The 105,461-nt window shown below is 43.8% G+C and overlaps 2 protein-coding genes and 1 long non-coding RNA gene across 8 annotated transcripts in view; all 3 read left to right on the top strand.

The window, feature by feature from the left end:
* Positions 1-6, top strand: part of Gm36271 — a 1,886-nt gene extending 1,880 nt beyond the window's left edge. For both annotated transcript variants that reach the window (XR_001781418.1, XR_383599.3), the window contains exon 3: positions 1-6. This exon is cut by the window's left edge. This is a non-coding gene — a long non-coding RNA (predicted gene, 36271).
* Positions 7-15,407: 15,401 nt separating this feature from the next.
* On the top strand, positions 15,408-44,911 carry Slc25a30 (solute carrier family 25, member 30). Of its 3 annotated transcripts, NM_026232.3 has the most exons (10): positions 15,408-15,520; positions 25,319-25,449; positions 27,303-27,450; positions 30,912-31,006; positions 32,189-32,274; positions 32,784-32,879; positions 33,505-33,629; positions 35,404-35,542; positions 39,036-39,116; positions 39,755-40,446. In NM_026232.3, exons 2-10 carry the CDS (start codon positions 25,386-25,388, stop codon positions 39,794-39,796), a joined length of 876 nt encoding a protein of 291 aa, NP_080508.1. In that variant the 5' UTR covers positions 15,408-15,520; positions 25,319-25,385; the 3' UTR covers positions 39,797-40,446. The 3 variants fall into 3 exon arrangements, with proteins under 3 accessions (NP_080508.1, XP_006519519.1, XP_006519518.1); XM_006519456.4 differs by lacking the exons at positions 39,036-39,116; positions 39,755-40,446 and adding an exon at positions 44,716-44,911 and having other exon boundaries at positions 15,431-15,520; XM_006519455.4 differs by lacking the exons at positions 39,036-39,116; positions 39,755-40,446 and having other exon boundaries at positions 15,431-15,520; positions 35,404-37,872.
* A 2,895-nt stretch (positions 44,912-47,806) lies between these two features.
* On the top strand, positions 47,807-100,094 carry Cog3 (component of oligomeric golgi complex 3). Of its 3 annotated transcripts, none has more exons than XM_011245092.2 (23): positions 47,870-48,180; positions 55,246-55,392; positions 58,818-58,879; positions 59,970-60,104; positions 60,690-60,764; positions 61,817-61,909; positions 62,816-62,941; positions 64,402-64,482; positions 68,504-68,547; positions 69,408-69,534; positions 70,378-70,469; positions 71,711-71,850; positions 73,014-73,174; positions 74,632-74,737; positions 77,610-77,734; positions 80,254-80,343; positions 82,633-82,753; positions 85,248-85,336; positions 85,443-85,577; positions 89,169-89,244; positions 94,396-94,523; positions 95,257-95,355; positions 98,385-100,094. In XM_011245092.2, the coding sequence occupies exons 6-23, from the start codon at positions 61,865-61,867 to the stop codon at positions 98,412-98,414; spliced, it is 1,815 nt and encodes a 604-aa protein (XP_011243394.1). In that variant the 5' UTR covers positions 47,870-48,180; positions 55,246-55,392; positions 58,818-58,879; positions 59,970-60,104; positions 60,690-60,764; positions 61,817-61,864; the 3' UTR covers positions 98,415-100,094. The 3 variants fall into 3 exon arrangements, with proteins under 3 accessions (XP_006519211.1, XP_011243394.1, NP_796355.2); NM_177381.3 differs by having other exon boundaries at positions 47,952-48,180; positions 59,939-60,104; XM_006519148.4 differs by lacking the exon at positions 98,385-100,094 and having other exon boundaries at positions 47,807-48,180; positions 59,939-60,104; positions 95,206-95,294.
* The last annotated feature ends 5,367 nt before the right edge of the window (positions 100,095-105,461 follow it).

The raw sequence follows: 105,461 nt of genomic DNA, 5'->3' as shown, positions 1-105,461 counted from the left end.
CAATCAATCAATCAATCAATGAATGTTAATTTAAAAATAAAAATTGAGGTGAAATTCATACATAATAAAACTAACTTTGAAATCTGTACTTACTGTGCATCTTGTCTGCGTGCATGTCTGCGCATCATTTGCATGTTTGTTGTCTGTAGGGTCAGACTGGGTGTTGGACCCCCTGGGTTACTGATGGTTGTGAGCTGCCACGTGGGTTCTGGGAATTGAACCCAGGCCTAGAAGAGCAGCCAGTGCTTTTAACTGCTGAGCTATCTCTCCCATCTTCTAACATTAACTTTTTCTTTCTCTAATTATATTTTTATGAGATAAGATCTTGATTTTTAGCTGAGATTGGCCTTAAACTGTGACTTTTTCCTGCCTTAAATTACAGATTTATGCACCACGCCTAGCTAGAATTTTAGCCAGTTTGAAAGACACACTTCAGTGGCATTTAGTGCCTTCCACTTTTAGTGCAGCCAGCAACTCTCAATGAGCAAATGCCCCTGCATGGTGGAGACTACCTTGTTTTCTAATGGAAACGGTTATCTGCACGACCTGCCAGACCCCCTGAGCCAGAGGTTTGTACAACTGACCATTTTTTACGGACTTAAGAGAAACACGCCTTTCTGGATAAAATGCAACTGGGCTGCTCTCATCAGCTCTCAGAACCTTCCTCCACCCCGAGCTTGCCATGGGATGTTTGAGTTTGCTGACGGTTCTCCCCCATCCCTTCTTCCCCCTTTCTTTTTCCTCTTCCTCCTCCTCTTCCATCCGGGAACTGTGTCCCAGATTGGATTTAACTAGAGTACTGGAGCCAAGCCATAGCTTTTGTTTAACCATTTTATGGCAGCTTAGAGAGCAGTTATACTCACACACACACACACACACAAAACAAACCAAGAACAAAACCAGAGTCTGCCCAGGTCACAGGTTGTTTCAACTGACATGACCATAGATGCTCTGTGTCTAGACACCAGCTGGGAAGGAATTTTCCAGTTTACAGCTCTAGGACCACTGTGATTCAACCGTAACAGTGTTTCTCGATCTCTCTGTTTTCTTCTTCTTCTTCTTCTTCTCCTTCTTCTTCTTCTTCTTCTTCTTCTTCTTCTTCTTCTTCTTCTTCTTCTTCTTCTTCTTCTTCTTCCTCCTCCTCCTCCTCCTCCTCCTCTTCTTCTTCTTCTTCTTCTTCTTCTTCTTCTTCTTCTTCTTCTTCTTCTTTTTCTTCTTCTTCTTCTTCCTCCTCCTCCTCCTCTTCTTCTTCTTTTTCTTCTTCTTCTTCTTCTTCTTCTTCTTCTTCTTCTTCTTCTTCTTCTTCTTCTTCTTCTTCATCTTCAAGATTATAATAAAATTACAAATTTTCCCCTTTCTCTTTCCTCCCTCCAAATCCTCTCTTATGCTCCTCCCCCACCTCCCTTCAAATTTATGGCCTTTCTCTCCAGTTGCCGATAGTTCTTTGTAGGGTTGAGACCTCATAGGCTTTTCCTTATCCAGTTTGGCATATGTCCACTGTCATCCATGTTCAGCTCACATATGGGTGGTTGCGTTGGTGAGACTTTATGGCTAGAGCTTCTGATGTTACTTGGTGACACAATCTCACAGCAAATTCCCTGGGTCTTACAATCTTTATGGCCCCTCTTCATCAATGTTCCACGGGCCTTATGTGTGGAAATGTTCTATAAATATATCCATTGGGACTGGGCTCTACAACTCTGAACTTTGATTGGTTGTGGTTTTCAGTAGTGGTTTTTTGTCTTTGGCAAAGAAAAGTTTGCTTGATGAAGGGTGAAGACTACACTTATCAGGCTAAAGACCCTGGAGGGGATGTGGGACATGTGGATGAAGTGATGCAGTCCAAAATCTCTTCTGTTTTTGAAAAGACAGGTCACACTCAGGCGTTGTGTTTCACAGTCTTAATCTCAGCCCTTGGAAAGCAGAGGCAAATGGATCTCTGTGAGTTGGAGGCCTGTCTGGTCTACATAGAGAGTTCCAGGACATCCAGAACTACATAGAGAGACCCCTGTCTCAAAATAAATAGAAACCAACCCAATCCAAACCAAACCAAATGAACAAAGACAAGGTATGTACACAGCTCGGGTTGACTCAGAGTTAACAACCCCTACTTAGTTTTCTCAGTTGTGCGGTGTCTTAGTCAGGGTTTCTATTCCTGCACAAACATCATGACCAAGAAGCAAGTTGGGGAGGAAAGGGTTTATTCGGCTTACACTTCCATGCTGCTGTTCATCACCAAAGGAAGTCAGGACTGGAACTCAAGCAGGTCAGGGAGCAGGAGCTGATGCAGAGGCCATGGAGGGATGTTCTTTACTGGCTTGCTCAGCCTGCTCTCTTATAGAACCCAAGACAACCAGCCCAGAGATGGTCCCACCCACAAGGGGCCTTGCCGCCTTGATCACTAATTGAGAAAATGCCTTACAGCTGGATCTCATGGAGGCACATCCCCAACTGAAGCTCCTTTCTCTGTGATAACTCCAGCTGTGTCAAGTTGACACAAAACTAGCCAATACAACTGACCCCTTGTCAACTTGACACACAAACACATCACTAGTAAGCCTCAACCCTTACATTCTTATTCATCCCCAAGGTCTAAATAACTTTAAATGTCCCACAGTCTTTACATATTCTTAAAATTTCAATCTCTTTAAAATATCCATCTCTTTTAAAAATCCAAAGTCTTTTTAAATTAAAAGTCTCTTAACTGTGGGCATCACTAAAACAGTTTCTTCCTTCAAGAGGGAAAATATCAGGGCACAGTCACAATCAAAAGCAAAAATCAATCTCCAACCGTTCAATGTCTGGGATCCAACTCACGATCTTCTGGGCTCCTCCAAGGGCTTGGGTCACTTCTCCAGCCATGCCCTTTGTAGCACACGCGTCATCCTCTAGGCTCCAGATGCCTCTACTCCACTGCTGCTGCTGCTCTTGGTGGTCATCTCATGGTACTGGCATCTCCAAAACACTGCATGACCCCTTCAGTCCTGGGCCATCAATTGCAACTGAGGCTGCACTTTCACCAATGGCCTTCCATGGCCTCTCACAGTGCCAAGCCTCAGCTGCTCTGCTCAACTCCTTCATGCCTTCAAAACCAGTACCACCTGGGTGACCCTTACATATTACCAAGTCCCGCTGCAGCAGGAGTGCAACCTTGGCTATCTCTGGAACACAGCCTCTTTGTGCTTTCAGAAAACACTTCCCAGAAGATGTCACCTCAATGATGCTGGTCTCTTCTTAATCACCGCTAATTTCTTAGCTCCAGCTAACCAGCATCAATAGTCCCAGTAATGCAAAGTTTTTGCTTTAGTAGTTCTGGTATCTTGTTAATCACAGCTGATTCTTCAGCCCCAGCTAACCAGAACTACAGAATCTTCACAATCAAAACAGCAATGGCCCTGAAAAGAGTCTTTAATTTTCCCTCTGAAATTTCACAAACCAGACCTCCATCTTCTACAGTGTTCTCAACATTATCTTCCAAGCTCCTGCACAACCTCCAACAGAGCTCTTAACAATGGATGGATCTTCAAGCCTAAGTTCCAAAGTCCTTCCACAGTCCTCCCCAAAACATGGTCAGGTTGTCACAGGAATACCCCACTCCCAGTACCAATTTGTCTTAGTCAGGGTTTCTATTCCTGCACAAACATCATGACCAAGAAGCAAGTTGGGGAGGAAAGGGTTTATTCGGCTTACACTTCCATGCTGCTGTTCATCACCAAAGGAAGTCAGGACTGGAACTCAAGCAGGTCAGGGAGCAGGAGCTGATGCAGAGGCCATGGAGGGATGTTCTTTACTGGCTTGCTCAGCCTGCTCTCTTATAGAACCCAAGACAACCAGCCCAGAGATGGTCCCACCCACAAGGGGCCTTGCCGCCTTGATCACTAATTGAGAAAATGCCTTACAGCTGGATCTCATGGAGGCACATCCCCAACTGAAGCTCCTTTCTCTGTGATAACTCCAGCTGTGTCAAGTTGACACAAAACTAGCCAATACATGCGGGTACAGGCATGCACCATCACAGCCAGCTGCTTAGCAACTCCTATTTGCAAAACACTTCTCCTTGGTACCTTCCCTGAGTCAGCCCAGCGGATCTCAGCAACAGTGTCATGGATCAGGGTGTTGCTGTTTTATCAGAAATAGGCTCCGGGAGCCTTGGCCTACCAGCGCTGCCCTCTCTTTCCCCTTCCCCTTCCCCTTCTGGGAAGACTGCAACCTGATCCTGAGGCTCTGTACTGACTAATGTGCTGTAAAGAATGTGCCCCAATAGTCCTTGATTGGTTAATAAAAGGCTAGAGGCTATGACTGGGCAGGAGAAAGAGGAAGGCAGGACTTTGAGTAGGGGGTCTCAGCTAGGGACCACAAGAAGGAAGAGAACGAGGTGAAAGAAGAAGGTCTTCATGAGGCAGGATGGACCTCGAGCCTGTGGCTAAGAAAATCTCATCCTGAGGATACACAAGACTCAGTTGGCATGTAATGGGGCATTTATCTGGTTATTCATTTCCTAGCTGGGCTAGAATAGCTCAGAACCTACTTAGCACAGTGCCAGCAGCTTGTAAATAAGATACCAGATTTTTGTGTCTTTTATTCAGGAACTAAACAGAAAAGAATGGGATAGAAAGCTCCCATAAAAGTACTACAATAGACACACACACAAAACACTTTCTATTATTGAGACACATGTACACACACCCAGACGCAGGAGTATGGTTTAAGTGGTATTTTTGTAAACAAAAGTTTCCAAATTGTATTTTCATTTCAGAAAGCTGTGAACCACATGGACAAAAGAAATGAAACAAGACAGGATAATAAATACAATCACAATATGAGACACCTTCTGAAAATCTGGACACAGTAGTGTGTGTGTGTCTTTCTCTGTGTGTGTTCCCTTACACTCCTTCCTCTTTTCTTTTCTTTTCTTTCCTTTTCTTTCCTTTCCTTTCCTTTTCTTTTCTTTTCTTTTCTTTTCTTTTCTTTTCTTTTCTTTTCTTTTCTTTTCTTTTCTTTTCTTTTCCTGTAGAATTCCTGGATGCTGAGTTTGAAGATGCATTACAGAGAGATGCAGCTTGGTGCCTGAGTGGCACTGTGGAGCAGAGCCCAGTGGCTGCTGATGGCATGGGTTGAGTGGGAGGATAGATTTCCCTATGTTAAACTACTGAGGTTCTGAACTCATGTTGCTGTAGCTAGCCAATCTAGACTAATAGCCAAAGGGGAAAACAAACATGTACAATAATTTTGTGCTTTTAAAAATCACTATTGTTTGTTTATTTGTTTGTATGTGTGCATGCTGTATATATAAATGTAGGCACACATGTGGGAGACCAGAGGTCAATGTCAGGTGTTGTTAGCTCTTTCCACTATGTTATAACTATTCTTATTGTATGAGGAGGGTCTCTCACCAAACCTGGTGCCCACAAACTGGGTCAACTGCCTAGTGAGTTCTCATATCTACCTATTAAAGCAATTTTTATTTATTTATTTTAAAAATTTCCTTTATTTTGTTTTGCTTTTAAAGACACATAATCTGTGTAGCTCCGGCTGCTCTGAAACTCAGTTTGTAGACCAGACTGGCCTTGAACTCAGAGATCTGCCTTCCTTTGTACTACCACTGTCCAGTGAAATTTTTATTTTTAATCCTTTAAATGTGAGATTTCTCTTTGTGCTCTCCATCTCTGTTCCTGTTTCATCTCTGTCTGTCTGTCTCTGTCTCTGTCTCTGTCTCTCTGTCTTTCTCAAAGTTAAAAGAACACCTAAACAAGTTGGTTAAAGGGAGAGAAGCTATTCAGGGATGAAGGCAGAGAAACCATCCAACTTATGGGCTTATACAACAGGTTCCCACTGCTGGGTTAGATGCATCTCTACTATAGAAAAGGGACACACAGTATTGTGTCTACCATGTCCTGCCCAATTGCCACGTCTCTGGAAGGCAACAGTCTCATCTATGTCCCCATTTTCCCTACCATCCACTACTCAGTTGATCTTAGCTGGCAAAACCTGCCATCAATTATATAATTGTACACCCCAGAAAAGTTTAGATTTAAATATAGAGATGATGAGCTAAGTTAAACTCATTTAGTATTAGCCATCCAATGTAAGCCAATCTGCATGGGCTTGTGATTTATGTGCTGTACAGTAGCAAAGACAGAAATTATACTCTTTAAAGAATCAGACATGTTCCTGTTTTTCATTTGAAATGTGCAATTCATTTTTGTACTTGTGAGTTTAGATGGAAATATATGCAGAATTTAAATGTATTAGCTGTGCCGATCTTACGAAGAGAATCGTGTTACTGCTCTGTCCTGCAAGGCTGCCAGGAACCTTCACGAAGGTCTCAGGATACTTAGCCTGCCACCACTGGCTGTCACAAGGCTGTGCTATCCTCTGTAACAATGTGCCCCATGGGCTAAGAAGGTGGAAGCCAATGCACAGAAAAGACCAAATAGGAACCTGTGAGAGCAGTTTGCTGAAGGCTGAGTCAGGAGACTGCAGATGTTTGCAGTAAAGAACCACATTGCAAATACTGTGTCCCTTGAGGAGGCAAATCCAGAAGATTATGTAGGTAATCTAAAAACTATTTTAGCTCTGGGATTGTACAATAATGAGCATCTGAGTTTGGACTGTGAATTATGGTGTGCTGATCCCTGGCACAACATTAAAATGATGTGTTATCGTTGAGTGTTGTGACAAGTACCTTCAACCCCAACAGGTGGATTTCTATGAGTTCAAGGACAGCCTGGTCTAAATAATAAGTTCCAGGACAGCCAGAACTACATAATAAAGACATATTGTCTCAAACAAACAAGCACAGACAAATAAAGACAAAGACTATGTGTTGTGGTTTGGATCGGGTTTGAGTGTACCCCCAAGGTCCAGGTATCAAAGTAGCATCCTTATCCTGAGGAAAGGAGGGAAAAATGATTGATCATGAGATTTAGCAGTGGGTGTTTTAGACCCAATTAGATATAAAAATAAAATAAAGGGACACAGATGAGATTGTTTACCTTGAAGAGATGTGACACTGGGCCAAGGACACAGGATACAGCATTCTGTATCTCCTTTGTCTATCTATAGAGGAGTTGTGTGTGATACACCAACAGGGACCTTATGTTCTAGATAAGGCCATAAGGAAGTCAATCAAATCCTGGTGGTTTTATAAGGAAAGAGAGGAAGAACAAAAGATGTCCACACGCTCTGTCTCTTGTCACGTGATAGCCTGTGCAGCCCTAAGTCTCTGTCAGCACGGTGTCCATGGGAAAGCACAGGCCTCCCTTCAGAGGGAAGATGTGGTACTGTGGTAATGGTCCCTTTGGAGCCAAATATAAGTAACTGTGGCCTGGGAACATGGATTCAGATGATTCTAAGAGCCAAGTTCCAACGTGGTAATAGTTTCTCTGGGTTTTTTATAGTCAGGGAACAAAGAAAATGAAAAATGAGGAGACTTTAAAAGTCTCCTGGTCAGGGCTGGGAGAGAGTTCAGTTGGTAACGTGTTGCCCTTGAGGTCATGAGGACAGAGTTCAGTCTCCAGAACCCACATCTGAAATGTTGGTCACAGCGGCAGCACCTGCTTATAATCCCAGCACCGAGGAGGCAGAGACAGGGGGATCCATGGAGCCTGCTGATCGGCCAGCCTTGCCTGGTTTCATCAGTGAGCCTCAGGCCAATGAGAGACCTTGTCTCACAGAAGTGGTCAGCAGTCCCAAGAATGACATCTGAAGATGTCTCCAGCATCCACGCACATGCTCACCACAGGTACAGGTTCATGTGCACACATACGATGTGCACAGGCACACATATGCATAAAAAATTAAAATGCATTGGTGGAAATATCAGGTAGGCAGTTTTTACAACAAACCCTGGAGGCCTCTGGCACTGATGACGGCCTTTGGGTTGGTAGAGGCTGGGGGTTTATTTGCACATTCCAAAAGGATTAACTTCTTAGTCATGAGGAGGAATGTTAGGTCAAACACAGAGGTGAACACTGAATGGCTATTTAGGAGGCAAAGGTAGCTCGGGATAATTTAACTTTGGATCTGCAACGTTCCGGTCCTCTGCAAACAGAGGACTAGTCAGTAGACCAGTCTTGTAGAATCTTTAACACAGATTTGTGTTCTGGGACCTTCACCAAGGTCACCACAAGACATGGCCCTTCAAGTATACATGTCCAGAACCATACACTGAAAGAACCTTCCCTTTCTTTACAACTCTCTCAGCCTGTAGTATTGTGTTACTGGCAACAAATACATGCAGTTAGCGCAGATAGTAACTAACTCTGGGTAGACTAAATTTCCAGCTACAGCTCACCAGACTCCACATGAGATCCCATGTGCTATTGCCCCATGCATTTCCCCTGTTAGAATATGCTGGAAGGAGTAGGTGTACTTTGAACAGGGCTCACATGCGGTGATGCTAATGGGGAGAGGATAGACCATGGATAAGCCTGCATCTGGGGCTTCCCATCCCTCCCTGCTCCCAAACTGTGGGCCCTTCCAATACGATTATATTTACTAGGTTCAGACTATGCCAGATGCTCTGCTGGGTCCTTACTGTGCCGTAGAAAGACGAATGGAGACTATTCCTTCCACTGTGACACAGTGACTCCTGATAGTCAGCTTGGATGCAAAGCCTGCTGCTTCACCCCATCTGAGGGATTAGGAGAGACTGCCTAGGGAAGGGGAAACCCAAACCGAGACCCAAGATTGGGAAGGAATTCACAAGAAGAGAAAGAACTCAGCAGGTGCTGAGACAGTTTGCAGAGCTGACAAAAACGTCCATGTATTAAACCCTTCGTCCTCAGGTTTGTGCCACTATGAAGTGGTGGAAGTTTTAAGAGGCGAGTCTAACATGGGGTCTTCAGGTCTTTTTCTCTTCTTCTCTTTCCCTTCCCTGTCCTGAATCGGGCAGCTTCATTCCATAACCATGCTCCTGTTGCGATGTACCAGCCTACCACTGGAAACCTGAAGGCAATGTGTTGGCTTCATCTTGGATGGGAAGTACCAAACGGTGATCTCAAACCAATCTCTTTTTTTTACAGGCTGATACCCCAGGTATTTGTAATAGTGATGGAACACTAAGGCACACATTACCTCACTTGACATCCTGTAGGATAAATATTGGTTCCGTTGTGCAACTGAAGGCTTTCATTAACACAGATATTAGCCAAGGGCAGAGAGCTAAAGCTGAGGACAGGACTGGGCAGAAACAAAGTCTTTGTTTTGTCACCTGGATATGTTTACTATAGTTAACACACACACACACACACACACACACACACACACACACACAGGAATTGGCAGGAGAAAGGACTCATCGGGTACAAGCTGCGGAGCTCAGTGGGAGACTGGCATATCTGGGGAGCTACATATCAGGGTATTCTATACAACCACTCCATCCACGGCTCACACTATCAGTGAGTGGTGTGTCAGATCCTCCTCATGATTTGAATTTCCGACTCCCGTTTTGTGATTACCTAGAGAAAAATCTTGACTTTCATAGGGCTCCCCTGACAGGGTAAGGCCCTGCCATGGTTCTACATGCTTTGTCCCAGACATGGGCCTCAGTGTGATGACCTAAGGTGATAGAACCATTAATGTGGGGCTTGCTAGAGGACAATTAGGTCACAGAAGCTCCACCCTCATGAAGGGATTCTATCTCAGGAGTGACAGATTCAGGAGACTTAGTCCCCTGGGAAGTCCTCTGTGATAAAGTGAGGTCGCTCTATTTTGTTTCCTCCTAGATTTGTGAGTGGTAGCTTATGTTTCCTCATATGCTCCATCATTTGATCTGAAGACCCAGGGGCCTGCACCAGATGATATGATGCTTGGATCTTCCAGCTACCAGAAATGAATGAAGTAAATCTCTTCTTTTTATAAATTAACTTAGCACCTGACATTATATTACAGCAATGAAAAACAAAAATCATTCTGACTGATATTTATTGTCAGATGATTTAGATGAAACCCAGACATCTGGGAAGAGTGAGCCTCAATTGGAGAACTGACTCAATCAGATTGGACTTTGATCATGTCTGATTGATGTGGGGCTCAGCCCACTGTAGGCTCAGTCCACTGTGGGCAACACTATCCCTAGGAGGTCTCCCTAGGCTGTATATCAAAGCTAGCAGAGTGCAAGACACGGAGACATGGCGCCAATAAGCAGCGCTCTTCTACAGTTTCTGCTATACTTCCCGAAGGAGCTCCTGCCCTGAATTCCCTCAATGACAGATTGGGACCGAAGTGGAATAAGTGTGTTATGTCTCATGCACTAAGAGGGATTACAAAGTATGCACATTGTGGTGTGCCTTCCTGAAGGCGGCACCCAAGGATTCCTGCCTCCAGGTATCTGTGTCTGTGTTCAGTCCTTTGTCCTTGAAAGTGGGGTAGATTTATTGGTTTGTTTTCGGAAACAATGCAGCAGAAATAACGGAATGTCACTGTCTTAGTTAGGGTTTTACTGCTGTGAACAGACACCATGATCAAGGCAACTCTTATAAGGACAATATTTAATTGGGGGCTGGCTTACAGATTCAGAGGTTCAGTCCATTATCATCAAGGTGGGAGCATGGCAGCATCCAGGCAGGCATGGTGCAGGAGAAGCTGAGAGTTCTACATCTTCATCTGAAGGCAATTAAGAGAACACTGGCTTCCAAACAGCTAGGATGAGGGTCTTAAAGCCCACATGCACAGTGATACACCAACACCAACAAGGCCACTCCTACTCCAACAAGGCCACACCTCCACATAGTGCTGCTCTCTGGGCCAAGCATACTCAAACCACCACATTCACTGTTAGCACACAAAAGGCTGTGGCTTCTGTCTTTGACCCTTCCATTTCAAGTGAAGCAGTTGTGAACAGTGGCATAGGAGGTCCATGATGCAAGAGACTGCCATCTTCAGCTGTTGTGGGTATAAATGTGTTTCCTAAGCCCCAAAGATAAAGTCTTGAGATATTACTTGGAAACAGCACTTTTTTTTTGTTATTGTTGTTGGGTTTTATTTTGTTTGCTTTGGGTTTTTTTGCCAACACGATAGAGTTAGGTGTGGTCATACTGGAAATGTTAGCGTTCTGTGACTATAACGAGCACCTGAGATACCCTCACTTACAAAGAGAAAAGGGCTGCTTGGGTTTATAGCTTTAGAGGCTTGTTGTCTGGTGACAAGTTCACAAGAAGCATGTGACAAAGCTATTAGAATTCACCTCATAGCCAGGAAGTGACATAGAAAAAAGAATGAATTGAAATCCTACTATCTAACAATTGGAAGGAAGACTTCCCACTATGCCCCACCCCCACCCCACTTCCTCCAAGTGCTGCTAAGAGTAAGACTAAGTTTCCAACATATGGGCCTTTGGGGGGACATCCTAGAAATTCTAAAACAGGACACTGGGCTGGAGTGAGTCCCAACCCTGAGACTGTTTTTTTTTTTTTCTTTAAATTTATTTTATTTATAGCATCCATTCTTGCTGTCTTCAGACACACCAGAACAGAGCATCAGATCCCATTACAGATGGTTGTGAGCTACCATGTAGTTGCTGGGAATTGAACTCAGGACCTCTGAAATTGCAGTCAGTGCTCTTAACCACTGAGCCATCTCTCTGGTTCACTGTTATATTTTTAAGAAAGAAATTTAGTAGAGACACACATGGGGAACACCATCCAAAGGCCTCTGGCAGAGGTCAAAATGAGGAAGCTGCCAGAAAGAGGCTGTACGTCATCAGGCTGTGCCCCAAAGCCTTCATAGAAAATATCATCCTGTTTCTGTCTGATCTTTTGGACTTGGAGAAAAATCAATCCTTTTTGTGGTACTTTGCTATGAAGTCCCAGGAAATGATTTCATCAGTCAATGGCCAGCCTGGATATGAAGCCTGCCAATAGGCAAGAGTGCTCCTGAAAGAGGATCTTGCAGGGCGTGCCAGCAGCCAGGCTGGTGAACTTGCAAGTATTCCACTTTCACTCTTGAGACAAGCCTGGAGATGACCACAACCCCAAGTGACCCTTAATATTAGACACCCGGAGCTGAAGTACTAATCTAAGTGTTCCTGTCTCCCATCCCCACCCATCAGGAAGGTAATTTAGGAGTTAAGGGTGGTTGGTTGCCAACTCCAGTGCTTCCTGATAGGAGCAAGGGAGCAGAGGCGAGAGAATGGGAGCAATAAAATAGCTCTGGAATGGATGCAAGATTTAAAAATGACAAATATAGTATAGTATCAGTTAGAAAGATGACACATATACTCAGTTTCTAACTGATACTATGTGTACTGAAGAGATGGCTCGGTAGTTAAGCGCACTGGATGTTCTTCCAGAGGACCTAGGTTTGATCCCCAACACCCATATTGCCGCTCACAACTGTTTGAAACTCCAGTTCCAGGGGATCCGATGCCCTTTTCTGGTTTTCTTGGGTACTGCTCAAAGGTGGGCACATACATACAGGCAAAGCATTTATACACATAGAGTAAAATAGTTTGCAGACAAACTGATACCATAACCATATTGAAAAGCCTACTATATGGCTTAGTAAGTAAAGGCACTTTGCATCAAACCTGATGACATAAGTTCAAACCCTACCACTCATGATGGAAGGAGAGAACTGACTTCCCAAGTTTCCCTGTGGGACACACACACACACACAAGTGAATGTATAAAAAGTTTTTAAAAGTATATTAATTCAAGAACTTTGGAGCACTGTACACTAATTGCATTATATTTAAAAGATTATAAAGGTTAAAACAATTTCAAAGAAGTCTCAAATCAAAGAAGTGAGTTTGTTGCTAGCGGTGCTACTGGTGTGTCTTAGCTCTGCTCGTTCGGAGATGGACAGGGCAGTTTTGCCCCAGAGCAGGCTGAGCTCAGGGCAAGGTCACCACTGCCTCTGAGCAGGACCATTATCTCGACAGAAAGAGTTAATCATAACAAGCCTTAGCTGCAAACTGTGGATGCCAGTTAGGACTGGTGGTTGTGCTGGTCTGACTCAGGCAAGGCCATGGCTACTTCAAGGTCAGGGTGTTGCAAACCATGATAAGCATTAGTTGCAATTACCCCAGTGTGGCGGGACATTGAACCACTGCCCGACAGCCTGCATAGAACTCCCCATCTCTAGAGACACTTAGAAAGTCACTGTCAAGGTAGTTCTGCCCACTGTCTCATCTACCATGGCTTTCTTGAATTACACTTTAATAACTCCACTTTTGCCTTTAGTCTTTGGTGAATTCATTCACAGCCCACAGGTCGCTAGCCTGTCACTGTCACTCCTGTCACAGAGTCAGCGGCTTTGTGTAGAGTATAGAACAGAAGGACTAGATAAATGTGTAAATGCAAGGGGAATAGGAATTTTCTAGCTTAGACGAAAGAGACAGAGAAAGGAGGAGGCTAGATTGGAACCCATGGTATAGGCGTCTAAATTAGAGATATCCATCACTCGGGATTTAAAAGTATCTGGGGAGGGTGGTGAGATGGCTCAGTGGTTAAGGATACTTGCTGTTCTTCTAAAGGACTTGGGTTCAGTTCCCAGCACTCACATAGCAGCTTATAATCATCTGTGCTCCTATTCTAGGGGGTCTGATGCCCTCTTCTGACTTCTGTGGACACCAGACATCCATGTGGTGTCCATAGAGGTCATGATCACACGTGAACGAACACACATGCACTTGCACACACATGCACACGAAATATTCATAACATAAGCAGGAATAACTAAACCTAAGAACAATTTAAAAAATATCTGCGGTGAGAGGCATATTGTTTGTGAGGGTAACACTGATGGTCAACCTGACAGATCTAGAATCAAGGTTCCTGGGATACCCATGAGGTATTATCTAGATTAGGCATGCCTGTGAGGGATGTGTGGGGGCAGGGAAACTGAAGTGGGAAGACTCCCCCTGAATGTGGCCAATACCTTCTATCAGAAGCTGATATACAAGGAGCCCCAAGGGAAAACCCTTTGCTTGCTTGCCTTTGCCTCTTGCTAGTGAGCGCTTCTGTCATTGCTTCTAAATTCCTTTGCTGGCACCAGAACCAGGCTTCATTGGCTCTCCAAGATGGACTGAAGGCCATTGGTTCTACAGGAGCCTTGGCATCAGATTGGGACTACTGAGGCACCCAGGCTGCTGGTATGAGCAGCTGCCAGGTCCCCCAGCCTTTTCACATTGCAGGCAGCCATCCTTGGACTGACTACCCAGACCATATCATGTGAGGTGGCTGAATAAATCCCCTTTGAATATAGTCATTATATTGGTTCTTTTTCTAAAGAGAACCCAACTACACTGTTTTATGTTATGTGACACAATATAAAAGGAAACACACAGAAGAACTTTATAACAAAACTTTCCAAGGACAATCGGCAAGGACTATTGAGAACTGGTTTTGAGAACTGGTAGGCATTGTGCTGGAGAGCAGAGAGTGCTAGACGATAAAACATCCCCAGGACACAGAAGCAAGGGCTTCCAAGAAACAAACCCAGCAGTCCACATCCGTTTTCAATGCAAAGAGGAGGGGCTTTGTTGAGGAGATAGGAACCTTGAACAAGCCGCATCTTGCTCTATGCACCTTGCTCCGTAGGTAACAATGACAAACTGGCAGAGTGCATGTCCAGAAATGAAGGAAGTCTTGTGAATATCCGCCATTGTTCTAAAGGTTTCTAAATTTAATCACGAGGAAATAATCCCACGAATCCAGAACTTGACAAGACAATTGGTCTGGACCGCAACTATGCCAAAGTTAAGAAGAGTTTAGGAAACTAGAGGCTCCGGTCAGATTGTAAATAAATAGCTAATGAAAAAAAGAAAAAGAAAACGAGAGCTCTGGTTTAAGAAGTTTACGAGAGGTGAATTCAGATGCATTGGGTTGATTTTTAGTAGCTCCCGAGTTTCCTGTGCGCATGTGTGGATGACCTTTTGAGACAGCAAGGGGATATAAATATTATCATATTTATATGGGATATGATTGAAAATGTACTCAGTCTCTTGTATATGATAAGTGGTAATTTTTCAAGAGTTCGGTGTGAAAGGAATAGACACAGAAAGAATGCAAGAGTTGCGAAATGCTAGCGTTGGTGAGTCTGGGCTCTCAGTTTTCAGTCAGCACATTTCAAATTATAAAGCTCTATGTTAAAAACAGTGAACGCAAGATGATTCTTTGCGACTGCCGAGGTTCTGGGAGACACGGAGAAGCCCCTCTGAAGAAGAGTCTGTGGCTTCCCGGCTTCCCCTTCACAGACCGAAGGCAGTGGGGAGCAGCGAGCAGCCCGCAGCTCGGTTCCCAGCAGTGAGAGCCTGAGAACCCCAGTCTGGTTGCTTCTGGGACCCGCTCTTCCTGGGTCTCCTTGGCTGTGGCTGGAGGCGTGGCCTTGAGGGAGCCGGTGTCGACAGTGACCAATGAGAACGTGGTGTGGGCGTGTCCGGGCGAGAAGCGGGCGGAGCCGTTCCCGGCTTGGGCCGCGCCCGCCGTTCGGCGGCCTTTTCTTCCGCTCCCGCACCGAGGTGCTCCCAGGCGGCTGCACTGGCTCCGAGGAGTAGCAGGAGGAGCTCCGCCGCGGGGTGAGTTCCCGGCCGCGCTGCTGCCTTGTGGACCTGGCCAGAGAACCGCTGCGGCGGGTTTGCTCCGGGCTGAAGTGCGCTGGGGTTCGCGGGCTGGGGTTCGGTGGGTACGAGGTTCCGGAGCCCGGGCTCGCTCTGGGACCCGGGCTCGCTCCCGGGTTCTAGTGGTTCTGCGGGATCTGCGGAGGATGGCTGAGGGGGGCGTCCGGGAGGCTCAAGGGTTGCACCCTTTGCTGCGACACTTCTTCCTCCCACCGGTGTGCGCCCCTCCCATCCGTGGGCAGAGACGGTGCAGCTTCAGCACCCGCGAGCTCAGTACCCGGGATAGGGCTCTTCATCCATTGAATTGCTGGTGTAGGGCTGGGGATGTTGCTCAGTGGTTGAGCTATTTATTGTATACAGGGTCCCGGGTTCAATCATCAGCGTTGCTAAATAGGCGGTTAATAAACAATGTCCATTTTCTTTAAGGTAATGGGGCGCGCGCGTACACACACACACACACACACACACACACACAAATTGCTCGTGAAACAACAAGCTAGGTTGCTGCTTGCGAGTTCGCAAGAACCTGTCAAATGAATTGCTCGAAAAGTTAACGTGCTAATGCGTTTTAAAGGCTTTTTAGGTGTAATTTCAGGCAAAACACTCAGTAGTCAGGATTGTTCTTGCCTAAGAATAGCAAAACAATGCTAGAACGAACGCCCTTGTAGATTCTACATTCGGAGATGTGTTAGTGTGAAGCTGAAAGGCATGGATTTAGATCTTAGCAGTGGCACTGCCAACTTTTGTAACATGGGCTTAATTATCTCGTGAAAAAATGGTACTATTTCTAAAATGTTTTTAAAACACCATATTTCATAAGTATGTGTTGAGTTTGGTTTTTTCTTTTTTTTACCTGTACACTTAAAAAAAGATTCACCCAGTCTTATTTATGTGTCTGTGAGTTTATATGCGAAGTACTTTTGGAAGTCAGAATGCATCAGATTCTCTAAAACAGGAGTTCTAAGCAGGTGTGAGCCACTTGATGTGGATAGTGGGAATCGAACCCTGGTCCTCTGGAAGAACAGGCTGAGCCATCTCTCGGCCCCTCACTGTGTGCTTTTAATGAAGAATAGGAATAGGAAAGGCTTATGAAAAGACAGTGTAATGGGGGAGAGATTTATGAGAACACGAAGGGAAGAGTATGTGATTACGGTTTAAGACTGTACACTGAAAGAACAGACCAAAATGAAAATGATTTATTAATTATATAAGAGGAACTTGGAGAGCCCGCAGAAGTACTAGCAGTGCCAATTTTAAAGAATAATCGTACAAAGCAGTGAGTTTCATCACACTGACTTCATAGCTTTGTTTCTCATCCTACCCACCCGCCCCCTCCCTCCATCGACTGCCTGCCCAGTTAGAGCCCTTCTACTTTCTTTTTTTTCTCATTTTTTAAAATATTTTTTATTATGTATTTTCCTCAATTACATTTCCAATGCTATCCCAAAAGTCCCCTATACCCTCCCCCCCCCACTTCCCTACCCACCCATTCCCAATTTTTTGGCCCTGGCGTTCCCCTGTACTGGGGCATATAAAGTTTGTGTGTCCAATGGGCCTCTCTTTCCAGTGATGGCCGACTAGGCCATTTTTTGATACATATGCAGCTAGAGTCCAGAGCTCCGGGGTACTGGTTAGTTCATAATGTTCCACCTATAGGGTTGCAGATCCCTTTAGCTCCTTGGGTACTTTCTCTAGCTCCTCCATTGGGAGCCCTGTGATCCATCCATTAGCTGACTGTGAGCATCCACTTCTGTGTTTGCTAGGCCCCGGCCCTTCTACTTTCTAGTCCATCAGCTGTTTCCTTTCTCTCCGAAGGTCTTTTCCTCCTTTCTCATGACTGTCTTCCTAGTAACATGATCCGTACACATACACTTACAAATACACACATATATTTATTTATTTATTTATTTTTTAATCTCTTTTCTTTTTTTTTAATATTTATTTATTTATTATATGTAAGTACACTGTAGCTGTCCTCAGACACTCCAGAAGAGGGAGTCAGATCTTGTTATGGATGGTTGTGAGCCACCATGTGGTTGCTGGGATTTGAACTCCTGACCTTCGGAAGAGCAGTCGGGTGCTCTTACCCACTGAGCCATCTCACCAGCCCATACACATATATTTATGAACATAAAACATGGAATGTTTGTCTTTTGGAGTCTAGCTTATATTCTATTTTTTTAAAAAAAGACTTATTTATTTATTATTATATGTAAGTACACCGTAGCTGTCTTCAGACACTCAAGAAGAGAGTGTCAGATCCCATTACAGATGGTTGTGAGCCACCATGTGGTTGCTGGGATTTGAACTCGGGACTTTCGGAAGAGCAGTCGGTGCTCTCAACTGCTGAGCCATCTCAACAGCCCCCTAACTTATATTCCTTTATATAGTGACTTTCAGTTGTATACATTTTCCCACAAATGCCGTGATTTCATTTTTTCTTGTGGCTGCATAAAATTCTGTTGTATATTGTCACAGTTTGTATATGCTTGGCCCAGGGAGTGGCACTGTTAGGAGGTGAGGCCCTGTTGGAGTAGGTGTGTCACTGTGGCTTTAAGACCCTCATCCTAGCTGCCTGGAAGTCAGTATTCTGCTAGCAGCCTTTAGATGAAGATGTAGAACTCTCAGTTCCTCTTGCACCATGCCTGCCTGGAAGATGCCCTGATGATAATGGACTGAACCTGATTTCATTTAAACCTATGAACCTGTAAGCCAGCCCCAATTAAATGTTGTCCTTAGAAGAGTTGCCTTGGACGTGGTGTCTGTTCACAGCAGTAAAACCCTAGCTAAGACATATATGTGGATCACTTATTTTTATTTTTAATTTATTTTTGGTATTTTTGATATTCCTTATGGAGCTAGGTATTTTGGGGCCTCACTATGTAGTTTTGGCTAGCCTAGAACTTGATATGTAGAGCAGGCTGGCCTTGAACTAACAGAGATTGACATGCCTCTGCCTCCCAAGTACTGGGAGGGAAAGTGAGTGCTACCATGTTAGTCGTGGAACACATTTTCTATATCCATTCATCCGCTGATGGACATCTAGGTGTACTCTGTGCCCCAAGGTATTGTGAATAGACCATGAATGTGCGTGTGTCTCTGTGGTGTGTTAACGTGGAATTGTTTGGGTATATACCTAAACTGGACCATATGGGAGTTCTTTTTCTTCTTTTGATTTTTGAGGCAGGGTTTCTCTGTGTAATCCTGGCTGCCCTGGAGCTCGCTCTGTAGCCCAGCTATCCTTGAACTCGGAGATCTGTCTGCTCAGCTTTTTTTTTTTTTTTTTAAATTAAAGAACTCCCTCCATATTTAATTTGATAGTGGCTGCACAAATTTACATTTCTACCAGCAGGGAGTGATATTTTCCTTTTAAGGTCATACTCACCAGTATTTGCCATCTTTTTAAAATCAATTAATTTGTGTGTATGTGAGTGTGTGAGTGTGTGTGTGTGTGTGTGTGAGAGTATGTGTGAGTGTGTGTGAGTGTGTGTGAGTATGTGAGTGTGGATGAGTGTGTGTGTGAGTGTGTGTGAGTGTGTGTGTGTGTGTATGTGTGTGTGTGAGTGTGTGTGAGTGTGTGTGTGTGTGTGTATGTGTGTGTGTGAGTGTGTGTGTCCGTGTACATGAGGTCACATGCGTGAGATAACCTACAGCACAGGTGCAGAGTCTGAGAACAGCTTTCAGAAGTCACGTGTCCTGTGGCTCTCTAGGACTGAACTCAGGTTGTCAGGCTTGGTGACAGGTACTTTTCCTGAGCCATCTTGTGACCCTCATTTGTTTTCTTGGTGACAGCCATTCTGTCTGCAGTGAGATGGAACCTCAAAGCAGTTTTATTTTTTTATTTTGTTTTTGGTTTTTTTTTCAAGACAGGGTCTCACTAGGTAGCTCAGACTGTCTTGGAACTATGTAGACCAGGCTGGCCATTGAACTCACAGAGATCCACCTGTCTCTGCCTCCAGAGTGCTGGGATTAAAGGCATGTGGCTCCATGCCCAGCTCAAAGCAGTCCTAATTTGCATTTACCTGCAGCTCCTTATATGTCCTGGTTGTTAATCCCTTGTCTCATGTGTAGTTGGCAAAGGTTCCTATGCCCCACCCTCTTCTGTAAGCTACCTCTTCACTGTTTTCTTTATGCAAAGAAGCCTTTGAATTTCATGTAATCCTATTAATTTTACTTCCTGTAAGTTCTGTGCTTTAATGGCCTCTCTTTACAGTTGTACAAATAAGTTCAGGTGGAAATAAATGCTCATTATCATAGAAGAGATGGTATAATAGAATGGGTAACAGTATATATCTTAAGTGTAGGGAGAAATTTTGAGTTTTTTTGTATAGATACTTTCATATATATAACCCTTAGCTTTCTACATGCTTGCTAAGTACTCTGTCACCAAGATACACCCCTCAGTCTTTAGTAAGCACACACACAGGCATGTGTATTTAACAGCTTTGGAAGATACTGTTTGACTGCAAAATATTCTGAAGAGGAAAGATCACGCAGTCCTTCAGAGAGACACCAGCTGCAATGCCTCATCCTGACTGAAGAGTTGCTTTTCGGAGGCTTGTTGCTTCAAGTCCTTTGTGTGGAAAATGTATAGCAATGCCCGACATCAAATATTTGAATGACAGCTGATGTCAGTGTTGTGCTTATGATGCAGCAAAGAGAATTGGCCAGTGGGTTTCAGTCTGACTTCGAGTGTATGACGAAACGTGAGGCGTGGTTGGAGATGACCTACAGCCACCGCCGGACTCTGGCTGTCTGCAAAGCTGTAAAGCCAGTTCTCAAGTTGAGACACATCTGTCTGTCTCCATCTTGGTCTTCACTATGTAGAGTTGGGGTTCTCAGAAAATCACTCCCCACATGAAGGTTGGAGATACGAATGGGACGCTCCTCTACAGGGGAGCGTAGACAGGAATGGGTTTGTTAGCTGAACACAGGTTACAGCCCACGATAACTGGAGCTCTGTCAGTTTGCTGTGGTCAGCACAGCCTGGACCACACCTGCTGGCAGACCCAGCCTTCAGCGAGACCTTTTTTTTTGTTGTTTGGATGCTTTCTGGTTCTTTATGTTTATTTGTTTGTTCCTTTTCTAGTTTCTCAAGACAGGGCTTCTCTGCTCCGACTGTCCTGGAACTCACGTTAGACCAGGCTTGCCTTGAACTCAACGGAGATCCATTTATCTCTGCCTCCCACAAAAAGTTCTGTGGCACCACTCTGGGCTTGGCTTTCTGGCTTTGTTGTTGTTGTTGTTGTTCTTTGTAATAAGGTATAACAATCTTTTAAAAACCATAACACTTTAAAAGTTTACTATCTCTTCAAAAGTTCAAACTCTCTTTAACTGTGGGCTCCTGTACAACCAAAACCCAAACCAAATTATTTACTGTGTTATTCCTAAAGGAGGAGGACACAGTTACAGTCAAGTGTAAGCAAAACCAAAATCCAGATCCTATAGCTCAGTGTCCGGCATCTGGGCTCCACTCACCATCCTCTGTTCCCCAACACTCTGGCAGTCCCACCTCTCCAGCTGTGCTTTCTGCAGCGCACAGCTTGTCGAGTAGACTCAGACCCCCTCCAGCCCACGTTTGCCATTGCCCTTGGCACACATTCCACACGCCTGGCATCTCCAGTATCCCAGAGTCTCCACTGAAGTGGAGGCTAGACTTTCACCAGCGGCCTCTCTTGGTTGTTACGTAGCCTCAGCTTTTCTCTATGACCCCTTCAGTCTTGCCTTTCTCGTGTTTTCAAAACTAGAACCAGGTAGGTGATCCTTAGATGTTGCCGACTTCCAGCCAGCAGCCTGAGATGCACCCTTGGCCCTTCCGGACCACAGCTTGTGTGCTGACCCTAAAGAAGTAACTCCCAGAAGAGTTCACTTCAGTGAGGCTGATCTCATGAATCAATCACAGTTGGTTCTTTAGTCCCGGCTGACCAGCATCAGTTGTCTCAGGAAAGTAAAAAGCTTTGGCTTTGGTGACACTGGTCACTTGTTAGTCAAGCTGCTTCTTTAGCCTCAGCTGGTCAGCATCCACAGATTCCTAATCCAAAATATCATGAAGACCCCAATAGAGTCTTTGTGACCCTCTGAAATGTCACAGGCCAGACCTCCATTGTCTGTGTTATCATCTAAGCTCCCACAGCAACTGTGTATTAAAATCTGAGTACTCAGCAGTCCCAGATTCTAACCATTTCCATAGCCTTCCCCCTCTAAAACGACACCCCACTCTTGGTACCAATTTTTGGGCTTGTTTCTTTTCTGTTGCTTTAAGAAAAATACTCCCAAAAGCAACTTGGGGAGGGAATGCTTTCCTCTGACAGGCTGCATGTAGTCCACCCTCGGGAAGTATAGGCAGAATCACAGAGGAGCACTGCTAGTGGCCGGCATCCAGGCTCACACTCAGCTGCTTTCTTATGCAGCTCAGGCCCACCTACCTAGAGATGATGGTACTGCTCACAGCAGGCTTGGACCCTCTCACATCAAGTAGTCATCAAGAAAATGTCCCACAGACATACCCACAGGCCACCTTCTCAATAGAGGTTACCTTCCCCTTCCCAGGTGGGTAAAGGTGACAACCAAGAGTAGTTGTCACACCTAGCATGCATGAAACCCTGGGCTTGGTCCTCAGCACTGCGTAAAGCCACATGGAGTGATGCTGCTTATAATCCCAGGAATCAGGAGGATCAGAAGCTCAGAGCTGTCCCTGTCTATACAGTAAGTTCCTGGTCAGCCTGGCATAGGAGACTGCCTCAAAAACAAAACAAGCCAATCCCGAGGGGAAAAATACTTAATATTAACACAGATAGAACTAAAGATAGCTCAGAAATAGCAACAGGAAACTAGAAAGTTAATTAGTGACAGAGCATGAGGGTATGATGGTTGTGTAGTTAATTTCTAAAAATTAAAGTTAACTTTTAAAGAATGTTTATTTTTATTTTTAAATGTACATTGGTGTTTCGTCTGCCTGTGTGTCGGTGTGAGGGTGTTGGATCCCCTGGAATAGGAGTTAGAAACAGTTGTGAGCTGCCGTGTGGGGGCTGGGAATTGAACTCAGGTTCTCTGGAAGAACAACCAGTGCACTTAACCACTGAGCCATCTCTCTAGCCAGTAAATTATTCACTTTCCATAAACATTTGCTGGCTGTGTTTGTGTGTATATATGTGTTATGTGTGCATATGTGTGTATGTGCAGAAATCCCATCCACATACATCTAGTTTTATATATTATAGAAAAACACTTGGGCTGGAGAGATGGCTCAGCAGTTAAGAGCACTGACTGCTCTTCCAGAGGTCCCGAGTTCAATTCCTAGCAACCACATGGTGGCTCACAACCACTGGTGTGTCTGAAGACAGCTGCAGTGTACTCACATACATAAAATAAATAAATCTTTAAAAAAAAAAAAGAACAGCTTAAAAGTCACTGATTTTTTTTTTTTTTAAGAAAAGCACTCGTAACAGATGATTGAAAAGAAGCATCTGTAACGTCACCATTGCAGAACAGCCATTATAAGCAGAAATTTAGAGCACAGGGCCCTTGAGGCCAGCCTTTGTTGAGTTTACTGAGTTACAGAAACAGCATAGATGCTTGGGCTTCACTCATGGGCGAAGAACTTCTAAGGAAGCCCAGGTACCACACAGTTGCTTGATGGGTATATAGCATCAAGCCCCTGAAGACCAGTCATGTAGACAGTGGGCAGATACTCACTAGATTGGGTTCTCTGTCTCTGTAGAGGAGGAGATAATGAACTCAATAACTAGTAACTAGTAATGGTTGCTGGAGGAGGGGGTGTCATGAGAGTTTGGGGTAATGAGAGTTTTGGAGGGCTCGAGAGCATGGTGAGAGTCATCAGTCCATTTCAGTGACTTGGTTTATAGTGCGGAGGGGCAGGGAGGGAGCTCAGCTGGTAGAATGCTTGCCAAGGATCTGAGTTTGATCTCCCAAACACATTTAAACAGCCAGGTGTAGTGATGCACACTTGCAGTCCCAGTGTGGGGAGAACTGGAGACAGATGGATCCCCGGACTCTGTGGCGAGCCACCCTGGCTGAATCAGTCAGTTCTGGGCCAGTGAGAGGATGGAGAGGAATATCATGAAACACTGCCATCCAGACATGGCATTGCTGCTGCGCCATAGGCATGTGGACTTTATAGGTACTCACTAGATTGGGTTCTCTGTCTCTGTAGAGGAGGAGATAATGAACTCAATAACTAGTGACTAGTAATGGTTGCTGGAGGAGGGGGTGTCATTTTTTTTTCTTAATGGTGTAGCCACTGGGAAACTGAGTGGGAAGAAGGGAAAGGGAGAAGAGGATAATTGGGGTGAAGGATGAATATAATCACAGTGCATTATGTATGCATACATATACATACAGGAAATTGTCCAAAAGTAAATATAATTAAGTCTATACTCTTAATTTGTTGGGATGGCTGCTCTTGTGATGGTGGTGCAAACAATGTTTAGCATGGGAGGCTAACAGGAACAAAGTGCATTTTCACCAAGGTCTGCCCTGTCCTTTCCTGCATGCCCAGCTTCCTCTGTGCTTGTAACACAGCATGGAGAGAGTGAGCTGACATTCACTGAGTGCACACTCAAAGAGGGTTGTGTTCATGCTAAGGACAAACTCATTTAATTTAGGTTCAGAGTGGTTTCCAACTCGAGTATTCCTCAGGCGTCTGATGTTACCCCTGAGGGAGTCACTAAGACGGTGGTAAATGAATAGTAAATATTTATTGCACGAGAAACTAAGAGATCTACGGTAAGTAAGACTGGCTAGAAGGCAGCCTCCCATGTACTGTGCTGAGTGTGCAAACACGCATCAGGGTGTGTCAGCCTGGAAGAATGTAGGTTAAGGCTCCTGAAGAAGTAAGATTGCCCATTTGGGGCCTGTCTTAGAGTTTTACTGCTGTGACGAGATACCATGACTATGGCAGCTCTTGTAAGGGAAGACATTTAATTGAGAATGGCTGACAGTTCAGAGGTGTAGTCATTATCATCCTGGCGGGAAGTGTGGTGGCACACAGGCACACATGGTGCAGGAGAAGGAGCTGAGAGTTCTACATCTGGATTGGCAGGCAGCAGGAAGAGGCAATGAACTACTGGGCTTGGCTTGAACTTTTGAAGCCTCAAAGCCCACCTGTAGTGACAGCTTCCTCCAACAAGGCCACACCTCCTAATAGTGCCACTCCCTATGAGCCTATTGGGGCCATTTTTACTCAAACCACCACAGAGCCTAGGACACAGAGGCTCTGCTTTAGTAAGGCAAGGTTTGTCTCAGTTGTTGGTAGTAGGGTTGTTTGGGGGGCATTCTCTGAATCAAGCCTAGGGATAAGAGTTTGGAGCAGAAGCTGCCTATGTGGGGAGTTCTCTGTGGTGGTGTGAATAAGGATGGTCCCCAAAGGCTCATTGATTTGAATGCTTAGTCACCAGGGAGTGGAACTGTGTGATAGGATTAGAAGGGTTAGGAGATACAGCCTTGTTGGAGGAGGTGTGTCACTGGAGTTGGGCCTTGGCGTTTCAAAAGCTCATGCCAGGCCCAGTCTCCATCTTAGCTTGCAGATCAGAAGATGCCTCTGATCTGCTGCTCCAGTGCCATGCCTGCAGCCCTGCTCCTGCCATGATGATGATGGACTGAACCTCTGAAACTGGAAGCAAGCCCCAGTTAAATGCTGTCTTTTATAAGAGTTGCCTTGGTCACGGTGTCTCTGCACAGCATTGGGACAGTGACGAAGACCTTATGGTTTTGAATAGTTTTCCCTTTTGTATCTAGAACAAACCCGGAGGCAAACCTGTAGGAGGCAATGCTTGAATAACTCTAAGACGACTAGACAGTGAAAATGTCAGCCCTCAACTGGAAGCCCTTTGTGTATGGAGGGCTGGCCTCCATCACAGCAGAATGCGGTAAGAGCCCGGACTCTGACTCTGAAGCTTTGCCTGAGGGATGTGGTGGCTGTCAGGTTCTGTGTTTGGTGTGCACGGTGTTCAAGTGCAGGCTTGTGAACTCACACCCTCCATATCTAGACGTGCCTCTTTGGGTATGTTTTTAGACGGCTCAGTGATTTTGGCTACTTATTAGCAACTTTGGGTTTAAAGTGCACTAGGGAGAAAGTTGACCCATTTTATGACTCCCATCTGGGTTGATCGGACACTGTTCCCTTGCCCCTTTCTCCCCTTTGCCGCTGAAAATCCATTTGGCTGCAAGAAGTTTGGCATGCTCCAGGGCCTTCTCTGAACCTGAGCTGATTGACGCTCCATTGCAAACTTTGTGCATCACCTCCATCCCATCCTGACTCCATCAGTTGGGTTCTGTATCTGAGTGCACTGCTATGCATCCAATTGCATTGCTCCTGCATCTGATTGCCTTGCTCCTGCATCCGATTGCATTGCTCCTGCATCCGATTGCATTGCTCCTGCATCTGATTGCCTTGCTCCTGCATCTGATTGCATTGCTCCTGCATCCGATTGCCTTGCTCCTGCATCTGATTGCATTGCTCCTGCATCCGATTGCCTGGCTCCTGCATCCGATTGCCTGGCTCCTGGGTGTGTGCTGTTTTATCAAGCACTTGCTAACTGCTTGGCTTCTGGCTTGGACCTTCCGTTCGCTCAGTTGACTTGCAGGGCGCATGGATCACCACTCACTAATGCTGGTCAGCTTTCTATGCATGGATGATGGAATTTAAAAGGCTGATTCCTGTCCCTGAATGCGTTAACCTGGACTTTGTGAGCCAGGTTACTGTTTGAGGATGCAGTACATACATGGAGTCTATGTTTGGGTAACTGGTCAGGTCAGTATTAAGCACTCTTTTGTTGAGACAGGGTTTTTCTGTGCAGCCCTGGCTGTCCTGGAACTCTGTAAGCCAGGCTGGCCTCGAACTCAGAAACCGGCCTGCCTCTGCCTCTCGAGTGCTGGGATTAAAGGCGTGCCACCACGCCCTGCAGTATTAAGCACTCTTACCTGCCTCATCCGATTTCATTTATCAAAGAAATTTCCTTAAACTTTAAAACCTCTGTTCAGTCACTGAACACAGTCCTAGCCTTTTTTTTTTTTTTTTTGCATAAAGACTATTTGGGGTTGTAAGTGGATTTCCTCTTCGTGTAAATGATTTTGTTTATCCGTGTTCTGTGGCAGTTCTGCCTCCTCACTCAGCTTTATAAAAAGATAGACATAATAAATAAATGTTTAACTGAGTATGGTGGCACATGCCTGCAAACCAGCATTGTGGGAGGGAGGGGAAGGCAGATCGGGAGTTCAGGGTCAGCTTTAGCTATAGCAGGTTTCAGACTCAGCTGGGCAACATGAACTAGCTCCCAGAACAAAAACAACAAATGGTGTTGAGTCATTTTTTGAGTTTGTTAATTTTTTTTTGCCCACTCTTTGCTTTTTTTTTTTTTTTTTTTTGAGACAAGATGTTGCTGTATAGCTGGCCTCGAACTCTTAACCTTCTCTCGGCTTCCTGAGTTCTAGAAAGCCAGCAGGCAACCTTGGCAGTCATTCCTTGGGTCCACCTATTTTTTTCTGGACAGGTCTCTCAATACCCTGGAACTTGCTAGGTAGGCTTGGCCACGTGGTCAGTAAGCCAGCCCGTTTCCACCTCCCCAGAGTGTGTTCCACCATGCTCAGCCTTTTTAATGTGGAGTCTGGGAATCAAATCCAGGTCTCCATGCTTGTAAGGGAAATGTGTTATCAAGCGAACTATTTCCCCAGCTTGGCTATTTCTTATTTCAGGGAGATTCTTTTTCTTTTACATTTTAAGGCACATTTCCAATTGATTTAACTAAGACACGGCTTCAGATTCAAGGCCAGACAAATGATGCCAACTTCCGAGAGATCAGGTACCGAGGCATGCTGCACGCGCTGATGAGGATAGGCCGAGAAGAAGGCCTGAAGGCGCTGTATTCAGGGTGAGTAAACGTCTGGGTGTTTGTGTCTAACTGTGGGCCCTTTGAAGTGCATGCTTAACGCATCACCTTCATAGAGGGAGAAGATGAACATTAGTTATTCTCAAGTATCTAGGTTTTTACCATGATAAAAATATCAGCTTGTGGTTAAGGCTTGCAAACACTTTTAAATTCATTAAGCTACTGATGGGAAAGTGAGCAAGAAAAGACTTGACCTATATATCAGAGTTCTTTGCAGGGAACACAACACCCTTGATGGTTTAAATGATGGGCCTTAAGGGACTATTGAAGGCTTCAGGGAACAATTGAACGGTAGATACTGAACTACCTAGAAACTGGCGAAGTGACCCTAGGCTAAAGGTCCAGGGGCAGCAATCATGGTACCACAGTCCGGGAGGCTGATGCCTTGTAGAAGACTGAACTGTCAGTAGATGCTTAGGGTCCTGCTCCTGTGTGGGGTCATTTGCAGTGGCGAGGTGGGATGGGGTGGGGTGGCTTGCTGCTCTCTCCTTTTCCTTTCCCCCTCCCAGCAGTTGGCCTCCTGGAGGTCTGCTGGAAGGGTGTCTGTGAGATGTGGTCTGTAAGCATCAGCCTTTCTCATAGCATAGAGAGGGGCGAGCATGAGTGTAGATCATACATTTGTGAATGTAGAACTGTCACCGATAGGGGCTGCACATGTGGAAATGGGATTACAGAGGTATCTGGTGTCTGTCCCACACTATTGAGGGCAGGGAGGTGGAGCTGTTCAGGAAAGTCACTCCATGTAGGAGGCACAGAATCAGACCCTGAAAGTTCAAGAAGAATGAGGCAGGCAAAGGGGTGAGAGTGGGGTGTTCACATACAGCTAGGCAGCATTGCAGTTCTACGAATAGCAAGTATTCCAGCATGGAGATGGTTGGGAGTTGGTGAATAGCAAGAAATGAAGCCAGAGTGTTAGAGCATCAGAAAATGGACAGCTTTATGCCCTGCCAAGCACCTGTCCCACACAGGTGGCCCTCAGCCCCTCCATGGACTCATCAGTCCACAGAGGTCTTTGCTTTTAAATCCAGCCAAGACATTCATTCATTCATTCATTCATTCATAGAGAAGGCCTTGCTGTGTTGCCTAGGCTGCCTTGAACTCATGGCTCAAATGATTCCCCTGCCTTAGCTTCCTGATTAGGGGCATGTGTCACTGTGCTCAGCCAAGTCAATATTTTAAAAATGTTTAATTGTGCATGAAAACAAGAGAAAGGAAAGCTCCAGCAGGCCCGGACCCACTCACTGTGACAGTAGTAGCTACAGTTGATATTTTCTCTGCCTTATCTGACCTTGAGGCCCGGCAAATGCGTGCACAGTTGGGCTGAGGCTGCTCACTCATCCTTGGCATCTGCCTGGTGCCTATCAACACTTTCGTTTGCAACGCCTGTGACGAGCGAGGGCTGAGGTAGAGCTTTTTATAGGAAGAGTGCCTTGAGCAGGTCTCCTGCAGGCCCAGCAGCATTGTGTGACTTTCTTATGAGGTCCCCGGGTAGGAGAGGTAGTGAGAAGGGAGGAAATAAACACTAAGGCCTGGACTCCTGGCAGTCACTAGTGTGTAGCTATAACCCCCACGTCACCCCCATCCCCACAGGAGACAGAAGAGGAGAGCTGATGCAGAGAAGGAGGGAGTGAGCTCAATGCAGGACATTGAATGTGGGCATGTATGGGATATCTAAACTGAAGAGCTAGACAGCAGCTGGGAACTGGTCAGAACTGGTTGGAATGTGGCTCTAGGAATCACCTGTTAGGATGAGCATGACACCATGGGAGTGGATGGGCTGGGAGGTGTGTAGAGGAAAGAGAGAAAGGAGACAGGGTCCTGGGGGGCCTCCCAGAGGGCATGTATGCAGCTGTGGTGTAGACGAGGTGCTGCTGCAAAGGCTATATGAGATGCTATGTGGACACTGGCCGCCTTGGTGAGGGGGAGCCCAGGCTATAATATAGGAGGAGGTAGGAAATGTAGAACAAGGGGCTAGGGGGTGAATGAAAAAAAGAAATGAAGCGGGAAGGAAAGGCCCTGACTGCTCCCAGGTCTGGTAGAGAAGAGAGTTTATGGTAGATGTGTCGGAGAAGAGCTTAAACAGTATCAGAGACATCTGGGAGAGCCCAGAGTGGGCACGGCCAGACTGAGCTGGGCCCTGGGAGGGGAGGGCAAGGGAACCAGGTGCAAAGGCCTAAAGGGTAGAGGTACAAAAAGGGGCGAGTAACCAAGATGTCTGGATTATATGGGGAAGAGCCTTCGGGGTAAGGCAACCCAGGCCCTGGGCTGGAGAGCCCAAGGTAGAGCAGGGTCTGCCAGCCATAGTCTCTAACACTCAGGGACTAAGGAATGCTGGGAGAAGCTGGAGGCCAGGACTGTTTGGGTATGTTAAGTAGGCACCTCAGCTTTTGTTTCTGTCCTGGGTTTGAAAGATAACATGGGCTAAGCACGCCACAGGCTGGCCTCTGTACTGGCTAGTTTTGTGTCAACTTGACACAGCTGGAGTTATCACAGAGAAAGGAGCTTCAGTTGAGGAAATGCCTCCATGAGATCCAACTGTAAGGCATTTTCTCAAATAGTGATCAAGGGGGAAAGGCCCCTTGTGGGTGGGACCATCTCTGGGCTGGTAGTCTTGGGTTCTATAAGAAAGCAGGCTGAGCAAGCCAGAGGAAGCAAGTCAGTAAGGGACGTCACTCCGTGGCCTCTGCTCAGCTCCTGCTTCCTGACCTGCTTGAGTTCCAGTCCTGACTTCCTTTAGTGATGAACAGTAATGTGGAAGTGTAAGCTGAATAAACCCTTTCCTCCCCAACTTGCTTCTTGGTCATGATGTTTGTGCAGGAATAGAAACCCTGACTAAGACAGCCTCCTAGAGATGGGAGGGTGGTATCCAGGATGGAGAACTATGTCTTGTGTTTGTTAATTCTGGCTTGAATTGTGTATCCTATTGGAAAAACTTAGAGGGGCAGGAAATAACTATGTGTGTTCTTCAGGTGGTACCCGCCTTCCCGAGTTCTTTGCAAGGAATGTTTATGCGTTTTACTTGAGCGGGCAAACTGACCCCACATTGGCATTTTCCTCAGGTTAAGTAGGGCCTCAGGCTTCCACTTAGGGACGTAATAATTACCTCTGATTTCAAGACCCAAGTGTGCTTTTCTTAACATCTTTTTAAATGTGAAGATATTCATTTTAAGCTGGGTGTGGTGGTGCATGGATTTAATCCCAACAGGAGGGAGGTAGAGGCAGGTGCCCTGGAGGCCAGCACAGCCTACATATGGGGCTCCAGGACAGCAGGGCTACAGAGACACCCTGTCTCAAAAGAGCAAACCGGAAAAGTAAAATTAAAAAAAAACATTCTAGCCGTAGTGTCTGCCTTTGCATGGAGTGAGGGGGAGGCGCGCAGGGGTCCCTCTGAGGGTTTCTGATGCGTAGGTTGGCTTTCATCTGTCTGCATGCCCACATGACAGGATTGCACCCGCAATGCTGCGCCAGGCCTCCTATGGAACCATCAAGATCGGCACGTACCAGAGCCTGAAGCGGTTAGCTGTGGAACGCCCAGAAGGTGAGCGGCCCCCTGTCCACCTGCAGAGAGTCAGTGGGTTGTTGGTTGCTTTGTTCCAGACATTTTGGAATGAGTTTTCAATTATTTGGTTAATTTTCTACCAGTAAAGAAAAGACTGGGTACAAAGAGTAAACAAACTGCTCATACTGAGCCAAGCCGGAGAACGTGTGTGAGGAGCTGTTTGTACAAATGTTTTAGTCATTTGCTTTTTTTTTTTTTTTTAAAGATTTATTTATTGTGTATACAATGTTCTGTCTGCACAGCCAGAAGAGGGCGCCTGATCTCATTATAGATGGTTATGAAGCACCATGTGGTTGCTGGGAATTGAACTCAGGACCTCTGGAAGAGTAGCCAGTGCTTTTAACCTCTGAACCATCTCCCCAGCCCCCCATTTGCTTTTTGTTTGTCTGTTTTTTCGAGACAGTGTTTTTCTTTGTAGCCCTGGCTGTCCTGAACTCAATTTGTAGACCAGGCTGGCCCTGAACTCACAGAGATCTGCCTGCTTCTGCCTTCCTCAAGTGCTGGGAAGAAAAGCGTGCACCACCACACCCAGCCCATCATTTGTATTTTTAAATCCGTGCCTCCCTAACTCCCCTGACCTCCCCCACCTCCTGACCCCTCCCAACATTATGTTTCTCCTTTATGAAACATTGTTTCCTATGTTCCAGACTCTAATTTGTGCACTGTGTATTTGTGAGAGCATCCACTGCAGTGCAGTTGACTACCAGCTGCCGTACTCTTAAAGGACAACAGCTCTCACCGTCCCAGAAGTCGTCAGCTGTCAGCAGCTCCTCAGCTAGGGGTGGGGACAGCCACTTGTCTTTATGCTCACAGTGCTTAGCCACATGCTACACTGTTTCTGCTTGTCAACTGAATTTCCTAAAATTGAGTGAATTACAGCCATTTTCAGGAAGGCACAGCATGAATACATGTCTTACAGTTAAGAGCTCTGATAGCTGCACGAGACTGGGATAAATATGAATATTTACAAGGCAATTGGACTGCGTGTCCATCTAGGCAAACAAAGATGAACAGTAGATAGTTATTTTAAAATAAATCGCTTGATTCACAGAGCATATAATAATATTCAGGTGAACAGGTAGAGTGTAATGTTTTTATATTGGAGTCACTTACAGCAAAAACTCTTACATACAAAAAAACCCAATCACTGTGTCTTTGTAGATGAAACCCTGCTGGTCAATGTTGTGTGTGGAATTCTGTCTGGAGTCATATCCTCAGCTATTGCTAATCCGACTGATGTTTTGAAAGTAAGTCCTGGCTGTGTGGTAGGGCACATTCCACACTTATGTACTTACTGCAGCGAGTGCACTGGGCCACTCTTACTGATCATACTGCCCTTGATATTAGTCACTTTCTCTAGTAGGGCATGTGGTGTGCATCCTTAATCCCATCACTTGAAGACCAGGTGTAGCCTGTTTCTCTATGAGTTACTGAGTAGGAAAAAAGGGTTTTCTTTTGAGACAGGGTGTGTGTGTGTGTGTGTGTGTGTGTGTGTGTGTATGTGTGTAGCCTTGGCTGTCTTGAAACTCACTCAATCAATAGACCTCCTAGTTTCAGACTTGTAGAGATCCACCTGTCTCTGCCTCCTGAGTGCTGGGATTAACAATGTGTGCCACCACTGGCTGACTTATTGCCAGTTTTCCCCAAACACCGTTACACCATTAAGCACTAGGTGGGTGGTTTTCTTAAGAGTCTCTGATGGTGGGGGTGGAGAATGGGCCAGTTTCCTTCTCACGTCGTTCTTTATGATCTGTAGATCCGAATGCAAGCACAGAACAGCGCTGTTCAAGGAGGCATGATAGACAGCTTCATGAGCATTTACCAGCAGGAGGGGACTAGAGGACTGTGGAAGGTGAGCCTCGCTGCAGTCTAATCCAAGTGTCCTCGCGGCGTAAGAAGAATGCCACTTCCTGCCTTTGAAGATGCCTTCTTTCTTTGTTTCTCTGTCTATAAAATGAGAACATGAATATGCTGTGGTTTTAAAGTGTCTTTTGGTTAGTACATACACAGGGTTTTGTGATAGCTGAGTACCGTTTATTTGATCTTTACTTTCTGTTGTTTCAATTCTTAGAATGTCCCCTGGGTCCCTGTCTCTTTGGGTGATTGGCCTGTTCAGTTTCATGACTTAGGTGAAGTCGGTGTTTAGGCAAGTGCCCATGAAGAATGCTATTTCCTAGGAACCCCATGACTCAGGGCTCATTGGTTCACAGAACAGACCCTCCCTAGACCCTGGTATGATCCCTCAGTGTGACAGAGAAGCTGGAGGCTTTCAGGCATGGTTTGCCCTAGCCCCAGGCTGGCCAGAGTCAGAACTGCCCTCCGAGCTTTCAGAGTTCTTGCTTGGTTGCCCTTTTCTGCTCTGTCGTGCCACGCTTCTCCCTAGTGGCAGAACTGGCAGCGGGTGGGATAGAACTGCCCACACCTCGGCCTTGTCTGGAGGGATGCGGAAATCATTTGCTGTTCACGTTTCTCCCCAGGGTGTGTCCCTCACAGCCCAGAGGGCAGCCATTGTGGTCGGCGTGGAGCTTCCAGTCTATGACATCACCAAGAAGCACCTGATACTCTCAGGCCTGATGGGAGACACTGTCGCAACGCATTTTCTGTATGTTTATGGATTTTAAAATTAATATTTTAGGTATGCATGAGCTTGGTAGGGTGAAAATTTTACATAAGTTTATGGAAGTTTTAGAGAAAGTATTGTAATAGTGTGGTATTTTCTTATTTGAAAAATTATAACTCAGAAGTCGAATGGGATGAGGTGAAGTCTTTGCCTTTACACAGGTAATTATATACCTGTATGTGTACAAACTGTATGTTTGTAAGCACCATGGACTTTATAAACAAATAAGGTCATGTTTGCATTGTATTACTTTTTAAAAAGTGACAACACAACCCAAATACATTTTCACTTCAGCTCTTACACCTTAGTCATTTTTGATTACTGTTTGTGTATGTGCCTGCAGAGGTCAGAGGGGTGTTAGAGCCCAGAGCCAGAGCTCCAGGCACTTGTGAGCCTTTAGGAAATCTAACTTGTATTCTGTAAGAACAATACACCCTCTTAAGTGCTCAGACACCTTGCCCGTCCTTAATTTTTGCTGTTGTTGTTGTTTTTTTTGTTTGTTTTAGTAATTGCAGCTTATCACATTTGTATGAACATATCATAGATCATTTAATCTGTGTGACTTGGTCTGGACAGGGACACTTAGCCTAGTGTGGCAAGTGTGCTGATTCTCACCACTAGGGGGAGCGCTATTCACAACTCTGTATGCCGCAAGCACAAGTAAACCTTTGTGCGAATAGAACAACTTCCCAAACAAAGAGTGACCAATTCAGTGTGTGAGGAATGCCGCGCTGGGAAAACCTCTGAGCTGATTGGTGCTGATAAAATAAAACCCGCAGCAAAGTTAAACTCAGTGGAGTTGAGTGTGAACAGAAGGAAAGTTCAGGAGCAGGAGCGCTCGCTCATGATGAGAATGGTAGAGAGCAGCACCCACAGTGTGCAGGAGTGTTTATGGCCAGAGACATGGGAACGGCGGCAGACATAGCATCTCCCTGAGGTTCAGCGTAGGACTTCCCAGCTCTCACGGGAGTGAAAGCGTAACCATTCCATTTTATGTTTTATATAACTCAGCAAGTCATAGGAATTACGTTACGGTTATTTATGTTCACAGGCAAATATAGGCTAACTATAACTCAGTTTAGCAACGGTACTCAGTGTAGCCTATGGTAGTCTAGTGAGACTGAAAGTCTAGGACAGTGTTTTGCAACCTGAGGGTTGAACGACCTGGGGTTGCCTAAGACCATCAGAAAATATAGGTATTTACACTCTGATTCATAACAGAAGCAAAATTGCAGTTATGAGGTTGCAATGAAAGTAATGTTATGGTTGGGGGTCTTCACAACATGAGGAACTGTATTAAAGAGCCGCAGCATTAGGAAGGTGGAGAACCACTGCTCTGTAGAACCCAAGACCATGGATGGGTGTGCAGTGAGGCGGTCTTATGTTTTATTTATTCTTAGGCCTATTTTTTTTTACATGTATGAGTGTTTTACCTGTGTGAGAGTATGCATATATGTATGTATATATGTATGTATATTCACTGTGTACATGCCTGGTACGTGCAGAGAACAGGGCATCAGAACCACTGGAACTGGAGTGTGCTGGGTTCTAAACCCAGGTCCTGTGTAAGAACTAGTGCTTTTAACTACTGAGCTACTTCCAGCCCCAAGGACCTCATTCTTGGTGCAGTTTGTGTAGCTTCTCCATATTTGTTTTGAAGGAATTCTGAGAGGAAGCTGTCTCATCTCCCTCCTTTGTAGCTGTAGCTGAGTGGTAGCTCACTTCTTGTCTTTTCCAATCCTGTGTTCTCCAACAGCTCGAGCTTCACCTGTGGCCTGGTGGGGGCCTTGGCCTCAAACCCAGTTGATGTTGTGAGAACCCGCATGATGAATCAGAGAGCCCTTCGAGATGGCAGATGTGCGGGCTATAAGGGTACCTTGGATTGCCTATTGCAGGTAAGTGTCTCTGCTGGATTGTCGTGCACACACACACATACACACACACACACACACACACACACGCACACAGGCACACATACACACACACACACACACACACACGCACACATACACACACACATACACACACGCACACACATGCACACACATACACACACTGAAGTCACTATTACGTTATGATAAGTATTAAAACTAAGATGAGTGAGCCCATAGAAGACAGAGTCTCTCAGTAGTGCAGCCCTGACTGTCATGAAATTCTGTCTCCCAGGTGACCGTAAACTCACAGAGATCCACCTGCCTTTGCTGAGATTAAAGGCCTGTGCCTGGCAGGACATACATAGCATTTTGCCACACTAGGATTGGAAGTCCAAGATTTACATGACATCTTATAAATGGAAGTTCATTTTCCACACACACCTCCCCAGCTAGGAAGGATGCTAAACTAGTAACATTTTCCGGGTTATATGACATCTTATAAGTGGAAGTTCATTTTCCACACACACTTCCCCAGCTAGGAAGGATGCTAAACTAGTAACATTTTCCGGGTTATATGACATCTTATAAGTGGAAGTTCATTTTCCACACACACCTCCCCAGCTAGGAAGGATGCTAAACTAGTAACATTTTCCGGGTTATATGACATCTTATAAGTGGAAGTTCATTTTCCACACACACCTCCCCAGCTAGGAAGGATGCTAAACTAGTAACATTTTCCGGGTTATATGACATCTTATAAGTGGAAGTTCATTTTCCACACACACCTCCCCAGCTAGGAAGGATGCTAAACTAGTAACATTTTCCGGGTTATATGACATCTTATAAGTGGAAGTTCATTTTCCACACACACTTCCCCAGCTAGGAAGGATGCTAAACTAGTAACATTTTCCGGGTTATATGACATCTTATAAGTGGAAGTTCATTTTCCACACACACCTCCCCAGCTAGGAAGGATGCTAAACTAGTAACATTTTCCGGGTTATGTGACATCTTATAAGTGGAAGTTCATTTTCCACACACACTTCCCCAGCTAGGAAGGATGCTAAACTAGTAACATTTTCCGGGTTATATGACATCTTATAAGTGGAAGTTCATTTTCCACACACACCTCCCCAGCTAGGAAGGATGCTAAACTAGTAACATTTTCCGGGGTCGTGAAACTGTTCCTTTTCCAAAGTGGACCTTTTTCCTCTTAGTCAAACTGGAACAAATATTCCCCTCCAGATGTGCCTCACAGGAGTAAATGAGCCCTACCACAGTTCCCACTGTAGAGAACTGTTTGGGGCAGAGGGAGGTGTTCTGCTGCCCCCTGGGTTGCCAGTGGCCAAGGCTTCGGGGTGCTTTGCAGGTCTCGGCACGATGCTGACGCTTCTTAGTCTCCAGGATTGCTTCACATTTTCAGAATTACATTTTCATTTTTTTGCTTTGGGGCTAGGGGTGGTAAGGGCAGTGGTTGTTCGTATGTACATATGGTCCCTTGGCATGATTGTTAGAGGTCAGAGGTCAAGTGGGAGGAGTCAGTTCTCTCCTTCCGTTATATGGATTCGGATGATCAAACTCAGGTTGGCATGTTTGACAGCAGGTGGCTTTGCCTGCTAAGCCTTCCACCAGCCTTTCCCTTCTTTATTGGAGGCAGGATCTTAATATACTTAACTGGCCCTTAACTTGGTGGGTAGCCGAGTGTGACCATGAACTTGTGGTCCTCCTGTCTCTACCTCCCAAGGGGTGAGATTATAGGCATGTGCCACCACACTGGGTTTTATGTGGTGCCAGGGAGTGAGCCAGCTTATTACCTGCTGGGCAAGGACTGGACCCCCTGAGCTCCATCCCCACTCCTCTGATATTGCTTTAATGAGGCAGACAGGAGACTTGGGAGGCAGAGGTGCTATGAATGCTATCTTCATCAAAATTGCTTACTTATTTCTGGCTTGTTTAGCAGCCCAGATGGCATGGAAGCTAATGGCCTGTTCTTAGAACTAAGTAATATTTAAGTCTGATTTCTTATCCATTGAGTTCCTGCTTGCCTGCTTTGGGAGGGGTTCATCTTCTCTGTGTGCAGTGGTTGTCATGCAGAAGTCTTTAAGGAACAAAGAGACAGAAAAGGTCTTTAGTCAGTCCTTCTAAAAAGGGTTATATTTTGTTTTTGAGTAAGCACGTAAAATGTATTCATTTCTCTCTGTTCTTTGATTAAAGCTGAAAATATTCAGCAGTTCTCTGTAATATTGAGCGTTTGAGTAGAATTAATGACCGAGAAGAGCTCAGCCTTCTGCATGGCCCCTGATGGTTTTCTTTTAAAAGATTTTATTGATTTGTTATATATACATATATAAATATGATGGGTACACTGTTGCTGTCTTCAGACACACCAGACAGAAAAGGGCATCAAATGCCATTACAGATGGTTGTGAGCAACCACGTAGTTGCTGGGAATTGAACTCGGGACCACTGGAAGAGCAGTCAGTGCTCTTAACCGCTGAGCTATCTCACCAGGCCCCCTGATGGTTTTCATTGGAAGGATATTGTAGTCTGTAAATGGCATCATCATCCAAAGCTCGTTGAGTCCACTCAAGCACTTGATTTCGCTCCATCCTCTGCCTCTAGATTGGACTAGGTCTTAGGAAATTTCGCAGACCAGTGGCTGCACTTCCCCTTCTGAGTCCCCTGCCTCCAGCAGCCAGGAGATAGTTCCATTAGGAACTGCAGTCCTCCTGGGCTGAACACTAACTTGACAGGCACCACACACGGGCTGGTTATATATTCATCACACTACCAACCTTAGGCACTGTGGGCTGTGGGTGGCAGGGTGGGTGGTAGGTGGTGGGTGGTGGCCCGAGCAGCACTGTGGGGACACTCCTTGCCACAGCTGAGGGCAGTTGGAAAGACCACTGTGGCAATTTGGGGTTTCCCCAGGCTCAGCAGAGACAACCCGTGGGAGTCAGTTCTATCTTCTACCATTTAGGTCTTAGGGGAAACATCCTCAACTTTTGGATTTAATTTTAATTAAAAAGTATATCAATTTGACACATTGTTAATGCATTTGACATAACTGGAAAATGGGGCTTGTCTCAGGGTTTCTCCTGCTCTGACCAAAACATCATGACCAAAAAGCAAGTTGGGGAGGAAAGGGTTTATTTGGTATACACTTTCAGATCATAGTCCATTGTTGGAGGAAGTCAGAACAGGAACTCAAGTAGGCAGGAACCTGGAGGCAGGAGCTGATGCAGAGGCCATGGAGGGGTGCTGCTTATTGGTGTGTTCCCCTTGGCTTGCTCAGCCTGCTTTATAAAACCCAGGACCACCAGCCCAGGGATGGCACCTCTCACAGTGGGCTAGGACCTCCCCCACTGCTCACTAATTGAGAAAATGCCTTAGATCTCGTGGAGGCATTTCCTCAGCTGAGGCTCCTTCCACTCTGATGACTAGTTTGTGTCAAAGTTGACACATGAAACCGGACAGTACAGAACTTAATGCTGTTTTGTCTTCTTTTTAATAGACATGGAAGAATGAAGGGTTTTTTGCTCTATATAAAGGATTTTGGCCAAATTGGTTGCGCCTTGGTCCTTGGAATATCATTGTATCCTTTTCTGTTGTGGTCGATCTAAAAACTGCTATCATTAGATAATGTAGCTAGTTTTTAACTAGAAGTTACAGTGTAGAAGGAAGTTCTTGTTCTTCTGAGTTCCTCAGATCATAAGAAGTAGCCACTCCATCTCTAGGCCCTGTGAGGTCTCCTCATTCAACACCGAGGCTCTTCGTTCAATGGTGTCTCTATTGAAAGGTATCGATTCTCATTAGAATCTGCTCTAGGAGTTCAGGGTATTTGTGATTTCAGAGTGATGCGGTTGAGGTATCTCGTGGCGTCCTGGGGAAGGATGTGGATCCGTCAGTGTGCAAGCATGCTTACTGTGGGGTGCTGACTGAACATGGGCACAGCATACCCCAGAAGTGTTTGATTGGCATCCAGGTGGCAGGCAAAGCGGGGTGGATGTCTTTCCTGGAGAGCCAAGGTGAAGGGGTTTGCAGGTCTCAGGTCTGATCTCTCTATTCTGAATTGACCTTGGGCAACAGCTAGGGAGACAGCCTGAGACTCTCAGCATGGAACTAAAGGGGACTTAGCAAGCTGCCTGCAGGTATTTGCTAGTAGATAAGCTAAGTTGTCTGTTGGGGTTGGGAACATTACATTCTCTTGGCAGCCTTAACCCGCAACTGTAGTTCTTTTTGACTTACGAACAACTGAAGAAACTGGACTTGTGACCACAAGTCGTCGTTCTGACAAACCGACTTCCGCGACGGTAGCCCCTCCTGTGCTTCTGGCTGCCTCTTACTGCACAGCTCATCATGGCTTCTGGGATGGGAGCAATGGATGGAGACCAGGTTCCTCAGATTGCCATGCGTTGGTCCTGGATGCTTTCATCTGTGTTCAGAGCCTAGAGCATAGGAACACCCACTCACCGGTGGTTACCATCGAAGTGCCCTTGACATCCTAGATAACTGATGTACATAACAGATCGTCCTTGCTGTAGAAAACCTGCAAGGAAATGAGAACCGCCTGCTGCTTTCTTCCTGGAGAGTAGCCTCGCTGCCTCTGGTCTTCTGGCTGTGTACATCGCCCCTCTGAGGGGGCTCCTGAAGTGGGGGAGCACTGTTATCCCCCTACCATCGGGAGCTTTCGTTTCCTGTCAGTGAAGAGATTTTACATTGGGACAGTTGTAGGAAGTACGTCTCTAGCATACTGCACGGCTTCATGGTTCCTGCTTGGGCAGAATCTTTCACTTACAGTAAGACTCGACCTTTGTGAGGCAACACTAACCATTTGCCCTAAGATTTTTTTTTAGCAAAGTTTATTATTTCCATATATCAAATGGGGGTAATTATGCTTTGTGAAGTAGGGATTAAATGAAGGGAAAACTACAGAGGCGGCTGCGAGAAGGATGAGTGTGCGCACACCTGTCAGTAAACAGTTGGTCAACCGTAGGGACAGGACCAAACGCCTTTGTTAAATAAAGAATCCTGCAGGTGAAGGTTTTTTAGTCAGTTAGTGAACTGAAGAGGTGAGGCTCCAGAGTTTTAGCCTTTACTTTATCTTGAGGTGAGTTTGTTAAACAAACAAACAACAACAAAAAACCTTTATCTGAGTTTTTCCTAATTTCCTGGAAAATTAATTTCTACCTTCCTCTTTCATTTGTGTGATGACAGGGCTAAACCCTGGTGCATTCTGGGTATCTTCCCCACACTGAGCTGCACGATGGCCCACATCGATGGCCCGAGGGCCTGTTTATCTCCATTCTGATAAGAGCTGTATAGTCCTCTACCTAGTTTGTTTCTTCTGAGACAGTGTCTCTAAGCGCCAACAGCTTTCTAGAAGGGTGCCCAGTGCCTGCAGGTTGGCCCTGTGAAAACCTCATTAGCACTAAAGGAGGCTCGAAGCTGGAGCAATGGCCAGTGCACTCCCGGGGCCCCTTCCTCCTTGAGGCAGAAGCATGCAGGTTTTCTCTGAGGGTTGGGCGCTTTTTATTCCATACCTTTTCCATCTGGCTTTTGAAATTAATGGTTCCTTTGAAAAACAGTTTGCGAAGTAGAATTTTGTTTCTAAAAGTAAAAGCTAAGTTGAAGTCCTCACAGAGCTGGCCCAATGGTGGCTTAAAGACAATTCCCTCACATGCCATTAGATGGCAGTAGAGGATCTGAGCGACTGCTGGCCTGGCTCCTAGTATTATGAGTTAGAGACTTTTTTGTTTTTTATTCTGACCTGAACATTCCGTTGAAGTGTTAGAATCCAGAGTCTTTCTCTCTAGTTGAAAGGATTGGCTTTTTCAAACAACTTTTTAACATACAAAAAAAAAAAAAGAATCTTTTTTTTTAATTAAAATTCTTGTCTTTATCCTTTCTTCTTTCTCTCTTTTTTTTCTTCTTTTTCTTTTTTCTTTTTTTCTTTTTCATCTTTCTGTCTTTCTTTCTAATTTTTTCCCCCAATTTTCCAAGACAGGGTTTCTCTGTGTAATCCTGGCGCTCTCTCTCTCTCTCTCTCTCTCTCTCTCTGTAGACCATGCTGGCCTCCAGCCCAAAGATCTTCCTGCCTCTGCTTCCTGAACTCTGGAATTAAAAGCGCACACCACCACTAGTGGGCCAAAACAAACAAACAAAATTCAAAACAACAATAACAACAAAACTACTTTATTTTTTAAGTTTGAAGGTAATTTCTAAAGTACAAAAAGGTCCATTTTGAAGACCATGTAAAGAGTGGCTATCAGTATTATCAATTTATTCAAATTAGGTATATATCTATACCTGGATAAAAAGAAACCTACACTTCACTGTAAAACTTCATGTTTCAAGGCAAGCTTGCAGTATTTTACGACCAGGATAGTGTCAATTTATTAAGTGCCTTATAGGGCAGGGTCTTAACCTGCCTTCTCTCTGGAGTTAATGTGGTTGTTGATGTTTCTAACCCCGAGACAACTTGAAACACTTGGTGATGTGGGTGTGGCTGTAACACTTCACCACCTGTCAATTTCCTCAAGTATGGTGAAAACTACTTCACACTTTTGTAGCTAAGTGGAAGGCAGTTGTGTTTGTGTTGTTACTGATGCTCTGTGTAATGTTGCTAGTCTGTAATGTCAAAAATGGCTCCTGTGCTCCATATTTATTCGTGAGCTATGAAACTGTATGTATTATGTAAAGAGTACACATTTTCCATAAGCTTTTCTATTCCAGGCTCTTTATACATTGTTGGACTGTGTGGCATAAGCCTTGTTTCATTATTTAATAAACTGAAATAATATATGATAATATGGCTTACAGTCATTTTGGGTACATAGAGAGATTTAAACAGACCAAACGGGTCCTGAAGACTGGGGAGAAGCAGTATCTGTGAAAGCAGCCGTGGAAACTTTTCTCTGCATGGAGAAGTTACTGGGATCAACTCACTCTTTGCCTTGTCCTTAAGAGATGGCCCCTGCCCTCACCCCCATGTCATTTTGTGAAGTATTCAACATTCACAGGCCAATCACAGTCCCTCAGGCCTTCACCCCGTGCTAGGAGCGGCTAGAAGCAGGGTCTTGGATCGTTGGTCAGCTGGACCTGGCAGGGACATTTGTTTCACCAAACACAACAAAATTTAGTATGAACTTGGCTAGTTAACTTTTGGGTTACTTAAAGGATTGCCCAGATGTCCATCTTCTTAACGTTTGAGTGACATATAATGGTTTGTTAAATCCTGGGTAGAAGAGGGGAACTTTGCTTGTTAATAGATGTAATTCTCTTAGAGCCATTAGTTTCTCGGGGAAATTGAGTGAAGGCGACCATTCCTGTACTTCCCCTCCTTCTGCATCATCAGCATCCTTATTAGAATGAAGAACCTGTACCGACGCACCACGTCACTCGTGCCCATAGCTTATTACCTTAGGGTTCACTCTTGGTGTTGTGTGGTATACATATGTGTAAGGATATATGTATATCCACCTGTGTGCATGACCTGTGTATCCACCCGTGTGCATGACTCAGTCTTGTCTAGAGGCAAGGTAGACAGATGGGAAGAAACCCTTCAACCTCAGCTCTGGTTCACGTTTCCTGCCATCTGAGAGTCAAGAGAGTTCAGCACAACAGAGAAAACCACGCTTGTCTACGGAGAGTGCTTATTTCCCTAAGATGTTAAGCAATGAACTGTCCTCGATAAGGGCTAAACGGTTGTGGTCTGGAGTTTAATCAAATTAGTACTGCTTTGATCTCTAAACCCAAACTGTGTGTCCCAAAGCACTACTTTACACTTTTATTTACACCATATATATAAAATATACACCATTTATTTATTTTGTGTGTGTATGTGCTTGCATGAAACACGAAAGTTGCTTGGGTGCCGCAGCATCCGTGCGGAGGTCCGAGGACAGCTCGTGGAGGCCACTTGTCTTCTTCCACACTGTGGGCTCTGGGGATTGAGTTCATGTTGTCATCAGGCTTGGCGGCAATTTTATTCATTCTGCTTTGTTCTGAAATTCTTTTCCCTGAGGAAGCCACCCCTTCGGCTTCCTTTCCCTGTGTAGTTAAGGATCTGGCTTTACCTGAGTGGAGGTCTTTATTTAAGCAGCGGGAGCCCTCAGGCTACCAAGTGACAGTGGTTAGCTGTGCTTCTTCACCACTGCTGACAGCGTCTCTGGTCTAAGAGTGGGGGGTGAGCACTTTCTTCTCTCACCTAAGAGATGGGACGCCATGCCCTTACATGGGTAACTTCCTGTACAGGTGAGGGACACCAGCTGTCTGCTGGCAGCTCTCAAATGCCTCTCAACGGTGGAATTCTCGCTTGGATGGTGGCACCTGTCAGACACATTTGGTCTCATTACATTGTCAGCAGGGGGAAATTCGACATTGGCCAAGGATTTAGATGCTATGATGGAGGCACATGCCGGGATTCATTGTTGCACTGACTTCATGTGTCTTCTCTGCTTGCAGTCTGTGACCATAGAGAAGGTAAGAATAGCACCTTTGTCACAGGCGCCCCTGAGAACCACCTCTGTGGCTATGACAGCATGCAGTCCACCTGGTTACCCCTTTCACATTCGGACATTCTTTAGGAACCAGAGACTGGCTACTGCTTTATTTAATACCCACTACCCAATGCTTGAAGACTTCTACGAACTTAGGGGTGGTCACAGTCTGTGCCCCAACTTAGGCTCAGCCTTCTGTCCCCAATAAGCCAATTAAAAACCAAAACAGCTGAGGGGTGGGGGTGTTGCTCATGCCTTTAATCCCAGCACTCGGGAGGCAGAGGCAGGTGGATTTCTGAGTTGGAGGCTTGCCTGGTCTACAGGTCAAGTATTAGGACAGCCATGGCTACACAGAGAAACCTTTGCCTTCTAAAACAAACAACCCAACAAACAAACAGGCATATCAGATAGTTCAGTGAGTAAAGATGCCAAGCCTCTAATGCATTGGTTCTTAACCTGTGGGTCAAAACCCTTTGGGGATTGGATATCAGATATCCTGAATGTTTATATTACAATTTATAACAGTATCAAATTACAGCTATGAAGTAGCAGTGAGATAATTTTATGATTTTGGGGGGGGGTCATCACAACACGAGGAGTTGTATTAAAGGGTCAATGCATCAGGAAGGTTGAGAACCACTGATGTAGTGGCTCCCAGAAGCAGGCAAAAAGGTGGCCATTTTTCTTCCCCAGCTGGCCTAGCACAAGTTGATCTGTCCACCGTGAAGCTGATGGCAGCTGGATGCCATGAAGCCATCATTCTTCTGTGCCTGCCTCCACAAGTACACCCAGGACCAGGACAAGGACCAGGACCAGGGCATTGTGGGCTCCTGTGACGACAGAACTCTGTGACTATTGCACAGAAACCTTCTCCACTGACCCAGGTTTCTTAATTCAACAGCCATAGTGAACTTTCCTTACGGTCACTACATACAGGTCTTCTTTCACCTTGGTTGAGGTATAATTGAAGTATATTCAATGTGCATGTGTATCTCACAAGGGCTTTGATCAGTTGGGGTATATGTGTATCCTTGTGAGATTACTGCAACATCAGGTAACTTCTGTCACATCCCTTTACAACCCCGAGGATGGAACCCAGGATTTTGAACATCTTATTTCTCTTAATGCTTACAAAGCATGGGGCCTGGGATGGATTAAAACCATTCCAGCTTGCTGAGTTTGGTTCGTAGTGACTCGCTGACACTCCAAGGAAGAGGTGGAGACCACATGACTGTACAGAGCCATGGCCCGGCCCCCAGTTTTCTGGCTTATAAATCATTTGAGTCATTCCAACAGGAACTTCCTTACTGAGGCTCATGGTTTTGCCAACCGTGAGCTTGATAATATCAGACACGAATCCCCTCCAGTGGAGTGAACCTTAATCCAATAAGAAATAAGTTTGATTTCTGTGAACTCACCCTGACCAAAAGCAAGTTAGGAGAAGAAAGATGTGTTTTAGCTCACCCTTCCAGGTTACAGTTCATCACTGAAGAAAGTCAGGGCTGGAATTTAAGCAAGAACGAAAAGGCAGGAGCCCTGGAGAAACCCTGTTTGCTGGCTTGCTCATAGACCCAAGCCTAGCTAGCATTCTTATATATCCCAGATCCACATGCCACCTCATGGTGCTGAGCGCAGTAGGCTGGGCTCTCCTCTGTTCAGGGCTGGGGAAGAGTGCTCTGAGCTCGGCTGAGTAACTCAGAGAGTAGCTTGGCGTGCTCTTTAGAAGCTGATTATTCCTGGTATTAGTTATAGCAGTGGAAGGGTAACACCGTATTACCACAAAGGTGACTTGAAGAAAGAGAAGAGGATAGAGGGGAGATGGGATGGGGTGGAGTCTGCCAATTCGGCCAATAGGTTACTAATGCTGTTTCATTTTTCTTAACTATATTACAATCATTTTTTGTTGTTGTTGTTTTTTTAGAGACAGGGTTTCTCTGTATAGCCCTGGCTGTCCTGGAACTCACTTTGTAGACCAGGCTGGCCTCGAACTCAGAAATCCGCCTACCTCTGCCTCCCAGGTGTTGGGATCAAAGGCATGTGCCACCACGCCCAGCCCCTTCTTTGGCTTTTTAAGACAGAATTTCTTTGTGTAACCCTGACTGTCTTGGAACTTACTTTGTAGACTAGGCTGGCCTTGAACTCAAGAGATCCACCTACTTTTGCCTCCTGAGTGCTGGAATTAAAGGCATGTCCCTAGCTAGAACCATATTTTCTATACCATAAGATTATTAATTCTTATTTTGAGATACATTTTTTTTTTTTTGGACAGCAGTCTCTTTTTTGTGGTCTGCACTGGCCTCTAATTCTCCTACCTCAGCCTCCAAGTTGTAGAAATCCCTTTGTCTCAGCCTCCCTGCTGATGTTATTGCAAACATGAGCTGCCATACTCAGCTCTCTTGAGATAAAGTTAGACTTCAGCAAGGCTCCAGAGATTGTATTGTTCAGGTGTGTCTTTCATCCAGCTTTCCTACTATTGTCTTATCTAGCCATGTACAATCAAAGCTGGCACAACACCACCAATGCCTAAATTACAAACTTTATTAAGATTCTATATTTTATTCTATAGTCTCATCACAATTATCCTTTCTTCTGTTCCAGGAATCAGTCCAAGATACCACATTGCAATGAGAAGTCATTATTCAGTAGTCTCCACTATGTAAGAGCTCCTTGGTCACTCCTTGCTCTTTAGTAGTTTGATACTCTTTTAAACATTGGCTTTTGGGGGCTGGAGAGATGGCTCAGAGGTTAAGAGCACTGACTGCTCTTGCAGAGGTCCTGAGTTCATTCCCAGCAACCACACAGTGGGTCATAACCATCTGTAATGGGATCTGATGCCTTCTTCTAGTGTACCTCAAGACAGCTACAGTATACTCACATACATAAAATAAATAAATCTTAAAAAAAAACATTGGCTTTTTATTTTAAAAATTTATTTATGTGTGTGTTTGCATGTGCCACATGTATGTTAGTACCCAGAGAGGCCAGAAGAGGAGGTTGGATCTCCTGGAACTGAAGTTTCAGGTGGTAATGTGCTGCATATTGTGGGGGCTGGGAACTGAACTGGAGTCTTCTGAAAGATCAGCAAGTTCCCTTAGCCCCGAGCCATCTCTCTACCCTGACCTTTTTGAAGAATGTTGTTCAGTGTTTTGTGATTTTCTTCATTTTTCTACATTTTTCCTTTTTAATTCTTGGTAAGGAAGAAGGTTGTCTCTTTTTCACCTTTTTGCCCAATTTTTTTTTATATTCGTATATACTCAATTTATATACTTACAAAGTATATTTATTCAATTATTTAGGTTTGATCTAATATAATTTGTTTAGGTGTTCAAATGTGTATCATGATTTAAATGGCAGAATAATTTTTGCAGTTTCATGTTTGGATAGACAGTTATTGATCCAGTTCTTCAATGTTGGACATTTAGGTCCCCCCCCCCCCCAGTTTTTTGATATTATTAATGAGGCCTGATATGTTTGTCTTTGAATTTGTGTTTCCACAAACTAGTTTTCTAACAGGGAAGTTGTAAGTTTGAAAACTTGGTGCTCTTGGTTGCTATGTCAACATGGAAAGCATCCATAACCCATCTGACAGGAGAGAAGATCTTTGGAGTTCATTAATTCTCCTAATCCGTTGGATGACTTACAACTTGTTAAAAAGAAAACCAAAAACAAATCTGAAGAACACATTATCATAAAGTTATTGATGTTGAAGAAGCTTCCGGTAGGGGCAAGCTTATTTCCGCCCATTCTTGTCTCCTACCCTCTGGCTTGAGGTACACCTCAACCGGAACTGTTTGGCCTCCGTCGAAAGCCACGTCTGTTTTGGCCTCGGTCCCGCCCCCACGCCGGGGAAGCGTTTCCGGGGTCAGGGCGCTCGGGCCCGCCCCGCCGCGGCTGCGGCGCTGGAAGTCCCGGTCCTCCCGGAAGTTCCCGGCTCTGCCTGTCGGGCTCCGGTTCTGCGCCGCGGAGGGGCCCAGGGCTGCGGAGATGGCGGAGGCGGCGCTGCTGCTGCCGCCCGAGGCGGCGGCCGAGCGGGACGCCCGCGAGAAGCTGTCTCTCTGGGATGGGAGACCCGACTCGATGGCGCCGCTGACAGACAGGCAGACGGACTCGGTGCTGGAGCTCAAGGCGGCCGTGGAGAACCTGCCGGTGCCCGCCGAGGTGAGGCGAGGGCGTGGGCTGCGCCCGGCCTCCTGCCCCGTGCGGGGATCTGGCCGGTCCTCTGAGCCACCGTGGCGGGTTCGGCGGGAGGGGCCCGTGTGTGCCCTGCTGTCAGCAGCCTCACTCTGCCCGCGACCCAGGGTGGCCCTGCCAGGGTGCGTGGCCGTCCACGCGAGGGCGTAGCCCTCCCCCAGCGGCGTGGGACGGTTGGCCCGAGCCTTGCTCCGGGCTTCTTGCTCCTGGTGTCCCCGTGTCAGAGTAGCCCTGCCTCCCAGGAGCCTGTCCAGCTAGTCTGTGTTAACTGCATCCTGGAGGCATCAGGCTTGCTTCTTTCCCGGGGGAACAGGGACACTTAGAGGGGATCAGAACTGGCCCCGAGAAACAATTTCATTTATCACACCCCAAGCTGTGAACTCCTGGTTTTGGGTTATGGAAGATAAGATTTATTAAACCTACAGCAAAGCAATAAATTAAAAAGTTATTTTTACAAGTTGACTCGGTTATTAAGTAGCGCTTTGGGTTTTAGCGTCAACGTTTTCCCAGTTACCAGTGGGACAGTATGCATGTTACTGTTGGTGTGATTCAGTGCAGTTATACTGGTCAGAGTACTTTTATTTTTTGGATTGTTTATGTGTTTCACACGCTCTTCTAGTTTCGAGGCCGAATTTTGGGTTATTTTATTATCAGTGGTGGTTAGTTTTGATGTTGGAAACCATTTCTGTACGATTCGTAATCCTGTCCAAATGCAGATTGAATTTGGCTTCTTCACCTCTGCCCTCACACTTTAGAGGTGTGACTAGACGCGTTCTCTGCACCTTTGTGTGCTGTGCCGTAAAAATACGTGTTCTTAGGTGTGTTTCTCTGCCCACCTCCAGGATGCCATACAGGAAATAGACCTAAGTAAACGAGGGAGCAAGTGGAAAGTTCTTTGATCTGGCTATGTTTTATGTTCTGGATTATAAGTGGGTGTGGTGTGGTGTGGGGTGTGTGTGTGTGTGTGTGTGTGTGTGTGTGTTTTGCTGGGGACTAGACTGAGGATTTTGCCATTGCTGGGTAAGTGCCATACTAGAGATTTACAGAAACAGGCTTATGTGTGTTCCCAGTCTGTTTATAATTTTTGTGCCCCATTATCGAAGCTGGTGTCACGTTTATTGAGTATGGAGAGGGTTGAAAGTAAAAGGCATCTTACTGGTTTACACGGTCCTTCCGTATTGATGCAGTTGTACTTACCATCAGTTCACGCTGTCATTTAATGTGCATTGCCATATGTCTACACTGGGGTAGGAATTAGGGATAGAGACGTAAATAGGAAGTAAAGTAGGGTGGGTGGCAGGGCCAGAATAGTTGAGGCTGAAGAAAAGTAAGGGCAGGCCTAAAAGTGAAGAGAAGGCCTAAGCCTTGTAAAGAAGGTGACAGACAGCCTAGCAAGAGAGCTGACATGGAGACGTGAAGCCGGCCTGGGAAAGGCTGGGCCCATCATGTTGTAGCTGGAAGAAAAAGCAGAGCAAGGTCCTGGGGAGAGGATGTCCTTAAGGCCAGGAATGTGGGGAGGTCTCAGAACTAGCAGGAAGGAGCCTGTATACACCAGCTTTCGGGATCTCAGAGGCACATGTCCTCATCGCTCTCCTTTCCTGGTACTGAAGTGATCTCTGTCTGATGGGATGACCTCGGACTCCATTCATCCCCGTTCCATGCTTTTAACATTATGGTTGAGAAAAGTGTGCATCAGGTTTAATTTATCTAACTAGCATGCTTCCATAGACTTCTCTGTAGTGCTTCATGTTTTCATAAGATACATTATTTCATAATCTGTTGGAACTGGGATGCTTTAGTGATCTAGATGTGTTCAGCCTCAGCAAAAGGTCAGCGAACATCATAAAGATGTCTTTAGAAGGCAGCTTTCTCACTTCTAAGAAAAAAAGCACTCTTGGGGTGGGGAGATGGCTCTGTGGTTAAAAGCACCCACTGCTCTTGCAGAGGATCCACGTTCAGTTCCTAGCACTTTCCTGGTAGCTTACAATAGACCTGTAACTCCAGTTCTCTCCTTGACCTCTGGGCACTAGACATGAATGTGGTGCAAATACATACATGCAGGCAAAACATTCATATATAAAATGGGTAAGTCTAATAAAAAACTCCTTATCTTGAAAAGTTGCTTTTTTTTTTTAAAAAAGGAGTTATGTATATTGTATTAAATAAAATAATTTACAGTAGACTGGTTTCTTGTAGTCGAGGCAAATTTTTTATAGCAGCAAGGATTTTTTTTTTCTGCTAAGTAGTTCTTGTTGAAGTGCTAAAATTTACTTTGAAATCTATCTGTAATTTATGCCATAACTTTTTTCCTGTAGGTCTGTGACCTACAAGATGATAATTAACTTCTGTATGCTTCCATTTTCTTGGTTATGAAATGAAGGCTTATCTCCTGGGGAGTTGTGAAGAGTAAAGGCCCTCTTGTGCATAAATGGCCCATGGCACGCTTCTTGCCAAGATTGCATTATTCATGAGATCTCTTTCAAACAATGAATGTTTTAAAAGAACAGATTAGAATCTTGAGCTAGTATAGGTGTCACTAAGACTGAAGATAAGAAGAAAAGTCTTGGTGCCTTGGAAGGTTCTGAGTGAGACTCCAGCCTCAAGGATATGTTCTATCTAATCAGAGAAAGTGCTGTCAGTTCAATTGAGGCAAGTATTGATCAGATTGATTCTAAACATCACTTTCTCCAGTTCAGGATTTTCCAAAAAAGAAGGCTTCTGAGAAGAAGGGACATTTGTCTTTTCCTGGACAGGTTAAGGCTGGGGAGGTAGTGCTATGTGGTTTATTGTAATTGCTACTTAGTATGCAATTATTGTTTACTGTAATTGCTACTTAGTATGCATGTCCGCTGGTGTAAGCTGTAACATGTCAACCAAATGTGTGCTCATGTCTGTGTGGTGCTGTGTCTGCTCTGTCCTGAAGCTCATGTCTGTGCGATGGTGTGTCTGCTCTGTCCTGAAGCCAGGCGCTGCACTGAGGGAGGCTCTGATTGGGCTATCTGTTCAAAATGAGAAGTCACAAGTGCCACACCCGCTTGACTGGCCACTCCAGTTCAGCTATTTTGTGAAAAGAACTTAGTGGGACATAGCTACCCAAAGGAGTAATTTTCTCTTATGCTGTTAAAAGCCAGTTGTTTTGTTCTTTAAGGTACTATGTCTTTAAGGTGGTTGTATTATAATTTCTCTCCTACTTAGTTTGAGAGAAAATGATTTCTTTAGTAAAAGAGACCAGGGACCCCCTGCTTCTGATATTTAAAGTTTGGTTTGTTTTTTTTTTAAAAGATTTTATTTTTATTTATTTTTAATTCTTTTCCATTTTGTTTTTCAAGATAAGGTTTCTCTGTCTATTTCTGGCTGACCTGGAACATGGAAATCTGCCTGCCTTTGCCTCCTGAATGCTGGGTTGTGTTCCACCTGCCCAGCTGTAGATTTTATTTTTAATTGTATGTATGTATGTGTGTGTCTGTGTGTATGTGTTGGTGCATGAGACAAATGCCAACAGAGGCCAGCAGAGCGTGTTAGAGTCCCTGGAGTCCCTTGAGCCCGAGTTACAGGTGTCTGAACCAGCTTGGATGGGTGCTGGGAATTGAAGTGGCATTCTTAACTGCTGAGCCATTTCTCCAGCCCCATAATTAAAGATCTTATGATTGAAAATTAATTAATATCTGTGCTTGAAGTAATCAGATTGAATGTTCTTGCATAAATATGATCTTACCTGGTCATATTTATTTGTGATTAGATTATAGAATGAGTCTGGAACATCTTGAGCAGTTTTTCATGGTTTTAGTTTTCTCTGGTAAAGTAACTTAGAAAATAACTTATTTTTGGTCTTGGCTTTGTTTACAGTAAACTGAGCACATGTCATTTGAAATGGTAGATATTAATGTATGGTACATTTAAAAAAATAAATGTAAAGACTTAACAACAAAACAAGATCTAAATATTATGAATTTCGATAGTCTAAAATAGTTGGGAGTTTTGTGTTGTCAGTCCAGCCTCAGTCTTAGGTAGGTCCTTTGCCCTGGGCCCTGGAGGTGGGCCTTTGCCGTTGAGTCTGTCTCATCATTGGTGGCAGGAGTCTGATGTTCTGGGTCCTGTATGTGGGTTTTTGTTTGTTTGTTTGTTTGTTTTTTGTTTTTCCCTGTTGTCCAGGATGGAAGCTTTCTTCTTTTCCCTTTTTCCAGCTATGATGGGATGCTGTATTCCATGACTGACAGAATTTGGTAACCACTCCCGATCCCTCAAGGTGTTTGTTCACTGGGGAGAAGGGTCTGGGTGGGGCTTTGTGCCCCGCTTTTCCACATAGTAGCGACCACTCATCTTCCAGGTCCGAACAAGGAGGTAACCTTGTTGCTTTCTCAGACTAGTGGAGGGCCTGTGAGTGGGTGCGGGGTGTGAATTCTTCCTAAGTCAGTGGCTTCCAGATGCTTCCATTGCCTTGCAGACTGCAGTGCTTGGTAACAGCAGTAACAGTGTCCTTTTTAGCCATTTGCTTGTCCTCCTACCGGGGCGTCAGTTACTCCACCATCCCTGGAAGTGTCCATCTGTCCCTGGCTTGATTTATTTTATGTGAATGAGTGCTTTGCCTGCATGTATGTATCTGTTCCATGTTTGTGCCCACAGAGGCCAGAAAAGGGTATCAGATCACCTGGAACTGGAATTATGACTGGCTGTGTGCTGCCTTGTACAGGAAATCGAAGCCGGATCCTCTGCGAAGAACAAGTGCTTGTAACCCCTAAGCCATCTCTTCAACCTTTCCCCTGGGGTTTAATTTGAATGGTTATCCTGCAGTCTGAGCTATGATCGTATTTAAGAATCCTTAGGCTTGCTGGCAGAATGGCTCAGTGAGTAAAAAAGTCTCTGTGGTTAAGCTGATTGGACCTGAGTTTATCTGTGGGATCCACCTGGTGGAAGGAGAGAACTGACTTCTTAAGTTGTCCTGTGACATGCATGGGAGGTCACACAGAGATGATAAGTAAATGTAATGAAAGAATTCAAAAGAATACTCATGCCTTTGTAAATTGCATGTTGGTGTGCAAGCAGCATGCTTTTTGGTGCCTTTATTCTGGTGTGGACCTGCATGCGTGCTGGGATGTTTGTTACTGACGGTACTGACATGGTACTGCAAAGGCAGCTTAGTGACCATTCTGATCTCAAGACACAGTGTAGATTCAGACCAGTGCACTCAGTCTGTTGTTGCTCCTAAGTAGAAGTAACAAAGCGCTATGGTCGCTATTAAGAGAAATAATGAAAAGTACTTCTAATGTCAGTAGCTCAACTTGGTTGAGTATTTACTATGTGGCAGGCTGTATGTTAAGTGTTCTACATGCTGTGTTGTCTTGGGGTATGTGTGCGACATCCTTTCTCTGTGGAGACAGCTCCTTGTTGGTCAATGGGGGTGGCTCGGTGGCTCCGGGAAGGTGCAGGGGCAGGTGTTGTTTATCTCCATTATAGTTCTGTCTTCAGAATCCCCAATGACAGCACACAGCTGCTGATGCCACTTCAGACTCAAGATAGAGTTCATGGAGTTTAAGAACTTTAATTTTTGCTGGGCCACAGTACTTTTCTATCAGGGCTCATGCTACTTTTTGGCAAGAGTTTATGTGCATTGTGATGCCCCGAGAAGACATTTGCATTTCTCTAGGAGCCTCCTGGATATTGAGTCTGACTCATTTGTGTACCTTCCTGGTCATGTTTGCTATTGGCTGTTGTTTGCTAACATTTGAACTAGCCAGTGCTTTCTTCTTTGCTCTTCACAGTAGTCTTGGTATGGGCACTGGATCTTTATGTGATAAGAGAAGAAATCGAGGAGTAGAATCATTCATTTCTCCAATGCCACCAGCTTATGCATCAGCAAGAGGCTTTAAACCAGTCTTTACTGTAGTGTGTTATGTGAGTACAGGCCCATGTGAACACAGACGTAACCTCCCCATATTAAAGATGTGCTTCTAGGTTAGTAGTGGGTATTTGTGCATCTGGCTTACTTGAGCTTTAAAGAAGCCATGTCTTCAGATGGAATGTCTGTATTCAGAGATGAAAACAGTTTTCTAAGGCTGTGAGTCATGTCTTAGTTGGAAGACTTTAAATGTCATGAGCTTAAAACTAGAATTGATCCTAATTGTAGGCCCTGTTGCTTACCCTGCCATCTGCTTCCAGTTTCTTTTAGGTCTAAAGCCACCTTGTCTGGTATGGAACTTCAGGTAAATTCATACCAGAGTCGAAGTGTTGTTAGTAGTGGGGAGTGAGACTGCTGTATTGGTGTTCCAGGGAAGCCTCATTCCTGGGGTTCGAAACTTGGAGATTCTTCTAGTCTCTTCTCTGTTGTTGGAGGTGAGGTATACATGGATGGGGTGGTAGGAAGAGGCAGTTTGTTGGTTAATGATTGTGACTTGTTAATTCTGTTGGTTGGGCAGGCCTTTGTGTTAGATCCTGCAGAGAACACACTACTTGGCAACGGCACACAGGTTTTCTTTTTTTCTATGGTAGTTTAGAGAGGTTCAAGTGAGAAAATGTGTGTGGTTCTACATAGATTCACCCCCACTGTTAGGAAGCTGACTCAACAATAAGACCTTGCTACTGAGGGACACTGGCATCCTCTTTACATCTTGAGAGCAACATCTATCCTGGAGAGGCCTAGTAGAGAATGTTTGTATTGTTTGACATTTTCTTTCTTTCTTTCTTTCTTTCTTTCTTTCTTTCTTTCTTTCTTTCTTCCTTCCTTCCTTCCTTCCTTTCTTTCTTTCTTTCTTTCTTTCTTTTTTGTTTGTTTACAAGACAGGGTTTTTCTGTGTAACCTTGGCTGTCTTGGAACTTGTTCTGTAGACCAAGTAAGCAGGCCTGCCTTGAACTCACAGATATCTGCCTGCCTCTGCCTCCTGTGTTCTGGGTTTAAAGTGCTACCACTGCCTGGCAAGATTTTCTGATTTCAGAAAATTTTAAGGAAATACTCTGTTCTTTTTCAAAACAAGATAGAAACAATTGCATTAACTTAAGAGAGTTGAAGTTAAATATCTTGTGGCTTTCTTTCTCAAGCTCCCAATTGAAGATGTATGCAGCTTAGCATCCCAGTCGCTGCCCATTGAGCTGACTGCTGTAGTGCCTGACTCTACAGAAGACATCCTGTTAAAGGGCTTCACTTCCTTAGGAATGGAAGAAGAAAGGATTGAGACTGCGCAGCAGGTAAAAAGTACCATCTCTTCTGGGGAGATTGAATTATTCTAGGCGTCTCAAGACAAGCTAAAGCAAGAGGCGTAACTCGCTTGCACCGGGGCTACATGTATCCTAGGGTATCTATGAACATAGCTTAACACCTGCAGATGACAACATGATAGCACATGTCAAAGGTTAGACACCCTGAAGGGCACTAGCATCACGTCTTTGTAGAACAGTCTTGGTTTAGTGTTAGTTTTGAGAGTGTTTTTTTTAAGTGACCTTATCACTTACCTTAGTTTGGGTTTTATTTCTGTGAAGGGACACCATGACCATGGCAACCCTTGTAAAGGGAAACATTTAATTGGGGCTGGCTTACAGTTTCAGATGTTTGGTCTGTCATTGTCATAGCAGGAAGCATGGAGCACACAGCAGACATGGTGCTGGAGAAGGAGCTGACAGTTCTACATCTGGATCGGCAGGCAGTAGGACGAGAGATATGCTGGGCTGGGCTTGGCTTGAGGGTCTGAAACTACAGAACCCACCCCCATTGATACACTTTTTTCTAACAAAGCCACACCTACTACATCAAGGCCACACATCCTAATAATGCCACTCCCTGGTGACCAAGCATTCAAATCTACGTGTCTTTGAAGACCATTCTTATTCAGACCACGACATTGCCCAATTGTATTGGCAATGCAGATAAAAAATATAAGATAATAGAATAATCTCATAGGGCTGGAGAGATGCTTAATTGTTAAGAGCACTGGCTGCTCTTGCAGGGAATCCAGGTTTGATTCCTAGCATCCACAGCGGGTTGCTCACAGGATCTGATGCCCCCTTCTCATATTTGCAGGTATAAGACACACACACAGGCAAAACACTCATACTAATTTTAAAAAAATTTAAAAAGATAATAAATTCTATAAAAATATGTACCTCTAGATACGCATACATACCTCCTTCTCTACTTGTTTTAAAATCTAAATTTTTCTTTAGATAAAAGTTTATAATTATTTTACAGTAATTTAGCATGCAATTTTGGTGTTTCCTTACTGCTAATTGCAAATTTAAGTGTGTAGTAGTTTCTATAGATATTTTCCTGTTTATTCTTTCTGACCTGTTAAGACAGTAGAGCTCTCTATGCCTATACCACCCTGAACACACTGGATCTCTTCTGATTTTGGGAGCTATGCAGGGTTGGTCATGGTCAGTAGTTGAAGGGGAGAGTTAGAGCTGGCTGAGACAGGAGGATCACCCGTTTGAGGCCAGCCTGATGATATAGCAAGTTCAAGGGCATCCTGGGCTACATAGCGATGCTCTGTCTTTAAAACCAAAACAAAGACGAAAAAAAGTGTTAAAGTGGAGGCATTTCCAAATGAAACGTAAAGCAGATATACTGAATTATATGCATTTTAAGTCAAGAGAGGCAGTGAAGCAAAGCAAAGGAGAGCTCCTGTTGGAGAGTTAGTCCAACTTATACCTGCTCCTGTTGTAGTTAGGCCTAACTATATCTGCTCCTGCTGTATAGTTAGACCTACCTATATCTGCTCCTGCTGGAGTTAGGCTGACTTGCGTCTGAAAGTCAGCTCCATTTCTTAGCATCATTGTAAGTTTTAGCAAATTATTTACCTTTTTGGGTCTTTAGTTTCTGAGTCTATAAGCTAGATGATTATATACCTATCTCCCATGGTTTTAAGAGAATTAAATAACACATGCAAATATAGTGTGTAGCCAGCACACAGTGAGTGCTTAGAAACTGTTAGCCAAGGTAGGTGAAAAGCCTGTACCTTCTGGCACTGACTCCCGCTCTGAGAATGGTGAAGGTGCACCTGAACGATGTTGTGAATGTCACTGGACATTTGAAGCCATCCTGTTTCCCCTTCCATATCATCTTAGTGCGTGTAAACTAGCAGGTCGCAGCCTGGCCCTTGGTCTGATGCCCCTGTGCTGTGCCCTCACCCTGCTGCCCTCTCTAGCTTCCCCCACTCTTGCCGACCCTTCTCTCTCCCTTCTCTCCTTCCACAGATGCCCCTTCTGTGAAGACAAACCTTCTGTAGTAAATTCACACTTGCACACTCTTTTTAAAAGTTTGAAGCATCTAATATATTGGATTATGATTTATGACTTATGTATTTATTTTATGTATATGAGTACACTGTAGCTGTCTTCAGACACACCAGAAGAGGGCATTGGATCCCATTACAGATGGTTGTGGGAATTGAACTCAGGACCTCTGGGAGAACAGTCAGTGCTTTTAACTCCTGATAAATCTCTGTGTAGTCCTGGGTTATGATTTATATATGATAAAATTTGCTCAGTTTAAATGTCAGCCGGATGAGTTTTGGAGAGTGTATTTACTGGTATAACTACTTCTATCAAAAATGAATCTGCTATGAACCTATTTTTGTTTTTGTGTTTGAGACAGGATCTTGTGTAGTACGGGCTGGCTTTGTATTCCTGATGTAGCCCAGACTGGCTTTGAACTCTTGATCTTCCAACCTCTACTTAATTATAGGTGTGTGCCAACATACTTGGCTAAAAACAATTTTATCATCACCCCCCCCCCCCCATGCAAATTTGCAAATTTCTCAAGTAAATTAACTCTCTTCCCTGTTTTGTTTTTCTTTTTTGTTTTCCCTTCCTCTCCCTTCCCCGGTGTATCTCAGGATGGCTTTGAACTCATGATCCTCTTGCTTCAGCTTTCTGAGTGCTGCTATTACAGGCATGTATGACCATGCCAGATTTTTATCTATTTTTAAGAAATGAATGATTTCTTATAACATTGGTATATGGGCAGATAAGACCATATTCTCTTTCACTTTTCATTTTTACTTATTGTGTGTGGATGTTCTGCCTACACATATGTCTGTGTACCAGTTACGTGCCTAGTGCCCTCAGTATCGAGAAGATGTTGGATTCTCTGGAACTAGAGTTATAGAGTTATAGACAGTTGGGTTCTGGGAATTGAATTGGGTCATCTGGAAGAACAACCAGTGCTCTTAACTACAGGGCTATCCCTGCAGTTCCCCCAAAGTCCATACTTAATTTACTACATGATTTTCAAGATTATATTCTCATTAATATAATTCTTATAGGTAACATTAATATTAATATTTACCCAGTGCCCTATGCTAATTCTTCAAATTTGGCAAACTTAAGAACCAGATTCTAGCTTCTTAAGAAAAAAAACACTTATTTTTTTTTTATGTGTGTCTTTAATATTGCTCTTTACTTGACTCTGGAAATGACCAGTGCTTTTCATATCCTTTGCTTTTCCCAGCATATAGATGCTAAATATTTAACAAAGCTCAAAGCTACTTATTAGTGGCTGAGCCCTAGAAATAAGATTCAGTTAGGTAATGCCTGCCACTTAACTTGTACTTTCCCATGTAATTCATTCATTTATTTGTTTTAGTTTGTTTGATGGAATAATATTCTTTGTTTTCCAGTTTTTCTCATGGTTTGCAAAACTGCAAACTCAGATGGATCAGGATGAAGGAACTAAATATAGGTATGTGTGGGTCCTTTATTTGTTGGCTATCCTGATTTTTATATCATAGTCATCTCAAGTTACCAAAACAACTTAACAGTAAGATTTTCCTTAAGACTAGCCAGGGTGAGGATTGAGATTATAAATGATTTTAGAGAAAGAACCACAGAAAGGACGTGGATCAAGAGTTGTGTGGGAGTTCTCTGAGGTATTTATTGTTCAGGAGAAGCATGCTTGGGAGGAAGACCTTAATGAGGGCCATTTAGACTGAGCATGCCAGTGTGTGCTGCGAGCTGGGGAGGGAGGACCGTGGCAGTTCCCCCTGGGTTAGATCATGGGCTCTGCTTTTGTGATCAGTTAACAGTTATTTACTGTCTTTGTTGTTGCTTTGTTTTTGTTTTTTCAAGACAGAGTTTTATTCTGTAGCCCTGTCTGTCTTGTAACTCACTTATGTAGACCAGGCTGGCTTTGGACTCACAGAGATTTGCCTGCCTCGACTTCCCAAGTGGTGGGAGTGAAGGTGTGCACTACTACGTTTGGTCCACTCATGGCTGTTATTGCTAGGCAGTGTGTCAGGGATGTACAATCCCACTTTATCCATAGCCGATCATCAAGAAACGTTGTCATCCTCATTTTACAAATGGCCAGACTGAGGCTTGGACACATTAATTGCCAATGTCATTTAGGCTTAGAACTGCAGTTTGGACCAGGGTCTTCTAGTCTCAAATCCAAAATTCTTTTCACATCGGGTGGCCTTTGAAGGTGGCAGCTATCTGAAGGAGTAACCTTCTTTGCTGTCTTGGGATGTCCTAGTGTCCCATCTTTGGAGGTTGACACCAGTGATACATACAAGGAACCAGGTTGTGGCTCCAAGGCGATTGAATTCCTTTTGTTGCTTATGTTGTCAGTGTTTGTCTTCCTTGGCAGTGAGGTAGTGTATGGGCGGCTTCACTGTGGTTCTCAGTGTTAGGCATTTACAGCAGTGGGTCAGATTTACACCAAGATGAGACCTTATTGTTTATTGACTATGCTTATGGGGGAAAATATTATTGCCAATCCCCTCTTGGTTCTGTTTTCTAGACAGATGAGGGATTACTTGTCTGGGTTTCAGGAACAGTGTGATGCTATACTGAATGACGTGAACAGTGCTCTGCAGCATCAGGAGTCGTTGCAGAAACAGTATCTTTTTGTGTCCAATAAGACAGGAACTCTTCATGAAGCCTGTGAACAGCTCCTAAAAGAACAGGTAATTGGGAATCAGGGAAGAGACAGGGTCAGTGACGAATCCATTAGTGATGAATGCTATTTAACTTTGGTTTTCTTAACTTCTGAGTAGGTCATGAAGGTTGCTCTGTATGAGACTGTGCTAAACATGCAGATTGCTGTAAAGGGGGCAGAGCCCCGGCAGACTTCCTTGTTTTGCTCTATAGGTGCAGCTACATAGTGTACTGGTTATTTTGTTCTGTCCTTTACTACTGACAGTTTCAGATAAGCAGAGTGATTGCACTCAGGGTGGGTTTTTGTTTGTAACCGTCTGCCTGAGGAGGTTGCGCAGAGAGAGTGTTGAAGTTACTCTATTTCAGAATTTTCTCTATTTTTTGTGTTTTTAAAAGACACTTATAATTTAAAAGACACTTATTTTATAAAAGACCACATAATAGTAATTATAGTCTTCTTGTTGATGGGTGCACAACTTCTTGATCATGATTCCGAAGTCATACCCGATTTAAACTTAAAATGTCAAATATAAATGTGTTCAAAGTAATTTTGATGTTAGAGTACTGATTTTATGTATTTTTATATTAATTGATTTTTCTTTTTAACACGTGAGTCGGAGCTTGCTGATCTTGCTGAGCACATCCAACAGAAGCTGTCTTATTTTAATGAGTTGGAGACGATTAACACAGTAGGTGCTTTGTACCTTTTTGTAAAGTTAGTGATATCTTATTTTATATTTCCCTTTGTAGTAGTCTTCAAGCATATGAAGTGATACTTGAACTTAATAGCTGGTCACTGAGGTGGTTTCTGATTTAAGTATGGATACACTGTTATAAGTTTGGAATTTTCCCTATGTAATTCAAATAGGATTTCTTAAATTGAGTTATTGTGACTGGATGACTGGTTGATTGCCTGTTCTAGCATTTTCCCTATAAGCTGTGAAAATTAGGACAATAAATGTCCAGCTTTAAATGTTGCTGTGTTGAATTTCTATAATCCCGTCCACACATTTTTAAGCTAACTCTCATGTTCAGTTTGAAGATCCATGTAGTCACCAGAAAGCAGATAACTAGGGCTTCTGAGTAAGTTACATCTCTATGTTTCTGACTTGTGAGTTGGCTGTAATTATTTATAAATCATATTAGTAAGTTATTAAAATAATCGTAATTACTATAGTCCACTATTAAAAACATAAAAGTAAAGCTGACAGCCATTTAGACTGGGATGCTGTGTGAATTGGCTCGTTGGCAGGTCACCTTAGTATCAAGAAAGAATAATTGCCTAGTAATAGTAATAGTTGGCCTTTTTTCTTTTTTTCTTTTTTTTTTCTGGAAATTGAACCCAGGGTCCCATGAGCCTGCTCGCAAGTGCTGTGACTGCTAGTTGATCCTTTAACCATAAGAACGTGGACTGTGACCAAATGCAGGCATATTGTTGTGAAGTGATAGAAAGTGGGGTACTGGGTCCGAGATGTAGAATTCAGTTTAGCATTGCACAGCAGCATAGCAAAAACATCTCTGGGACTCTTTTCTGCTTGCTTATTTATTTTTTGCTAGGATGACACTAACTAGGTTGTTACACATGGGCCACAGTTGAGGATATTTCAGAGATTGTTCAAGGCTGTTTTATTACCCTAAAAGTACACTATTATATTTAAAAATGTTACCTTTTAGTTGATAATTTTTAATGTTTACTTTTTTGTTGCTGTTAATCGATTGTTCCTTTTCCTTCTACTTGAAGAAATTGAATTCCCCTACGTTGTCTGTGAATAGTGAAGGATTTATCCCTATGTTGGCCAAGTTAGATGATTGTATAACATATATTTCATCGCATGTAAGTCATATTTTTATGTTTTAAAAATATTAACATTTCTACTATGTCTCTTAGACTATACAATCATTTTTTCCTAGTGGAAAAAATATAGTCAGCTCTCTCTGTGTAGCTTTCTCCTGTGTGAATTAAAAAAGTTGTGCATTGTAAAGATTAAAAATTACCTTTTGTTTGTACTAAATGTATACAGCCTATTTTCCTTGTTTTCATTATTCCCTGAATGGTACAGCATAATAGCGGTCCCATAGCAGCTATGTCATGTTAGTCTCATAAGTAACTGTATGAGGGAGGAGGTATTTTATTTAAGGTATCTGAGTACTCTCTTACCCTTGGGATCTTAGAACTAGTGCTGTGTGAGTACTGAGGGATGATTACATGTCTGTAATGTGATGAAGAAAGCGAGTGCATCTTGTGTTGCTGTTCTTTGTGGTAAACACAGTACTTTTGGCTTCTGAGAATCCCTGGAGTGGAAAAGGCCCTCACTGATCCAGCCTTATCCTCCTTAAGGATGTGACGTTCCCATGTTCGTTTATGGATACTCTTGGAAATAGATTGCTTGGGTGGGGGCGCAGGCGATGCCCAGAAGACAAGCCCTTTCATTTTATCCCTCTCTTGATTCCCCCAAGCACTTCCTGCTGTTTTTAGTTTGGCTAACTCCCTTTCGTGTCTAGTAGGGTCGTAACACTAGTCTCCAAGTTTGTGGGGCAGTGACATTTAATTGCTTGTAGCTGCAAATGCTGACTGAGCCCCTACTTTGTGTCCCAAGTCATTCATTCAAGTTGTCTTCTTTATGGAGCTAATAATCTGCAGAACTTAATGTATTGCTTTGCATAGAGGACACCTTGGTTGTCATTGACAGTTTGCTAATTGTTAATGTTTATCTCTTTTGTAAATTTCCTTGTTTTACAGCCTAATTTTAAAGATTATCCTGTATACTTACTGAAGTTTAAACAATGTCTTTCTAAAGCTTTGCACCTCATGAAGACATATACTGTGAACACACTGCAGACTCTCACAAATCAGTTACTAAAAAGGGTGAGTTAATTGATCCAAATGTCAGCTTGGTTTTTATATTTGATTTATTTGCCTTCCACAATCTTTATCTGAACTAATACTATATCATTAAGTAAGAATCTATGCTGTAGGTTTTATAATAGAAAAGTATGGCTGTATCCTAGATAGCTCAGCTGGTGGAGCCCTTGCCTGGTGTTATAAAGTCTGCTTTCAACCCCTAGCAACAGGAGGAAAAATTAAAGTGAGGAAAATTACTTTTTAATTACCCACCATTTAAACTTACTCACTTTTACCATTTTTGATTTATTTTGTACCAACATTTTTATGAAAAAGCTAAAAAAAAAATGTTTCAGGTAAGAAGTAGCTTCCATTTCATTCTACAGATTATCAACTAGTGTTGGCTTCTGCTCATAGTTACTGGACTTTTGCCGTCAGAATGCATGGCCTAGGCCATGGATAACTGTTACCATGCTCTGACTGCACCCTTGGACACACCAGGGAAGCACACTGACTTCATTTAGCCCATGGGGTTTTGAGACAAGGCATCACTGTGCTGCTCAGCCTGGGCTTGAACTTGTGGTCCTCTTGCGTCGTGGATGCTTGGATTGCAGACATTTCCATCATACCCTGCAACATCCATATGTCTATTGAGTATGCCCTTACGTCTAGTATTATATTAGAAACTGATGGTGAAAAAGAGAGCTCATGAGGTCCTAGCTGTCACAGTGATTTAGAAATAATAGCTAGTAGGAATGATGAGAAAACTAGTTATAAGTTAGTATATGCTAGGTAGAAAAGTAACACACACTGACCAGGTTACAAAATAAGAGTATTGCTATCTAGGATGGTCGCTGAATAGATTTTTCTCCCAAGAAAACAAAGCTGCAAAGGCTGCATTTATTTCTTTATTTAACTCAATTTTCAGTTGTACAGACCTATGACCCACACTGCTTGGGGGACGGAGGCAGGAGGATAAGTAGTTGAAGGCCAAGTCTGTATAACTAACTCAGTGAGGCCTGTCACATGGTAAAGTAAAACTACAGGAAACTAAAGCTAGGCTGCATTGTGTGTAGAGGTAGAGCAGTGTCTAGAGTGTGCCCGGGCCTGGACCTCAGTCCCCGCCTCGGCAGGGGGAAGCAGTGAAGGAAATGTAAACCTTGGTCTCCAAGGACGTGCACTGAGATGCTAGAAACTGGCCCAGTGTCCTACACTCAGTTAGTAACAGTTTAAGTCTGAAGTCAGTCGTATTTACTGCCAAATTCAAGTAACACAGGATACATTTTAACTCTAAAGGGAAGATGATAGCACCATTAATTAGATGATAGCTATAGCAATATTAACATATATAGCTTCTTTTAGAGGTTTTCTTCTCTAAGCTTTGCTAGGCATGGAGGCCACGCAGTAGATGGATGAAGAGGTTTGTGTTCCTTTTCTGAGCAATGATGCCTTTGCTAATGTCTTTCTTTCCTGTGTTTCTTCAGGACCCCTCATCAGTCCCTAATGCAGACAATGCCTTCACACTATTTTATGTGAAATTTCGAGCCGCTGCCCCTAAAGTCAGAGTAAGTCTGTTGACACATGTTGAATGTTGTTAGGAACAGTTTCAGCCCTCCTGTGCCTTACTCTCTACTTATCCCAGGAAATGAACTTGAGTGAGAGGAAGGCACTTCAAGTCTCCAGAGCAGGAAACCCTTCACCCTTCCTGTGATGCTCAGGGCAGTTACGAGATGAGCTTAGATTTGGGGGTGGGGAAGGGGTGGGGAGATGGCTCAGATCTAAAGGGCCTTGCTGCCAAGCATGATGGCCTGAGTTCAATCCCTGGTGAAGGACAGGACCACTTTCTGCAGGATGTATGTACACAGTTAACACACACACACACACACACACACACACACACACACACACACGTCTTAGGGTTACTATTGTTCTGCAGGATGTATGTACACAGTTAACACACACACACACACACACACACACACACACACACACACACACGTCTTAGGGTTACTATTGTTATGATGAAATACTGTGACCAAAGCAATTTGAAGAGGAGAGGGTTTATTTGGCTTACACTTCCACATCACTGTTCATCAAAGGAAGTCAGGACAGGAACTCAAACGGGGCAGGAACCTGGAAGCAGGAGCTAATACACAAGCCGTGGAGGAGTGTGCTTATGGGTTTGCTCCCCGTGGCTTGTTCAGCCTGCTTTCTTATAGTATACAGGATGATACCACCCATAATGGCTGGGTCCTTCCCCATCAGTCACTAATTAGGAAAGTGTCCTACAGGCTGGCCTACAACCTGATCTTAGGATTTTTCTCAGTTGAGGTTTCCTCTTTCAGGTGACTTTAGCATGTGTCAAGTTGACATGAAGCCACTCAACACACTCACTAAACAGATGTAAAAAGAATCAAGCTCAGATTTATAGCAGCCTTGAGGATGTTATACAGGGAAGGCTTTTAGAGACAGAAGGACGTGCATTTGAGGGGATTCCTTGAGGTTTACTGTAATTGCACTTCAGGGTTGCTAGAGTCTGATGGGAATGGGAAGGAGAAGCGACAAGGCGTGTTGCACGACAGGCCGGCAGGCCAACAGGCTGACAGGCTGGTTCATGAAAAGTAGAGAACAAGCGGCTGACCTGAGGCGGAGAAGGCTTTGTCAGACACCATCTCAGAGATTACACGTAGAAGTGGATTACAGTAATGAGAAATCCACAAATAGGGTGGAGGGCCCCTCAGCAAGCAGTTTGCAGCCGTTCAGGAGAGGCATAGGGGCTGGACAGGCTCTGGTAATGACTGTATGAGGACAGGTTTGTGCCTTATGGTGTTTAAGGAATGGTCTGTATAGCTGCCCTGATTAAATCACAATTGGAGAGGAATGGTCAAAAACCAGTGTTTGTTTATGTTATACTAGCTGAGAGAGTTTAGTGGCGCTTGCACGTGTATGTTTTTTTTTTTTTTTTGGACAGGGGTCCACTGTGAGACCTTTGTGAGACCTTGCTGGTCTGGAACTCACACCTCACACTGTAGTCCAGGCTGGCCTCTAACTCACAGAGATCTGCCTGTCTCTGCCTTCACAGTTCTGAAACCAAAGAGTGTGCTCCTACTTCCAGCCAGATCGTTGATTTAAGCCACTCTTCATTTTCTCTTTTACGTTTTTAAAGGTTTATTTTTATTTTATGTATGTGAGTACATGTATGTAGTATACTGTATGTTTCCAGACATACCAGAAAAGGGCATCAGATCCCATTACAGATGGTTGTGAGCCACCATGTGGTTGCTGGGAATTGAACTCAGGACCTCAAGAAGAGCAGTCAGTGCTCTTAACTGCTGAGCCATCTCTCCAGCCCAATGTATGTTCTTTTTGTCACTAGAAGGAATGTTACACTTTCATTGACAGGACTTCATGTTCTTCCTTGAAAGTCAGCCAGTTAAAGGACAATAATTTTGTTTTTCAGATGGAAGACACTTGGTTTTATGTAGAAGACTGAGGAAGAGTTTGATGAGATTTGCATTGTGCCTGATTGGCTTCTTTTGTCTGTTAGCTAAAAGCCAGTATTGAAGATTTGATTCAGAAGGAAATGGTGTAAAGAGGACTTAGTGTAGTGGGTGACTATAAAATGATTGCCCAATCATCAGTGGTTTTACCACTTTTTAAAAAAAAAAAAAACAGTTAGTGTACATGGTGGAGTTGCGTTTATTTTATGATAAAAGGCATAAACTACTTAGCTGGCAGTACCCTCAATGGGAGTCCGGGGTGAGTACAAAATACACCCAAACCACAAGAGATTAGAAAGACGGAGAGCTGTCCTGGCCCTGGCTGGAGATAGTTACATTTGGAATGTCTGTTCTTTTCAGTGTAGTTTATTGGTTGGAATATACTGTTAGCTAAAATTACAGGGAGTTTTTTTTTAATTAGATTTATTTATGTATTTGCATGGGTATTTTGCCTGCATACTTATATATGTGTACCGCATGTGCACCACGTGCATGTCTGGTGCCATGGCTCCTCTGGAACAGACAGCTGTAAAAGCTGCTTTGTGGGTGCTGGGAATTGAACCTGTGTCCTCTACAGGAACAGCCAGTTCCTAACTGCTGAGCTGTCTACAGCCCCAAAGAAAGATTTCTTTAGGTCAGTAAGACAGAACATAATTTTGGAAAATGTAGTTACTCGGGAGCTGGAGAGAAGGCTCAGTGGTTAGGAACACTGGCCGCTGGTCCAGAGTGTGTAGGTCCAGTTCTTAGCTGCAGTTATCACGAATGTGTAGCTCCAGTCCCCGGGGATTTGATACTTTCTTGTGGCTCTTTCAGACACATGGTTCACAGACATACACACAGGCAAAACACCGATGCACATAAAAATAAATACACAAGAGAAAAGATTAGATACTCATGATATAGTTTGCTTTATGTAACCTCAGAGAGGTGAGCCTTCCTGTCTGGGCTCTGATAGAGCAGAGCACCTCTTTGACACCAGACTGGGAATTCGTGGCTATGCGTCTTTGGAAACAGTGCTGGACAGAACAGTTAATTTTGAGCACTTCTACCTATAGGATAATATACAACCATCTCCTGCAGTGTTGCATTCATTTATTTAACTTTCGTTGCTACTTCTGTTTGAGATAGGATACTGCCATATATGTAGTCCAGGTGGCGTCACATTGACTACAGAGCTTAGGCCGCCTGGGCTCCCCAGTGCTCTTTTGCTTCACCTTCCCAAGTACCGCGATTATCGGCATGCGCCACCATAGCCGGATTTAGGTCATTTTTTTCTCTTTTTTTTGGTTTTTTTCAGACAGGGTTTCCCTGTGTAGCCCTGGCTGTCCTGGAACTCACTCTGTAGACCAGGCTGGCCTCGAACTCAGAAATTCACCGGCCTCTGCCTCCCGAGTGCTGGGATTAAAGGCGTGTGCCACCACGCCCGGCTTTATGTAATGTTTTAAATGCTGTTTGCAATATTTTTTTTTTTTTTTTTTGATATTTAGTAGGTACCAGGCGGTATATAAGACTTTCTGTGCCTTTTTCCCCCTGTGGTCTATTATTAATAAATGTTTAATGATAGAAAAATATTTATGAAATGTTATTAAAACATTTATTCATCAGATTATAGAGCTAAGTATAGAGTACAATTCTGGCTTTGATTACAAAGAAAATATGGGGCTGGAGAGATAGTTCATTGGTTAAGAACACTGAATGCTCTTCCAGAGGACCCAGGTTTGATTCCCACCTCCCACATGGTATTCACAACTGTCTGTAATTCCTGTCTCAGGGTCCAGTGCCCTCCTCTGACCTCCATGGGCACTGGGACTCACATGAACAGATACGCATTGCAGGATTAAGCACCCAAACATACAAAGAAAACTAAAGAAAAAAGCAAGAAGTAAAAGAAATATGCTAATTGAATATAAGAACCCTGAAAAATATATACTGTGGTATTGAACATGATTGCTTCTTATATGCCATTTTTGTGATTTTTAACTTTTTCACATTGTTACTTAAGTGAGGGATACTAATATAACCAGTAAGCAATGGAAAGTACAGTTAAGACATGTGGACATGTAATGTGTCTTTCTTTATTTCACAGACTCTAATTGAACAGATAGAGCAACGATCTGAAAAGATACCCGAGTGAGTACTCAGCAGCTCTTGTCTTCTTGTCCTGCCCATCGCAAGTTTTTGCTCTTGGCAGTTTCTGAGCAGCTGCCTCCCTGTCTGTTCTCAGCCAAACAGTCTGTTTAGAGAGCAGAGTCTCAGGCGTGACTTAGCAAGTTTATCATGGTGATAGTCTTCCTCAGTCAGGCAGGTGTGAGTTCTCTGTTGCAAAGAATCCTTCCTGAAAAGACCAGGCTTTTGTATCACTTAATTGTGGTTTCTGGTCTATGTCTATATTCCTGAGTGTTTTTTTTTTTTTTAAAGATTTATTTATTTTTTATTTATATGAGTACACTGCAGCTGTCTTCTGACACACCAGAAGAGGGTATCAGATCCCATTACAGATGGTTGTGAGCCACCATGTGGTTGCTGGGAACTGAACTCAGGACCTCTGGACGAGCAGTCAGTGCTCTTACCCGCTGAGCCCTCCCTCCTGCATGTTTTTAATGTGAGCAAATGAGAGGCCACCATTGTGGCTTTAGAAGCCTGGCAATCTATTCCGGAGCTTAGGATTAGATTTAAGTTTTGCACTTCAAATAAAAATTTATACAACATATACTCCAGTTTTACTATTTTTTCTAGTTGATAGTATTATATATTCACTGTCTGTAGTGATGGGCTCATAAAGATATTTTTTTAATTCAGCCATCTCTTGTACTTTGACCTTATTCCTTTCCCATACCCTCCCTCTCTCTGTTCATTAGTAGGTCTCTCCTGTCCCCAGCTGCTCCCTCTCCTTTCATGTCTTGTGTGTGTCTGTGTAAATCCAGCCTCCACACAGGAGAGGAGGAGTCACACAGCATTTCTCCTCTTGTTCTCTGTTTGCCTCCCATCAGATACCAGCACCTTCTCAATGACATCCACCAGTGTTACCTTGATCAGCGGGAGCTCCTTTTGGGCCCAAGTATTGCCTACACTGTCACAGAGTTAACCAGCCAGAACAACAGAGACCATTGTGCCTTGGTGAGTGCCTGCTGGTAGACTGGTCCCGTGCTTTGCTATTTGAGACACGCTGGCTCACCTTATTATCAATCAGCACTCATTTCCAAGTCTGACTGTGCTCCTGATGCTGGCAGTCGCCTCTGACCTTGTTTCTGCAGCGTGCAGCGTGGTGGGGAAAGTCAGTCCTATTAGACTCGGTGAGCTGATATTGTTCTGCTCCCAGATCAGCATTTCCCATACTGGGAATTCATCCTTCAACTTTGTAAAATAGTCTCACTTTTCTCTTTAATATGAAGATTTATAAGTACGTATTCTTTGAATGCATCTTTAAACTCATTTTTGAAAGGTGAAGTTTCAGAGTTTGTGGATTTATGTTAAAATGTAATTTTTATGTGTTACTTTTCTTTTTTTGGTTTAAGATAGGGTCTCACTATGCAACCTAGATTGGCCTTTGCTTATCAGCCTCAGCCTTTGATGGCTGGTATTACACGTATGTGCCACCAGGCCTCAGGGTAGTTTTTGATGCATAAATGGCCTTTTGTTTAGTGTGACTTTAATTCATACTTTAGAAAAACACATAAAAGTTATTTTTTAAAGTACCCCCTTTTATCTAGAAAATCATGTTTATTATCAAGAGTTTAGAAAATAAAAGTAGAAAGTAAAGTAATAAAAGTAAATAAAAGTAGTGTAAGAAATTAAAAATTAGATCCTATTTTGCAGTAATCCATTGAGAACCACCCACTTTGAATTTTCCAGAGTTGCATATGAATATATGTGTGTAATCTCTTTGCAAATAAAGTATAGTTGATTTTATAGGAGCTAGAATGTGCGTGTTTATAGGTGGAATGTGTTTGTTTATTGCAGGTTCGCAGTGGCTGTGCCTTTATGGTCCATGTCTGCCAAGATGAGCACCAACTTTACAATGAATTTTTCACAAAGCCAACATCAAAATTAGAGTAAGTGATAACATGGAATAGCTCTGTGGATAAGATTCAGTTTGCTGTTGACAATAGTAGAGCAATATATTGTAGATGTGTTATATATATTCTAATATATTTTACAGTTAACTGCAGTGTTTGAATTTTGTTGTGTTTGGAAATAGAATATTGTTGATTGTGATTTTTTTTTTATGCCTGTAGTGAAAGGCAAGCATGCTTTCATATTTTTTGTAGTATTTGGAGACATCCTGGGATGAAAACAAGAAGTCTAAGTCTAAGAACTGAGCCCTGGGATATGGAGTCTTTATCTACACCAAGAATAGTAGCTCCTTCTAGTTTGGAAATTCTGTGTGGCTAACTGATGAGCAGTACTTACAAATACACATGTGTTTTTGATAATCGTTTTTTAAAAGTGATTTTCAGGTCCATTGTTAGTCACTTGATTCTCCCGTGTTGGTTGTCTCACAAAGATCCCAAGATTATGACTCATATTGAGGAGGAGAAAAATGTATTTCCTGATTTTGTATGGTGGCTCCTCACTGAAGTACTGTATGTAAAATAGTATTGTTAGCAGTCTGAAGAACATAGATACCTAACCTTGTCTCTTCAAATGCTGAAAATTTCTCAGAATACTTGGTATGGGCCCAAAGTACTTGAGGTTTTGTTGTTTTTGGTTTTTTTTTCCTTAAACCTTTTTTTTTTCTTTATTTTGGTGGTTGTTTTTGTGAATTTCTTTTGAGACAGATTCTTCTGTGTAGTCCTATCTGTCCAGGAACTCACTCTATAGACCAGGCTGGCCTTGAATGCTCAGAGATCTGCCTGCTTTTGCCTTTCAAGTGCTAGAATTAAAGGTGTGCTCCACCATGCCTGGCTAGTGTTTTGTTTTGTTTTATAGTTTGAACGTGTGTTTGGTATGTATGGGAGTAACTGATCTGCAGTGATGTAAAGTATAAAAGGTAATAATGTGTGCTGGAATAATTTATATTTTGAAGCAATATAAAATTAGTGTTAAAATAAAAGTTGTAAACAGTTGACTTGTTGGGGGCATCTAATTTGAATGAACTGTTACATCTTAAGTGTTGATTCTGAGCTTCTAGAGCAAAAGTAGTTTACGGACTGATTCTTGTTCCTCACTCAGAGCGTGTGCCCAGTTACCATTTTCCAGTCGATAGTTATTCTTTCTGGCTAGAGGAGTTGCATATTGGAAAAAAATCCCGAACATCTAGCTATTAACAACTGCATTTTGTCCTTCCTTTCAGTGAGCTATTGGAGAAATTGTGCGTGTCGTTGTATGATGTGTTCCGGCCCTTGATCATCCATGTCATTCACTTAGAGACTTTATCGGAGCTCTGTGGGATTCTTAAAAACGAAGTGCTTGAAGACCACGTACAGCACAACGGTAAATACGCAGAAGTGATCACTTCAAAGGACTTGGTCATTGTATCTGTGGCTCAGTGAGTGTGAGAAAAAAAAATTGGACTTTTTTCTTCACAGCCTCGAATATACACTTAATGTTTTTAAGTTTTAAAAATTTCAAGTAGAAGGCTAATGTTTTGGAGTTTGGGTTGAAATCTCCCTCCTTTCCCAATAAAGGTTTGTCTCCATCTGGATCCATCTAATGGTACAAACAGATAAGGATTTAAAATCTGTCAATGAAATCAGTAATTGAAGCTGTTACTTTCCATTTTGGCTTCGGAATCCAGAGAAAACTGAATTTTGGCTTTTGTTGGGGATCTATCACACTGGAGTCAACTTACTTCCTGCTTTCGATTGAAAACAAGGGGTTATTTAGCATCCGTAGGTAGTAGCGTTCCATCATCTTCAGTCTCAGTGAAGAGCAGCTTTTCTCTCATCACCACTGCCTCCCCCGCTGTCACCTCCTGACTAGATGGCAGTAGGGAGCATGGTTTGGTCCTTGGAAGCCTCTTCTGAGATGGTCTGTGTGCCTCTTGTATCAGCGGGCGCCACGCGGCTCCTCAGAGTTACCTTTCTGTAGTAAGCTCATCCTGCCTGTGGTTTCTCCATCCCAGGGCTTCTGAATTTAGGGGGATTTTCATAGTGCTGGGAATGTTTTTCGTTACTGTGCAGTGTCTCTAGTCCCTAACCATGGAAAGAGATTTCTGATTTATGTTTTAACATCTGTGGCCCCTTAGAAAGGGAGAAACACTATATAAATTCATATTTTACTTTTTCTTTGTAAAATGTGGGATCAGTTTATTTGTAAAATGGGGGATGACAACCCAATTGATAAGTTGGCTTAGTTGTCTTGTAGTTTTGGTCTGAAGCTGTATGAATTAACTTAGCACAGTGTACTCTTAAAACCCACATTTGTTATGAATGTAAAGAATATAACTAAGTTTTCAGAGTCCTGGGAAGAAGGTGGAAGGCCAACTTATTTTTCCATGATAAATCTGAGGCAATTGAAAGCTAGTCATTAAGTTTTTCTAAGATCATTGAGTAATAGACTCTGAAACAGAGTGGTCCATGCTATGTCAGTAATCTCTGCTTAGTTAAAAGGCAGCTGGAGTGGATGATGGCTTTTTTCTTTTTTTGTCTTTAAAGCTGAACAACTGGGGGCATTTGCAGCTGGAGTAAAGCAGATGTTGGAAGATGTACAAGAGAGGCTTGTGTATCGAACCCATATCTACATTCAGACGGACATCACAGGCTACAAACCAGCGCCTGGAGATCTGGCATATCCTGATAAGCTAGTCATGATGGAGGTGGGGTCTCTTCACCACTTGATCTTTATCTGCTCACTGCCCCTGCTCAGCTTGTGAATGTTTTACACTGGCTGAGATAGAATATTTCTCTCTAAACTAGCACTCAAAATACAAAGTCAAGTGTATTTGCCATAAAAGGCATAGGAAATGAAACTAAAGAATTGAATACACATTGTTAGTTTGTACTTGTGTTGGGTGGCCTTTCTATACGGCCTTCCTTCTCTCCTTTGTCAGGACATGTGCATCCCTAACTTTTAGACCATCAGTGCTGTCTGCAGGTCTCCGATGTCTCTGTGAATGGCATGTAAGCGGCTGGTAAAACACTAGTCTCCACAGTTAGTGATGATGCCTCAGCCCTTTGCTGCACTCCTAAGTTATAGCGTACCAACGTAGGTCCAGTTATCGCACTCACCCTTCTGACTGTTCCTTATTTTCTGTGACCTTTGGACAGAGTTCTCAGAGTGCTTAGGGTATTCGTGCTATGTCAGGTTATTAGAATGTAGAGCTTTTAAAGTGAAAACTGAGAAATAAAAGCAGAAGCATCTCTAGCGATGCATCCAGCGCAGTGTCCTGCACTTTTACCTGCGCGCTCTCTCACCTGCTTTAGAGAGGGGTTCAGTCTGTAAATACCCTGGGAGGTAACTCTGGAAGGGCAGGGTGGTTTTATTTTTAACACAATCATAATAGAATTTCTCATCTAAAAACAACAGTGTTCCTACAGTTCTGGGTTTAGATACCCAGGGTTTCAGAGTCAGCAGTTGTTAATGCTTTTTTTATATTACCTTATATTTTTGTCAGTATGGTTTGTTGCTTAATCATTTGAAAGTAATTTGAGTACTTAAAATAAAAAAAATGACTTGTGTATATGTGCGTGAGCGCATGCACATGCATTCCTAGGGAGGCAGAAGAGGGGGTGGAGCTGGAGCAGCAGGAGGCTGTGAGTCACCAGCCTGTGTGAGGAGCTGGGAATCATGAGGGGCCCTTGGAAGAGAAGCATGGCTTGTATGCTAGCTCCCGAGTTGCTGCTGCAGCCCAAGCTAAGAACTCTCGATGCCTGACTCCTAAGCACGTTAGTGTTTATGAATAAAATCTGCTCATGGCCAGACCCATAAAATAATAAAGTATAACAAGATGAAGTCAAGGCTTCCCTCTACTTTGGTTTGTGTTTTATTTTTATAACTAACTGTTTTGAAGAGACCAGGATTCGTCTCATTGTTCTTAGTTTTTTTTTTTAAGTGTGTTGGTGAGAATACTGAAGAGCTGACATTTACTTCTTCATTACATCAAAGGGATATAATGTCAGGCCTTACCCTTAAGGGCTGAGGCGGTGACTATGAAGGAGTATTTCTCCGTTGTAATGAGACAATTGGATGATACTTGAGTTTTACAGGAGTTTCCAGATTGTAAGACACAAAGGAAAACTGCACCTGAATGTTCCATCTTGTTTCTCTCTGTAGCAAATCGCACAGAGTTTAAAGGATGAGCAGAAGAAGGCGCCTTCAGAAGCTTCCTTTTCAGATGTACGGTTAGAAGAAGGAGAAGCCAGTGGTTTAAGAAAGTCTGGTATGTTATGATGACTTAACTTCTGGCATCTATTCATTCAGTTAGTTAACCTCACTGTGTCTCTGGCTTTCAGGCTTTCTCGGGACAGATTGATAGATCCCAAATGTAATTCAGTAGAGTGACGTGCTAATGGCATGTACTAGATGCTCCTAGACCATGAAGAGCTTTGGGCATAGAAGTGGGGAAGGACATATGCTGAGTGCAGGACGTGGGTTCAGAGCGAGGGGTGGGGTCTGGAAGCTGGAGATGTTTTTATAAAGAGCGTGAGAAAGTCAGGTGAAGTCACGTGCCACCCCTGGGCTTCCTTCAGTGACGGACTGTGACCTAGGAGTTATAAGATTGCATAAGCCCTTTCCTCCCCTACGTTGGTTTTCCTTAGTGTATTCTAGCAACAGAGAAGCCAGCCAACAGGGGAGGGATCTAGAACTGTGCCCTCTAGTGTTCAGCCACCCTCCACTGAGCATGTGGAATGTGGATAGTGTGGTGAAGTGAAGGAAGGGAGGCTGATGGAGAGTGATGTCAGAGGACTTGCAGGAGGACCATAGGTTTACCCTGTCCTGCCATGGCTTGTGGCTGTGCCAGCAGACACTCCTCTGCTACAGTTAAATAGGAGAGTGAAAAGTGAGCAGACAAGCTGGCTGCAGCTCCTGATCTCTCAACTCTTACTCAGTACTTTTTGGTTCTTTATATGAAGGAGGGACCCTGCAGAGAATGGTCTTCAATAAAACTCTAGGGACTCTACTGCCGAAGTGGTTTTTTGGCATGTATATTTCTCTCCCTCCCCATCTCTCTCCTCCTTCCCCCTCTCTCTCCCTCCTCCTTCCTCCTCTCTTTCCCTCTCTCCCTCCTCCCTTTTTTCCTCTGTCTCCCCTTCTCCCTTTCCCCCTCCCCCTCTTGAGACAGGGTTTTATGTAGACTAGGCTGTCTTTGAACTTCTGATCTTCCTGCCTCTACTTCCTGAATGCTGGGATTACTGGCTTGCTCTACTGTATTGCATTTGCAGTGCTGAGGGATCACACCCAGGTCTTTGTGTGTTCTAGGCAAGGACTCCACTATCTTTAAGAAATTTAAAATTAGATTTTAGATTGAAGAATGGCCTTATTGAAGGGGTTAAAGATTATACACGTGTTAGATGATTTAAAAAAGATGTTTACTGTTAAATCTTTTATTATTTATTTAAAACGTTTTCCCCTTCATTTTTATTTTTTTAATGTGTATGGGTGTTTTGCCTATATCTGTGTTTGTGTACCACGTGCATGGAGTACCTGTGGGGCCAGAGAGGGCATCAGAGCCTCTGGAGCTTGAGCTACAGAGGGTCGTAAGTGGCCATGGGGTGCTTGAAATGGAACCCAGGTCGTAGAAGAGCAGCCAGTGCTCTTGACCACTGAGCCATCGCACCAGCCCCTCCTCAGAGATTTTGAGCAATCCAGATCTGGATTTTATTATTATTTTGGGGGGGGGGGCGCGTATTTCTGTGTATCCCTGGCTCTTCTGGAAATAACTATGTAGACAAGGCTGGCCTCAAACTCAGAGGTCTGCCTGCTTCTGCTTCTCAAGTGCTGGGATTAAAGGTGTGTGCCACCACTGCCTGGCTAGATCTAGATTTTTTTTTAAAAGAAATAATATTTATTTTACAACATTACTAATTCATATAATTTTTTATTATTGAAAAAAACAAATATAGAGAGAAATTAAAAGAAAAAAATGAATACACGTATTAGATTTGGGACTTAGCACTTATCATAAATGCACACAAACACACTTTTTTGGCAGTGACTTTTTGTCTTACTGCTAGCCTTGAAAGCTTGACAATTCTTCATCAGCCTCAAGTCCTGGCATTAAAAGTATGTGCCCTGACACCAGGGAGCCAGACACTTTAAATTGTTACTGTCCTTGCTTTGCCCTTGTAGTATTGTGTCTCTCTAGAAGGAGGACATCTCTTGTGTAACCACAAGCGATATATCACCTCTTGTCTCAAGAGATGGATACAGCACCACCTTTGTGGTTGTTTTAAGTTTGGCTTTGGATACTGAAGTGTCTGTGATTCTCTTGCTAAGGTATTCTTCTGTTCAGATACTCTCTGATGGCCAAAAACTGCCTTTTCTGACCTTTCCTATTGTGGGGACAATTCTTATCATCTGAGAATTGATATGCCAACCAGACCTGTTAAGTGATAAGCTCAGAACTGAAGGCGAGGTGCCAGGCAAGCCAGCTTCGACCCATGTTCCTGATTGCTCTCTTTTACCAGGCCTGGGATAGGCCTCTAGTGTAGCTACTTGGGAGGCTGAGTCAAGAGGATCACAAGTTGAAGACCTGCCTAAACTATTTGTGAGTTTAGGTCACCTTGAACAACTTAGCAAGGTCCTGTCTCAGAATTTAAAAGGAGGGGAGATGGGACTATCGTGCAATGCTAGTGTTTGCCTGGCAATCATGAGGCCTTGGGTACAGTCCCTGTACTGAAAACATTAGCATTTTCCTGTCACTCCCTACTTTCATTGTCGGGCACTGCATATTAGATATTCTAGAACCTGCTTGTGGTCCTCAAGTATTCCATTGATTTACCCCATGAAGATTATTGAGCACAGTTTGTGAAAAACAGTAGGATTGAGTGGGATTGAGCATATATGTATACATGTACAGCTGACATGTGGACTCCGTTTTATTCATTTATTTATTTATTTATTTATTTATTTTTTAAGTCTTAACCTTTACCTGTCACTGGTTTAGACTTCTAGGGTATTTTTTTATTAAACATGGGGGGGGGGAATTGATGATAGCCAATGAAAATAAATAGTTTATAGCTGCCATGTAAATTACTGTATGGCAGATATCCACATGCCTGGAATATATGTTTTTTCCATTTGGGTTCTAGGTTCAACAGACTCCCTCAATCCTAGACCACAGACGACGATCTCTCCAGCAGATCTTCACGGGATGTGGTATCCCACAGTTCGAAGGACACTTGTCTGTCTCTCCAAATTATATAGATGCATAGATGTATGTTTGTGAATTCTTTTATCTTTACTGTGACTTGCTTATTCTAGAATTTGTTTGGAATATTTTTAAGTTTAGTCTACTTTGAGCTTGATGCAATATTTTGTTGATAGTCTTAAAGAGTTAGGATTTTTAGATATGGTGGTAATTTGAAGGTTGATCTATTTTAAGGGCTCATTGAAACTGTGGGTAAGTTTTAAATATGTGTTTATATTTGTGTCTTTCTAAGGACCAAGGTGGTAGTTTTTATCAAATTTTAAAGGAGTCTATTGCCCATGAATAAGTTTAAAATTACTAATTAATTTGTCTGCTCTAGTTTTTATGTGAAGAAGAGAGGTGCAGGAATGTGAAGCAATACGGAGATGCCAGATTGGCAACATAGTATTAAATGTAGCCACAGTGGTCTGTTTTTTGTTGTTGAGGCTGGGTCTTGCTAAGTAGGTGGCTGTAGTTGACCTTGAACCTGCAGATCCCTGTGCTTCGGCCTCCCTGTGCGGGCGTTGCAGGTGGGCCCCACTATGCCTAATCCCTGTAATTAGGTTTTGCACTTAACTTTCATCCAGCATCCTTAACAATAATGTGAGATTGCCCATGTTCCTAGCCATGAACAAAGTTTAGTTACTTCTGAAGTTAGCAGAATTTTTTAAAGCACCTTTTTAGACGACGCATTGGTTATTGTAAGCATGCTGACTTAATGATGCAGTTGTTATTCCCTTCAATGGCAGATTTGGCTACATATTTGCTGCCACTGGCTTATGTTTAAAGCAAAATAGTTTTATAAATTTGGTGGTTCCAACTCTTTATTTTTTAATTGATTATAATCTTACTGTATGTGAAGAGAAGTCATGTAACACGTTGTCCAGACTCCACTACTTTTTAAGACTATAGCTCCAAAGGAATAGGCGCATACACAGGAGCTCCGCACACACAGGCACACATGCGAGTTCCATGCTGCAGACTCTGCGGAACAAATGAGGCCTCGCACTTGTCTCGTGGCGTCAGTCACCCAGACTCCTCTGACTTACACTGTGGCGTGTGGATCTCTTCCAGTGCGGGCTAGGAGGACGTTTGACATCTTTGCTTCTTCAGGTTCCCAATAGGGAACAAGGCACGAGACCAGGGTTCTCAGAAACTCCTATTGTGGGGCTAAGATCCTAAGGGAAATGAGCATGAGTTATGTTCCCTCCGCAGCCCTCCCAGACCTCAGTGCATAAGGTCAAAGGTGGGTCCTAGGTTACTCCATCTGGTTTGCCTTATGCCTTAAGCTTACCTGTCCTTTATCACCTACTGATAACCAGATCTTCTGTTATTGGCTGTTAAGGCTGAGTCTCACTCTGTAGCCAATATTGCCCTAGAACTATGTAGCCCAGGTTGGCCTTGAACTCTCAGCAATCCCACCCCAGCCTTCGAAGTGCTAAGATTATAGACATAAGCTACTGTGCCTAGCTCTGAGGTAAAAAAAAAAATCTTTTTTTTTTTTTTTTGTTTGTTTGTTTGTCTCTTCTCTGCTCCCCAGACAGTGTCTCTTATAGTCCAGGCTGGCCCCTTTCTTGATATTGTCACTGAAACTGTCCTGGATTTTGATTATAGGCAGGTGCTTCCAAGCCTGGCTTCTCTGAACTGTACTTAAAATTTAAAAAAATAGATTTTATGTGTATACATGTTTTGCCTGCATGTATATCTGGGCATCATGTGTGTGCTACCAGAGGAGGGCAGAGGAAGGCATCACAGATGAACCTGGAGTCACAGATGGCTGTGAGCCACGATGTGGGTGCTGGGAATCAAACCTGGGTCCTTTGGAAGAATAACCAGTGCTCTTAACCACTTAAACCATCGCTCCAGCTCTCCCTTATATGAATTTAACCAAATGCCTCAGAAAGCTCCTATTTTTTAAAGTATTCTATAATTTACTGTTTTTTATTTCACAATATTTATTTATTTATTTGGTCAACTTTGTTCTGTTGATTATGTTGTTTCCATTTTCCTCTGTTTAAAAGAAGATTGTACTGAAAAGCCATGTTACATCTTAAAGCGTCTTCTCTAATTACCAGGGATACATCTTTAGAAGATAAACTGAGAGTTTGTTTTATAGTTAATTTCGAGTTTAGAAGCAGCCTACGAGGTGGTAGTGCACAATAAAATGTGAGTCCAGTACTAGGGAGGCCGAGGAAGGAGGGTCTGGAGTCTGGGGCCGACATGCACTGTATAGCAAGTTCTAGCACACTAAATGAGATTGTTCTGGAGTGGATATTCTGTAAGGTTAACCCTGCCTGCTTAATTGATCCCTGTATCTCCCAGTGACCGCACAGTGCTGGCCGTGAGTAGGTGCTAAAGGCCCTCCGAGCATTTCCAGACACGAGTGCACGTTACAGAGCCGTGTGGTAGTCCTGAAAGATTGTGAGATATTTGACAAATGGTTCAAGTGTGGAAGTGAACATTGTTCCCTGCTTTCATGGCTTTGCGGTTCCCTTTTTCTGCTCTGTCAATAACTATAGGCTGATGTTTCTCTCTTCTTCCACCAGAGGGCGGTGTTCCAAGGATTATCACAGGAAGCCTTGTCTGCCTGCATACAGTCCTTGCTAGGAGCATCAGAGTCTATCAGCAAAAACAAGGTTTGATGAAGCGTTAGGTGAAAGTTTATTACCTATAATAGTATTGTGCAACATGTCATTTATTTAGAGTCACAGAAATTTAAAACCGCTTAGCAGTAAGATTTGTTTGATTAGTAGGAGAGAATTTCGAGACCCTTTGAGGGAAACTGGTGTTTCATTGTAGTGCTCACAGAGGACTGCTCTAAGAAGTCTACTTTGCTAATGTACCAGGAGTGGAGCTGAGGGTCTAATGCTGTAGGATAAAGAGAGTACCCAGCGAGTGTGTTCAAGGAAACAGCAGGCCATCATGCCCACAGTATTTTAAAGACTTGACTTCCAGGGCAGGCAGTTAGAGTCCGTATGCTGTGTGACTTAAGCTAGCTGCCCTGACCACATGGCTTATGGTTTGGAATCAGCACAGGACCTGGGACTGGAAGCTGGTCTGTGCTTCTCCCTCGGCCTTGCCAGGAGGTGGAGCCCTCCTCTGCTCTCCCAGAATGCCTGTGCCACAGAGATGGAGCTCTGAGGCCACTGGTAGCCACAGTGCACCTTCAATCCTGTGCGTTCCAGATTGACAAATTCCATTTCTATCTTCAAAACTTTAGATAATTGAGGAGAGTCTCCTGATAAAAGTTGTCCCTAGAGAAGCTCTGCCTTTATGTCAGGTTCTCCTCTTGTGCATGGCTTTGAGAGATAATCTCTACATAGGGATTAAAGGAGCATGGGACAAACAAGTTCCAGATAGGCAGAGCTAAGTTTTAAATAATGTTTGCAAGATTCATCTCTCACAGTTTTATGATTGATCATGCCTAAAGTCCCTGTTGGAGATGGTTAGCTAAACTGGAACATGTTTTGTATGGTGGAGTATTGCACAGCTGCTAAATTTAAAGATGTAAAACAATAAACATCACTTCCCTGTATTATGACAAATAAAGGGTAGCAGAAATAAGATATAGACTGCGGCCTTATGTAGCAGAGATGCCACCGAGCTCTCTGCCCTCATCCCTACACATGTCTTTATTATTTACAGGTTTGTTCAGTGAGATGTTTCTCAGCTCTTTAGAAAGATTTGGTCATACTCGATAGCCTTTTGTACTCTATCCCTCTAAGCCCCCAAGCCTTCTGTCCTTACTATCTACCGCCCTTTATGTAACTGTTTCCTACATGTTCTAATGTCTGTCTGCAAACCTTCAGTTTGCTTGGTCAGAGTTGCTAGCACATTTGGTTTTGTGCCTGAGAATCTGTAATTTTTGCCTTCCAACTTACAAGTTTTTTTTAAGGTACATTATCATTGCATAAATTGAACACCTAGTGTGTAGTAAATTAACATAATACTATTTTCCTAAGTTACAACAACTGTAATAAAGAAAACAAAGTCTATGTGACTCAGTTACAACTCGAAAAAGTGTTTAGAATGCACAGCATTTCCTATTTGTCTGCTGCTGTGCTCACAAGCCAGGTGAGCCTCCATACATGTGCTGTTGCCATGGTGATTGTGCTCCTTAGGAGTCAGTGGGGAGAGGGACTGAGAGCAGTCACTGAGTCCTCTTCTACTGCTTATGAAGGGTAACTTTATCTTTGCCAAATTTAATATGCAGACTTCATTAGAAATGTTTCAAAATAAAATTCTGCCTCAAGGAACAGCCTTACTTTATTAATACACAAACTTTTACCACAAGGACTATAATTATTATGCTGGGACTTGGTCAGGTCAGAGCTTTGAGAGCGCCACTTAAGTCTCAGGCTCTTTCAGATAGTCCTGAGTTAGCAGAAGGGCTTGTACAGGGACAGCCAGCACGCTGTTGGTGTCTGGTAATCCAGGACGGGGGTGCCAGGCCAGTTTATATTTGGAAGCTCCTTTTGTACTGTGTCTGATGTTGTGGATATCAAAACCATGTAGGCCAAATAGGGAAGGATGTCCTCCTAAGAGAGGCTAGAAGGCTGTGAGCAAGCCCATTCAGACTCGTTCTCGGAGCTTTGCTGTGCTGCTCAGTGTGGCTCTTAGGTGGCAGCATTGTTTTTTAATCTCTGTCCCAAGTTGAAAGTCTCGACTTCTCTTCCTAGCACTTGTGTGGTTTGCTCTCTTGGGTTCCTTAAGTAGACCAAGTCATAATGTTCAAAGTCCTACCAAGAATTTTCCAGAGAACTTTGACATGGGTAACCTGGAGAGAGCTCATGGTACTGCAGAGAACTATCACTTTGAGGCTGTAAGTTTGCATAGATTTAATGTTGAGTGATAATGTCTTTTATATGTTCCTATTTTGATTTAATCTGTGACAATATCCATTTTTTTTTTGTCTTATAATTTAGACTCAGATTGATGGACAACTTTTCTTAATTAAACACCTTTTGATTCTTCGAGAACAAATTGCTCCATTTCACACTGAATTCACCATTAAGGAAATTTCCCTGGACCTCAAGAAAACTAGAGGTACTTTGTTGTCCTGGCTGGCACAGTTGGGTGTATTTGACCTGTCCAGGTGTGTCAGCACAGGCTACAGGTTTATTTTATGTTCATCTGCAATTTCTTTTGCATGCTTTGCTTGCTAAATTTACTTATTCATACTAAACTAAGCTGTCAGTATCCTAATTACTTCTAATTTGTTTTATTTTCTTTATTAAAGGAGCTATATCTGAACATTTCCATGTGTGATACAGTTTAACTCTCTTGGGCCCTTCCAGATACTACCATTAGAAGCAGTTATGAGATGAAAATAACTATAAATAAATACCTATAAGACACATAGCAGTATCTGTGTCATCAAATTGAGGTTTATCTGGTACCTGAGAGTCAGGTTTTATTCTTGGCTCCTGTGTAGACTTGAACTAAGGGGCGGTTAGCTTCAATAACCCATCTTCCTCCTGTATAAAGGGAACAGAGTGACATCATCTTCCTTCCTTGATTACCAAGATCATTAAGAGTGAAACCAAAGATATGTCACTGTGTTTAAGGTAACATGGAGTTGGAGATGCTTACTGTTCAGTATGGTGGTGTGACATATGTCAAGTTCTGACTCATCTTGGGAAAGATGATCCACTTGTCTTAATTATTGTTATTGAATTTACAAGTTTGGGGGGGTGGTCTAGACAGGTTTTTTGTGTATAGCCCTGGCTGTCCTGGAGCTCACCCTGTAGACCAGGCTGTCCTTGAACTCACATAGGTCTATCTGGCTTCGCCTCCTGAGTGTTGGGATTAAGGACGTATGCCACCAGATTCATCCAGAATTAACAGATTTTGAAGAGATCAAAATACATACAATCCAAGCTCTTGACTGTAAGTTAAGGACACCATAAATATCACATTTTTATTACAGATTTTTGTGAGCTCTGTTATTTTTTCAGTGATTTCCAGAGATTTAAGCTCCTTTACCTTAAGCATTTGTTTGTGCAGTGGGCTAACTACCCTCTTAATCTTGAGGTAACTGAAGCAATAGTGACTCAAATCATTTTCTATGTTCTGTGATTCAGAAATGCCAAGTAAAGAACCCCAAAGGTAGCAGGCATTCGCTCCCCTGTCACTGTGCTTATCTGAAAGAGAGGACTGGATTTAACTCAGAGGAGCTCCACACCGGTCTTGTGATGAGTGACATCAAAGCAGTTGGCCCAGTGTTCCTCCTTGTGCTGTCGTAGGACAGCCGCAGCAAATGCCTTTTGATTTTGGAAAGCCTGTGGGTGTTTGCCATATAATTTGTCATTTTCCTTTTCAAATAAGATCCAGGTTTTCTGGGCGTTGCTTTTAAAAAATGACCACTGTTTAACAAGCATGTTTGTGCACAGAGCTTCTGGCCCCAGCTCCTAGGTGATGCCCTTCTTTTGGTGCGAGGTATAAGAATGGTGCTTTTAACCACGCAGAGCTTGTGGCTGCTGATGGCCCTTATTGGGTGATAGGATGCAGCACGGTTGCTAACTCTTGTTTCTTTCTAATCTGGATGCTGCTACCACTTGGCTCTGCTCTGAGTCTGCTGAGACATAAGAAAATGAAGTAGACTAAGATTTTGGCAGGAATTCTTTCCTACTATAGTATGAGGGTCATGTTCTTGCCATGTGGTGATGTGGTTCTGAGAACAGTTTCTCCCAAGTACTGAGTCTGATCGAGGTTCCTTTTCATTGAGACCCAGTGCAGGCAGTACTTATGCCTGTGGAGTGTACCCAGTGCAGGCAGTACTTACGCCTGTGGGGTGTACCCATTGCAGGCAGTACTTACGCCTGTGGGGTGTACCCATTGCAGGCAGTACTTACGCCTGTGGGGTGTACCCAGTGCAGGCAGTACTTACGCCTGTGGGGTGTACCCAGTGCAAGCAGTACTTACGCCTGTGGAGTGTGCTTGCAGAGCAGGGCTGGGAGCAGTGCTTGCTTTGCTTTTTCCAGTCTGGCAAAGCAAAGCCATAGGCTTGTTAAACACTGTCCCTTGAAAATTCTTTCTATCTTCACTTTAAGTCTCTAACCTCTCACAACTAATGGTATATCTTATTGCATTTGAACATCAATGAGACCTAAGTACTTTCAGAATTCTAGTTAGTCTGGAGGTTAAGGGGTAAATATGTCCTCTTGGTGTTTTCTTCTTGGCTGACACATTTGTTTATTCCCTGTTATTTAAGTGAATAAATTTCTGTGCCAGCCAAGATCATAAAGCTGGGTAAGTATGTGCATTTAAAAGAAATCTACTTAGCATCTAAAGGCAAAACAGTGAAATTTTGTATATTTCCCATTTTTTAAAAAATAAATAGACCATTAATAGTAATTCTGTAAGTGTGACTCTGCTGATGATTGTGTGGCATGTCATTACTGGTGCTCACGTCCCTGGCCTTCCTGGAGGGACGAGGTGTGATGGGTGTTCCTGGGTCTCAGCAGTAGACAGCTCGTGTTGCACAGGCCTCTCTGTTGAAGCTGTACTTATTCACTGCATGGGTCATTTTGTTTCACAGATGCAGCATTTAAAATCCTGAACCCTATGACTGTTCCACGATTTTTTAGGCTGAATAGCAACAATGCCTTGATAGAGTTCTTGTTGGAGGTGAGAAGGACGGTTTCATTGGTGGTGGGAGCTCAGTGAGATCCTTTACGTGTCTGGTAATTTCTAGGCACATGCAAACAGAAGGAAATTGTCGTCTCTTTTTCAGGGGACTCCTGAGATCAGAGAACATTATCTTGACTCTAAGAAGGACGTAGACCGGCACCTGAAGTCAGCCTGTGAGCAGTTCATTCAGCAGCAGACCAGGCTGTTTGTAGAGCAGCTGGAGGAGTTCATGACAAAGGTGCAGGCCTGGAGAGCCCTTTCCTTTCCTAGCTTTTTTCCGAGTTGTGAAAGGAAGGAGAGTGAGGCCGGCTCTGACTGTGTCTTGCTAGGAACGTTCCCCATCACAGAGGCTGGTGTGAGCTCTGTATAAGCTCAGCAGTGGATCGTCTGAAGAACTGATACTGCACAGCTGGCTTCAGCTGAGCCCAGCTTGGTGTGTTCTGTGACCTACGTAATAAGTCTTCCCTGTGGGGGCTGGACTCTGTTGGTTGAAGTCAGCTCCTGTTTGGGGTCTTTGTGGCAACAGTCACAGTTTCTTTTTATTTCTAGTGTTTTGAGACAGGGTCTCCAGTATCAGGCTGGCACTGAACTTCTGGAGTAGCCAAAGATGACCTTGAACTTCTGCCCCTCCTGCCATTATCTCCAAGCAACATGTATAGTATACTGTGGTAATGTTGATAGACATGTATATATGAAAACATTTGATTCAGATTTTTTTCTTTAAGGCTTTAAGAACTACAATATATTTTTCTTGTTCTAGAATACCATGGTATACATGTTGCATGAAACTAGTAAATAGGACTTTGACTTGTAGTGGGTGTAAAAAAGTACATGAGTTGGGCGAGCAAGGCCTGCCCCTGTCTGCATATCCTGACTGAAATCACCAGCAGTCAGTACATTCTAGCTGCCTTTTCAAACGTCCTTGTTGAGAGCTACAGCATTCATCTGCCCTAGCCAAGACTGGTGTAAGGACTACATAAGACAATGTGGGAGATTTTGTGATTACACAGCTCCTCAGGATAGCTGTAGTAAAAGAAGACAGAACTGAACTAAAGCTTTTGCTTTAGCCAAGTGTAAATCAGGGCATTTTGAAGGAGGCATATTTACATTATGGCTGAGTGGAGCCTGCCTGTGCTAAAAACTTAGGTGGATAAAATTTTGCAAGTTTCTGTTTATCATTCCCTCTGAAGTATTGTTAGTTTTCTTAGTAGCTATAAATTAAATTTTTTTGATGTAGCACATGTAGTAGAATTTGACCTTGTAAATTTAATTCTTACATTCAAGGAATTGTAACCAAGGAGGGAGTCTAAGTTTGAGTGCGTCGAGTAGGGAGGCAGGGAGGGCATGGGTCTGCGCTGGTCTCCAGGCTCTGAAAGAGAGGCCTAGCTGAGGAGAGCTCATTCCTTCCTGCCTCTGCCTTCTTTGTTAGGAGACCCTGCCTCTGCAGATCTAGGAGAACTTTGAAGAAATGATCCTTGATGTGACTTAAAGAGAAGTAAATTGTGCAGAGAGTAGACAGGGTGAATGTAGAAGTCATTGTGTTTTTTAACAAACAGCATGATGGCACACCTTTCGGGGAATACTGTGGCTTAAATGAGAATGGCCCTGGAAGCTCATCTAGTTGAATGTTTAGTTACCAGTAGTGATGATATGTGAAAGATTAGAAGGGTTAGGAATTGTGTTTTTGTTGGGTAGTGTGGCCTTGTTGAAGAAAGTGTCTCACTGGGGGTGGACTTTGAAGTTTTAAAAGCCCACACCAGGGCCAGTGTCTGATTGTTTGCCTGTTGCCTGTGGATCAGGATGTAGCTCTTAGCATCATGTTTGCCTGCTACTCTGCTCCCTACCATGATGATAATGGACGAGCCCTAGGAAATTGTAAGCCAGCCCCTGATTAAATGCTTTCTTTTATAAGAGTTGCTTTGGTCATGGTGTCTCTTCACAGCACTAGAACAGTGACTAATACTGAGGAAGACTGAAATCAGTGCCGCCACCCTGGGCTACAGAGTTAGTTCCAGGTCAGCCTGGCTACGTAGCATGATGCTGCTGTTTTTCTTTTCTTTCTTTTTTTTAAAAAAGCACACATTATGTTACAATGGAATTAGTGAGATCCTAGAACAATCCATGGAGCAGCAGGCAGTGGTTATTATTAAAATAAAATTCTTAGGGCTACAAAAAGGCTATAAATATAGCTACTAGAAAAAAATTAATAAACATTGCACCCCCCTTTTTTTTCTGAGACAGGGTCTCTTTGTGTAGCTTTGGGTATCCTAGAACTTTTCTCTGTAGACTGGGCTAGCCTTGAACTCATAGAGATCTGCCTGCCTTTGCCTTCTAATTGCTGGGATTAAAAGCTTTCACCTCCATTGCCTAGCTTGTATCTCCCCCTTCCTTATTTATTTTATTTTATTTTATTTTATTTTATTTTATTTTATTTTATTTTATTTCTTAGACAGAGTTTCTTTGTGTAGCCCAGTGGTTCTGGAACTTGCTCTATAGATCAGGCTGACCTTGAACTCACAGAAATCTACCTGCTTCTGCCCCGGGTGCTAGGATTAAAAGCATGTGCCCCACATTCAGCCATATATAATTGATTTTAAAAGTTGCTTCTGCAGATGAAGACATGGAAGAAGTTGAGTGTGAGGAGGGAGAGATGAGGTGTGCAGTGGTCAGCGTGAGCAGAGGTCTAGACTGGCTCTGGAGTACAGGCAGAGCAGATGGAGCTAGAGAGGAGTGAGAGGCCTCAGTGACCGTCCTCATGAGGCGTCACCTGGCTCTTGTCTGAAATATTCCCCAGTGGGAAAGCTGGAGTTGATGCTCCAGTTTTTGTAACAGCTTGGACGTCTGCCCCATGTCTGTCCATTAAGAAGTAGTTCATGCTTACGCCCATCAAGGTTTTACCTGAAAGCCAGGCTGACATATTTGTATTTCTTTCCTGTGCTGTGCAAGGAGGAAGCATACAAAGTGACTTCCAAGTCTCTGTCCATAGCACAGTTCAGCCAAGCCTGCCTTGTAATGGGACTTGAAAACCCTGTTTGTTTGTTGAGATAGGGTCTGACCATGTAGCCCAGGCTTGCCTTAAACTCTTGTGCCCTATTCCTTAGCTTCCCGGATGCTGACTCTGCAGCAGTCTACCATACCCAACTGGATGTCTGTCTGTCTGTCTGTCTGTCTGTCTGTCTGTCTCTCTTGTGTTTGCATGTCTGTGTGAACATATGCCTATTGTGTGCATTCCTGTGGAGTCCAGAAGAGGGCATCCTGTCTCCAGAAGCTGGACTTAATATGTCAGCCTAGCTGTTTAGATTAAAAACTTGAGTCTCGTGCTGTCCTCTCTAGCCTGGCCGCTGTTTGTCTTGGTGGTGTTTTTGGTGTTTTCTATGCCTGTGATGTGGTTATAAAGAAGGGAAGTCTTTAGAGTGTATAGGAGCCTCTGTGCGTTTGTGATGGACACTTTTCTAATGACATGAACTCAGTAGTAACTCAGTCTTTTGAGGAGTAACCTTTTTTAAAATTTTTATATTTTTGGTGAAATTTCTTCAGATTCCTGTCCTGAAAAGTCTCAGGAAGAATGCCCAATGTGGTTGTGACTGTTTTGTTTTTACTTGTTTTTCTCCCCAGAATAACACATATCTTGAACTCAAAAAAAAAAAAAAAGTTTTGTCAAAAAGAATGTCTAGTGGTGAAAGCTTGTCAGAGTAGATGCAGCCTTGCTAGAACTGTGCCTGGTTCCCAGTGTGCCTAGTGACAGGCTTATACAGTTGTGTGTCTGTGAGCAGTCCGTGTTTATTTGCTGTTGGTGACGTGAAACCTCTGCTTTTGTCTCCTCTACTAGGTATCAGCATTGAAAACCATGGCCAGCCAGGGAGGCCCCAAGTACACCCTCTCACAGCAGCCGTGGGCACAGCCAGGTATTGGGGTTTTATTCTTCAAGGATGCTATTAGGCTATGTCTGTGAACCCCTTCCTGTGACATCTGGGACTTGGTTCCTTGCTTGTTTTGGGTTAACAGATGTGGGTCAAAGCAGGATTCAGCTTGGGGCTGATAGGTCTTTCTTAGCCAGCATTGCTTCCCTCAGACAAGCATTCTGAAGAGGGGGATCTTTGGAAGCTTACTCAGTTAAAAATCAAGCCTGACTTACATGTCAGTGCTTTGCGCCTGCAGACTTCTGTGTGCCTGCTTTTCCTTGGCTTCAGGCTTTCATGGGAACATGGCTCCAAGGCACAGAGTGACGGAAGGAGTGCACTTATTTCCAGCACACGAAGAAATGTTGGCCCACTCCTTTCTTCCTTTTTTTTTTTTTTTTTTTTTTGCCAAGTTACATCCTCTGTTGACAATTTAGCATGTTTGAAAAAAACTGTCAGAATGAAGGAGTCGGTTGGGTTTGGCAGGCAGCACCACTGCCCGACTCAACTTGCACATCTACTTGAGATGTTCCAGTCACTCCTCCATACATTCACATTTTCTATGCTAAAGGCTTTTTGTTTCTTTTGGCCCGTGGGATTTCTTCAGTGTTAGGCTTTAGACATTTAGAACCCCTTTGGGCTGTTTTTGGCACAGTTTTTTAATTGCATCTTTTTTTTTTTAAGGGAATATTTTATTTTACTTTTTTATTGGTTATTTTATTTATTTACATTTCAAATGTTATCCCCCTTCCCAGTTTCCTCTCTGCAAACCCCTGTCCCAGGCCCCTACCCCCTGCTTCTATGAGTGTGCTCCCCCACCCACTCAGTGCCATAGCATTCCCCTACTCTGGGACATCGAGCCTACACAGGACCAAGGGCCTCTCCTTCCACTGATGCATGACAAGGCCATCCTCTGCTACATATGCAGCTGGAGCCATGTGTACTCCTTTGTTGATGGCTTAGTCCCTAGGAGTTCTTGGAGGGGGGGGGTCTGTTTGGTTAATATTGTTGTTCTTCCTATAGGGTTGCAAACCTCTTTAGCTCCTTCAGTCCTTTCTCTAATTCCTCCATCGGAGTCCCTGTGCTCGGTCTGATGGTTGGCTGCGAATATCAGTATCAGTATTTGTCAGGCACTGACAGAGCCTCTCAGGAGACAACTATACCAGGCTCCTGTCAGCAAGCATTTCTTGACATCAGCAGTAGTGTTTGGGTTTGTTGTCTATGGATGAGGTGGATTCCCTAGCTGGGGCAGCCTCTGGATGGCCTTTACTTTAGTCTTTGCTTCACTCTTTGTCCCTTTATTTCCTTTAGTCAGGAGCAATTCTGGGTTAAATTTTTTGAGATGGGTAGGTGGCCTCATCTTTCCACCAGGGGCCGTGCCTAACCTCTGGATATGGTGTCTACAGGTTCTCTCTCCCCTTTGTTGGGTATTTCAGCTAATGTCATCCCTGTTGGGTCCTGGCATTTTCAGTTACCATTAACCATGATAACATTTGTTACATTGCTATTCTGTGACCCACATTTGCACACTGAGACAGTGGGAAGGAGCAGGGTCTTAGCTGTGGAGAAGCTGCTTCAAAGTGGGAGACCCAAAGAGGGCCTCTGCCTCTTGCCCATGCAGTTTGTCAGCTACAGGCACCTAACCTGGAATCAGCCTTTCTATGATGAAAGAAAGCCATTTTCTGTTAGGTCCATATTTTCTTTGAATAAAGGGATAAAACCCTCTTTCTCAGGTAACGTGTAGAGTCCATTCAGCACGTTTATCTACGGTTTGGTGAAGAAGTCATAAGGTGGTTAACCATCTTTGAGAGATGGACTAGTTTGTGGGTAGGAAAGTAAGAAGTATGTTTTATTTTACAATTTTCTATAAGTCAGATTTTAATACCATATAAAATTTTTGATTGAAGCTATTCTGTCTCCAAAATTTTCAGCCATAAGTTCCTTAATTTATTAAAGTTGAACTAAGAAGTAGCTGGTGCTATCTCCTGGGGAGATGTACAAATCCACATCAGTTCTTTTTGGAAGGAGATGGTTTATTCAAAGGCCCCTTGAGTATACATTGTGTACAGTATACATTGTGTACAGTATACATTGTGTACAGTATACATCGCATACAGTATACATCGGGTACAGTATACATCGTGTACAGTATACACAGTGTACCGTATACATGGTGTACAGTATACATCGTGTACAGTATACATCGTGTGCCGTATACATGGTGTACAGTATACATTGTGTACAGTATACATCGTGTACAGTTTACATGGTGTACAGTATACATGGTGTACAGTATACATTGTGTACAGTATACACAGTGTACCGTATACATTGTGTACAGTTTACATGGTGTACAGTATACATGCTGTACAGTATACATTGTGTACAGTATACACGGTGTGCCGTATACATGGTGTACAGTATACACTGTGTACAGTATACATCGTGTACAGTATACATTGTGTACAGTATACATGGTGCACAGTATACATGGTGCACAGTATACATGGTGTACAGTATACATGGTGTACAGTATACATGGCGTACAATATACATGGCGTACAGTATACATGGCGTACAGTATACATGGCGTACAGTATACATCGTGTACAGTATACATTGAGGGTGTGCTGCCACCTGTTTAGTGCCTGTGGTGGAGATGAATCTTTTACTCTCTCCTTGATTTCAAACATTTTTCTTGTATTTGAGATTGACATCTGTGGCATCTTTGAAAAACAAAGACCCCTTGATCGAATGACATTGTCCAATGTGTCATTCTAATAACAGGCCGCCATGACTATGGGTCTTCACAGTCAGGACACTGCAGTGCCTAGGCAGCATGGCTCTTGGGGACATTCTCTTGATCTTGAATTAATTTGAGCCCGTGGCTTAAGATTTTAGTCTTCTACAGTGCTTATTTAGAAGCAGGAGCTGGCTTGCATTCTGCATGTTTATGTAAATGGAACTCTGGGGCATGATACATCTTTCTTACAATAGAAACCACTGGCAACAGGCATGGCATGGCAGTACAGCTAAGCTGACCTGATGATTAGCTAACGGTTGTTTTTTCCTTTCTGGAAAGACCCTTTCTCCTGAGGTAGGGTCTGTGGGTTTCTTTTGTTTTTTTGGTTTTTGTTTTTTTTGTTCTTTTTGCAAAATTGTATCCTAACAATTCTGAGTTGGGGTATCCTGGGCTTCATTAGCAACATAGTAAATGACAGAACAGATTGGAGTGGGACACACTGTTTTGTCACTTGACTTTTTTTTCAATCTAAGTGGGGTCCTTCATTATCTTGTAAATCTATCTTCTTCTCCTTTGGCCACCTTGGAAGTATGGAGTTGGCTTTTCATGATCTGTAATGAATAAAGCCCTTACTTGACTGTCAGAGAGATTTATGGGCCTCTTATGGTAGATCAAGGACAGCAGTCTAGAAATTGTTGGGCCCTCTGCCCTCAGCTCAGGTTCTGGGGAGATCATGTCAGGATAACCACACTCCCGCAGAATGAGTTACAAATTAAGATGCTGTTTTTGTTAACTGAAGGTTGGAAATACATCTTTTTTAGAAGTTGATGGGCACTGTTTTCACAAGCCTGAGCACCCACTCCAAGTCCAGTTCAGTGACCTCTAAAGTATTTTAGTGACGATGGAACTAGAATCTAGGGAGGAGGTACCTGGAAGGAGCCTTCATTTATTTAGTGAAGAATAAGCAATTCCTGAGAGCATTGGTACTTTCCTACCATGTTTTTGCCCAGTCTTCTGTCAGCTAAACTTTTTTACACAATGTAGATTGACCTATGGGAAGGTATAAAACAAAAAGTTACTGTTCTGTACCTGCAAACTAGTCTTCTCAAATATAGCCATGATTGTAGCGTCTGTCCCCAGATTGTTTTTCTATGTGCACTGGCACACATGGACTTGGTTAATCAGGTGAGATGTACCATCCCCATGGTCACTTCCTGTGTGGTGTGCAGCCTTTGACACCAGTGTGCTCAGCTGTTCATTCTCTTCACTACACCATGAGTCTCTCACCTAGTTTATTAATGGATATACTTAATGTTTCACTTTGGTTTTCCATAAACTCATTAGTAAATGATTTATATACATGTGTCTTCTTTGTATCTTGTGAATATTTTCAGTAGTTAAGTGAAAGGGTTTATTTTTAACCTTTCAGGATATTGTCTAACAGGCCCTCAAGTTGAAACACTTTATACTCCCATGAACACCTGATGAAGATACACTGTCCCTTAATATCTGTGGATTTCCATTTTACTAGTTTTTGAGACAAACCACCCAGGCTTGTTACAAGTCCAGCCTGTGGATTTCTGGGATTGCAAGTGTCCACCATCGCACCTGGCTTGTTGTCTTTTGTTTTATTTTTTTTTTTTCCTTTGAATATTTTTTATTTGAACCAAAGGAAGTAGAAGGCTGTTTTCCTATTTCTCTACACCTTCTCAAACACGGAGCTCTGAATCCTTTTGCCAGTGTCTCACTGGTTTATTTGTATTGACTTTTGAGTGAGGCTGTACATTGTGGATATTATAAAGCTTTTTCTTTGTGACTAGCTAGGGAATCCCCTCTTGATTCATTTCCTTCCAATGACCGACTACACTCACCTCCATGTTGCCCTGTCAGACGCTGCACTTGGGCTGTGTATGTAGATACTTTACTTGCAGACAACTGGAGCTCAAGGAAGTATAAGAATGTAATAAATGGGTACATAGTTCTGCCTTGACAGGAATAGATAGATAAGACTCTTCTGAGTGACCCAAGCAAACCAGTGAGAGACAGAGGCCTGGGAGTTAGTTTTTGCACATTGAGAGGCTTGGTTCTTATTAATTAACTCCTACTGCTTCTCTAAAAAAACAGGAATTTTTTAAACCTTATTTTTCTACCTCCACATTTCAGAGGCACAAATTCCAGCCTCTATGACCATCCTGAATCATGCTTTTGGCTGCATTAGCCCTTGTGGCTTAGAGTTTGTGTGTAGCATATACTTAATGAATGTTTGAAGGGCTTATGAGCAAACTTTAAAAATAACAAGATGGTGGGAAAAGTTTTTGTTTTCTTTTTTTGCTATTTTTCAGTATTCCCCTCTGAATTAAAATGGTAATTTTCTCCCCTTTTTTGTGACACTAACAAGGGTAATTTCTTTGCAGCAAAGGTCAATGACCTCGTGGCCACTGCCTACAAGACAATAAAGACGAAGCTGCCGCTGACACTGAGAAGCATGGCTTTGTATTTGTCCAATAAGGACACGGAGTTCATCTTGTTTAAGCCTGTCAGGGTGAGTGGGTGGGAGTTCGCTGCCTGGCATCCTAAGTGTGCTTTTCTTACTATCGAGTTCTCTTCCTATAGACACTGCAAAGTGTTAGTGAGGCTGGTATTCGCTGTGATCTCAGAGGCTTAAGAGCCTGATCTATCTGGTTATATCTTATGCCTCACCCACTTTGTCCTAATATTTTTGTTCATTTTAAAGGTAGAAATTAATAAATAAGAAAAAATAGATCTGTACATTGCACTGTGGCCCAACAATGGGAGAGCAGCATTTCAGAATTTATGCCCCGTTTTACTAGTGAGTAGAGGAAATAAATGGTTTGCAACAGCCACCAAGGGATTACGTGTCAGAGCAGATTTAAGACTCATAACTTCCAGTTCGTGTTGAGTTCATGGCTTTACCCAAGGCATGGTTGATTTTTTTTTTAAGTGCATTTTATGTGTCTTGAAGTTTTATTATCTTTTGTGTAAGAAATTGCTGAAGACTTATTATTCTTGGGGGTGGGGGGTAAGATGTATGAGAGTTTAATGTTTCCAGGAATTATCCAATAAGTCTCCATCAGGTTGTGCTAGCATGTAAAATATTAAAGTACAAATTACATGTCTTTGGTAATCTCATAAAAATATATTTCCTCCACTCATTTTGGTAAGAACCATGATGATTTAATACTCTCAGTGTTTCTTGTTTATAGCGTGTGCATACATCCCTGGGTTGTCTGATATGATCTCTCCTCCTTTCTAAGAATAACATTCAGCAAGTCTTCCAGAAGTTCCACGCTCTGCTAAAGGAAGAGTTCAGTTCTGAAGACATCCAAATCATTGCTTGTCCTTCCATGGAACAGGTACCCACAGACCCACAGACAGAAGGCCTGATGGCCTTAGGCCTGTGATTATTTTACTTGAGCAGATAGTATGTTTAAGCAAACATGTTTCTACTTTTAAGTTCACAACTTATACATTGTTTTACTTTAATGAGTAAGAGTTTAAACCTTGAGTTGATGCCTCTAACTGTGTGGGTGGTTAGTTGCTTGTTTAATTCATCCTGGTAATGATCGACCTGTCTGTGAAAGTCGTAGTGCATCAGCGTGCTGAGTCAGCTGTTTAAACCCGGGCCAACACAGTGCCTGAAGTGGGAGTTATTTTAGGAACTAGAATCAATGATGGACCTCTGTGTTTTTCCTTCTTTCTAAATTTAAAAACCTAAATGAGAGAGCCAGTTTGTGTCAGCATTCATTTCATTGTTCAGCTCAGTCAGGAGCTTCATTAGGAATGGCTTGGCAGTTTGGAGAATAACTTACTTTTTGTCTTTAGGCCTAGAGAATCTTGGAGGGGGTCAGGTTGTTGAGCCTTAGTGAAGTGTGAGTGCAGACGGGAGGCGAGGACACGAGACTGCATATGCAGATAGTTTTAGGGATATTACTGTAATGGGGAGCGAGCTGGAGGGAGATTTGTACTCTTCAGTGAGGCGCAGTTCATAGACCACCAAGTTCTGCTACAATGTGGAGCTCAGTGGTTTGTGCTGTATTAACAGGGTGGTGCAGCCATCCCCAGCATCTGAGTCTGGAATATTTTCTTTCCTTTAAAGAACCCTTCACAGTTAACAGAATCTCCAGCCCGCCCTCCTCCCCCCCCCAGTCTCTCCTTAGCCTTTATGGATTTGTGTATTCTGGGCATCTCATTGTGTGGTATCACACGTTGTCTTTCCTAACTGGTGCCTGTCACTCAGGATACCTTCAGGGTTCAGCCATATTGCAGCATATGCTTTTTAACGTTTTTTTCTTAGATTTAATTTTTTAAAAATTTGAATTATTTGTATATGTCTGGGTCTTGTTTCTCTCTCTCTCTCTCTCTCTCTCTCTCTCTCTCTCTCTCTCTCTCTCTGTGTGTGTGTGTGTGTGTGTGTGTGTGTGTGTGTGTAGGTGTGTGTGTGTGTGTGTGTGTGTGTGTGTGTGTGTGTGTGTAGGTGTCTGGAGGCCAAAGCAGGGTATCAGATCTGCTGAGCTGGAGTGGTGGTGTAAGCTGCAGGATGTGGGTGCTGGGAACTGAACTGGGGTTGTCTATAAGAGCGACAAGTGGGGCTGGAGAGATGGCTCAGCAATTAAGAGCACTGACTACTCTTCCAGAGGTCCTGAGTTCAAATCCTAGCAACCACATGGTGGCCCACAACCATCTGTAATGGGATCTGACGCCCTCTTCTGATATATCTGAAGTACAGCTACAGTGTACTCATATACATAAAATAAAATCTTAAAAAAAAAAGAGCGACAAATATGCCACTTGAGCCATCTCTCCAATCTGTCTGTCCGCCCCTCCCTCCATTTCTCCCTCCCTCCTTCCTCTCTTTTCTCCTCCCTCCCTTTCTTTCTTATAGCTGCTATGTGTGGATCGTTGGAGTCACATTGGAAAAAGACTTTAGAATGCTTCTTCTTCTAGTGTTCTACAGTTTTTGAGACAGGGTTTCTCTATGTAGCCCTGGCTGTCCTGGAACTCACTCTGTAGACCAGGCTGGCCTCGAACTCAGAAATCCGCCTGCCTCTGCCTCCCAAATGCTGGGATTAAAGGCGTGTGCTACTGCTGCCAAGCTAAATCTTTTAAACTTTTTAAAAATTGTTTAAAATTGTGTGTGTGTGTGTGTGTGTGTACTCATGTGTACATGAGTGCCTAGAGAGGCCGTGGGTATTAGATCCCTTGAAGCTGGAGTTTCAGTTGTTGTGAACCACCTGATGTGGGTGCTAGGAATAGAACTCAGGTCTTCTAGAAGAGCAATCTGTGTTATTAGCCACTGAGTCTTCCCTCTAGCCTCTAAATGTTTTTTAAAAATAGCTCATTTGAGGTGACCATTTTCTGTGTGAGTATACCACTAAACATAGACTTTAGTAGTTAGAAAGTTTCCCCACTTTAAGTTTGCTTATTTTTTTTAAAAGATTTATTTATTTTATGTATATGAGTACACTGTAGCTGACTTCAGACACACCAGAAGAAGCCATCAGATCCCATTACAGGTGGTTGTGAGCCACCATGTGTTTGCTGGGAATTGAACTCAGGACTTCTGGAAGAGCAGTCAGTGCTCTTAACTGCTGAGCCATCTCTCCAGCCCCAACTTTACTTAATTTTATAATATTTTTAGTACATTTATTTAGTGTGTGTTTTGTGTGTGTCACAGTGTGTATGTTAGAGGACAGAGGACAACCTAGGCAAGTTGATCCTTTTATTGTGTGGTTTCTGGGATCAAACCTGCACCTGTGAGGAGAGTTAGTTCACGGCCAAAGCCCACCGAGCATGCCTGCTCTGGCCATTTACAAATCTGGGAGGGCTGGTGAAGCTCATTGGTAGCGTGCTTCCCTCAAGGGCAGAGGCCGTGGGTTCACCCCGTAAACTGCAACCTGCCTAGAAGATCAGAAAGTAAGGGTCACCTTCAGCTAAACGAGGAGTGTGAGCCTACATGACTCCATCTTAAAAGAAAGACAAAACAAATCAAAATGCCATTCACAGTCCAGCACCAAGGAAGCTGGGATGGGGGATGTTGAGTTTAGGGCTAGCCTGGGCTATACCTTCAATAAACAAACAAAATCCTCATTTAAAGAGTTCAGCTTACAATGGTGCTTTCCAAAACTGGGTAGAGAAGGGTGGCCTGGGTTGTGTGGTGCATTTGCTTATTTATTATTTGATTATTGCTTTGCTGTCACCGTCATTGTACTGGGAGTGACCTGAGGCTTGGACTTGGCAGAGGATGCAGCTCCCTGCAGGACATCCAGTGGCTATAACTTCTCGGGCTTTTCCCCCTCATGTTTCTGAGACTGGAGATTTCTGAGAGCGAAAGTCCACAGTACAGCTAACCCAGGCTAACCCAGGCATCCCTGTTGCTTTTCAGCTGAACCTCCTGCTGTCAGTTTCAAAGTAGTCCCAGTGGACCACGAGTGTCAGCAGTCTGTCCCACAGGAGAGGCCTGAGGAGTCCTGCAGCCTGCAGGATGCCCAAGACCCCCATGTGGGACGGCTCCTGTAGAACATGGATGTGCAGCCTGCAGAAGGAAACCTGGGTGAGCCAGAGAAGATCAAAATGCCAAAGACTGACAGCAGGGATAGCTGCCTCATTGAACTGGTCTCCAGCAGTGGAGAGAAGCGACAGGGGGCCACAATTCACAGTGAAATGTTCCTTCACACAGCTTGTGCAATAAAGTAGGTTACAGTAGTGACTAGTGTGATGCACTCATAGGAACTCAGCTGACTGGAAAGCTGCCGGGTCTCAGCAAGGCATTCACCCCGGCCATTCCTCGGACGCTGTGACTTGAAGAACTCTTCCTTCTGTGTCCCGATGCAGAGCTTCTCATGCTGGGTCGAGCGAGGTTGAGTTGGAATCGGATGGTTGCTGCCAAGAAGGCATCTAGCTTTTCCTGGACTCAGGCTGTCATCTTTCTGTGGGCTGACACAAGGCAGGGGCAGTTGCAAGAAGCCAAGGCCTCCTATAAGGCTCCTTGAACTGCATCCTCCTCACTAGAGAGGTGTATCTTGATGATGGGGATCGCCACAGTGCCGGCACCAGTGTGTGAGTGGGAGTGACCAGTGAAGAGGTTTTAGCGTGGCACAGCCTGGAGAGGAGGCGGCCTGTGGGGAGTGGGCTCATGGATGGAGCTTAGTTGCAGTCATTCTTTATAAAGTGAATACTCTTTGGTTGCCTATGTTGTCCTAGACACTAGCCGTCCGGCATCCCCAGTCCTGCCATAGCTGAACACCTAAGTGTGGCAAACGCTGCCCGTACCTTAAATATGACACCAGTCAAAAGTCAAAGGACTATAAGCATCTGTGAATTTCCCTACAAATTCCTCTTTGAATTTGGGATTGGATTGGCTTTGACCCTGGTGTTACAATAAATGTAGCCAGTTTCTTGGTTCAGTTACTCAGACCGTCGTCTGTAGGGTGGGACAGTGCTGAGGGCTCTGAAATAGGGCAGATGACCTCATGGTGCAGGTGAAGGGACAGGAACAGCCTCTTGCACAGTTGCACGTGGGTGACCCATCCCGATGCAACAGGCCAGTTTCTCAGCCCAGTTTAAATTGGTGGTGGCCGTTGCTTGGTAGAGCATATTACTCTGTATTTTGGGAAACTCAGAGGTAAGAGGGTCCATATTTTTTCTTTGCTATGAAATGAACGAGTTAGGAAGATTGTACTTACTATTTTAAATACATGTCTTATGTGATAAACCATAATCTCCAGTTCTGTGTATTATATGTACATTGGGTGTTCAGATAGCCTTTCCAAAGAAGCGAGGACGTGACCGTTGTACAGTGCTGTGGCTCAGCAGTCTGATGGACAGAGCAGGACTTGTTCGAGGACTCTTGTAGTGCTTTGATTTGTTTGTTTCTGAAAACACTCACATACCTTACCAACTGCTGGGAGGGTGGGACTGATCCAGTTCGTTTGCTGAATGAATATTTGTTTAAATCTGTACAGTTTCACGTGTTTACTTATACAGAGTGTACATACTTTGAAATAATTAATTTAAAATGCTTTATATTATTTAGCTAGAAATTGCTGTTTTTAATAAATAAATTTTTTTAAAAAATAAAGATCTTTGCTTCCTACTTTGCTGCCACGTGTTTGTTATGTTATGTTGATTCTCTAAAAGTGCTTTAATTGAGAACTTGGTTGGGACAAGTTGTAGAGAAGTGGAATATTTATCAGATATAGTACCTGAGTTCCTTTATCGAGCTCTGCTCAGTGATAACATTTTACAAGCTGTGGTGATTACTATAGCTAGGATTTTGACATCAGAACACTTGGCTAGTCTTAGCTTTCCCATGCTTTATTGTGTAATAATTAATTGTGAAAAGGACATTTTTTATATCTTCTCTCTCTGTCTCTTTTTCTTTTTTGTTTTTTAAAAAAAGATTTCTCTGTGTAGCCCTGAAAGTCCTAGAACTTGCTTTGTAGACTAGGCTGGCCTCCACTCAGGTCTGCTTGCTTTGGCCTCCCAAATGGTGGGAGGTGTGTGCCACCACCCCCAGCTTTTGGGATATTTTGGTGCTTCGCTAGTTAAAAGGGTGTTAATTTTCTGTTACTGCAGCAAGTACCTAAGATAGTCAACTGACAAGCTTGTTTAGGCTCTCAGATGGTTTATTGATCGGAGACTGTCTCTGATTTGTAGTCTGGAGAATAACCTATCATAGCCATTCTTGGTTTTGAGTGAGCGAGTTTATTAATTCTACAGCAAGCACAGATAGAATAAGTAGCAAGTAGCAGATTAGAAGCCTCCGATAAAGCAAAGCAGAGCGGAGCATCGTCAAATCAGGCCTTCATAATACCTAGAACAAATGGGACCATCCTGATCAAGAACAAAGGAAACATCATCAACTGGGCTTCCGACACTGAGCAGAAATCAAGCAAAGATGCTAACCTGAGCCTCCTCCTCAGGGGTGAGCTTTCAGCCTCCCCTCCCAGGTGACAGTCGTCACACGGGGTGAACAGTAGTCACCTCTGCTGAGAATGCCACACTGCCTTGTCTTTCCCTGTCACAGAGCCAGAGGGGCCAGCCTGACACAGACAGGACAGAGCCTTGGGGACTCTTGACATAAACAGGAGTCTGGGGGACAGCTTGCAGAGCACTGGACAACTTACCATTATAATGTATATTATAGTCCCCATTGCTTTGGGGCCTGTGGTCAAGCTGCAGGCCATGGGCGTGGGGAGACTGGTACAGCAAAGCTGTCCCCTGCATGGCTGGGAACCAGATAAGGAGCACAAGGGCATGTGGATGTTATAAGCCCTTCAAAGGCCCACCTCCAACAAACAGTGCACTGCCTTTGAGTAGCACCGTGGGCTGCAGAACAAGTCTAACGCGTGGACAGTTGGGAGACGGTTCAGGTGTAAACTAGAATGAAAGGGTGTCTTAGTCAGGGTTTCTATTCCTGCACAAACATCATGACCAAGAAGCAAGTTGGGGAGGAAAGGGTTTATTCGGCTTACACTTCCATACTGCTGTTCATCACCAAGGAAGTCAGGACTGGAACTCAAGCAGGTCAGGAAGCAGGAGCCGATGCAGAGGCCATGGAGGGATGTTCTTTACTGGCTTGCCTCACCTGGCTTGCTCAGCCTGCTCTCTTATAGAACCAAGACTACCAGCCCAGAGATGGTCCCACCCACAAGGGGCCTTTCTCCCTTGATCACTAATTGAGAAAATGCCTTACAGTTGGATCTCATGGAGGCATTTCCTCAACTGAAGCTCTTTTCTCTGTGATAACTCCAGCTGTGTCAAGTTGACACAAAACTAGCCAGTACAAAGGGTTTTTTTGTCCTTTAAACTGTCAAAGTCAATACCCAGTACCGTCAGCACAGATGGTTTCATTGAAATTAAGTAGTGCTGTAATAATAATACAAACGAGTTTGTATTTCCCCTCTGGTCTAATAACCCTAGGTCTGTCTTCTCCTCTGCTAGTGCCTTGTAAATAGAGCCTATAGGCAGTCTTTTAAAGGGGGCTGTCAGTTAAGGCCGTGATTTTCAACCTGTAGACCATGAGCCATTTGACAAACCTCTGTCTTACTGGATTAAAGGATAGACCCTATTCAGGACAGAGGAATTTTATTCTCTATCCCTCCCCCCTCCCTCTGGGCTGCGCCCTATTTTCTAGTTTGTCCTTTGTCTTTGATAGCGACAGGGTTTCACTGCGTAGCCTAGACTGGCCTTCAGCCCAGCAGTCATCCTGCCTCAGCCCAGGTGGAGGTGGGGACTGGTGTGTGTGTGCTACCACACCTTGCCGCAGTGGGAACCCTTCTGAAAAGGATAGGGCCGGTGGACACCAGTGCAGTGACAGCTGTTAGAGTCGCCTGACAAATGTCTATTCCCCTTTAAAAATACAAATTAGAAGAAAAAAATTACAATTATACAAACATGTTCACTACCGGTCAGCTTTAGTGTTTGCATTCTGTATAAAACACGAAAGGCTCACGAGTGAGCGTCCCGCTCCAAAGCTGCACTGAACTTCCAGATTTTTCTTTCTTTCTTTTTTTTTTCCTTCCAGATTTTTCTGTGTATAGCTTAAGAAAATTTTTCTTATCAGGTTGGGCCCCTTTACACAGTTGAGGTTTTATTGGTATGTAGTCCCACATGGTTATTTACTGAAATGCTTTCAAGTGGTATTTTAAACATTTTACTCCTAAATATTTTAGCGTCAGTCTCTTAAAGAAAAGAAACTCTTTTGCAAGTGCCAGTAGTCCTATCACATCTAAAAAACAAATTCAGTTTCTAATATGTATATGTCCTCTTATTTTCCCTTTACCACCTGACAGATTTTTCAAAGTCTGTATTTATATGTTTTACTTGGTGGTCACATCTCTTCAGTCCCAGTCCCCCCCCCCCCCCACTGTTTGTGCATGCTTGTGTGCAGTATAGTACACATGCATGTGTGTGCACATGCTTGCATGTGTGTGTGTGGAGGCCCACACTTGAAGCCTTCTCAATCACTGTCCATCTTATATGCTGAGGCAAGGTCTCCTACTTCAACTCAAAGCTCCCCGATGTGGGAAGTCTAGCCATTGGCTTGCCACATCCCCTCCCTGCCTCCTGAGCGCTGGCCTTAGAGTTGGGCCACAACATCTGCTCAGCATTTGAGTGCTGGAGATCTGAATGCAGTTCCTCATGCTTGCCAGGTAAGCACTTTACCTACCCGACCCTTCCCTGCCCCTCTTCAGTGCCTAGTGATTTGACCATTCTTACCAACTCTTCCAACCCCTTCAGGACTTTGTTTTAAAGAAGCTAGCTAGCTTACATAAGAACCAAAGCCTGGATTTTCCTGAGTTTTCCCATTAGCAAATTAGACACTCTAAAGTTAGAGTACATACGGTCTTCCCAAATGCATGAAATGTTTGTCAAGGCAGACGTGCACTTGGCCATCACAAACAAAGCAGTGCCCCCTTCTCTAACAGAACAAGTTGCTACAGTAGTAGCATGAGAGGTGGTGATGGCTCCATCCATAGCCCCCCCCCCCCCCCCCCCCCCCGGCTTCATCAGAGACAGAGGCAACACCCGGATAGCTTTAGGCTGTCCTGACAAGTGTGTGAGGCCCAATGTAAAAGGAGAAATTCTTTTGGTTCCTGGCTTCAGTTTGCCTGGTCCCATGTCTTTGGGCCTGTGGGGGCTGAGTGTTATGGTGGGGCGTGAATGATGGAGCAGAGCAGGCTGCTCTCATTTTATACATCAAGGAAGGAAGAGGAACAGTGAAGGTCTTCAGAGGACACACCCACTTACCCAACTTTGTTGCACTGGGCCCCACCTTTGAAAAGTTCCTCTACCATCCAATAACACCTCAGCCTGGGGATCTGGGCTTCTACATACATGGGGCATAGATGTAGTGTCACGAGGTCACTGAACCTTTGATGTTGTGCAGGGGATGTCAGCACAGTGCCACATTTGTCCCAGCTCATTACCTTGCAACAGTGTTCTGATTTCGGACACCACTCGCCAATAAGGTGTGACAAGTCCCACAGAAGTGACTGTGCAGCATCTCTAGCTTCTCTCCTCTCTAGCTGCACTTCAGCTGCTCAGGTGATGGTTTGGGGTTGGTGGCATTTGGTGAGGGCAGGTGGGTGGCAGCCAGTGGGAAATTATCTAGGGGAGTAGACCATAGAGGTGGCACTGGGTGTCACTGTTCACACTAGAGAACGGATAACTCTCAGGCTGGACTGAGAAGGTGTTTTTTGTTTGTTTGTTTGTTTGTTTGTTTGTTTGAGGCTGGGGTTAGGGTCATCCCAGGAAGAATGAGTACTCCATGTCTATCTAAAAGCCACCTTGTGGCAGGGGTGGGCACCAAGCTCAACTTCTCCTTTTTTATAAACTACTCCACCCAATGCCTAGGTTATCACAGAGCTTCATTTACTACTTAATTCCATCTCCCTGTGCCACACTGCATTGGATCCAAAGAAATAAGGATGAATAGGAGACCACTAGGAGCTTCAGGAGTGCTCAGAAGACAAATAGAGATGTACAGGAAGTCTCTAGGACAAGCTGGGCATCCCAGGACAGGGCCCCCTGGGTTCTGGGCTCCTGGGCTCTGATCCACTTTGGCTGAGTGTTTTAGCTAGGTGACCACACATTTACTGCTTTCGTCTGGCTAGTGAGTTGATGATTGCTACTAGTGACCCAAAGAGCCCCAGCTATCTGAGGGGTGAACCTTGGGTCCTTTGGGCCTTAGTTCAGCATCTGGCTTAGGGATCTGAGTGCAGGTTGGTGCTGGGTTTCTGTCTAGGTTTGCTTTTGCTGTGACAGAGCTGGGTAGACAATTGGTCATCTGTGACAGTCAGTGTTAGTGACAACCTCGAAGGCAGTATGCAAACAGTGTGGTCCTCGAGTGAGGGTTTCCTTTTGCAATCCCAGCCTGGCATGAGCAAGAGTGTACCTGTTCTTCAGATGTGACTTGTACAATGTCAGCAGCAGCTTAGTGGCTGAGACAGTCTTCCGGAGGGCCCCAGGATGAACTACGATAGATGTGAGTCCTGCAACAACGTGGATGGAGGGCAGAAGGGTTTGGGGGTAATCTTGAGGTTTGGAGATACTCTGAGGTGGGGGATTCATACAAATAATAACTGTAGTTATAAAGGTGATGTCACTCAGTAGACGGGTAGCTTATACGATGTAAAGGAGGTCATTGTGCCTCTCTTGGACTCTGTGTCTTCAAGAAAAATACAACCCGTGTCACAGAGGCCCATGAGATGGATCTTGAACAGCCCTTACTTAGCACAGGGCCAGACTAGCTCATGGCTCAGGCTTGGTAAATGGTAGCAGAATCATGACAGAAAAGACCTAGTACAGAGGACTGGCCTGATCCTGTAAAACAAGGCAAATGAATGAATGAGTTCAATACTCTTGACTCTGTCATGGCAGGAACCATTTCTAGGCCCGTTTTACAGATGGCAAAACTGAGGTGTAAAGCCGCTTGCCTAGAAACACACAGATAATG

This window comes from Mus musculus, chromosome 14 (genome assembly GCF_000001635.26).
Source record: "Mus musculus strain C57BL/6J chromosome 14, GRCm38.p6 C57BL/6J".
In the NCBI taxonomy this organism is placed as follows: Eukaryota; Metazoa; Chordata; class Mammalia; order Rodentia; family Muridae; genus Mus; species Mus musculus.
The sequence above is the reverse complement of the archived record's forward strand: the minus strand, read 5'-3'. Positions and strand labels throughout refer to the sequence as shown.

Coding starts and splice junctions, on each gene's coding strand:
- Slc25a30 (XM_006519455.4), top strand. CDS start 25,386: ATGTCAGCCCTCAACTGGAAGCCCTTTGTGTATGGAGGGCTGGCCTCC. Junction 25,450..27,302: donor CTCCATCACAGCAGAATGCG/GTAAGAGCCCGG, acceptor TTACATTTTAAG/GCACATTTCCAATTGATTTA. Junction 31,007..32,188: donor AGCTGTGGAACGCCCAGAAG/GTGAGCGGCCCC, acceptor GTGTCTTTGTAG/ATGAAACCCTGCTGGTCAAT.
- Cog3 (NM_177381.3), top strand. CDS start 48,007: ATGGCGGAGGCGGCGCTGCTGCTGCCGCCCGAGGCGGCGGCCGAGCGG. Junction 77,735..80,253: donor AATTATATAGATGCATAGAT/GTATGTTTGTGA, acceptor TTCTTCCACCAG/AGGGCGGTGTTCCAAGGATT. Junction 85,578..89,168: donor TGGAGGAGTTCATGACAAAG/GTGCAGGCCTGG, acceptor CTCCTCTACTAG/GTATCAGCATTGAAAACCAT.